The sequence below is a fragment of the Ursus arctos genome, unplaced genomic scaffold, assembly GCF_023065955.2.
Source record: "Ursus arctos isolate Adak ecotype North America unplaced genomic scaffold, UrsArc2.0 scaffold_5, whole genome shotgun sequence".
NCBI classification, from domain to species: Eukaryota; Metazoa; Chordata; class Mammalia; order Carnivora; family Ursidae; genus Ursus; species Ursus arctos.
The window spans coordinates 3697636-3841814 of NW_026623067.1; the positions used below are offsets into that span (position 1 = coordinate 3697636).

General features: G+C 43.1%; 1 protein-coding gene and 2 pseudogenes across 1 annotated transcript; 2 read left to right on the plus strand and 1 right to left on the minus strand.

The window, feature by feature from the left end:
* Positions 1-59539: 59539 nt before the first annotated feature.
* On the plus strand, positions 59540-65927 carry LOC113247473 (5'-AMP-activated protein kinase subunit gamma-2-like; annotated as a pseudogene).
* Positions 65928-71854: 5927 nt separating this feature from the next.
* On the plus strand, positions 71855-110044 carry LOC113247498 (5'-AMP-activated protein kinase subunit gamma-2-like; annotated as a pseudogene).
* A 22794-nt stretch (positions 110045-132838) lies between these two features.
* Positions 132839-133783, minus strand: LOC130542724 (olfactory receptor 14A2-like). The gene has a single exon (XM_057307000.1). It carries the CDS (start codon positions 133781-133783, stop codon positions 132839-132841), a length of 945 nt encoding a protein of 314 aa, XP_057162983.1.
* Positions 133784-144179: the final 10396 nt, after the last annotated feature.

Here is a 144179-nt window from a genome sequence, read left to right on the forward strand (position 1 = left end):
ACTACTGTCCACCTGTTAGGACAGCTGGTTAATATAAAACACAGTAAAAACATATAAAATGTTGGAAAGAGCCACCTCTCCTTCATTGCTGTTGGGAAGGTAAATGGAACAGCCACTCTGGTAAGTCAGATTGATAGGTTCTACAAAAGCAAAACATAAACCCTATAACCTTGCAAGCACTCTCCAGGACCTTTATCCCAGAGAAGGAAAATTTAAGATCCCATGAAACACTGTGCACAAATGTTCACTGTGGGTTTATTTTTAATAACCAAAAGACTGTAAACAACCAAAATGGGTGAAAGGTGCCTCTGTGAAGGACCCTTCTGAACTACCTGCAAGTTCCTGTGAATCTATAAATCTTTCCCTCTACCTCCCTTCCTATCTATAGTAGGGCTCTACCTGTCAACACACCTCAGAATAGTTCCCTACGACTAGCAGTCTCACCCTGGCTCCCTGGAGATCCAAGCTTCCTTACGGGCCCCAGGACCCTACGGTGGTGTGTCAAGCAGCAGTGAAAGAGGCAGGAGTGTCTGGGCTGGTCTGTGACTTGGCAGGTTCTGTGCTGTGATGTCCTGTAAGCCTAAGGGGCAGAGAAGGCTAGGTGTGGGACAGAGGCAGCACCCCAACTGCTGTCCTCCTTGAGCTGATGTTTTGCCTTTGGGGAAGGAAAGGCCAGAACAAGGACCTGGCTCACAGTCTACTCTCCCTTCTTCCTTCCTTCCTTTGGACTGCAACTGTCCCCTGCCCTTGTAGATCCCTTCCTCAACCCTACTCACAGAACCACCTCTCAACAAAGTTGCTCCCATTTTACAGATGAAGGTATGGGGACTCAGGGCTGAGCAGGTCTGGGGTGCCAGCCCATCCAGGAGCCTGATGTTTGTGGGACCCAGGGTATGGTGAGCAGGGTCTGAGCAGCTAAGCACAGGAGACACCAAGTGTTGGGATCACATATGCAACACACATCCCCCTTACAACTAAGTGACCTGGACTCCCCCAGCCTCCACACAGGCTCCTGAAAACAGCACCATCAAATCAGCTCAGACACCATCCATCTTAGAAATGCAAGCCTCCTACTTCTCAAGTCCCTCTGAAGTTCACTTTCCACCCCAAGAGGAAGCTTCCTCATGGGTCCCATCTGTGTATGCCCAGGTGCTATGAGCACAGTGCCTTGACTGAGCTCAGCCCAGGAGCCACAGCTCTAGGCTCTTCCTCTTCCAGCTCAGCTGGAGCACAGGTGGGTCCCCAGCTCACTGGGGTCTGCACCTCACCTGAGCTTCCATCCCACATCCGTGGAGCTAAGAAGGAACATTTTTCAGGACGGGGCTGCCTGGAACCTCACCTTCCCACTCCCTTCTGAAACCCAGTGTCCCATTTATCATAGAATCTCAGCTCTGCCTCTTGGAAGTGGTTCCTTTCCTTCATGCCCAAGTAGACCCTACAGTCTTCAGGGAGCACCTGTCCCTACCTCTCTCACATTGTGCCTTACTCTGTGCAAACACCCAGGCACCTGAAACACCCAATGTGAATCCCACATGTCTCCCCCAGTTCCTGCAGTGTTTCTTTGGTCCGAACAGAGCCCACCATCTAGTTCTGTCACAACACTTTGCCTACCATCCTGACCCCATACCTCTTCACTCAGAGACAGGGAATGGTCCCATGCCTCTGGACTCCCTCCATCCTGGTTTCCTGGTCTTGTCATATTTGCTCTTTGAAGACCTGCATCATATAGGAGCCTGTCGTGGAGAAACACCTGCTGTCGTGTCCACAGTTTGAATCCATAACATCCGGGTTCAACCTCAAGTTTAGCAACAATCTGCTGGGAGGTCTCAGCCAAATGCTTTATACAGAAATACCTGTGTACAGACATACTGCTTCTCTTTTCCTTCCAATCAGAATGGTGCTGATCTCAGCAGCTGTGCTTGGGTTGTAGAGATCAGTATGTCTGAAAGTGTTGATGGAGACAGGCAGGGTGTGCTCCGTGTCAGCTCTGCACACTTCACCGACACTTTCTCAGAGGCATGGAGACCCCAGCCTCAGGAGAATACGATGACCCATAGGGGTAGTAGTGACTGCAAACCAGGATGCACATCACAATCAGCCAGGAGTTGTTCCTTGTAAATTCCTCACTCATAAATGATCATTTGAAATTGTTTATTTAACTTAATATTCAAATTCATACCACACCCCTACTCCTGAAGATGGCCACACTTTTCTTAACTCCCCTCCTATGCCATCGTGGGTGGGTGCACAGATGTCACCCTTTGGGCACTGTGTGTAAGGCAGAAACTTCCAGGAAGACCTTCATTTGAATGATGAATCTCTCCACATCATGGAGTTGAGCCTGCCTCTCACTGCCACTGCTTGGGTTCTTATTTTAAAGCCTCCACCTCTCCCTTGAGAATGAAGCACCTCGTTCAACTGGAGGGTCTCAGACAATGACCTCACAATGCTCAGGTCCTGGGTCTCCTCTACAACTTCCTCTGAGACCCCCTCCTCATTTCCAGCCCTGAGTTTTAATACAAAGTCTTCAAACCACTGGTCTGTTTCATCTTCAGGACATGGCATTATTTCTTTTGAGGAAGAGAACCTCCCCCCCCACCACCAAATGAATAATGCACAGGTAACAGGCCACAAGGACTTAAGGCTTAAGTAAATCCAAGGTGAGAAGTGACTCGAATGCTCACTTCTCTGCAGAGTTGAAAGATACTCAGTCAGAGGGTTTTGGGTCAGACTGGTGTCCCAGTAGCGTTTTAGCTCAGTGCTATCCTGGGATAGAGGTCTTATGGTTTGAAGGCCCCCAGGTGGCCTTGGCTCCAGTGGACACATCAGTGCAATTGTGAGCAGGTTTGGAGGTCTCATAATCTGATGCTAACTGGCAAGCCCACTGTTTGAGTGCTCTGTGCTCTGGGGGGAAGGAAGTATCTATGAACAAGGACACATGGTGAACCTGCTATCAAGGTGCCTGCTTGGCCGAACACAGAGCAGAGTTGTTGGTCTTGAGGTCCAAGAGCACATGGTGATCCAGCTTACCAAGTACCTGCTTGGCCTATCAGACAGCTCAGTTGTTGGTCTCCAGGTCCAATGGTACATGGTGACACTGCTGTCAAGGTTCCTGCTTGGCTTGGTGTAGAGCTGCACTGTTGGTCTCCAGGTCCAAGGGCACATGGTGAGCCCACTGTCAGGGTGCTTGCTTGGCTTAGCACAGAGCAATGTTGTTGGTCTCCAGGTCCAAGGGTACATGGTGATCCCATTTTTAAGGTGTCTGTTTGGCCTAGCCCAGGGCTCCTTTCTTGATCTCCAAGTACAAGGCCTATGTTGAGGCTACTGCCCAGGTGCCTGCTTGGCCTAGTAGAGAGTGGAGTTGTAAGTCTCCAGGTCCATGGGCACATGGTGGTCCTACTGTCAAGGTGTCTGCTTGTCCTAGTAATGAGCTGAGTTTTTGGACTCCAGGTCAAAAGGCACATGGTGAGCCTGCTGTCCAGTTGAGTCATTTTCCCAATACTGAGCTGGGATGCAGGACCCATGGTTTTTTGGCACTTGGCAAGCCAAGTGTTCTCTGGACTTACTTGCCTTGTGATGCACTGGGCTGGCCAGCTTGTGCTGGTATGAGGGCTCCTTGTCCACCCAGTGTCTGTGTGACTCATCTGCCCAGTGTATTATTCTGTGTTTGAGGGTTTTTCATCTGTGGGCTCCTGGTCAGCCAGGTGTCTGGGGGATTAGTTTGTATACTGCTGAGCTGGTTCAGACAGCTCATGGTCTGAGGACCCATGTTCCAATGACTCCCACTGTTTCCAGTGATGTGTTGATTCCTTCTCTCAGTACTTACTTGTTTCCTAAAATTCCCTGCCAGGTGTCTGGAGGCATTGTACACATGGAGCACATCTGGGTCAGCTGGACATTCAGGGCATTCACGTGCCCTGTACTGTGCCGGGTTGGAGGGCTTCAGAGTAGTATTGTGTCCAGTGCTCCCTCAGGACGTGGACTCAGCCTTCCTGTGCTGAGATCAGTTGCGACCCAGAGGTGTGGGGCCCAGCTGGCTGAGAATCCACGGTACTCTGATTCCCAGTGTCCCACTCCCATGTGCTGAATGGGAATGTGCACCTGAATAGCCGGGCCATTCTCACACTGGGAAATGGCTCCAGCAGTCACCGGGTGCAAGTTAGAGGACTCTCAGGACCACAGAGGGGCACAAAGGTAGGTGCTAATATGAAGGTGGTGGGCAGAGTGTTGGCAAGAGGCCCATGGCAGCAGGAGTGGGCAGGGGGCTTGCCATGGGGAGGGCAGAGAACAGGGCAGAGAACATGAGGAATATCAGGAAAAGCTGTGGCTGAAGAGCCAACTCTTTCCTCAGTGAGGCCTCAGCTGTTGCCCTGCTTTTATAACAGTCATGGGACATCACAATGCCTTCCTGTGATGTCACCACCATGCCCTGGCCAATCACAAGTACTTTCACAGGTTGGCCCCATTCAGGTGGACAATCACCAGACAGTTCAGCTGGCCAATGAGTGATGGTTAGCTCAATGACCCTCATGACATCATCACCTGGAAACCACACTTTTTTATTTTATTTTATTTATTTTATTTTATTTTATTTTATTTTATTTTATTTTATTTTATTCTATTTTATTTTATTTTTTTTGCTTGGGCATTTATCATCCTTTATTTTTTTTAATAATTTTTTATTATATTATGTTAGTCACCATACAGTACATCCCCGGTTTCTGATGTAAGGCTCGATGATTCATTAGTTGCGTATAACACCCAGTGCACCATGCAATATGTGCCCTCCTTACTACCCATCACCGGTCTACCCCATTACCCCACCCCCCCCTCCCCTCTGAGGCCCTCAGTTTGTTTTTCATAGTCCATAGTCTCTCATGTTTCATTCCCCTTTCTGCTTACCCCCCCTTTCTTTATCCCTTTCTTCCCCTACCGATCATCCTAGTTCTTATGTTCCATAGATGAGAGAAATCATATGATAGTTGTCTTTCTCTGCTTGACTTCTTGCACTTAGCATTATCTCCTCCAGTGCCGTCCATGTTGTAGCAAGTGTTGAGAACTCGTTCTTTCTGATAGCTGAGTAATATTTCATTGTATATATGGACCACAACTTCTTAATCCAGTCATCTGTTGAAGGGCATCTCGGCTCCTTCCATGATTTAGCTATTGTGGACATTGCTGCTATGAACATTGGGGTGCATATGGCCCTTCTCTTCACTACATCTGTATCTTTGGGGTAAACACCCAGTAGTGCAATGGCTGGATCATAGGGTAGCTCAATTTTTAACTTTTTAAGGGACCTCCACACTGTTTTCCAGAGTGGCTGTACCAACTTGCATTCCCACCAACAATGTAGGAGGGATCCCCTTTCTCCACATCCTCTCCAACAATTGTTGTCTCTTGCCTTGTCTATTTTTGCCATTCTAACTGGCGTAAGGTGGTATCTCAGTGTAGTTTTGATTTTAATTTCCTTGATGGCTAATGATATTGAACATTTTTTCATGTGTCTGTTAGCCATTTGTATGTCTTCATTGGAAAAGTGTCTGTTCATATCATCTGCCCATTTTTTGATTTGTTTATTTGTTTCTCGTGTATTGAGTTTGAGAAGTTCTTTGTAGATCTTGGATACCAGTCCTTTATCTGTAGTGTCATTTGCAAATATCTTCTCCCATTCCGTGGGCTGCCTCTTAGTTTTTCTGACTGTTTCCTTGGCTGTGCAGAAACTTTTAATCTTGATGAAGTCTCATAAATTCATTTTATCTTTTCTTTCTCTTGCCTTTGGGGATGTATCATGAAAAAGTTTGCTTTGGCCGATGTCGTAGAGGTTGCTGCCTATGTTGTCCTCTAGGATTTTGATGGATTCCTGTCTCACATCGAGGTCTTTCATCCATTTGGAGTTTATTTTTGTGTATGGTGTGAGAGAGTGGTCAAGTTTCATTCTTTTGCATGTAGCTGTCCAATGTTCCCAGCACCATTTATTGAAGAGACTGTCTTTTTCCCACCGGATGTCTTTTCCTGCTTTCTCAAATATTAGTTGCCCAAAGAGCCGAGGGTCCATTTCTGGGCTCTCTATTCTGTTCCATTGGTCTATGTGTCTGTTTTTGTGCCACTTCCATGCTGTCTTTGTGATCACAGCTTTGTAGTACAGCTCGAAATCCGGCATTGTGATGCCCCCAGCTTTATTTTTTCCTTTTCAACAGTTCTTTGGAGATTCGGGGCCTTTTCTGTTTCCATACAAATTTAAGGACTATTTTTTCCAGTTCTTTGAAAAATGTCCTCAGTATTTTGATTGGGATAGCATTGAAAGTGTAGATTGCTCTGGGTAGCATGGACATTTTAACTATGTTAATTCTTCCGATCCATGAGCATGGAATATCTTTCCATCTTTTTATGTCTTCCTCAATGTCTTTCAAGAGTGATTTATAGTTTCTAGAATATAGGTCCTTTACGTCTCTGGTTAAGTTAATTCCAAGGTAACGTATGGTTTTTGGTGCTATTGTAAATGGGATGGATTCCCTAATTTCTCTTTCTTCGGTCTCGTTATTCATGTATAGAAAAGCAACTGATTTCTGAGCATTGATTTTGTATCCCGCCACGTTACTGAATTGCTCTATAACTTCTAATAGTTTGGGAGTGGCTTCTTTTGGGTTTTCCATATAGAGTATCATATCATCTGCAAAGAGAGACATTTTGACTTCTTCTTTGCCGATTTGAATACCTTTGATCCCTTTTTGTCGTCTGATTGCTGTTGCAAGGACTTCTAGTACTATGTTGAATAATAGTGGCGAGAGTGGGCATCCTTGTCGAGTTCCTGATCTTAAGGGAAAGGCTTCCAGCTTTTCCCCATTGAGAATAATATTTGCAGTAGGCTTTTCATAGATGGCTTTTATGAGATTGAGAAATGTACCTTCTATTCCTACACTCTGAAGGGTTTTAATCAGGAAAGGATGCTGTATTTTGTCAAATGCTTTTTCGGCATCGATTGAGAGGATCATATGGTTCCTGAGTCTTTTCTTGTTGATATGATGTATCATGCTGATTGATTTGTGAATATTGAACCACGCTTGCATCCCAGGTATGAATCCCCCTTAATCGTGATGGATAATCCTTTTAATGTACTGTTGGAATCCATTAGCTAAGTATCTTGTTGAGGATTGTGGCGTCCATATTCATTGGGGAAATCGGTCTGTAATTCTCCTTTTTTGAGGGGGTCTTTGCCTGGTTTGGGGATCAAGGTAATTTTGGCCTCATAGAATGAGTTTGGTAGCTTTCCTTCTGTTTCTATTTTTTGACTTTAGGAGAATAGATACTATTTCTTCTTTGAATGTTTGGTAGAAATCCCCAGGAAAACCATCTGGGCCTGGAGTTTTGTTATTTGGAAGGTTGTTTATCACTGACTCAATTTCTTCATAATTAATTGGCCTGTTTAAGAAATCAATTTCTTCCTGTTTCAATCTTGGTAGTTTGTAGGTTTCCAGGAAGGATTCCATCTCTTCCAGATTGCTTAGTTTATTGGCATATAGCTGTTTATAAAAATTTCTAATAATCCTTCCAATTTCAATGGTGTTCGTCGTGACCTCTCCTTTTTCATTCATAATTTTAATAATCTGGGTCCTTTCTCTTTTCTTTTGGATAAGTCTTGCCAGTGGTCTGTCAATTTTATTGATTCTCTCCAAGAACCAGCTTCTAGTCCTGTTGATCTGCTCTACTGTACTTCTGGTTTCTGCTTCATTGATTTCAGCTCTCATTTTGGTCAACTGCTTCCTCGTGCGGGAATTAGGCCTGTCGCTCTGTTGCTGTTCCAGCTTCTTGATGTGAGAATATAAAAACTGCATTTTAGATTTTTCTATTCTTTTGAGTGAGGCTTGGATGGCTATGTATTTCCCCCTTAGGACTGCCTTTGCAGTATCCCATAGGTTTTGGACTGTTGTATTCTCATTCTCATTGGTCTCCATAAATTGTTTAATTTGATTTTTGATTTCCTGGTTTATCGAGTCATTCCTGAGCAGGATGGTTCTTAGTCTCCAAGTGTTTGAGTTTCTTCCAAATTTTTCCTTGTGGTTGAGTTCCAATTTCAGAGCGTTGTGGTCTGAGAATATGCAGGGGATAATTTCAATCTTTTGGCATCGGTTGAGACCTGTTTTGTGTCCCAGAATATGGTCTATTCTTGAGAATGTTCCATGGGCATTAGAATAGAATGAGTATTCTTTGGTTCTGAGGTGTAGTGTTCTATATATATCTATGAGGTCCAACTTGTCGAGTATGGCATTCAGAGCCTTTAATTCTTTGCTTAATTTTTGCCAGGGTGTTCTGTCTATTTCTGATAGTGGAGTGTTGAGGTCCCCTACTATTAATGTATTTTTATTTATATGTCTCTTTATTCTGGTTAAGAGTTGACTTGTGTATCTTGGTGCTCCCCTGTTGGGGGCATATATATTTATAATTGTCATATCCACTTGTTGAATACTTCCTTTAAGAATAATATAGTGCCCCTCTGCATCTCCAACTATAGTCTGTAGTTTAAAATAATGCCATGTTGCCAGTAAAGTCTTTGTATTCGCTGTGACTTTCTGCTCTGTATCACTCTTGGGGCCTTTTTACTTTTTTAGATCCCCCCGTAATATCTCCTGTAGGGCTGGTTTCGTGGTTACAAAATTGGTTAGTGACTGGCGATTCTGAAATGTCTTTATTTCTCCATCAATTCTGAATGATAGCCTTGCTGGATAAAGGATCCTTGGTTGCATGCTTTTCTCTGAAAAAGCTTTAAATATGCTCCCCCAACCCTTTCTCTCATTCCAGGTCTGTGTAGATAGGTCTGACGTAATTCTGATGCCTTTGCCTTGGTACGTGAGAAATTTCTTTGCCCTGGCCACTTTCAATACTGTATCCTTGGATCTAATATTTATGAAATGCACTATGACGTGATGTGTTGTAGGTTTGTCATGGTGGAGCTTGGGAGGGGTCCTCTCTGCGTCTTGGACACGAATGTTTGTTTCCCTCTCTAGATTAGGGAAGTTTTCAGCTACAATTTGTTCAAATATCTCTTCTAGACTTCTGTCTTTCTCCACCCATGCGTGGATGCTGATGATTCTAACATTGGATCGTTTCATTGAGTCAGTAATCTCCCGTAACCTACATTCTTGGGCCTGGATTTTTTTAGGAGCAGCTTCTATTTTGGTTTTTTCCTCTATTAACCCATCCTCCAATTCACTAACCCGTTCCTCTGCTTCTGTGACCCTGGCCGTCAGAGCCTCTAGTTTTGCCTGCATTTGGCTCATAGAATTTTCTATTTCTGTCAGATTCGCTCTCATTTCTGTCCTTAGGGATTCTATATTCTCAGTAACCTTTTCGTTAATACTTTTTTCAATTCTACTCATCATTTTGACCATCATTACTCTGAATTCCATTTCTGAAACTTTGGTTACATCCATATCCATTATTTCTGTGGCAGAGGCCACAGACTCACTGTCTTTTCTTTGTTGGGGTGGGGGGGAACTTCTCCTTCTTGTCATTCTGATGAGGAGAGGTTGCGGGGTTGTCCAGAGCCCAAATTATTGACTGGGTCCCAGGCCGTGCCCCTTGTTTTATAGGGATCTTAGGAATTGGACTTCTTCTTTAAAGATTCTATTTATTTATTTATCTGAGAGAGAGCGAGAGACAGTCAGCAAGAACGGGAACAGAAGCAGGGGAGTGGGAGAGGAAGAAGCAGGCTCCCAGCAGAGGAGCCCGATGAGGGACTCCTTTCCCGGAACACCGGGATCACGCCCTAAGCCTGAGACAGGCGCTCAATGATTGCGCCACCCAGGCGCCCCTGGTTGTGGGCTTCTTGATTTTTCAGCCTGCCTTCTGTGTTCTGGGGGAGGGGCCTGCCGCGCCGATACTCAGGCAACCCTGTTTGGGTAGAGTCTCCGTGTCCCCTGCGAGGGGGGATGGGGATGGGCACGCTGTGAGGTGGTATTTCCAGGCTTTTGTTCTCTGGCGGCTTTCCCTGTTGGTCTGCTATGCCTCTTCTGAGAGTCAGAGCGGCAGAGGCTGAATTGTCACAGAACAGAGGGATTGCGGCCGTTCTCCACTGATGTTCTGGCCACTTTAACTCTGTTACTGTTGCTGCTTCTCAACCATGCAGTGTCCCAGGATGTACGCCCCACACCCGGCGTCCGAGCCCTCACTTCCAGGACCGGCGCATCTCTGTCCTTTGTGTTTCTAATGCCGCCAGCCGCCAGCAGCCCTGCGTGCTCCCTGATCTCCCGGTCTCAGTCTATGCTCGGTGAGCACACCGGGATTCCAGAGTTCCATGAGAAGCCTGGTGGCGCACACACCCGGTTCAAGGTCTCAGTCTGCTGTTTCGCAGGTGCTGACCGCAAGTCCGCCCGCTCCCCGCTCCCCCGTGCAGGTGGCCCGCCAGCCACCAGCTGCCAGCCACCGGGATTCCGGTGTTCCTCGAGATGCCTGGTGGCCCGCGCTCCTGGCTCACCGGTCTCAGTCCGCTCTCTAGCGGGTGCCGTCCTTGAGTCCGCCCACTCCCCCATGCAAGGGGCTGCCGCTTCCTGGCGCCCGAACGCGGCCGCTCCCTCCCCCTTCCGTTTATCTTCCGATATCTGTGCGCGGTTTCATGGCTCCCCTCTTCCTACCTCAATACTCGGCGCTGGAGATGTTCATTTGTAGAGATCCAGATGTTTCTTCCTGCGTCTCAGGCTGATTCTGTGGTTATTTACGCTGGTCTGTTACCTATCCAGCTTGACTCAGGGGACCGGCTGAAAAAGGGGTCCCCTACTCCTCCGCCATCTTAACTCAGTCTCCTGGAAACCACACTATAAGGGAAAATAGGTGAATTTTCCTTCAAGGTGAAAAATTCATATTTGGGATGTATATACAGTGAAGGTCATGGTGAGACCGAAAGACTCAACCAGTACAAAACTACATGTTTCACCCAGAGTCACCATTTGCTAAAACACTGATACTGATATTAATGAAGACATGGGCCATTAGACCCCCAGGAAAGGTCACACTTGTGGGTAAGTTGGACAACATAACACTAGAGTGAATACTACTCTCAACTCATCCAGCATAATTTAAATATTTCTAGAAAATTGTAGATATTGTGTCTGGTACATCTTCCTATAATAAACCTAAACCTGGAAAAGATGAAGCTGTGTCACAAGTCATTACCTGTTGCCAAAACAATACTCAGCTCTCGTAGAAGGGGGACAACAAAATCCAGCCTCTCAACAGGTTCACAATCTTCGTGTCCAGCATCCAATCAGAAAGTTCTAGGGGGAAGAGTTGTTTGTCTCCTCCTTTGAATACAACTACATAGTTGTCAGATCATTCTGAACATCCAAGAAATCACTCACAGATCTGAGAATATAAATGCTGCAAGGCTACAAGTAGGAAAGTGACCACCAATTGGAAGGGAAGAGTCGTCTAGACTGAATCTGGTGTGATATAGCTGAGGATACAGTGGAGGGGAGAGAGTCTGCTTGAGGAGGCTACAACAAAGTATGGTAAGCAGTGAGGTACAAATACAGATTTTTTAGAAGTCTGGATAAAGAAGATGTGGTATATATAAAATGGAATATTACTAACCCAAAAGAATGAAATCTTGTCATTTGCAATGACGGAGATGGATCCAGAGGGTATTATGCTACATGAAATAAGTCAGTCAGAGAAAGACAAATACCACATTTCATTCATTTGTGGAATTTAAGGAAAAAAGTGACGAACAGAGGGGAAGGGAAGAAAAAATAAAATCAGGGAGGAGTTAAGATGGCGGAGGAGTAGGAGACACCTTTTTCAGCCGGTCCCCCGAGTCGAGCTGGATAGGTACCAGACCAGCCTAAACAACCACAGAACCAGCCTGAGACGCAGGAAGATACATCTGGATCTCTACAAATGAACATCTCCAGCGCTGAGTATTGAGGTACGAAGCGGGGAGCCATGAAACCGTGCACAGATATCGGAAGATAAACGGAAGGGGGAGGGAGCCGCCGCGTTCGGGCGCCGGGAAGCGGTAGCCACTTGCAAGGGAGAGCAGGCGGGGCTCGCGGACGGCACCCGCAAAACAGCAGACTGAGACCGTGAGCCGGGTGCGCGAGCCACCAGGCATCTCGCGGAACACTGGAATCCCAGTGCGCTCACTGGATCCAGACTGAGACCGGGAGCTTCGGGAGTGCGCGCGGGACAGAGACGCGTGGGCCCTGGAAGTGAGGGCAGGGACGCCTGGTGTGGGGTGCACATCCCGGGACGCTGCAGGGTTGAGCAGTACCAACAGAAACAGAGTTAAAGTGGCCAGAACATTAGTAGAGAACGGGCCGCAATCCCTCTGTTCTGTGACAGAGGCTGAAATTCGGCCGCTGTTGCTATGACTCTCAGAAGAGGCACAGCAAACCACCAGGGAAAGCCGCTAGAGAACAAAAGCCTCGAAATACCAGCTCAGAGAGTGCCCATCCCCATCCCCCCTCACAGGGGACACGGAGACTCTACCCAAACAGGGTTGCCTGAGTATCGGCGCGGCAGGCCCCTCCCCCAGAACACAGAAGGCAGGCTGAAAAATCAAGAAGCCCACAACACGGGTGCCTGGGTGGCGCAGTCATTGAGTGCCTGTCTTCGGCTTAGGGCATGATCCCGGCGTTCCGGAAAGGAGTCCCTCATCGGGCTCCTCCGCTGGGAGCCTGCTTCTTCCTCTCCCACTCCCCTGCTTCTGTTCCCTCTCTCGCTGGTTGGCTGCCACATAAATAAATAAATAAAACTTTAAAGAAGAAGCCCACATCCCTAAGATCCCTATAAAACAAGGGGCACGGCCTGGGACGCAGTCAATAATTTGGGCTCTGGACAACCCCGCAACCTCTCCTCATCAGAATGACAAGAAGGAGAAGCCCCCCCCCCAGCAAAGAAAAGACAGTGAGTCTGTGGCCTCTGCCACAGAAATAGTGGATATAGATGTAACCAAAGTTTCAGAAATGGAATTCAGAGTAATGATGGTCAAAATGATGAGTAGAATTGGAAAAAGTATTAACGAAAAGGTTACTGAGAATATAGAATCCCTAAGGACAGAAATGAGAGCGAATCTGACAGAAATAGAAAATTCTATGAGCCAAATGCAGGCAAAACTAGAGGCTCTGACGGCCAGGGTCACAGAAGCAGAGGAACGGGTTAGTGAATTGGAGGATGGGTTAATAGAGGAAAAAATGAAAACAGAAAATGGTCTTAAAAAAATCCAGGCCGAAGAATGTGGGTTACGGGACATAACTGACTCAATGAAACGATCCAATGTTAGAATCACCGGTATCCCCGAGGGGGTGGAGAAAAACAGAGGTCTAGAAGAGATATTTGAACAAATTGTAGCTGAAAACATGCCTAACCTAGCGAGGGAAACAAAAATTCGTGTCCAAGAGGCAGAGAGGACCCCTCCCAAGCTCAACCATGACAAACCTACAACACGTCACGTCATAGTGCATTTCGCAAATATGAGATCCTAGGATACAGTATTGAAAGCGGCCAGGGCAAAGAAATTTCTCACGTACCAAGGCAAAGGCATCAGAATTACGTCAGACCTGTCTACACAGACCTGGAATGAGAGAAAGGGTTGGGGGAGCATATTTAAAGCTCTTTCAGAGAAAAGCATGCAGCCAAGGATCCTTTATCCAGCAAGGCTGTCATTCAGAATTGATGGAGAAATAAAGACATTTCAGGATCGCCAGTCACTAACCAATTTTGTAACCATGAAACCAGCCCTACAGGAGATATTACGAGGGGTTCTATAAAAGTAAAAAGGCCCCAAGAGTGATACAGAACAGGAAGTCACAGCCAATACAAACAAAGACTTTACTGGCAACATGGCATCATTAAAATCATATCTCTCAGTACTCAGTCTTAATGTGAATGGTTTGAACCATCCCATAAAAAGCCACAGGGTTGCAGATTGGATAAAAAGAAATGACCCATCCATTTGCTGTCTACAAGAGACTCATTTCGAACCCAAGGATACATTCAGACTGAGAGTAAGGGGATGGAGTACCATCTTTCACGCAAATGGACATCAAAAGAAAGCTGGGGTAGCAATTCTCATATCAGATAAATTGGATTTTAAACTACAGACTATAGTTGGAGATGCAGGAGGGCACTATATTATTCTTAAGGGAAGTATTCAACAAGTGGATAAGACAATTATAAATATATATGCCCCCAACAGGGGAGCAGCAAGATACACAAGCCAACTCTTAACCACAATAAAGAGACATATAGATAAAAATACATTAATAGTAGGGGACCTCAACACTCCACTATCAGAAATAGACAGAACACCCTGGCAAAAATTAAGCAAAGAATCAAAGGCTCTGAATGCCATACTTGACGAGTTGGACCTCATAGATATATATAGAACACTACACCTCAGAACTAAAGAATACTCATTCTATTCTAATGCCCATGGAACATTCTCAAGAATAGACCATGTTCTGGGACACAAAACAGGTCTCAACCGATACCAAAAGATTGAAATTATCCCCTGCACATTCTCAGACCACAACGCTCTGAAATTGGAACTCAACCACAAGGAAAAATTTGGAAGAAACTCAAACACTTGGAGACTAAGAACCATCCTGCTCAGGAATGACTCGATAAACCAGGAAATCAAAAATCAAATTAAACAATTTATGGAGACCAATGAGAATGAGAATACAACAGTCCAAAACCTATGGGATACTGCAAAGGCAGTCCTAAGGGGGAAATACATAGCCATCCAAGCCTCACTCAAAAGAACAGAAAAATCTAAAATGCAGTTTTTATATTCTCACCTCAAGAAGCTGGAACAGCAACAGGGGGACAGGCCTAATCCACGCACGAGGAAGCAGTTGACCAAAATGAGAGCTGAAATCAATCAAGCAGAAACCAGAAGTACAGTAGAGCAGATCAACAGGACTAGAAGCTGGTTCTTTGAGAGAATCAATAAATTTGACAGACCACTGGCAAGACTTATCCAAAAGAAAAGAGAAAGGACCCAGGTTATTAAAATTATGAATGAAAAAGGAGAGGTCACCACGAGCACCATTGAAATTGGAAGGATTATTAGAAATTTTTATCAACAGCTATATGCCAATAAACTAAGCAATCTGGAAGAGATGGAATCCTTCCTGGAAACCTACAAACTACCAAGATTGAAACCGGAAGAAAATGATTCCTTAAACAGGCCAATTAATTATGAAGAAATTGAGTCAGTGATAAACAACCTTCCAAATAACAAAACTCCAGGCCCGGACGGTTTTCCTGGGGAATTCTACCAAACATTCAAATAAGAAATAATACCTATTCTCCTAAAGCTATTTCAAAAAATAGAAACAGAAGGAAAGCTACCAAACTCATTATATGAGGCCAAAATTACGTTGATCCCCAAACCAGGCAAAGACCCCCTCAAAAAAGGAGAATTACAGACCGATTTCCCTAATGAATATGGACGCCAAAATCCTCAACAAGATACTTGCTAATAGAATCCAACAGTACATTAAAAGGATTATCCATCACGATCAAGGGGGATTCATACCTGGGATGCAAGCGTGGTTCAATATTCGCAAATCAATCAGCATCATACATCATATCAACAAGAAAAGACTCAGGAACCATATGATCCTCTCAATCGATGCCGAAAAAGCATTTGACAAAATACAGCATCCTTTCCTGATTAAAACCCTTCAGAGTGTCAGAATAGAAGGTACATTTCTCAATCTCATAAAAGCCATCTATGAAAAGCCTACTGCAAATATTATTCTCAATGGGGAAAAGCTGGAAGCCTTTCCCTTAAGATCAGGAACACGACAAGGATGCCCACTCTCGCCACTATTATTCAACATAGTACTAGAAGTCCTTGCAACAGCAATCAGAGGACAAAAAGGGATCAAAGGTATTCAAATCAGCAAAGAAGAAGTCAAAATGTCTCTCTTTGCAGATGATATGATACTCTATATGGAAAACCCAAAAGAAGCCACTCCCAAACTATTAGAAGTTATAGAGCAATTCAGTAACGTGGCGGGATACAAAATCAATGCTCAGAAATCAGTTGCTTTTCTATACATGAATAACGAGACCGAAGAAAGAGAAATTAGGGAATCCATCCCATTTACAATAGCACCAAAAACCATACGTTACCTTGGAGTTAACTTAACCAGAGATGTAAAGGACCTATATTCTAGAAACTATAAATCACTCTTGAAAGACATTGAGGAAGACATAAAAAGATGGAAAGATATTCCATGCTCATGGATCGGAAGAATTAACATAGTTAAAATGTCCATGCTACCCAGAACAATCTACACTTTCAATGCTATCCCGATCAAAATACCGAGGACATTTTTCAAAGAACTGGAACAAACAGTCCTTAAATTTGTATGGAAACAGAAAAGGCCCCGAATCTCCAAGGAACTGTTGAAAAGGAAAAACAAAGCTGGGGGCATCACAATGCCGGATTTCGAGCTGTACTACAAAGCTGTGATCACAAAGACAGCATGGTACTAGCACAAAAACAGACACATAGACCAATGGAACAGAATAGACAGCCCAGAAATGGACCCTTGGCTCTTTGGGCAACTAATGTTTGATAAAGCAGGAAAAAACATCTGGTGGGAAAAAGAGAGTCTCTTCAATAAATGGTGCTGGGAAAATTGGTCAGCCACATGCAAAAGAATGAAACTTGACCACTATCTCACACCATACACAAAAATAAACTCCAAATGGATGAAAGACCTTGATGTGAGACAGGAATCCATCAAAATCCTAGAGGAGAACATAGGCAGCAACCTCTACGACACCGGCCAAAGCAACCTTTTTCATGACACATCCCCAAAGGCAAGAGAAACAAAAGATAAAATGAATTTATGGGACTTCATGAAGATTAAAAGTTTCTGCACAGCCAAGGAAACAGTCAGAAAAACTAAGAGGCAGTCCACAGAATGGGAGAAGTTATTTGCAAATGACACTACAGATAAAGGACTGGTATCCAAGGTCTTCAAAGAACTTCTCAAACTCAATACACGAGAAACAAATAAACAAATCAAAAAATGGGCAGAAGATATGAACAGACATTTTCCAATGGAGACATACAAATGGCTAACAGACACATGAAAAAATGTTCAAAATCATTAGCCATCAAGGAAATTGAAATCAAAACCACACTGAGATACCACCTTACGCCAGTTAGAAAGGCAAAAATAGACAAGGCAAGAAACACCAATTGTTGGAGAGGATGTGGAGAAAGGGGATCCCTCCTACATTGTTGGTGGGAATGCAAGTTGGTACAGCCACTCTGGAAAACCGTGTGGAGGTCCCTTAAAAAGTTAAAAATTGAGGTACCCTATGATCCAGCCATTGCACTACTGGGTATTTACCCCAAAGATACAGACGTAGTGAAGAGAAGGGCCATATGCACCCCAATGTTCATAGCAGCAATGTCCACAATAGCTAAATCATGGAAGGAGCCGAGATGCCCTTCAACAGATGACTGGATTAAGAAGTTGTGGTCCATATATACAATGGAATATTACTCAGCTATCAGAAAGAACGAGTTCTCAACGTTTGCTACAACATGGACGGCACTGGAGGAGATAATGCTAAGTGCAAGAAGTCAAGCAGAGAAAGACAACTATCATATGATTTCTCTCATCTATGGAACATAAGAGCTAGGATGATCAGTAGGGGAAGAAAGGGATAAAGAAAGGGGGGGTAATCAGAGGGTGAATGAAACGTGAGAGACTGTGGACTATGAGAAACAACCTGAGGGCCTCAGAGGGGAGGGGGGTGGGGGAATGGGATAGGCTGGTGATGGGTGGTAAGTAGGGCACGTATTGCATGGTGCACTGGGTGTTATACACAACTAACGAATCATTGAGCCTTACATCGGAAACTGGGGGTGTACTGTATGGTGACTAACATAATATAATAAAAAATCATTTAAAAAAATGAAAAAATAAAATCAGATGTAAACAGTGAAGGAGGCAAACCATAAGAGACTCTTTAATTGTAAGGAACAAACTGAGGGTAGTTGGAGGGGAGGTTGGTGGGGGCATGGGGTAATTGGGGGATGGACATTAAGGAGGGCACTTGATGGAAGGAGCACTGGGTGTTCTATGCAACTGATGCATCACTAAATTCTACCCCTGAAACTAATAAAAAAAGGAATGTGTTCAGGAATCTTCTGTATTTGTTCCCCACTGGCACACAGGAAGCTCCCATTAATTACTTGTGGAAAGATTGACCTGCCAGATGGAGCTGTCTCCTCACAGAGAAGATACACAGGGTCTGGAGCTCAGGGGAGAGAAGAGTAATGAGCAGAGAGGTGCTCTCTGAAGCCGGGAGATGAATGGGTTTCCCTGTTAGAACAGTGAAGAGAAGAGAGCATGTGGTCTAGGACTGAACACCAACCAAAGGGGCAAACAGGAAAAATCTGGCAAATGAAACAGGAACAGAAATCAGCAAAGAAGGGAGCTGGAAGTAAAATGATCACAGAAGTAAAGAGCAGGGTGTCCCCAAGAGTCCACAGTTCCCTGCTGCCCCTAGACAGGCTGAGTGAGGCAATTACAGCTGGATTGCATTTGGGTTGCGCTCTCAGAAAAACCCACTTCTGTTTATACATGTACTTTCTGTCTCAATTTTTTAAAAATTGAAGCATAGTTGACACACATTATCATGTTAGCTTTAGGTAGACAGTATAGTGATTGGACAAGTTTTTACCTTATGCTCTGCTCACCGCAAGTGTAGCTACCATATGTCACCAGAGACACTATTAAAATATCATTGACCATATTCCCTATGCTGTGCCTTTCAGCCCCGTGATTTATGTATCCCATAACAGGAAGCCTTTTTCTCCCACTCCCCCTCACCTATTTCTCCCATGCCCCCCTCACCACCCCTCAGGCCACCATCACTTTGTTCTCTATATTTATAGGTCTGATTCTGCTTTTTGTTTGGTTTTCTATTCATTTGGTTTACTTTTCAAATTCCACATAGGAGTGAAATCCTATGGTATTTGTCTTTCTCTGACCTATTTCACTACGTTTATGCCTTCTGGGCCCACCCACGTTGTTCCAAATGGCCAGATCTCATCCTTTTTTATGGCTGAGTAATTTTCCATTGTGTATATATACCACCTGTTCTTTACCCATTCATCTCTTTGTTGTAAATAGTAAGAATTATTTTAATTTCTCAATCTGCCACCCCCCTCCCAAACCACACTATAGTCATATCTATGTAGACTGTGGACATTTCCAGAGGACTTACATTAGGTAACATTGTTTCTCTTCAACCATATGACAACACTGCATATGCCATAATAACACTTTACAACAATAATCCATCAGCAGTCATACAGACATCATGATTTTACAGTTCAACACAAGAAAAAAGAATCCACTTTTTCTCAGGACTTTCTTTCCTTATAATAGCCCCCTGTTTCTGGTCTAGCAGAGCAGGTCTCCACACATGCTTTTGCAAATATCAGCTTTTATTTTTGTGGTTTTTTTTTTCCCCAGAATTTGCATTTTGTACTTAGTGTGATACAATTTTTACTTTCTTTTTCAAATTTAGAAAGAATTCAAGTCTGAGTACTATTTGATATTTTTTTCAGATACAAAGCTAACATTTACAAAATATCAACAACTCTTCTTTCAAGCACACGATAACTGAGATTTACTAGTTATGATCACTTTTTCAGTACAGATTTGAATGTTGATTTTTTTGCCAACATTTTAAGTAGTGAAATTTTACTCCACTTCCAGGTTTCAAATTAAAACAATAAATAAGAAACTAATGAAAATTACCCAACTGGCAACAAGTCTCATATTTCAATATTATTTTTAATGCAACAATTATAACCGACTGCCAGTAATTATTCATATGTATCTGCTTATTATTAAGTAAGCTCTGGTCAGTTATATAAAAGAATAAATGCAAGAATGGTACTTGGCACTGGATTACCTTAATGCTTCTGGTATAAAAAGAAGCATTCTTAAGCACTCTTCTGATCTGTAATTTGAATTATCAAAAGTGCTTTTTAATTGTTACTTTTCCACTGATAGATTCTAGGGAGTCTACTCCCAGTGAACATGGTTGATTTCAAAATAAAACAAAACAGGGAAATCTATAAGCTGCATGGTAATGGAATATTACACTTGCTTTTGTATCATGGAAACAGTTCCAGGCAGACCAAAGTAGAAGAAAACCTGCCAGATCGAAGTACTCTAAATTAATTTCATCTTACATACCTCAGAAAAGAAAAGCTCAAAAATCAAAAAGTCAAAAATCAAAGGACAACATACTTTCCCCACGAAAACCCACCCAAAACACTTTATTTCTGATCCTAACATTCCACTAAAATGTTAATTCCAGAAGACATACAGTTACTGCACAGTGGAAACTTCAGCTTTTTTTTTTTAATGATTTTTTATTATATTATGTTAGTCACCATACAGTACATCCCCGGTTTCTGATGTAAGGCTCGATGATTCATTAGTTGTCTATAACACCCAGTGCACCATGCATTACGTGCCCTCCTTACTACCCATCACCGGCCTATCCCACTCCCCCACCCCCCTCCAATCTGAGGCATTCAGTTTGTTTCTCATAGTCCATAGTCTCTCATGTTTCATTCCCCCTTCTGATTAACCCCCCTTTCTTTATCCCTTTCTTCCCCTACAAATCATCCTAGTTCTTATATTCCATAGATGAGAGAAATCATATGATAATTGTCTTTCTCTGCTTGACTTATTTCACTTAGCATTATCTCCTCCAGTGCCATCCATGTTGTAGCAAATGTTGAGACTCGTTCTTTCTGATACCTGAGTAATATTCCATTGTATATATGGACCACAACTTCTTAATCCAGTCACTGTTGAAGGGCATCTCGGCTCCTTCCACGATTTAGCTATTGTGGACATTGCTGCTATGAACATTGGGGTGCATATGGCCTTTCCCTTCACTATGCCTGTATCTTTGGGGTAAACACCCAGTAGTGCAATGGCTGGATCATAGGGTAGCTCATTTTTAACTTTTTAAGGGACCTCCACACTGTTTTCCAGAGTGGCTGTACCAACTTGCATTCCCACCAACAGTGTAGGAGGGATCCCCTTTCTCCACATCCTCTCCAACAATTGTTGTTTCTTGCCTTGTCTATTTTTGCCATTCTAACTGGTGTAAGGTGGTATCTCAGTGTGCTTTTGTTTTTTTTTTTTAAATAATTTTTTATTATATTATGTTAGTTCTCAGTGTGCTTTTGATTTGAATTTCCTTGATGGCTAATAATGTTGAACATTTTTTCATGTGTCTGTTAGCCATTTGCATGTCTTCATTGGAAAAGTGCCTGTTCATATCTTCTGCCCATTTTTTGATTTGTTTATTTGTTTCTCGTGTATTGAGTTTGAGAAGGTCTTTGTAGACCTTGGATACCAGTCCTTTATCTGTAGTGTCATTTGCAAATAACTTCTCCCATTCTGTGGACTGCCTCTTAGTTTTTCTGACTGTTTCCTTGGCTGTGCAGAAACTTTTAATCTTGATGAAGTCCCATAAATTCATTTTATCTTTTGTTTCTCTTGCCTTTCGGGATGTGTCATGAAAAAGTTTGCTTTGGCCGGTGTCGTAGAGGTTGCTGCCTATGTTCTCCTCTAGGATTTTGATGGATTCCTGTCTCACATCGAGGTCTTTCATCCATTTGGAGTTTATTTTTGTGTATGGTGTGAGATAGTGGTCAAGTTTCATTCTTTTGCATGTAGCTGTCCAATTTTCCAACACCATTTATTGAAGAGACTGTCTTTTTCCCAACGGATGTTTTTTCTTGCTTTATCAAATATTAGTTGCCCAAAGAGCCAAGGGTCCATTTTTGGGCTCTCTATTCTGTTCCATTGGTCTATGTGTCTGTTTTTGTGCTAGTACCATGCTGTCTTTGTGATCACAGCTTTGTAGTACAGCTCGAAATCCGGCATTGTGATGCCCCCAGCTTTGTTTTTCCTTTTCAACAGTTCCTTGGAGATTCGGGGCCTTTTCTGTTTCCATACAAATTTAAGGACTGTTTGTTCCAGTTCTTTGAAAAATGTCCTCGGTATTTTGATCGGGATAGCATTGAAAGTGTAGATTGCTCTGGGTAGCATGGACATTTTAACTATGTTAATTCTTCTGATCCATGAGCATAGAATATCTTTCCATCTTTTTATGTCTTCCTCAATGTCTTTCAAGAGTGATTTATAGTTTCTAGAATATAGGTCCTTTACGTCTCTGGTTAAGGTAACTCCAAGGTAACGTATGGTTTTTGGTGCTATTGTAAATGGGATGGATTCCCTAATTTCTCTTTCTTCGGTCTCGTTATTCGTGTATAGAAATGCAACTGATTTCTGAGCATTGATTTTGTATCCCGCCACGTTACAGAATTGCTCTATAACTTCTAATAGTTTGGGAGTGGCTTCTTTTGGGTTTTCCATATAGAGTATCATGTCATCTGCAAAGAGAGACATTTTGACTTCTTCTTTGCCGATTTGAATACCTTTGATCCCTTTTTGTCCTCTGATTGCTGTTGCAAGGACTTCTAGTACTATGTTGAATAATAGTGGCGAGAGTGGGCATCCTTGTCGTGTTCCTGATCTTAAGGGAAAGGCTTCCAGCTTTTCCCCATTGAGAATAATATTTGCAGTAGGCTTTTCATAGATGGCTTTTATGAGATTGAGAAATGTACCTTCTATTCTGACACTCTGAAGGGTTTTAATCAGGAAAGGATGCTGTATTTTGTCAAATGCTTTTTCGGCATCGATTGAGAGGATCATATGGTTCCTGAGTCTTTTCTTGTTGATATGATGTATCATGCTGATTGATTTGCGAATATTGAGCCACGCTTGCATCCCAGGTATGAATCCCACTTGATTGTGATGGATAATCCTTTTAATGTACTGTTGGATTCTATTAGCAAGTATCTTGTTGAGGATTTTGGCGTCCATATTCATTGGGGAAATCGGTCTGTAATTCTCCTTTTTGAGGGGGTCTTTGCGTGGTTTGGGGATCAAGGTAATATTGGCCTCATAGTATGAGTTTGGTAGCTTTCCTTCTGTTTCTATTTTTTTGAAATAGATTTAGGAGAATTGGTATTATTTCTTCTTTGAATGTTTGGTAGAATTCCCCAGGAAAACCGTCCGGGCCTGGAGTTTTGTTATTTGGAGGTTGTTTATCACTGACACAATTTCTTCATAATTAATTGGCCTGTTTAAGAAATCAATTTCTTCCTGTTTCAATCTTGGTAGTTTATAGGTTTCCAGGAAGGATTCCATCTCTTCCAGATTGCTTAGTTTATTGGCATATAGCTGTTGATAAAAATTTCTAATAATCCTTCCAATTTCAATGGTGCTCATCGTGACCTTTCCTGTTTCATTCATAATTTTAACAATCTGGGTCCTTTCTCTTTTCTTTTGGATAAGTGTTGCCAGTGGTCTGTCAATTTTATTGATTCTCTCAAAGAACCAGCTTCTAGTCCTGTTGACCTGCTCTACTGTACTTCTGGTTTCTGCTTGATTGATTTCAGCTCTCATTTTGGTCAACTGCTTCCTCGTGCGTGGATTAGGCCTGTCCCCCTGTTGCTGTTCCAGCTTCTTGAGGTGAGAATATAAAAACTGCATTTTAGATTTTTCTGTTCTTTTGAGTGAGGCTTGGATGGCTATGTATTTCCCCCTTAGGACTGCCTTTGCAGTATCCCATAGGTTTTGGACTGTTGTATTTTCATTCTTGTCGGTCTCCATAAATGGTTTAATTTGATTTTTGATTTCCTGGTTTATCGAGTCATTCCTGAGCAGGATGGTTCTTAGTCTCCAAGTGTTTGAGTTTCTTCCAAATTTTTCCTTCTGGTTGAGTTCCAATTTCAGAGCGTTGTGGTCTGAGAATATACAGGGGATAATTTCAATCTTTTGGTATCGGTTGAGACCTGTTTTGTGTCCCAGAACATGGTCTATTCTTGAGAATGTTCCATGGGCATTGAAATAGAATGAGTATTCTTTAGTTCTGGGGTGTAGTGTTCTATATATATCTATGAGGCCCAACTCGTCGAGTATGGCATTCAAAGCCTTTAATTCTTTGCTTAGTTTTTGCCAGGGTGTTCTTTCTATTTCTGATAGTGGAGTGTTGAGGTCCCTTCCTATTAATGTATTTTTATTTATATGTCTCTTTATTCTGGTTAAGAGTTGGCTTGTGTATCTTGGTGCTCCCCTGTTGGGGGCATATATATTTATAATTGTCATATCCACTTGTTGAATACTTCCTTTAAGAATAATATAGTGCCCTTCTGTGTCTCTAACTATAGTCTGTAGTTTAAAATCCAATTTATCTGATATGAGAATTGCTACCCCAGCTTTATTCGAGGTCCATTTGCGTGAAAGGTGGTTCTCCATCCCCTTACTCTCAGTCTGAATGCATATTTGGGTTTGAAATGATTCTCTTGTAGACAGCAAATGGATGGGTCATTTCTTTTTATCCAATCTGCAACCCTGTGGCTTTTTATGGGAGCATTTAAGCCATTCACATTAAGACTGAGTACTGAGAGCTATGATTTTAATGATGCCATGTTGCCAGTAAAGTCTTTGTTTGTATTGGCTATGACTTTCTGTTCTGTATCACTCTTTGGTCCTTTTTACTTTTATAGAACCCTCCCTAATATCTCCTGTAGGGCTGGTTTCGTGGTTACAAAATTGGTTAATGACTGGCGATTCTGATATGTCTCTATTTCTCTATCAATTCTGAATGACAGCCTTGCTGGATAAAGGATCCTTGGCTGCATGTTTTTCTCTGAAAGAGCTTTAAATATGCTTCCCCAACCCTTTCTCTCATTCCAGGTGTGTGTAGACAGGTCTGACGTAATTCTGATGCCTTTGCCTTGGTACGTGAGAAATTTCTTTGCCCTGGCCGCTTTCAATACTGTATCCTTGGATCTAATATTTGCGAAATGCACTATGACGTGACGTCGCGTAGGTTTGTCGTGGTTGAGCTTGGGGGGGGGGGTCCTCTCTGCCTCTTGGACACGAATGTTTGTTTCCCTCGCTAGAGTAGGGAAGTTTTCAGCTACAATTTGTTCAAATATCTCTTCTAGACCTCTGTTTTTCTCCACCCCCTCGGGGATGCCGATGATTCTAACATTGGATCGTTTCGTTGAGTCAGTAATCTCCCGTAACCTATATTCGTAGGCTTGGATTTTTTAAATAGCAGCTTCTATTTTTATTTTTTCCTCTATTAACCGATCCTCCAATTCACTAACCCTTTCCTCTGCCTCTGTGACCCTGGCCGTCAGAGCCTCTAGTTTTGCCTGCATTTGGCTCATAGAATTTTTAATTTCTGTCAGATTCACTCTCATTTCTGTCCTTAGGGATTCTATATTCTCAGTAACCTTTTCGTTAATACTTTTTCAATTCTACTCATCATTTTGACCATCGTTACTCTGAATTCCATTTCTGATAATTTGGTTACATCCATATCCATTATTTCTGTGGCAGAGGCCAGAGACTCACTGTCTTTTCTTTGCTGGGGGGGGCTTCTCCTTCTTGTCATTCTGATGAGGAGAGGTTGCGGGGTTGTCCAGAGCCCAAATTATTGACTGGGTCCCAGGCCATGCCCCTTGTTTTATAGGGATCTTAGGCATGTGGGCTTCTTCTTTAAAGATTTTATTTATTTATTTATGTGGCAGCCAACCAGCAAGAGAGGGAACAGAAACAGGGGAGTGGGAGAGGAAGAAGCAGGCTCCCAGCGGAGGAGCCCGATGAGGGACTCCTTTCCGGAATGCTGGGATCACGCCCTAAGCTGAAGACAGGCACTCAATGACTGCACCACCCAGGTGCCCCGGGTTGTGGGCTTCTTGATTTTTCAGCCTGCCTTCTGTGTTCTGGGGGAGGGGCCTGCCGCGTCGATACTCAGGCAACCCTGTTTGGGTAGAGTCTCAGCGTCCCCTGCGAGGGGGGATGGGGATGGGCACTCTCTGAGCCGGTATTTCCAGGCTTTTGTTCTCTGGCGCCTTTCCCTGGCGGTCTGCTGTGCCTCCTCTGAGAGTCAGAGCAGCAGCGGCCGAATTTCAGCCTCTGTCACAGAACAGAGGGATTGCGGCCCGTTCTCTACTAATGTTCTGGCCACTTTAACTCTGTTACTGTTGGTGCTGCTCAACCCTGCAGCGTCCCGGGATGTGCGCCCCACACCCGGAGTCCCAGTCCTCACTTCCAGGGCCGGCGCATCTCTGTCCTTTGTGTTTCTAATGCCGCCAGCTGCCAGCCGTCCCGCGTGCCGCTCCGGAAGCTCCCGGTCTCAGTCTGGATCCAGTGAGCGCACCGGGATTCTGATGTTCCGTGAAATGCCTGGTGGCGCGCGCACCCAGCTCACGGTCTCTGTCTGCTGTTTTACGGGTGCTGTCCATGAGCCCCGCCCGCTCTCCCGTACAAGTGGCTACCGCTTCCCTACGCCCGAACGTGGCGGCTCCCTCCCCCTTCCGTTTATCTTCTGATATCTGTGCACGGTTTCATGGCTCCCCGCTTCGTACCTCAATACTCAGCGCTGGAGATGTTCATTTGTAGAGATCCAGATGCATCTTCTTGCATCTCAGGCTGGTTCCATGGTTGTTTAGGCTGGTCTGGTACCTATCCAGCTCGACTCGGGGGACCGGCTGAAAAAGGTGTCTCCTACTCCTTCGCCATCTTAACTCCTCCCTGAAACTTTAGCCTTTTAAACTCTAACACTGGCTGTATTAGAAGTCCTATCCTTCCCAAGAAGAAGTCAAACTGTCTCTATTCCCAGATGACATGATACTCTATATGAAAAACCCAAAAGAATCCACTCCCAAACTACTAGAAGTTATAGAGCAATTCAGTAATGTGGTGGGATACAAAATCAATGCTAAGAAAACAGTTGCATTTCTATACACGAACAATGAGACTGAAGAAAGAGAAATTAGGGAATCCATCCTGTTTACAATAGCACCAAAAATCATATGTTATCTTGGAATTAACTTAACCAGAGATGTAAAGGATCTATATTCTAGAAACTACAAATCACTCTTGAAAGACATTGAAGTAGACACAAAAAGATGGAAAAATATTTCATGTTCATTGATCAGAAGAATTAATATAGTTAAAATGGGTCCATAGTGATGGGTCCATGCTACCCAGAGCAATCTACACTTTCAAGGCTATCCTGATCAAAACACCAATGACATTTCTCAAAGAATTGGAACAAACAGCCCTTAAATTTGTGTGGAACCAGAAAAGGCCACGAATCACCAAGGAAGTGTTGAAAAGGAAAAACAAAGCTGGGGTCCTCACAATGCCGGATTTCTAGCTGTACTACAAAGCTGTGATCACAAAGACAGCATGGTACTGGCACAAAAACAGACACATAGACCAATGGAACAGAATAGAGAACCCAGAAATGGACCCTTGGCTCTTTGGGCAACTAATCTTTGATAAAGCCGGAAAAAACATCTGGTGGAAAAAAGACAGTGTCGTCAATAAATGGTGCTGGGAAAATTGGACAGCTACATGCAAAAGAATGAAACGTGATCACTCTCTCATACCATACACAAAGATAAACTCCAAATGGAGGAAAGACCTCGATGTGAGACAGGAATCCATCAAAATCCTAGAGGAGAGCACAGGCAGCAACCTCTATGACATCAGCCACAAGCAATCTTTTTCATGACACATCTCCAGAGGCGAGAGAAACAAAAGATAAAATGAACTTGTGGGACTTCATCAAGATAAAAAGCTTCTGCACAGCCAAGGAAACAGTCAAAAAAACTAAGAGGCAGCCCATGGAATGGGAGAATATATTTGCAAATGATACTACAGATAAAGGACTGGTATCCAAGATCTACAAAGAACTTCTCAAACTGAATACATGAGAAACAAATAAACAAATCAAAAAATGGGCAGAAGATATGAACAGACACTTTTTTGAAGAAGACATACAAATGGCTAACAGACACATGAAAAAATGTTCAAAATCATTAGCCATCAGGGAAATTCAAATCAAAACCACACTAAGATACCACCTTATGACAGTTAGAATGGCAAAAATAGACAAGGCAAGAGACAACAATTGTTGGAGAGGATGTGGAGAAAGGGGATCCCTCCTACATTGTTGGTGGGAATGCAAGTTGGTACAGCCATTTTGGAAAACAGTGTGGAGGTCCCTTAAAATTTAAAAATTGAGTTACCCTATGATCCAGCCATTGCACTATTGGGTATTTACCCCAAAGATACATACGTAGTGAAGAGAAGGGCCATATGCACCCCAATGTTCATAGCAGCATTGTCCACGATAGCTAAATCGTGGAAGGATCCAAGATGCCCTTCAACAGATGACTGGATTAAGAAGATGTGGTCCATATATACAATGGAATATTACTCAGCTATCAGAAAGAACGAGTTCTCAACATTTGCTGCAACATGGACAGCACTGGAGAAGATAATGCTAAGTGAAATAAGTCAAGCAGAGAAAGACAAATGTTATATGGTTTCTCTCATCTATGGAACATAAGAACTAGGAAGATCGGTAGGGGAAGAAAGGGATAAAGAAAGGGGGGGTAAGCAGAAAGGGGAATGAAACATGAGAGACTATGGACTCTGAGAAACAAACTGAGGGCTTCAGAGGGGAGGGGGGGTGGGAGAATGGCATAGGCTGGTGATGGGTAGTAAGGAGGGCATGTATTGCATGGTGCACTGGGTGTTATATGCAAATAATGAATCATTGAACTTTACATCAAAAACCAGGGATGTACTGCATGGTGAATAACATAATATAATAAAAATATTATTATTAAAAAAAATAAATTTTTTAAAAAAGAAAAAAAAGAAGTCCTATCCTTTCCATATCCAGACTTAAATGAGGAAGTTGCCATTTATGATAAGAACCAATGGTTTATTGATGGGTATAGTGTGTCATGCTGGGGCTGCTTTGTTGGACCAGCTGGGGCCAGAGTGGGCTGGGGACCCAGGGCTCAGCCAGGTAGTAAGCTGGCTGGGGTCTCAGACCCTGCTTCTGTCCATGTTATCTAGGTGGAGGGGAATCGGAACCATGGCACTTGCCAACACCTTGACATAGAAGGAGATCCAGCTCCAATCCCTCTACATTTGGGGTGGGGAGACATGAAGGGTGGATCTTTTACATTCTAGATGCCCTTTAAGCTGCAGCTTGTTTTCTGTGACCTAGGGCAGACAAATCAGCTTATATCCCCCAGAACTATGCTCCCACTACAGTTGGCAGGATGGTGAGGTTGTGGTTCCTGGGTTACTGTGTCTCTGTCTCTCTGTCTTGTGTTGTGCAGACAGTGTTCAGTCTGCCCTCAGTTTTTCTTCAGGAGGATCTCCTGTATAAATAGGATTAGATTTGTTGTGTCCGTGGAGGAGGTGAGTTCAGTTCTCACCTTAGGTGATGTGAGTTAGGTCCCCATCTTGGACTCTTATCTTTATAAACTTGCTCAAGTTGTTTCATTTCTCAGACTCTCCATCTACATTTCCTGATTGTAAAATAGACATTTTATTTAAGGATCCAATAGCCTTACATATCTAAGGTGCCTGGCACACAGTAGGCGCTCATTAAATGTTTCTTCCTCCTCTCATCCAACACTGTGCTCTCCAAAACACATACTCTTGATTTGGCAGACAAACTGCTCCTCCCACTCTCGATGTCTGAAATTTCTGAGCACAGTATGGGAAGACCGACCCTGATCCTGGGCTTGGCACCTCACAGGTCACTCTGGCAACTTTACTCTTGCCACTTGCTTGCTTTTTCTCCACCTATTTAACTGAGACGTGCAAGTGCCTGACTCAAGCCTCCTCTGTAAATCCACCTCTCTGGAGGGAGGCTCACTTCAGAATCCATCAAGGTTCATGAATACCTTAGCAGCCAAGGGAAATGCTGAGCCACTGGGACAGTCTTCCCAAGGGTTTTAGGAATCTACTGCTGATGGTTGGATATTGGAGAACATTTCAGTAACAGGCCCAGAAGAGTCTTAGTAGTTGTGTAGTATAGATTTAACAAAGGTATATCTGTGGATTATGAACAAAACATCTTGAGGAACGTTTCCATCAATCTGGCAGCAGGAGGTAGACATGAAATGGAAAGGATAGAAGGACATAATAGTTGCTGAGTGCCCAGACTGAAAGCTTCAATGGGACAGGCCTTTGATATGGGACTTTTCTCTGAACCTGGTAACAATTCTACAGAGTGGTCATGCCCTTGTGTGTCCCTATTTTGCAGATAAGGAAAGTGACATTGGTTGGACATTCCTTAGCATGTAGCTGTGCTATAACATAGCGCATGGAAGGAGGCTGTAGAGCCTAGTGGGTCAGGATTCCCATCATAGCTCCACCTCCTCCTAGCTGTGTGACACTGAATACATTCCTGAACCTCTCTGATTCTCAGTCACCTCATCTGCAGCATGGAGAGACAAGTGCCTACCTCATTAATGTGTTGAAGATTGAAATGACAAAGGAAACCTGCAACCCTTAGCAGTGTTTCTAGCACTCAGTAAACAATCATGAAATACGGTCTTTTCTTAATTTTACTATTATTGATGTTATTGCAAAAAATCCTGAGCTGCAAACAAGGGTGCTTGGATTTAAACCTAAATCCTTCTGGATCCAAAAATCAAAAGTGTTAGAACCATAACCATGTTAGGAAAAAGCTGGTCATACTCATTCCTTCAAGCTTCTTGGTTACATTTACTAATGCCCGGCATGGTGCTGGGTACTGGGAACACAGAATAAAAAATATCCTTCTGTTTAAGGGATCATAAGCAAGGGAAGTAAAGTAAATTGTATTATTTGTCTCCATTTTTTCACCTTCCCTTCATGGCCATAGCCCTCCAAATTGATCACATTTACTTTTCTTTTTGAATGGGCTTGGCTGTAGGACTTGCTTTGGACAATGGAATGTGAATGTTCTTGTTGGCAAACAGAGACTTTCAATGGTCAAAGTTTGGAGCCACATTTTCCCACAAAGTCTGTGAGGTCTCAGAAATCGTCTATGCCAAAATACCTGTGTGTAGACACCCTGCTTCCCTTTCCCTTTCTATCAGGGTGGCACCCACCTCAGCGGCTGGCCTTGAGACCTAGAGGAGTCAGTGTGTGTGAACAGTGTTGACTAGGATGGGCACGTTGTGCTGTCAGCTCCCTATGGTTCACAGCCTCTTTCTCAGACACGTGGAGACCCCTGCCCACCATCTGGAGAATGCAGTGTCTACTGTGGTGCCGTGGTGACCATGATGCTGAGCTGTGCATTACAAACATCTTGAAGTTATTCTTTTGCATTTCAGTGCAACTATTTATTTAAAGTTGGTAGGTATCCTGAAACTCATGCCACCCCCACTCCAGGAGGTGACCCACACACCCAGCCCAGCTTCCCTTCTATGTCCTCCTGGGGTGGGCATGTGTAGCGGTCTCTCCGCTTTGAAAAATGTGGCCTGGAAGGGAAAACCTTCCAGGAAGCCCTGAATTTGGACAAAAAAGCTCTGAAGCTCAGGGACCTCAGCCCGCCCCTGACACCTCCAACTCCACCTCCCCTCCAGTAGGGAGGACTTCTCCTAAGGCTGGAGGAGCTCAGCCTAGGATTACTCTGTGCTCAGAACCTGGGTCTTATCCCTTGCTCCCAGCTCCCTCCTCATGCTGGGCCATGTCCAGGGAGCCCTGGTCCTCTGGAATGGTCTTCTAATCTTGTCCTTCTTCTACACCAAGTGAAAAAGCAGATTTGTCTTTAAACTTTTATATTCTTCCACAAATATTGTGAGGGAATTCTTTAGCTTAAACTCTTTTTTTGGAGAGTTCTTTATTACTGTTCTTGCTTGGGTTAAAAGCCACCCAATCCTCTCAAAGTATTGTCTATGGCTTTGTTTCCCATGGACAGCTCTCCCAGCTGCTGGTCTTTCTCCCTGTCTTTAGTCCTGGTGTCCTTTGCTCACTCAGGAGAGACTTCCCCTAAAGATAAAGGCTCCCCAAGTGATATGCTACCAGGACATCAGGCTAAAGTCATCCCCAGGCCTGAGGTTTGCAGGTCATGGAACCACCAGCATCTCGGCACAGTGACCCCGTGTGGGTACTGCACTCTGAATGGCTGCAAGCACCAGCCAGGTCTTGGCATCCAGCTCTGAATCACTGACATTTGGGAGTAAGCCCCCAACAGAGGGAACAGCCTTTACTTTCACAGACCACACCACACTGGACCCTCTACTGGAGAGGGGGATTTGTGTCTGGCTAGTAACCACAAATTTCTCATCTGGGTACAAATGCCCCACTTTTCTGGGTTTGGGCTGTCCTTCCTGCTCCATGTCCTGACCTTCTGTGTGTCTTACAGAGTCACTGAATGAATTAGTGTGGGAAGGTTCATGGGGCCAATTCTTCCCTGTCTTGCAATGGGAACACCACTAGGGATCCAAGAATGTGGTCATCTTGGGTTGCCAGGAAGCAGTGGGATGTTTCTGAGGCCAGTGCACTGTTCATGTCCCCTGGGCTCACATTCTTGGAAGGCAGCATGGGTTAGGGTGCATGGGGACTGGTGGCCTATGCTTCCAGCCAGGTTACCTGTGCCAGGTAGGGATGCTAAGTTCCACAGGCAGAGGAGGCCTTTGGGAACAGCAAGGGAAAGCCTGGGGATGGACTCCCACCATGTCTGTAGTTGGGGTCAGAGGGCTGGGGTGGGATTGGCAGGTGGTATTTGCTCTGTGGACAGTCTGTAGGGGCACAGAGGTGTCGGTGGCTCTGCATGTGGGTCACATGTTTCCCTTTGTTGAGCAGGGGAGTCTGGTATGAAAGCCATGGATTTAGAGAAGGGAGGTGGGCTGGCATGCATAGCTATCTTAGAGAGGTTGGGGGCTGGTTCTTGCTGTGTGTGCAGTTAGGTGCCAGTGGCATGAGGAGGTGACCAGAGGTGGAACCCACTCTTTGTCCCACTTTGGAGCACTGGACCATGGCTTTTGTAACTGAAAGCATCAGCACCCCTGAGCTCACCACAGTGCCCCTAGCCAATTGCCAGGTGTCTGTGCCCAGCTCTCTCTCCCGGGACAATCCCCAAGCCCCTGTCCCCCCGCTCCCATTGGCCAATCACCTACCGCTGACCCTGCCTCTCACCCTGGCCAATCTTTAGGTGATTATTCCAGCCTTTCTCTTACTGGCCAATCAACAGATGGCTCTCAACTGTTATATCATCCTGTTAACTCATCTGTTATCTCGCTTCTGTGGCCAATCACCAGGCAGCATGGCAGTCCAATCACCAGGCAACACTCATCTCTGGCCTCCTGCCCTTGTCCACCAGTGGTCTCTTGGACTCACAAGCTGTTGCACAGTGTCCTTGCTGGTTCTTTCTGGGGACAGAGACTGGCTCTTCTCCCATTCCACCCAACCTTCCTTTCCTAGGTGAGAAATGAGAAGTGGGGGAGGTGACCTGCTACTCACAGGACCAGGGGATCTGAGAACCATTATGGGCCCACCCCTCGAGAAGCTCTGGCAGGGTTTTGCCTGCTGATCCAGAAGGAGCCTGGATTCATCAGCTATTCCACCTGAGAGCCAGTTCTGAGCAAAGAGTCCTGGAGTGGGCTACAAGATGAGAGGGAGGACTCCAGGAAGAAGTCTCCTAATGCCTCAGTGGGAGACTGAAATCAGACAACTTAGATAGGAGAAACATGACAGGGAAATTGCGAGTTGGCCACTGGCACTTACGTGGGGAGGTTTGATTGACACTCTGTGCTGCTTGTGGGCACAAGGGAACAACAACGTTGAAGGAAGTGCATGGGACCGGAGAACGTGGAGTGTTCGGTGCAAGTGGAGATGCCTTTCAGGAAAAAATATATCCCCAGGTTGGTCCAGTGCTGAGTGCTGACTGGAGCTCATCAGGGCAGATGGCCATTTGCATGGCTCTGTGTTGCTTTTACAGACTTTGCTGTCCCTACACTGTGGGTGGTCGTAAGACAGTGCCTGACTGAAACTCACCAGTATTAGGAACAGCCATCAAGCCCCAAGAGGATGTCATGTGGTCACGGAGTTCATGGTCTTGGTCCATCATTCTCAGGCCAGGGTGTTCCGAGGATGAAAAAAATCACTTTGAAAGATCCCAGGGGAGGCACAGTTGGGCGAGGATGTCCTCCCACATCAAAGCCCCTGGGGTCTTGGCCTCCAAGTCCACGAGACACAGCCCGCTACCTGGCAGACTCGCACCAGCTTCCACATGGATGCCCTCTCTGGAAGGCAATTTCCCAGAGTGGTGGCTCCATGTTGCACACAGTCCAGGGCCCTGAGAGCTCACCGATATGGATGGCACTGTCCACCTGTTGACGGGACAGGCTGCAGGGCTCAAGTCCGGACTTGAGACTCCTCTGGCATGGCTGGCCTTGGACCCCAATGTGGCTGTAGCCCCGTTCTTTCCTCCATGTCCTGTGTGCACAACTGCCAGCCCCAAGGGTCCAGAGATCTCCCAGACACTCTCAGATCAGACCGCTGTCATCCCACAGCCACGAGGGGGCTTTCTTCCACGTGGCTTCTACAGACAAAACGAAAGCTGCCTGTGTCCCGAGGCCACCTTGTCCCCAGGCACCTTTCAGACATTGGAACCTGTTCTGTCCAGGGAGGGAGACAGACCCTTCCACTCTGTCTACAGAAGTGATAGGGAGATGTGTCCATAGAGCGAACTTTAAGAGTGACACTCTGGGGCAAGAGAGATGTACAGGGTTTCTAGCACAAGCTCTATGGACAGAGAGATACGCACGACACACTGGTGCAGCTGGACGCCTGGAGGCATGGAGAGACAGACGGGTTTGTGCATATGCGCGTGTGCAGAGAGATAGAGATCTATTTGGACAGAAGTGGCCAAGATCAGAATTCTTTGGTTACTGGCAACTTGGAACACATACATGTTGGGCATGGGGGAGGGGGGCCTCAAATGACCGAATCCACAATCTCTCATCTCCCCGGGCACGTGGAAAAGAGTTAGGGGAAGAATAAATCCCCAAGGAACCCAACGCCTGACACACACCTGAGCGCGTCCTCTGACATGCTTAAGCAGGATCCTGTGACACTGTTGACCTCTGAGTGTGTCCGCTTATGAGGGAAAGCGAGATAGAGAGAGAGGGGGAGAGAGAGAGACAGAGATCTGAAGAAAGAGACAGAGACAAGGAGGGAGGCAAGGCAAAAAAGCAAAGGAGAGAGGGAGGGGGAAGGAATGGAGGGAGGGAGGGAAGGAGGGAGCTTCATTGCCTGCATAGTATGATCAGCCTTAGGTGTGCATTGGGCCTCCACTGAGAATGATGGGGTCGAATCCCATGGGCATGCACTGACTGCCCCTTGGGCTCAACCTACATCCCTTGGAGGAATGCTCGCCCCTGAGGCACCTTAATCCCTGCGAAGGTTGATCAGATGGCCGGAAGCGTTAGAGCGGCCACTCCGGGTCGCCTGGGCCGGAAGGTGGGAACCAGATGTGGGCACACCTATGGCTTCCCCAGCCTGGCCCAAGCCCAGGAAGCCTCACAAATCTCTGAAGATTGGCAGGCATGACAGGACGAGAGGGGAATGGAACAAATCACTACCAAGAGATCGCACTGGGGAGACAAAAAGAGGTTTATTGTAGCAACGGAGAGTCTCATGGAGCTTGTAAATCCAGGTTGGATTTCCTCAGAGCTACCCCTTGCAGGGGAGAGAGGTGAGCCGGCTGGCGGAAGACCACAGAGACTGGCAGGGAACGGAGGCTTTCTTCCTGAGAAGCTAGGAAGAGCATGGGGAGTGAGGCATGCCAACACATGGCAGAAGAGAGGAGACAATGCTAAGCTTCTGGAAACAGCCACAGTGCTAATGTTTGGAGAATGCCAGCTGGGAGAGAGACCGTGGCCCCTGGGGCTGCCCTTTGGCCTCTGTGGGACAGGCTCCGGGCCAAACACGCCAGGCAAAGTGTCTACAGAAGTTACCGGCCAAACACAAAGGCCCCAGGGGCCTTCCAGACCTAGGCTGGGACAGAATCCCTGAGAGATGGGAGACTGCAGTCGTTTCCCCGTTTGGCCGGTTCCCGGCCATCCCAGCCAGGATGGATTCCTGTCCCTGGCCTCCCAACGTCAGGGCGTGGAGTGTCCTGTCTAGGTCTACACGCTCAGCTCCTGGAGACACGACCTTCTGACTCAGCAGGAGGGAAAGGCACATGGAGGTGTCCTTCTTCGACCTCTCCCCTTGGCTTGGTTTTGCTGCCAGGGCCAGGGTGCCCCAGGCCACAGAGGCAAAGGTGACGGCAGGGAGCAGGTCATGTGTGTGTCCTGACAGTGCTTTGGATCAGCCAGGCTGCCGGGGAGGGTGTCCAGTGCTCGGTGCCCACGGCGCCTTCAGAGGCCTTGTGGAGCTCGGTGAGCATGGGGAAGGCAGTGGGGCCCCGCCCGCAGGGCAGAGAGGACAGCCTTCTTCTGTCTTTCCAAGCGACGGGCGCTCCTTTGGGCCTCCTGGATCTTGCGCAGGAGTGTGAGCAGTGCTGCTTCTCCTCCCGCTCGCTGTCCCATTAGGACCACCTCTCAGGAAAAGAGGTCTGAAGGCATTGGGGGGTGGGGAGGACGAGGCCTCCCTGCTCCTACGACTGAGGCCATGTGGAATCTTGCAGCATGGCCAGCAGGGCCTGAAAGTCGTCCTCGCTGAGGGGTGCTTCTGGGGGTCCCAGAGGCTCCTCTTGCCGCAGACACCCACTCAGGGTAGGGTGTCTGTCTTCCTCCATGTCTGCGGCTGAGAAAAGCTCCTCGAAAAAACTTGAGGCTTCTGCAGAAGGCTGTTGCTGTGCGTCAGGTGCAGCAGACAGCCCTGCAGTAGGGTGTGCCTGCTGCAGCCAGCCAGGGGTGTCAGCATGTGCAGGCTGCAGAGCTGCCCCATCAGGAGCCTGTCCTGTGCCCACGACAAGCCAGGACCCCTGGGCCCAGCATTGCTCAGCGTGGTCGCGATCCGAGGGTCCCGCCTCCTGCCAGCCTTGGCAAGGATTGGCAGCTGGAGCCTGGGGGTAGTCTTGAAAGGGCAAGGGTGCTGTGCCAGGGTGCTCAGGCTGCTGCTGGCATTGCCCTTGCCACGGGGCGCAAAGAGGAGCGGGAAGAGGTGAGAGGTACCCTCCCACCATTGGTCCTGTCAAGGAACGGCTCCTCAGGCCTTCAGGAGCAGGAAAGTGGTTTCCTCCTCGGCCACCTTGAGTGGGTGAGACCATCATGGCCCCGAGAGCCGGGCTCCCAGGGCCCCCACAGGAACCCGGAGGGGCAAAGCCCATGGTGGGAACTGGAGGTGTCCCACAGCAAAGGCCTGCATGCCTCCCGGAGGATTGGACAGATTCAGTTGCTGAGAGCTTCTGGGGACATAGGTCAGGGGGCCCAGGGACACAGGACAGTCAGGTGAGGACTGGGTTCGGGGTTTGCCACCCAGGCATTCGCGGGACCACTTCTGCTCTGGCTTGGGTGCTGAGCCCTTCTGTTCTGAAACCAGACCTGAGACAGAGAAGAAAGGTCATGGGCATAAGAAGAAGGGAACGATGCCAGCTCTGCTTCCCCTCTCCCCTGCCCGGGATCCCTCAGAGACAAAGCCTGGACTGTTGGTCTGAATCACAGGGGAACTCTGTCCATACCTTTCATCTGGTCCTTGCAAACTAGGTGAATGCTCAGGGCAACTTGGATACCTGGCCAGGTGGGGATTCCCCCTTTCCCGGCTTGAATGGCGGGCACTCAGTTCCTCGGTTTTGCCTGCTGTTGAGTCCCCACCTTGCCCTCTCCTGGCTTGCCCACTGCATCTGTCTGAGCCATTTCAAGCAGCAGACCTGGGATAGGACTTAGTCGACTGCCTGCCCCTCCCTTCTCCAGGCTACTCCAAGTCCTCAGGGAGGCCTTAGGTCACCTTCACTCCCACCCACAATCCCCACCCCGTCTGGGTGGTCGTGATCCCAGTGTCACACCACCTCCTCTGACTCAGAGGCCTTCAACCCATGCCTCCTGGCCTCGCATCCACATGGGAGGTGTACAGGCACATCTCTTATGGGCCGAGGGGAAGGCCGGGGCAGCCAGGAGTCCCCATCAACAACACCTGCCTTTGAAAATGGCTCTTGCTTCTCTTGTGGTTAAATGAAAAGTTTAGGTCTCAGAATCACCTTGAGTTTCTTCTCTGTCCGTGTGTCAGCATTGTCAGATAATCAGCCCTGCATGCCAGGTCAGGCTGTTGTATGGTGTCTTGTACTAATGTAGACTCTTTCAGATAGTTATCCCTTATAGTATGAATTCTTTCTTGTATATAATGTATTATTATAGTCCTCCTGCTGTTATTGGGTATAACATATATTATGAGAAAATATTTTTTCATGAATATTACTGCCTTTATTCAATATTCTTAAGTATCAATTAATGAACTATATATTTTCCTTTCTTTCTCTAAGAGATTTAACCTTATACTAGTTAGAAGTCAATTTTTTTATTTAATATTTATGTTTTAATTTTCTTCCCTTTATAAAAACATTCATTCCCTTAATTTTCATTTATTTATTTTTATTGTGTTATGTTAGTCACTATACAGTACATCATTACTGTTTGATGTAACATTCCATGATTCATTTTTTGCATATAACATCCACTGGTCATTGCAACATGTGTCCTCCTTAGTACCCACCATCTGACTACTCTATCTCCCCATCCCCCCTCCTTTCTGACACCCTTTTTTTGTTTCCCATAGTCCAGAGTCAATCATTTTTCTTCTCCTACTCTGTTTTCTATCCCTTCAGTTTTCTCTTCCTTCCTTTAATATCCTCTGTGTTATTCCTTTTTTCCACACGTGAGTGAGACCATATGATAATTGCCTTTCTCTGTTTGACTTATTTCACTTAGCATAATCCCTCTCAGTTCCATGTATATTACTGGAAATGTTGGGCAATCGTTCTGTCTGATGGCTGAGTAATATTCCATTGTATATATGAAGCACATCTTTATCCATTCATGTGTTGAAGGGCATCTCAGCTCGTTTCACAGTTTGGCTTTTGTGGTTAATGCTACTATGAACATTGGGTGCATGTGCCCCTTATTTTCACATCTGTATCTTTAAGGTAAATACCCAGTAGTGCAATAACTGGGTTTAGGGTAGCTCTATTTTTAACATCTTGAGGGTTTTTCATACTGTTTACCAACGTGGCTGCACCAGCTTGCATTCCCAAGAAAAGCGTAAGAGGAATCTCCACATCCTCTCCAACATTTGTTGTTTCCTGTCTTGTTAATTTTTTCCATTCTAACTGACATAAGGCGGTATCAATGTGGTTTTGAAATTAATTTCCCTGATGGCTAATCATGGTGAACGTTTTTTCATTTGTCTGTTACCTATTCATATGTCTTCTTCGGAGAAGTATCTGTTTCTGGCTTCTGCCCTATTTTTGACCTAATTGTTTGTTTTTTGTGTGTTGAGTTTGAAAAGTTCTTTATAGATTTTGGATACCAGCCTTTTATCTGACGTGTCATTTGCAAATATTTCTTCCATTCCATGTGCTGCCTATTAGTTTTGTCGACTGTTTCCTTTGCTGCGCAGAAGCTGTTTATCCTGATGAAATCCCAAGTAGTTCATTTTTGCTTTTGTGTCCCTTGCCTTTGGAGAGGTGTCATGAAAAATCTTGCTGTGGCCAATGTTGAAGAAGTTATTGCCTATGTTTTCCTGTAGGATTTTGATGGATTCCTGTGTCCCATGGAGGCCTTTCATACATGTTGAGTTTTTCATTGTGTATAGTGTAAGAGAATGGTTGAGTTTCATTCTTCCATATGTAACTGTCCTAGTTTCCCAGCACGATGTATTGAAGAGACTGTTTTGTTATTGTTATTATTATTATTATTATTTGCATCGTATATTTTTTTCCTGATTAGTGGAAGATTAGTTGACCATAGAGTAGAGGGTCCATTTCTGGAGTATCTATTCTTTCCATTGATCTATGTGTCTGTTTTTTTGCCAATACCATGCTTTTTGGTGATCACAGCTTTCTAATATAACATGAATTCAGGCTACGTGATGCTCCCAGCTTTGTTTTTCTTTTTCAATTTCAATGATTCCATACGATTTCAGGATTCTTTGTTCCAGTGCTGTGATACATGTTGATGGTATTTTGGTAGGGATTATATTGCATTTGCAGGTTGCGCTGGCTAGCATAGACAGTTAAAAAATATTTATTCTTCCAACCCATGAGCATGGAATGTTTTTACACCTTTGTGTCTTCCTCAATTTCTTTCATAATTGTTTTGTATTTTCTAGAGGACAGATCCTTTACCTCTTGGTTACATTTATTCTTAGATATCTTATGGTTTTTTGTGCTATCGATTCCCTAATTCCTTTTTGTACAATTACATTGTTAGTGTATAGAAAAGCAACTGGTTTCTGTGAATTGATTTTGTTTCCTGCCACATTACTAAATTGCTGTATGAGTTCTAGTTGTTTGGGGGTTTGGTCTTTTGCATTTTCCTCATAAAATATCATGTCATCTGTGAAAACTGAGATTTTGACTTCTCCTTTGCCAATTTCAATGTCTTTCATTACTTTTTGTTGTCTGATTGCTGAGGCTAGGACTTCTAGTACTATGTTGAACAGTAGTGGTGAGAGTGGGCATCCCTGTCATGTTCCTGATTCTAAGATAACAGCTCTCTGCTTTCCCCCTTCGAGAATGATGTTCACTGTGGGCTTTTCATAGATGGTTTTTATGAATTTGAGGAGGTTCCCTCTATCCCTACACTGTAAAGAATTTTAGTCAGGAAAGGAGGTTGCGTTTTGTCAGTTGCTTTTTCTGCATCAACTGAAAGGGTCATATGGTTCTTGTCTTTTCATTTATTAATGTGCTCTATCATGTTGATTGATTTGCAAATGTTGAACCACTCTTGCATCCCAGGAATAAATTCCACCTGATCGTGTTGGATAATCCTTTAAATGTACTGTTGGATCCTATTGTGTATTTTCGCATTCATGTTGATGAAGGATATTAGTCTGTAATTCTCGTTTTTGATGGGGTCTTTGCCTAGTTTTAGGATTAGAGTAATATTGGCCTCAGAACAAATTTGGAAGTTTTCCTTCTGTTTTTATTTTTTGAAACAACTTCAGAAAAACAGGTATTATTTCTTCTATAAATTAAGGGGATCCCTCCAACATTGTTGGTGGGAATGCAAGTTGGTACAGCCACTCTGGAAAACTGTGTGGAGGTCCCTTAAAAAATTAAAAATTGAGCTACCGTATGGTCCAGCCATTGCACTACTGGGTATTTACCCCAAAAATACAGATGTAGTGAAGAGAAAGGCCATATGCACCCCAATGTTTATAGCAGAGTTGTCCACAATAGATAAATCATGGAAGGAGCCGAGATGCCCTTCAACAGATGACTGGATTAAGAAGCTGTGGTCCATATATACAATGGAATATTACTCAGCTATCAAAAAGAATGATGTCTCAACTTTTGCAGCAACATGGACAGCACTGGAGGAGATAATGCTAAGTGAAATAAGTCAAGCAGAGAAAGACAATTATCATATGGTTTCTCTAGGAACTAGGAAGAACTAGGAAGAACTAGGAAGATCGGTAGGGGAAGAAAGGGATAAAGAAAGGGGGGTAATCAGAACGGGGAATGAAGCATGAGAGACTATGGACTCTGGGAAACAAACTGAGGGCTTCAGAAGCGAGGGGGTGGGGGAATGGGATAGGCTGGTGATGGGTAGTAAAGAAGGCACGTATTGCATGGTGCACAGGGTGTTATACGCAACTAATGAATCATCAAACTTTACATCATAACGAGGGATGTACTGTATGATGAATAACATAATAAATAAAAATATTATTATGAAAAAAACCTTAAAAATAAATATTTGATAGAAATCACCCGGGAATCCATTGGGCCCTAGACTCTTGTTTTTAGGGAGGTTGTTGATTACTGCTTCAATTTCATTACTGGTTATTGGTCTATTCGGATTGTCTACTTCTTCCTGCTTCAGTGGGTAGTTTTTAGGTTTTCAGGAAGGCTCCTTTTCTTCCACGTTGCTTAATTTTTTGGCATGTAGTTGCTGATAATAATTTCTTTTTTTTTTTTTAATAATGATTTTTTATTATATTATGTTTGTCACCATACAGTACATCCCCGGTTTTCAATGCAAGGCTCGATGATTCATTAGTTGTGTATAACACCCAGTGCACCATGCAATATGTGCCCTCCTTACTACCCATCACTGGTCTATCCCATTCCCCCACCCCCCTCCCCTCTGTAGCCCTCAGTTTGTTTCTCATAGTCCATAGTCTCTCATGTTTCATTCCCCCTTCTGATTACCCCCCCTTTCTTTATCCCTTTCTTCCCCTACTGATCATTCTAGTTCTTATGTTCCATAGATGAGAGAAATCATATGATAGTTGTCTTTCTCTGCTTGACTTCTTGCACTTAGCATTATCTCCTCCAGTGCCGTCCATGTTGGAGCAAACGTTGAGAACTCATTCTTTCTGATTGCTGAGTAATATTCCATTGTATATATGGACCACAACTTCTTAATCCAGTCATCTGTTGCAGGGTATCTCGGCTCCTTCCACGATTTAGCTATTGTGGACATTGCTGCTATGAACATTGGGGTGCATATGGCCCTTCTCTTCACTACGTCTGTATCTTTGGGGTAAACACCCAGTAGTGCAATGGCTGGATCATAGGGTAGCTCAATTTTTAACTTTTTAAGGGACCTCCACACGGTTTTCCAGAGTGGCTGTACCAACTTGCATTCCCACCAACAATTTAGGAGGGATCCCCTTTCTCCACATCCTCTCCAACAATTGTTGTTTCTTGCCTTGTCTATTTTTGCCATTCTAACTGGCGTAAGGTGGTATCTCAGTGGGTTTTGATTTGAATTTCCTTGATGGCTAATGATTTTGAACATTTTTTCATGTGTCTGTTAGCCATTTGTATGTCTTCATTGGAAAAGTGTCTGTTCATATCTTCTGCCCATTTTTTGATTTGTTTATTTGTTTCTCGTGTATTGAGTTTGAGAAGTTCTTTGTAGATCTTGGATACCAGTCCTTTATCTGTAGTGTCATTTGCAAATATATTCTCCCATTCCGTGGGCTGCCTCTTAGTTTTTCTGACTGTTTCCTTGGCTGTGCAGAAACTTTTAATCTTGATGAAGTCTCATAAATTCATTTTATCTTTTGTTTCTCTTGCCTTTGGGGATGTGTCATGAAAAAGGTTGTTTTGGCCGATGTCGTAGAGGTTGCTGCCTATGTTCTCCTCTAGAATTTTGATGGATTCCTGTCTCACATCAAGGTCTTTCATCCATTTGGAGTTTATTTTTGTGTATGGTGTGAGATAGTGGTCAAGTTTCATTCTTTTGCATGTAGCTGTCCAATTTTCCCAGCGCCATTTATTGAAGAGACTGTCTTTTTCCCACCGGATGTTTTTTCCTGCTTTATCAAACATTAGTTGCCCAAAGAGCTGAGGGTCCATTTCTGGGCTCTCTATTCTGTTCCATTGGTCTATGTGTCTGTTTTTGTGCCAGTACCATGCTGTCTTTGTGATCACAGCTTTGTAGTACAGCTCGAAATCCGGCATTGTGATGCCCCCAGCTTTGTTTTTCCTTTTCAACAGTTCCTTGGAGATTCGGGGTCTTTTCTGGTTCCATACAAATTTAAGGACTATTTGTTCCAGTTCTTTGAAAAACGTTCTCGGTATTTTGATCAGGATAGCATTGAAAGTGTAGATTGCTCTGGGTAGCATGGACATTTTAACTATGTTAATTCTTCCGATCCATGAGCATGGAATATCTTTCCATCTTTTTATGTCTTCCTCAATGTCTTTTAAGAGTGATTTATAGTTTCTAGAATAAAGGTCCTTTACGTCTCTGGTTAAGTTAATTCCAAGGTAACGTATGGTTTTTGGTGCTATTGTAAATGGGATGGATTCCCTGATTTCTCTTTCTTCGTTCTCGTTATTCGTGTACAGAAATGCAACTGATTTCTGAGCATTGATTTTGTATCCCGCCACGTTACTGAATTGCTCTATAACTTCTAATAGTTTGGGAGTGGCTTCTTTTGGGTTTTCCATATAGAGTATCATGTTGTCTGCGAAGAGAGACATTTTGACTTCTTCTTTGCCGATTTGAATACCTTTGATCCCTTTTTGTTGTCTGATTGCTGTTGCAAGGACTTCTAGTACTATGTTGAATAATAGTGGCGAGAGTGGGCATCCTTGTCGTGTTCCTGATCTTAAGGGAAAGGCTTCCAGCTTTTCCCCATTGAGAATAATATTTGCAGTAGGCTTTTCATAGATGGCTTTTATGAGATTGAGAAATGTACCTTCTATTCCTACACTCTGAAGGGTTTTAATCAGGAAAGGATGCTGTATTTTGTCAGATGCTTTTTCGGCATCGATTGAGAGGATCATATGGTTCCTGAGTCTTTTCTTGTTGATATGATGTATCACGCTGATTGATTTGCGAATATTGAACCACGCTTGCATCCCAGGTATGAATCCCACTTGATCGTGGTGGATAATCCTTTTAATGAACTGTTGGATTCTATTAGCAAGTATCTTTTTTTTTTTTTAAAGATTTTATTTATTTATTTGACAGAGATAGAGACAGCCAGCGAGAGAGGGAACACAAGCAGGGGGAGTGGGAGAGGAAGAAGCAGGCTCACAGCGGAGGAGCCTGATGTGGGGCTCGATCCCATAACGCCGGGATCACGCCCTGAGCCGAAGGCAGACGCTTAACGACTGAGCCACCCAGGTGCCCCTATTAGCAAGTATCTTGTTGAGGATTTTGGCGTCCATATTCATTAGGGAAATCGGTCTGTAATTCTCCTTTTTGAGGGGGTCTTTGCCTGGTTTGGGGATCAAGGTAATATTGGCCTCATAGAATGAGTTTGGTAGCTTTCCTTCTGCTTCTATTTTTTGAAATAGCTTTAGGAGAATAGGTATTATTTCTTCTTTGAATGTTTGGTAGAATTCCCCAGGAAAACCGTCCGGGCCTGGAGTTTTGTTATTTGGAAGGTTGTTTATCACTGACTCAATTTCTTCATAATTAATTGGCCTGTTTAAGAAATCAATTTCTTCCTGTTTCAATCTTGGTAGTTTGTAGGTTTCCAGGAAGGATTCCATCTCTTCCAGATTGCTTAGTTTATTGGCATATAGCTGTTGATAAAAATTTCTAATAATCCTTCCAGTTTCAATGGTGTTCGTCGTGACCTCTCCTTTTTCATTCATAATTTTAATAATCTGGGTCTTTTCTCTTTTCTTTTGGATAAGTCTTGCCAGTGGTCTGTCAATTTTATTGATTCTCTCCAAGAACCAGCTTCTAGTCCTGTTGATCTGCTCTACTGTACTTCTGGTTTCTGCTTGATTGATTTCAGCTTTAATTTTGGTCAACTGCTTCCTTGTGTGTGGATTAGGCCTGTCCCTCTGTTGCTGTTCCAGCTTCTTGAGGTGAGAATATAAAAACTGCATTTTAGATGTTTCTATTCTTTTGAGTGAGGCTTGGATGGCTATGTATTTCCCCCTTAGGACTGCCTTTGCAGTATCCCATAGGTTTTGGACTGTTGTATTTTCATTCTCATTGGTCTCCATAAATTGTTTAATTTGATTTTTGATTTCCTGGTTTATCGAGTCATTCCTGAGCAGGATGGTTCTTAGTCTCCAAGTGTTTGAGTTTCTTCCAAATTTTTCCTTGTGGTTGAGTTCCAATTTCAGAGCGTTGTGGTCTGAGAATATGCAGGGGATAATTTCAATCTTTTGGTATCGGCTGAGGCCTGTTTTGTGTCCCAGAACATGGTCTATTCTTGAAAATGTTCCATGGGCATTAGAATAGAATGAGTATTCTTTGGTTCTGGGGTGTAGTGTTCTATATATATCTAAGAGGTCCAACTCGTCGAGTATGGCATTCAAAGCCTTTGATTCTTTGCTTAGTTTTTGCCAGGGTGTTCTGTCTATTTCTGATAGTGGAGTGTTGAGGTCCCCTACTATTAATGTATTTTTATCTATATGTCTCTTTATTCTGGTTAAGAGTTGGCTTGTGTATCTTGCTGCTCCCCTGTTGGGGGCATATATATTTATAATTGTCATATCCACTTGTTGAATACTTCGTTTAAGAATAATATAGTGCCCTTCTGCATCTCTAACAATAGTCTGTAGTTTAAAATCCAATTTATCTGATATGAGAATTGCTACCCCAGCTTTCTTTTGAGGTCCATTTGCGTGAAAGATGGTACTCCATCCCCTTACTCTCAGTCTGAATGCATCTTTGGGTTCGAAATGAGTCTCTTGTAGACAGCAAATGGATGGGTCATTTCTTTTTATCCAATCTGCAACCCTGTGGCATTTGAAGCCAGAATTTAAACCATTAATGTTCAGGCTGAGTACTTAGAGATATGCTTTTAATTCTGCCATGTTGTCAGTAAAGTCTTTGTTTGTATTGGCTGTGACTTTCTGTTTTGTATCACTCTTGGGGCCTTTTTACTTTTATAGAACCCCCCTTAATATCTCCTGTAGGGCTGGTTTCGTGGTTACGAAATTGGCTAGTGACTGTCGATTCTGAAATGTCTTTGTTTCTCCATCAATTCTGAATGACAGCCTTGCTGGATAAAGGATACTTGGCTGCATGTTTTTCTCTGAAAGAGCTTTAAAAATGCTCCCCCAACCCTTTCTCTCATTCCAGGTCTGTGTAGACAGGTCTGACGTAATTCTGATGCCTTTGCCTTGGTACGTGAGAAATTTCTTTGCCCTGGCCGCTTTCAATACTGTATCCTTGGATCTCATATTTGCAAATTGTACTATGACGTGACGTGGTGTAGGTCTGTCATGGTTGAGCTTGGGGGGGGGGTCCTCTCTGCCTCTTGGACACGAATTTTTGTTTCCCTTGCTAGATTAGGGACGTTTTCAGCTACAATTTGTTCAAATATCTCTTCTAGGCCTCTGTTTTTCTCCACCCCCTCGGGGATGCCGATGATTCTAACATTGGATCGTTTCGTTGAGTCAGTAATTTCCCGTAGCCAACATTCGTGGGCATGGATTTTTTTAAGACCATCTTCTATTTTTATTTTTTCCTCTATTAACCCATCCTCCAATTCACTAACCCTTTCCTCCGCTTCCGTGACCCTGGCCGTCAGAGCCTCTAGTTTTGCCTGCATTTGGCTCATAGAATTTTTAATTTCTGTCAAATTCGCTCTCATTTCCGCCCTTAGGGATTCTATATTCTCAGTAATATTTCCTGAATACTTTTCTCAAGTCTACTCATTATCTTGACCATTGTTACTCTGAATTCCATTTCTGATAATTTGGTTACATCCATATCCGTTACTTCTGTGGCAGAGGCCACTGACTCACTGTCTTTTCTTTGCTGGGGGGGGCTTCTTCTTGTCATTCTGATGAAGAGAGGTTGCGGGTTTTCCAGAGCCCAAAATTATTGACTGGGTCCCAGGCCGTGCCCCTTGTTTTATAGGGATCTTAGAGATGTGGGCTTCTTCTTTAAAGATTTTATTTATTTACTTATCTGAGAGAGGGAGACATACAGTCAGCAAGAACGAAACAGAAGCAGGGGAGTGAGAGAGGAAGAAGCAGGCTCCCAGCGGAGGAGCCCGATGAGGGACTCCTTTCTGGAACGCTGGGATCACGCCCTAAGCCGGAGACAGGAGCTCAATGACTGCGCCACCCAGGCGCCTGGGTTGTGGGCTTCTTGATTTTTCAGCCTGCCTTCTGTGTTCTGGGGGAGGGGCCTGCCGCGCCGATACTCAGGCAACCCTGTTTGGGTAGAGTCTCCGTGTCCCCTGCGAGGGAGGATGGGGATGGGCACTCTCTGAGCCGGTATTTCCAGGCTTTTGTTCTCTGGCGGCTTTCCCTGGCGGCCGGCTATGCCTCTTCTGAGGGTCAGAGCAGCAGAGGCTGCATTGTCGCAGAACAGAGGGATTGCGGCCCGTTCTCCACTGATGTTCTGGCCACTTTAACTCTATTACTGTTGGTGCTGCTCAACCCTGCAGCGTCCCGGGATGTGCGCCCCACACCCGGCGTCCCTGCCCTCACTTCCAGGGCCGGCGCGTCTCTGTCCTTTGTGTTTCTAATGCCGCCAGCCACCGGCCGCCCCGCAGGCTCCCGGGTCTCCCGGTCTCAGTCTATGCCCGGTGAGCACACCTCGATTCCGGAGTTTCGTGAGAAGCCTGGTGGCGCGCTCACCCGGTTCAGGGTCTCAGTCTGCTGTTTCGCGGGTGCCGACCACGAGTCCGCCCGCTCCCCCGTGCAGGTGGCCCGCCAGCCGCCAGCCGCCCCGCGCGTGCTCCGGGAGTTCCCGGTCTCAGTCTGGATCCCCTGAGCACACCGGGATTCCGGTGTTCCGGGAGATGCCTGGTGGCGCGCGCGTTCACGGCTCACCGGTCTCAGTCCGCTCTCTCGCGGGTGCCCTCTGTGAATCCGCCCGCTCCCCCATGCAGGTGGCTGCCACTTCCCGGCGCCCAAACGCGGCGGCTCCCTCCCCCTTCCGTTTATCTTCCGATATCCATGCACGGTTCACAGCTTCCCTCGTCGTACCTCAATACTCAGCGCTGGAGATGTTCATTTGTAGAGATCCAGATGCATCATCCTGCGTCTCAGGCTGATTCCATGGTTATTTAGGCTGGTCCTGTACCTATCCAGCTCGACTCAGGGGACCGGCTGAAAAAGGGGTCCCCTACTCCTCCGCCATCTTAACTCCCTCTGATAATAATTTCTAATAATTATTTCTATTTCCTTGGTACTCGTCATGATCTCTCCCCTTTCATTCATAATTTTATTAATTTGGGTCCTTCTCTTTTCTTTTGGGTAAGTCTGCAAATGGATTATTGATCTTATTAATGCTTTCAAGAAACCAGCTTCTAGTATTGTTGATCTGTTCTACTGTTTTTTATTTTGTTTGTTTTTGTTTCTATTTCATCGATATCTGCTTTAATCTTTATTATTTCTCTTTGGCTTGGTTTAGGTTTTGTTTGCTGTTCTTTCTCCATGTCCTTTAGATGTAATGTTTCCTTGTACCTTCGGGATTTTTCTTCTTTTTTTTAAGTGAGGCTTGGATTGTTATATATTTCCCCCTTAGGACTGCCTTTGCTGTATCCCATTGGTTTTGAACCAATATGTTTTCCTTCTCATTGGTTTCCATGAATTGTTTAAGTACTTCTTTAATTTCCTTGACCCTAACATTCTTAACAGGATGTTCTTTAACTTCCAAGTGTTTAAATTCCTTCTAATTTTTTTCTTGTTTTATTTAGTTCCAGTTTCAAAATATTGTGGTCTGACAGTAGGCAGGAAATAATCTCTATCTTTTGGTATCAGTTCAGACCTGATTTGTGACCCAGTATGTGGTTTATTCTGGAGAAAGTTCTGTGTGCATTTGAGAAGAATGAGTATTATGTTGTTTTAGGGTGGAATTTTCTGCATATATTTACGAAGTTCTTCTGGTCCCATGTGTACTTCAAAGCTCCTTTTTCTTTGTTGATCTTCTCCTTAGATGATCTGTCCATTGCTGAGAGTGGTGTGTTGTGGTCTCCTACTATTACAATAATATTATCAATATGATTCTTTATTTTGGTTAACAGTTGCTTATGTAATTGGTTGCTTCCATATTGGGGTCACAGATACTTACAGTTGTTAGATTTGTTGCATATCCCTGTTAAGTATAATATAGTGCACTGGTAAAATGAGAAGGTCAGAGAGGGGGTTAAGATGGCAAAGGAGTAGGGGACCCCTTTTTCAGCCGGTCCCCTGAGTCGAGTTGGATAGGTGTCAGACCAGCCTGAACATCCACGGAATCAGCCTGAGACACAGGAAAATACATCTGGATCTCTATAAATGAACAACTCCAGCGCTGAGTATTGAGGTACCAAGTGGGGAGCCATGAAACCTTGCACAGATATCGGATGATAAACAGAAAGGGGAGGGAGCAGCCACATTCAGGTGCCGGGAAGCGGTAGCCACCTGCACCAGGGGAGTGGGCGGACTCGTGGACAGCACCCAGGGAAAAAAGACTGTGACCATGAGTGGGGAGCATGTGCCACCAGACTGAAAACCAGAGCTCTGGTGTGCTCACTGGAATCAGACTGAGACCGGGAGCTCCAGGAGCACGTGGGGATGGCTGGCAGCTGACGGCTGGCGGTGTTAGAAACACAAAGGACAGAGACACGCCAGCCCTGGAAGTGAGGGTTGGGACATGGGGTGTGGGGCACACATCCCAGGGCGCTGCAGGGTTGAGCAGCACAAACAGAAACAGAGTTAAAGTGGCCAGATCATCAGTGGAGAACGGTCCGCGATCCCTCTGTTCTGTGACAGAGGCTGAGATTCGGCCACTGCTGCTCTGTCTCTCAGAAGAGGCAAAGCAAACTGCCAGGGAAAGCTGCCAGATAATAAAAGCCTGTAAAGACCGGCTCACAAGGTGCCCATCCACACTCCCCCTCGAAGGGGACATGGAGACTCTACCCAAACAGGGTTGCCAGAGTATTGGCGTGGCAGGCCCCTCCCCCAGAAGGCAGGCTGAAAAATCAAGATAGCCCACATCCCTAAGATACCTATAAAACAAGAGCACATGGCCTGGGTCATGGTCAGTAATTTGGGCTCTGGACAACCCCACAACCTCTCCTCAACAGAATGAGGAGAAGTTCCCCCCCCCCCCCCAGCAAAGAAAAGACAATGAGTCTGTGGCCTCTACCACAGAACTAATGGATATGGATATAACCAACTTATCAGAAATGGAATTCAGTGTAACAATGGTCAAGATGATGTGTACACTTGAAAAAAGTATTAACAAAAATGTTAATGAGAATATAAAATCTCTAAGGGCAGAAATGAGAGTGAATCTGGCAGAAATTAAAAATTCTATGAGCCAAATGCAGGCAAAACTAGAGGCTCTGATGGCCAGGGTGAATGAGGCAGAGGAATGTATTAGCGAATTGGAGGATGGGTTAGTAGAAGAAAAAGCCAAAATAGCATCTGGACTTAAAAAAATCCACGCCCATGAATGTAGGTTACCGGAGATTACTGACTCAATGAAATGATGCAATATCAGAATCATTGGCATCCCCAAGGGTGTGGAGAAAAACAGAGGTCTAGAAGAGATATTTGAACAAATTGTAGCTGAAAACGCCCCTAATCTAGCAAGGGAAACAAACATTCGTATCCAAGAGGCAGAGAGGACCCCTCCCAAGCTCAACCACGACAAACCTACGCCACATCACATCATAGTGCAATTCACAAATATTAGATCCAAGGATACAGTATTGAAAGTGGCCAGGGCAAAGAAATTTCTCACGTACCAAGGCAAAGGTATCAGGATTATGTCAGACCTGTCTACACAGATCTGGACTGAGAGAAAGGGTTGGGGGGGGCATTTTTAAAACTCTTTCAATCAAAAACATGCAACCAAGGATCCTTTATCCAGGAAGGCTGTCATTCCGAATTGATGGAGAAATAAAGACCTTCCAGAATCGCCAGTCATTGACCAATTTCGTAACCACGAAACCAGCCCTACAGGAGATATAAAGGGGGGTCCTATAAAGGTAAAAAGGCTCCAAGAGTGATACAGAACAGAAAGTCACAATCTATAGAAACAAAGACTTTACTGGCAACATGGCATCATTAAAATCATATCTTTCAATAATCAGTCTCAATGTAAATGGCCTACATGCTCCCATAAAACACCACAGGGCTGCAGATTGGATAAAAAGAAATGACCCATCCATTTGTTGTCTACAAGAGATTCATTTGGAATCCAAAGATACATTCAGACTGAAAGTAAAGGGATGGAATACCAACTTTCACACAAATGGACCTCAAAAAAAAGCTGGGGTAGAAATTCTCATATCAGATAGATTGGATTTTAAACTAAAGACTATAGTTAGAGACACAGAAGGGGATGATAATGTTCTTAAAGGACATATCCAACAAGTGGATATGACAATTATAAATATCTATGCCACCAACAGGGGAGCAGCAAGATACACAAGCCAACTCTTTTTTTTTTTAAAGATTTTATTTATTTATTCGACAGAGATAGAGACAGCCAGTGAGAGAGGGAACACAAGCAGGGGGAGTGGGAGAGGAAGAAGCAGGCTCCCAGCGGAGGATCCTGATGTGGGGCTCGATCCCATAACGTCGGGATCATGCCCTGAGCCAAAGGCAGACGCTCAACCGCGGTGCCACCCAGGCGCCCCCACAAGCCAACTCTTAACCAGAATAAAGAGACATAAAAAGAAAAATACGTTAATAGTAGGGGACCTCAAAACCCCTCTATCAGAAATAGACAGAACACCCTTTCAAAAACTCAGAAAAGAAACAAAGGCTTTGAATGCCATACTCGACGAGTTGGACTTCATAGATATATATAGAACACTACACCCCAGAACCAAAGAATACTCATTCTATTCTAATGCCCATGGAACATTCTCAAGAATAGACTATGTTCTGGGTCACAAAACAGGTCTCAACCAATACCAAAAGACAAATTATTCCCTGCATATTCTCAGACCACAACGCTCTGAAATTGGAACTCAACCACAAGGAAAAATTTGGAAGAAACTCAAACACTTGGAGACTAAGAACCATCCTGCTCAGGAATGATTCGATAAACCAGGAAATCAAAAATCAAATTAAACCATTTATGGAGACCAACGAGAATGAAAACACAATGGTCCAAAACCTATGGGATATTGCAAAGGCAGTCCTAAGGGGGAAATACATAGCTATCCAAGCCTCACTCAAAAGAATAGAAAAATCTAAAATGCAGTTTTTATATTCTCACCTCAAGAAGCTGGAACAGCAACAGAGGGACAGGCCTAATTCCCGCACGAGGAAGCAGTTGACCAAAATTAGAGCAGAAATCAACGAATTAGAAACCAGGAGTACAGTAGAGCAGATGAACAGAACTAGAAGCTGTTTCTTTAAGAGAAATAATAAAATTGACAGACCTCTGGCAAGACTTAGCCAAAAGAATGGAGAAAGGACCCAAATTAATAAAATTATGAATGAAAAAGGAGAGGTCACAACCAATGACAATGAAATTGGAAGGATTATTAGAAACTTTTATCAACAGCTTTATATCAATAAATTAAGCCATCTGGAAGAGATGGAGGCCTTCCTGGAAACCCATAAACTACCAAGACTGAGACAGGAAGAAATTAATTTTTTAAACAGGCTAATTAATTATGAAGAGATTGAGTCAGTGATAAACAACCTTCCAAATAAGAAAACTCCAGGCCCGGATGGTTTTCCTGGGGAATTCTACCAAACATTCAAAGAAGAAATAATACTTATTCTCCTAAAGATATTACAAAAATAGAAACAGAAGGAAAGCTACCAAACTCATTCTATGAGGCCAATATTACCTTGATCCCCAAACCAGGCAAAGACCCCATCAAAAAGGAGAATTATAGACTGATTTCCCTAATGAATATGGATGCCAAAATCCTCGACAAGATCCTGGCTAATAGAATGCAACTGTACATTAAAAGGGTTATCCATCATGACTATGTGGGATTCATCCCTGGGATGCAAGGGTGGTACAACATTTGCAAATCTATCAGTGTCTTAGATTTTATCCAGAAACAAAAATTCAGAAATCGTATGATTCTCTCAATCGATGCAGAAAAAGCGTTTGACAAAATACAGCATCCTTTCCTGATTAAAACTCTTCAGAGTGTAGGAATAGAGGGTACATTCCTCAATTTCATAAAAACCATCTACGAAAACCCTACAGCAAATATTATTCTCAATGGGGAAAAGCTAGAAGCCTTTCCCTTAAGATCAGGAACACGACAAGGATGCCCACTCTTGCCACTATTATTCAACATAGTACTAGAGGTTCTTGCAACAGCAATCAGATGACAAAAAGGGATAAAATTTATCCAATTTGATCCAAAAGTATCAAACTGTCTTTCTTCACAGATGACATGATACTCTATATGGAAAACCCAAAAGAATCCACTCCCAAACTATTAGAAGCTATAGAGAAATTCAGTAATGAGGTGGGATACAAAATCAATGCTCAGAAATCAGTTGCATTTCTATATACAAATAATGAGTCTGAAGAAAGAGAAATTAGGGAATCTATCCCATTTACAATAACACCAAAAACCATACGTTACCTTGGAATTAACTTAACCAGAGACGTAAAGGATCTATATTCTAAAAACTATAAATCACTCTTGAAAGACATTGAGGAAGACATAAAAAGATGGAAAATATTCCATGCTCATGGATCGGAAGAATTAACATAGTTAAAATGTCCATGCTACCCAGAGCAATCTACACTTTCGATGCTATCCCGATCAAAATACCGATGTCATTTTTCAAGGAACTGGAACAAATAGTCCTGAAATTTGTGTGGAACCAGAAAGGCCCCGAATCGCCACGGAACTGTTGAGAAGGAACAGCAAAGCTGGGGGCATCACAATGCCCGATTTCGAGCTGTACTACAAAGCTGTGATCACAAAGACAGCATGGTACTGACACAAAAACAGACACATAGACCAATGGAACAGAATAGAGAACCCAGAAATGGACCCTCGGCTCTTTGGGCAACTAATATTTGATAAAGCAGGAAAAAACATCCAGTGGAAAAAAGACAGTCTCTTCAATAAATGGTGCTGGGAAAATTGGACAGATACAGGCAAAAGAAGGAAACGTGATCACTCTCTCATACCATACACAAAGATAAACTCCAAATGGAGGAAAGACCTCGATGTGAGACAGGAATCCATCAAAATCCTAGAGGACAACATAGGACAATGACCTCTACGACATCGGCCAAAGCAACCTTTTTCATGACAGATCTCCAAAGGCAAGAGAAAGAAAAGATAAAATGAACATTTGGGACTTCATCAAGATAAAAAGTTTCTGCACAGCCAAGGAAACAATAAAAAAAACTAAGAGGCAGCCCATGGAATGGGAGAATATATTTGCAAATGATGCTACAGATAAAAGACTGGTATCCAAGATCTACAAAGAACTTCTCAAACTCAATACACGAGAAACAAATAAACAAATCATGAAATGGGCAGAAGATATGAACAGACACTTTTCCTATGATGACATACAAATGGCTAACAGACACAAGAAAAAATGTTCAAAATCATTAGCCATCAGGGAAATTCAAATCATAATGTACTGTTGGATCCTATTAGCTAGGATCTTGTTGAGAATTTTGGCGTCCATATTCATCAGGGATATTGGTCTGTAATTCTCCTTTTGGATGGGGTTGTTCCATGGTTTGGGGATCAAGGTAATACTGGCCTCATGGAATGGGTTTTGTAGTTTTCTTTCTTTTTCTATTTTTTGAAACAGCTTCAGGAGAATAGGTATTATTTCTTCTTTGAATGTTTGGTAGAATTCCCCGGGGAATCCATCAGGCCATGGACTCTTGTTTTTGGGGAGGTTTTGACCACTGCTTCAATCTCTTCATAATTAGTCACTCTGTTTAGATAATCAATTTTTTCCTGTTTCAGTCTTGGTAGTTTATAGGTTTCCAGGTTGTTTAATTTATTGGCATAAAGCTGTTGATAAAAGTTTCTAATGATCCTTCCTATTTCATTGGTGGTGGTTGTGATCTCTCCCCTTTCATTCATAATTTTATTAATTTGCGTCCTTTATTCTTTTGAATAAGTCTGGCCAGTGGCTTATAGATCTTATTTATTCTTTCAAAGAACCAGCTTTTAGTTCTGTTGATCTGCTCTACTGTGCTCTTGGTTTCTAATTCACTGATCTCTGCTCTAATCTTGATTACCTGCCTTCTCGTGCGTGAGTTAGGTCTGTTCTTCTGTTCCAGCTCCAACTTCTTGAGGTGAGAATATAAATACTGCATTTTAGATTTTTCTATTCTTTAGAGGGAGGTTTGGATGGTTATGTATTTTACCATTACGACTGCCTTTGCAGTGTCCCATAGGTTTTGGACCATTGTGTTTTCATTTTCATTGGTCTCCAAAAATTCTGTAATCTGATTTTTGATTTCCTGGTTTACCCAATCATTCTTGAGCAGGATGGTTCTTAGTTTCCAAGTGTTTGACTTTCTTCCAAATTTTTCCTTGTCGTTGAGTTCCAGTTTCAAAGCATTGTGGTCTGAGAATATGCAGGGAATAATCTCAGTCTTTTGGTATCCGTCGAGGCCTGTTTTGTGACCCAGTATATGGTCTATTCTGGAGAAAGTTCCATGTGCATTTGAAAAGAATGAGTATTCTGTTGTTCTGGGGTGGAGTGTTATGTATATATCTATGAGGTCTATCTGGTCCAGTATGTCATTCAAAGCTCTTGTTTCTTTGTTCATTTTCTGCTTAGGTGATCTATCTATTGCTGAGAGCAGAGTGTTGAGGTCCCCTACTATTAACATATTATTATCTATATGTCTCTTTATTCTGGTAAAGAGTTGGCTTGTGTATCTAGCTTCTCCCTGGTTGGGGCATAGATATTTATAATTGTCATATCCACTTGTTGGATACATCCTTTAAGAATAATATAGTGTCCTTCTGTATCTCTAACTGCAGTCTTTAGTTTAAAATCTAATCTGTCTGATATAAGAATTTCTACCCCAGCTTTCTTTTGAAGTCCATTGACATGAAAAATGGTTTTCCATCCCTTCACTTTCAGTCTGAATGTATCTTTAGGTTCAAGATGAGTCTCTTGTAGACAGCAAATGGATGGGTTATGTCTTTTTATACGATCTGCAACCCTGTGGTGTTTTATGGGAGCATTTAGGCCATTCACATTGAGAGCGATTATTGAGAGATATGATTTTAATGATGTCATGTTACCTGTGAAGTCTTTGTTTCTATAGATTGTAAATTTCTTTTCTGTATCACTTTTGGGGTCTTTTTACTTTTATAGAACCCCCTTTAATATCTCATGAAGGGCTGCTTTGGTGTTTATGTATTCCTTCAGTTTCTGCTGATCTGGGAAGGTCCTTATCTCTCCATCAATTCTGAATGACACCCTTGCTGGACAAAGGATCCTTGGCTGCATGTTCTTCTCAGAGCTTTCAAAATACCCTGCCAACCCTTCCTAGCCTGCCCGGTCTCTGTAGACAGGTCTGACATTATTCTAATATTTTCTCATCTGTAAGTAAGGGTTTTCTTCCCCCTGGCCACTTTCAATACTGCATCCTTGGATCTAATATTTGAGAGTTGCTCTATGATGTAACGTGGTGTAGGCCTGTACTCATTGATCTTGGGCGGGTCTTCTCTGTCTCTTGGACATGAATACTTGTTTCCTTTGCCAGAGTAGGGAAGTTCTCAGCTAGAATTTGTTCAAATATCTCTTCTAGACCTCTCTCTTTCTTCACCCCCTCGAGGATGCTAATGATTCTGACATTGGAACGTTTCATTGAGTCAATAATCTCCCATAATCTATATTCTTTAGATCGGATTTTTTGAGCCAAGTTTCCATTTTAACTTTCTCTTCTACCATCCCATCCTCCAATTCACTAATTCGTTCTTCTGCCTCATTTACCGTGGCCATTAGAGCGTGTAGTTTAGACTGCATTTGATTCGTAGAATTTTTAATTTCTGCCAGTTTCTCTCTCATTTCTGCCCTTAGAGATTCTATATTCTCATTAATATTTTTGTTAATATTTTTTCAGGACTACACATCACCTTGACCATTGTTACTCCAAACTCCATTTCTGATAATTTGGTTATAACCATATCCATCATTTCTGTGGCAGAGAACACAGTCTCTGTGTCCTTTTTTTGCTGAGGGTTTCTCCTCATCATTCTGAGGAGCAGAGGTTGCAGGGCTTCCCAGAGCCCAAGTTATTGACCAGGACCCGGGCAATGTGCACTTGTTTTATAGGGATCTTAGGGATGTGGGCTTTTTGATTTTTCAGCCTTTTGGGGGAGGGGCCTTCTGCCCTGATACTCAGGCAACCCTGTTTGGGTAGAGCTGCCCCATCCCCTGAGGGGAAACAGGGATGGGCACAATGTGAGCTGGTATTTCTGGGCTTTTGTTCTCTGGCAGCTTTTCCTGGTAGTTTTCTGTGCCTCTTGTGAGAGTCAGAGCAGCAGTAGCCGTATTCTAGACTCTGTTTCAGAACAGAACAGAGAGATCACAGTCCACTCTCCACTGAGTTCTCCTGGCCACTTTAACTCTGTTTCCGACGGTGCTGCTAAAAACCCCACAACGTCCTGGGATGTGTGCCCCAAAGCCACTCTCCCAGCCCTCGCTTGCAGGGCTGGCAAGTCTCTGTCCTTTGTGCTTCTAACACCGCCAGCTGCCCCTTGTTCCTGTGCACGCTCCGGTGCTCCCTGTTTCAGTGTGGTTTGCACGCACTCCGGAGCGCCAATTTTCCATCTGGTTGCTTGCGCGCTACAGAGCTCCTGATTTCAGTCTAGTTCAAGTGTGCACTCCGGAGTTCCAGTTTTCAGTCTGGTCGCACACATGTTCCCAGGCTCCTGGTCTCAGTCTGCTTTCTCGAGGGTGCCGGTTCACGAGTCACGCCAGCTCCCCAGTGCAGGTGGTTACTGCTTCCTGGCGCCCAAGTGCAACAGCTCCATCCCCATTCCATTTATCTTCAGATATCTGTGCGCGGATTCATGGCTCCCCACTTCGTACCTCAATACTCAGTGCTGGAGATGTCCCTTTGTAGAGATCCAGATGTATCTTCCTGCATCTCAGGCTGATTTTGTGGGTGTTCAGGATGGTCTGGTAGATATCCAGCTCGACTCAGGGGACCAGCTGAAGAAGGGGTCCCCTACTCCACTGCCATCTTTTTCCTTCCTGTCACATTTACCTATTTTTGTTATGTATGTATGTATTTACTTGTTTCATTTTAATTCCAATATAGTTAAAACACAGTGGTGTACTAGTTGAAAGTGTACAATACAGTGATTCAACAATTCTGTACATTACTCAGTTCCCATCAAGATAAGTGTATTCTTAATCCCTTACAGCTATATCACACATCTCTTCTATTATCCCATCTGTTACCCTTCTGTTACCATCTGTTCTGTTTTCTATACTTTAGGAGTCTGGGGTTTTTTGTTTTGTTTTGTTTTGTTTTGTCTTTTTTTTTTTTTACTTTCTTCATTTTATTTCTTTCTTAAATTGCACATATGAGTGAAATCATATTGTATTTGTCTTTCTCTGGCTGGATTATATTGCTTAGTCTTTTTTTTTCATTTTTTAAAAGAGTTTTTAAAATATTTTTTCTTTATTTGTCAGAGAGAAAGCACAAGCAAGGGGAGTGGCAGGCAGAGGGAGAAAGAGGCTCCCCGATGAACAAGTGATCATGACCTGTGCTGAAGGCAGATGCTTAACCAACTGAGCCACCCAGGCAAGTCATATAAGATCTCCATATATTATGAATATTAACCATTTATCAGGTATTTCATTTGCAAATAGCGTATCCCATTCGTGATGTTTCCAAACTCTGGACACTGCAGCAAGTATTTCCTGACTACATGTTCCTGAGTTATGCAGACCTTTGGAGAGTAAATGTGACAAGAAGACAAGGGAACCATGATAGAGGGACGTCAGAAGCATGGGACCATTCCCTGTCTCTGGGTGATTTCCTATGAGGTGAGGGAGGCAGTACAGACTGGAGTGAGGAGCCTGGAGGATGGGCTCTCTACCCTGTGCCTCAGAAACACTGAGGATTTTGGGGGAGACAGATTCTTACTGGCTGCTCCAAGAGGAGGAGTGGAGAGACAGAGTAATACAGAAGAAGACAGGTAGGAATAGGTGGGAAGAGGTGCATCTGGAAGACTCGTGGGTGGGTGTCTGTGGATATGGAGGAAGGTGGCAACCACTAAAAGGCAGAGCTGAGATTCTGCCCTAAATTGGACAGATGGAAGAAGGAAAGTAAGGTTCCAGGTTCCTCTTCTCCCTGGAGATTGTCTCTTTTACCTCCAAGGATGATGTGGGAGCTCAAATGCCATGTGGAGGTCATTGAGCTGGGGCCTGCCTAGGGCTGCAGCTGAGGTGGAGGAGAGCCTAGAGCCATGGTCCCTTGGGAGAGCTCAAGGCAGTGTGCTTATAGCACCTGGGCATAAACTGATGGGACCCATGAAGAAGCTGGCTCTTGGAGGGAAGGTAAAAATGAGGGCTACTTGGGAGAAGAGAGGCTGACATCTCTAAGATGTATGAGCTTATAAGAGGGCTGCTGTTTTCAGGAGCCAGTGGGGAGGGTGTTGGAGTCCAGATAACTTGGATCTGTGAAGGAAGTGGATCATTTATGTGAAGCCAGATCTGCTAACCTCCAGTGGTCAACTGCTCAGACTCCACCTATCCCACACATGTTTCTGGGCACAGCAGGCTCCTGCAGGTCCTGGGACCCCACTTTGAGGGTGTGAAGAAGAGCCATTCAACCTCTGTGTCCCCATTTGTTCATCTGAAAATGCCAGAAACTTTGTGGGGATGGTTGTGTGAGCAGGAGGCAGGAGATAGCAGTGTTGGGAGGGGATCCACAAGGGCAGGGGACAGACAGATGCTGTCCAGAGAACGGAAGGCAGGCTGTGAACTAGGTCTTTGTCCTGTCCTTTTCTTCCCAAAGACAAAACATCAGCTCTGGGAGGAGAACAGTCTGGGTTCTGTCTCTGTCCTGTCCCACAACTGGCCTTCTCTGCCCCTCAGGATTACAGGGCATCACAGCCCAAGACCTACTCAGTCACAGGTCAGCACGAGAACCCTCCTGCATCATTCACTGTGGCTTGACACCCACACATTAGGGTCCTGGGGACGCTTGGACCTCCAGGAAGCCAGGGTGGGGCTGTTAGCTTTAGGGAATTAATCTTAGGTGTGTTGACAGGTAGAACACTAATATAGGTAGGGGGGTGGGTAGGTAGATTTATAGATTCGCAGGAAGCTGCAGGTAGTACAGAAAATTCCTATCACAGAGGCACTCTTGGCTCATTTTGCCCCTGGTAAACAGCCTATATCTTTGCAGAACACTATTAACACCAGGAAACTGACAGTGGTATGATGGACATGTCTAGTTCTGTCAGTTTGTCATGTACATTCATATGTTCAAAAGCACAATCCAGATATAGAAGTACTCCATCACACAAATTTCTCCGTCTTGCAACCCACCCCTGTCCCCACCATCCCTGCCCATGGCAATCACCTCTGTGTTTTACATTTTGGGAGTGATGGCTTTTTAATATATGAGGGTAATCCTACAGCTATGACCTCCGATGTTGTTTTTTTTTTTATTTGTTTTCACTCAGGATACTGAGGTCTCTCTCTTTGGCTTGTATGTGGTCACCTTCTCATTGAGTGTTCTCATCATATTTTCTTTTCTGTATCCATGTCCTAATCTCTTCTTATAAGGACTCACCATAAATTTCTAGGGTCCCCCATATACTTTAATTTTAACTCAATTACTTCTTTTAAAAAGCAGATTCTTTTTTAAATTTAAATTCAATTTAGTTAACATATAGTATAGTATTGGTTCCAGGAGTAGAATTTGCTGATTCATCACCTACATGAGGTTCAGGATATCTGTCAGCTTTAAATAAACAGCTGTATTGGAATACAAAACAAGAGTTTCAGGATGTTTGTAATGCACAGCTCAGCATCATAGTCACCACGGCACCACACTAGACACTGCATTCTCCAGATGGTGGGTACGGGTCTCCAAGATTCTGAGAAAGTGGTGGTGAACCATAAGGAGCTGAGAGTCAGCACGAACTGCCCATCCTACTCAACATTGTTCACACACACTGACTCCTCTAGAACTCAAGGCCAGCCGCTGAGGTGGGTGCCACTCTGATAGAAAGGAAAAGGGAAGCAGAGTGTCTACACACAGCTATTTCTGCATAGACCATTTCTGACCCCAGACCTCATAGCCTTTGTGGTAACCTTGGCTCCAAATTTTGGCCATTTATATTCTCTGTTTACAGCAAGCATATTCACATTCCATTGGCCAAAGCTAGTCATACAGCCAAGCCCATTCATAAAAAAACTAAATGTGGTCCATTGGGAGGGCCATGCCAGGAAGGAAGGCAAAAAACTTGGGACAAATAATACAATTTACTTTCCTTTCCTCGCTTATAATCCCCTCAACAGAATGATCTTCTTTATTCTGTTTCCAGTGCCCAGTACCATGCCTGGCATTAGTAAATGATGCCAGGAAGCTTGAAGGAAAGAGCATGACGGTTCTGTTTTGTTTCTAAACATGCATATGGTTCTATTTCTTCTCATGTTGGATCCAGAAGGATTTACGTTTGAATTAAACACCCTCATTCTCAGTTCAGGGGTTTTGGCAATAACATCAATAGTAGTAAAATTAAGAACAGACAATATTTCTTGAGTTTTTGCCGTGTACCAGAAACACTGGTTAGGGTCTTAGGTTTGCAATGTCATTTCAATCTTCAAACACATTAATGAGGCAGGCATTGCTGTCTCCATGCTGTAGATGAGGTGACTCAGAAACAGAGAGGTTCAGGAATTTTCTCAATGTAACGCAACAAGGAGGAGATGGAGCTATGATGTGAACTCAGGCCCACTAGGCTCTATAACTTCTTTCATGCACCATGCTATAACACAGCTACATGTTAAGTAAGCTCAACCAATGTACTTTCCTCCTCTGTAAAATAGGGACACACAAGAGCATGATCACTTTGTAGAATTGTTACCACGTTCAGAGAAAAGCCCTATATCAATGGCCTGGCACAGTGAAGCATCCACTCTGGACACTCAGCAAATATTATTCCTTCTATCCTTTCCATTTCATGACTGACTCCAGGTGCCAGACTGATGGAAACTTTCCTCGGGATGTGATCCTCAAAATCCACAGATGTACGCTAGTTAAACCTACACTACTCAACCACTAAGACCCTCCTAGGCCCTTCACTGAAATGTTCTCCAAAATCCAACCATCAGCAGTGGATTTCTAAAACCCTTGGGAGGACTGTCCCAGTGGCTCAGCATTTCCCTTGGCTGCTAAGTATTCATGATCCTTGATGGATTCTGTTGTTAGCCTCCCCCGGAGGAGGATTTATAGAGGTGGCTTGGGCCAGGCACTTGCACATCTCAGTTGAGTAGGTGGAGAGAAAGCAAGAAAGTGGCAAGGGTAAAGTTGCCAGAGTGACCTGTGAGGTGCCAAGCCCAGTAGCAGGGTGGGACTTCCCATACTGTTCTTAGAAATTTCAGACATTGAGAGTGGGAGGAGCAGTTTGTCTGCTGAGTCAAGGGAATGTGTTTTGGAGAGCACAGTGTAGGATGAGAGGAGGAAGAAACATTTAATGAGCACCTACTCTGTGCCAGGCACCTTAGCCAGTAAGGGTATTGGATCCTGAAATAAAATGTCTATTTTACAGTCAGGAAATGGATCCTCTGAGAAGTGAAATAACTTAAGTAATTTTATAAAGATAAGAGTCCAAGATGGGGACCTAACTCACCTCACCTAAGGTGAGAACTGAACTTACCTCCTCCCCAGACACATCAAGTCTACACCTATTTATAGAGCAGATCTGCCTGAAGAAGAACTGAGGGCCTACTGAACAGCTTCTGCACAACACACGACAGAGACATACTCACCATCCTGCCAACTGCAGGGAGAGGGATAGTTGTGGGGGCTGGAAGCTGATCTGTCTGCCCTGGGTCACAGAAAAGAAGCTGCAGTTTGTTTTTATTTTTTAAGGTTTTTTCTTTATTCGTCAGAGAGAGGGAGTGTGAAAGCAAGCACAAGGAGGAGGAGCGGCACACAGAGGGAGAAGCAGGCTCCCCACCGAACAAGGAGCTCAATGTGGAACTCGATCCCATGATCCTCCTGGGATCATGACCTGAGCAGAAGCTAGACACTTAACCAACTGAGCCACCAAGGTGTCTCAAGAAGCTGCAATTTAAAGAGCATATGTAATGTGAAGGATCCACCCTTCAAGCCCCCCAAAGGGGAGGGGGTGGTGCTGGATCTCTCTCTGTGTTGAAGTGCTGGCAAGTGTCATGGTTCCCATTCCCTTCCACCTTGATAGCATAGACAGAAGCAGGTTCTGAGCACCCCAGCCAGCTTGCTACCTCGCTGAGCCTTGGGTCCCCAACCCACTCAACCCACGCTGTGCCCACGAGGCAGCCCCAGCATAGCACACACTGGGTTGCCCTGGTCAGCATTCACTACAGCTCCAGACATCACACCAATGTGACACTTTAGTCCGATTCACCCCAGCACACTTCAGGCTTGCATGACTCGGTTTGCTAGGGCACCCCCTGAATGGAGAGTTATGTGACCTCCTGAGTCACTACTGCTTCAGCTGAAACTGTCCTGATAAGGAGCCCCTTGGTGTGTAAAGCCCAGCACACATCAGCCCACACTGTGCCAGGCCACTCACAGTGCTTAAGACCCCAGGACACCCCACCTTTCTCCCACTTGAGCTTCAGACATCCTGCTAGGAGATCCTGTGCACAGAGAACCCCCCAATCCTGAATCCACTTCAGCTACAGCTACCCTCCCAAAGTGTCTCCACTGCAGAGAGCCCTGGGACACTCCAGCCCACCTACTTCAGCTACAGCTGTCCTGCCAGGGCACCTCTGTGCAGAGCATCCCAGAAAACCTCAGCTCCTGATCCATCTCCACTCCAGCCACCCTTCCAGGGGGCCCTCTGCACAGAGATCCCTGTGACACCAGCTTGTATCCACTTCAGCTTTAGCCAGGAGGCCTAGATGTCCTCATTGTGAAGACGCATGCACCCCTACGTTTCCTGTAGCATGACTTAAGGTGGCCAAGGTGTGGAAACAACACAGGTATCCACCAGTGATGAATGGATAATGGCTGCTCTTCATCCAAAACTCAACCTCCCTGCTTGCCTAGCCAGAAGTTCCCACCTATACCCCCTTGTCCCTGCATTATGCCCACATCCCCCAGAGGATCCTAGCCCATAACCTGCACTCTAGAGAGGTCCAGCTGACACCCTGGTACCCCTGCACACCTGACCAGTGAAGCGTCCAGAAGTACCCACAGATCCTGGTCCTCCTCCTCTTCATTGGCAGCAGCGGGCTGCAGCCCCTGGACCAGTAAGCCAGCATGTGGGAGAAATTCCAGTTCGAAGAGGAAGCACAAAACTCAAAAAAGGGGGTTTTCATGCACTGAGTTAACACAAGGATCACCACATCTTTCCAACTCTTCAAAGCGGGTCGTTGCTGATACTACAAGTTAGAAAAGCTTCTGTGCCTTAGCAGCCAATGGTGTTCCAGCAGCACTATTGTGGGAGAGGACAAAACAAATTTTGTAGGAATGCTAACAATTACAGAGTTCATAAATACACCACAGACATGACATAAGTCAACCCTGGTACACATTTATGAATTAGAGGCACATAAGATTGAAACAAGGAGGGAACTTCATCCCCAAGAAACACATAAGCCTTCAGGGAATATAGCTCCAGATGCAAACATCTTCCATGCTGTGCACTCACTGATCACAAATGAAATCCACTCATTGCCAATTATTGATCCTATCAGTGGACTGCAGTTTATACACTTACCCACAAAAGAATCCTCACGTTCCTCCAGCATTTTATGTCTGGTCTGACAAAGCCTGCCTTCATTAAGGAGAACCTGGATATTCTTGCATTTGGGACCCACCACAACATCCCTTCATCCACAAGGAGACCATCAGTACAGCCTTAAATGTCTTTGTAGAAAGAGAGTTGCTGGTCTTCCCTGTGATGCACGAGTCAGGAGAAGTTGTGAATATTTATTCCAAGTCTGAGGTAATTAAGCTTGCTGCTGAGAAAACGTTCAGTAACCTAGATATCACAGTGACCCAGGCCCTCAGCACCACTCACAGTGCCTTGAAGGTGTTGTGAAGTACGGTAAGCTGGAAATCCTGAACAGATTAGCGTGGGCTGACCCCTGCGCTGCTGGTCACAAGTGAAGCAGATAGCATCGTGGGAGTCATTTCCCTGTCAGACGTGTGGTAAGCCCTGATACTCATGCCTGCAGGTGCCAAGCAGAAGGAGACAGAAGCAGAATGGCCACTGTGCATGGAGAAGCCCTTGGAGAAAATGTGAACAAGGATTCTGGGTCAGGATTTGCCTCCTGAACACTGACCATAATAGAAGATGGTGAAATGGCTACGAATGTGAATCAGGGTTTAGTGATGGGTATTTTTCCAGTGATGTTGAAACTGAGCATAGGAAACAGATTTTATGTGTTTGAAGATGCAGGCTTGCATTAAAAGACTGTATTCAGGGGCGCCTGGCTGGCGCAGTCGTTAAGCATCTGCCTTCGGCTCAGGACGTGATCCCAGAGTTCTGGGATTGAGCCCCACATCAGGCTCCTCTGCTGGGAACCTGCTTCTTCCTCTCCCACTCCCCCTGCTTGTGTTCCCCCTCTCGCTGGCTGTCTCTGTCAAATAAATAAATAAATAAATAAAATCTTTAAAAAAAAAAAAAGAAAAAAAGACTGTATTCAGACCTTTGAACAATTTCAGATACTATATGTTATCAAAGTGCACTGTGTCCTGATTTTTTTTTTATCGTTTTTCGTCTCAAAGAATTCACTGTTCTGGAACAAGTAATAGGACATAAATGGAGAGTATGGCCTATTCAGATCTCATGCCTTCTGTTAGCACATGGGGTATTTCATCACTGTGACCTGTGGGCAGCCCCATGGGGGCAGTGGCATGAAAGCCTTTCAACCATTCTCAAACCATTTTCTTTTTATTAGATTTGTGGAAATGCTGTAATTTGAATATAAAAATTAATTTGTAAAACTTAATGACAGTTTTATGTTACTGGGTGTTCTGATCTATAATGTAAACAAGTCTGCTTTACAACAAGGTTATTTATTTTTCCTTTCATGCAGTATTTTACACATTTCCATGGGTAAACTTCACCATACCCATTAATAAAACGTTGGTTGTTACTGTAGATGGCAACTTCATCATTTAAGTTTGGCTCTGGATTGGATAGGACTTCAAATATAGCCATTGTTAGTGTTTAAAAGCTTAAGTTTCCAAAAGCATGTGTGGAGACCTGCTCTGCTAGAGTGGAAACAGGCAGCCATTATGAGGAAGGAAAGTCCTGGGAAAACGTGGATTTTTTTTCTCATGTTGAAATGTAAAATCATGATGTCTGTATGACTACTGGTGGATTACTGTTGTAAAGTGTTATTATGGCATATGCAGTGTTGTCATGGGGTGAAGAGAAACAATATTTTCTAATGTTAGTCCTCTGAAAATGTCCACACTGTACACAGATATTAGAATAATGTGATTTTTTTCCCCTTTTTGGTGTTTTTTTTTGACAGATTGAAAAATTAAAAAGAAAAACAACAACTTACTATCTACAAAAAAAAAGAGATGAATAGATAAGAATGTATGGTATATATACACAATGGAAAATTACTCAGCCATAAAAAAAGATGAGATCTCGCTATTTGAACAACATGGGTGGACCCAGAAGGCATAAACATAGTGAAATAGGTCAGACAGAGAAAGACAAATACCATAGGATTTCACTCGTATGTGGAATCTGAAAAGCAAAACAAATGAATAAACAACCAAACAAAAAGCAGAATCAGACCTATAAATACAGAGAACAAAGTGATGGTTGCCAGCGGGGAGGCGAGTGGTACATGGGAGAAATGGGTGAAGGAGAGTGGGAGAAACAGGCTTCCCATTATAGGATGAATAAGTCATGGAGCTGAAAGGCACAACATGGGGAATATGGTCAATAGTATTGTAATAGTATCTCTGGTGATGGATGGTTGCTACACTTGTGGTGAGTGTAGCATATGATAAAAACTTGTCCAGTCACTATACCGTCCACCTAAAGCTAAAATGATATTGTCTGTCAATGATGTTTCAGTTTCAAAAAAGGGGTCAGAAGGTAAAATGATAAAACAGAATTGGATTTGTCTGAGAGTGACAGAAAACCAAAGGCAATCCAGCTGGAATTAGCCTCCCTCAGCCTGTCTAGGGGCAGCAGGTACTCTGGATTTTTGGGGATGCCCCACTCTTTACTTCTGTGATAATTCTACTTTCAGTCCCCTTCTTCACACATTTCTGTTTCACCTTCCTTTGTCAGCTTTTTCCTGTGTGCCCTTTGGTTGCTGTTCAGTCCTAGACCACATGTTCTTCTTCTCTTTATGGTCCTCACGGGGAAACCCATCTATCCCCCGGCTTCAGAGAGCACCTCTTTGCTCACTACTCTTCTCTCCCCTGAGCTCCAAACCCTGTGCATTTGCTCAGTGACAAGACAGCTTCATCTGACCTCACTCTTTCCACAAGCAATTAATGGGAGTTTCCTGTGTGCCAGTGAGGAACAAATACGGGAGCTCCCTGAACACACTCCTTTTTAAAAAAAAATTAGTTTCAGAGGTTTAATTTAGTGATGTATCAGTTGCATATAACACCAGGTGCTCATTACATCTAGTGCCCTCCTTAATGCCCATCCCCCAATTACCCTTACTCCCCCTTCACCTCCCCTCCAGCAACTCTCAGTTTGTTCCCTACAATTTAGAGTCTCTTATGGTCTGTCTCCCTCTCTTTTCATCTTATTTTATTTTTTTTCTTCCCTTCCCCTATGTTCATCATTTTTTCCCTAAATTCCACATATGAGTGAAATCATATGCTATGTCCCTTTCACTAACTTATTTCACTTAGCATAGTACCCTCTAAATTCATCCCCATCATTGCAAATGGCAAGATTTCAGTCTTTTTGGTGGCTTTATCCAAGATTCTGAAAGATCCAATTTCACACCCCGCTGCTTATAATTCTTTGTGACATCTTCCTCAAGCAGACTCACTCCCCTCAGCTGTATCCTCGGTTGTATTCAAACCAGATTCATGTCTCCAACCTCCTACCTTCCAAATGGTGGTCATTTTCCTACTTGTAGCCTTACAGCATTTATATTCTTAGATCTCTGATTTCTTAGGTCTTCAGAATGATTTGATTAGTACGTAGTTGTATTTGAATGAGGAGACAAACTTAACTTCTCCCTCCAGTACTTTCTGATTGGATCTGGACATGAAGACTGTAAACTTGGTGACAGGCTGGATTCTGTTGTCCCCCTTCAATGAGAGCTGAATGTTGTTTTGACAAGCAGTCAATGACTTGTGACACAGCTTCATCCGTCCCAGGATTATGTTTATTGTGGGAAGATGTACAAAAAATATAACTACATTTTCTAGACTTATATTTTAGCTTTGCTGGATGAGTTGAGAGTAGCATTTGCTCTAGTGTTGTGTTGTCTGACTTACCCCACAAGTGTGACCTTTCCTGGGGTCTAATGGCCCATGTCTTCATTAATATCAGTGTCAGTGTCTTAGTGAATGGTGACTCTAGGAGAGACATTTAGCTTTGTACTGGTTGAGTCTTTCAGCCTCACCATGAACTTCACTATAAATACATCCCAAATATGAATTCTTCATCTTGAAGGGAAAAAATCACTTGTTTTCCTTCAAAACATAGTTTCCAGGAGATGATGTCATGAGGGTCATTGATATAGTCATCACTCATTGGCCAGCCAAGCTGCTTGGTGATTGGCCACCTTAACAAAGCCAACCTGACGGTGCCCTGATGATTGGCCAGGTCATGGTGGTGACACCACAAGAAGGCATTGTGATGCTCCCAGGGCTGTTATAAAGGCATGGTAACAGCCAAGGCTGCACTGAGGACAGAGATGGGGCTTCAGCCACAGCTCTTCCTGCTAGTCCTCATGTTCTCTGACTTATTCTCTGCCCCTGCCCATGGCAAGTCCCCTACCCCCTCCTCATCTCCTGGGGCTGTCAACAACACTCTGCACTCCACCTTCATGTTTGTGCCTATCTTTGTGGCCCTCTGTGGTCCTGAGAGTCCATGAACCCACACCCGGCGACTGTTGGACCCCTTTGCCACTGTGAGGATGTTCTGGCTGCTTGGGTACACATTCCCATTTGGCACATGGCAGTGGGACTTTGGAAATCAGAATACTGTGGATTCTCAGCCACTTGCGCCCCACACCTCTGGGGTCACAACTGGGCTCATTGCAGGAAAGCTGAGACCATGTCCTTAGTGGGCACTGGGCACACTACTACTCTGGAGCCTTCTAAACCAGCTGAGCATGGGGCACATGAATGCCCTGAACATCCAGCTGACCCAGATGTGCACAATGTGTACAATGCTTCCAGACACCTGGCAGGGAATTTTAGGAAACTAGAAAGTACTGGGAGAAGGAATCATCACACCACTGGAAATAGTGGTAGTCATTGGAACATCGGGCCTGAGACCATGAACTGTCTGAACCAGCTCAGCAGTGGATAAACTGATCACCCAGACACCTGGATGACCAGGAGGTCATAGACAACAAACACTCGAACATAGAAGAACATAGAGAAATTCAGCCCCCGGAACAGAGCATCCACCAGTAACCGAAAGACTGGGAACCCTCTGAATCCATATGACACTGGGTCACATAGACTTGGGGTGGACCAGTCACATAGACACAGGGTGGACCAAGAAGCTTCATACCACAAGCTGGCCAGCCCAAAGCACTACAAGGCAAGTGAGTTCAGAGAACAACAGGCTTGCCAAGTGCCAAGAAATGATGAGCCCTGCCTCCCAAATCAGCATTGGAAAAAGATCATAACTGGACAGCAGGCCCACCATGTGCCTTTGGACCTGCAGACCAACAACTCAGCTCTGTACTAGGCCAAGCAGGGCTACCTGACAACAGGCTCAAATGGGCCCTTGGACAGGGACACAAACAAAATAGCTCTGCACTAGGCCAAGTAATCACTTGGACAGAGGGAACACCTTGTGCCCTTGGAACTGGAGAACAACTCCATTCTGTGCTAAGTCAAGTAGGTACCTTGACAGTGGTTCCCCATCTGCTCCTGGAAATGAAGATGAACATCTCAGCTCTCTGCTAGGCAAAGAAGGAACCTGGACAGCAGGCTCACCATGTGCCCTTGGATCAGGGGACTACCAACCTAGCTCGGTATATTGCCAAGAACTTGCCCGGACAATGTAATCACCATGTGTCTTTGGACTTGGAGCCCTGTTCCACTGCTCTGCATTCGGCCAAGAATTTACCTGGAAAATGGCCTCACCTCATGCCCTTGGACCCAAACACCAACTTCTCAGCTCTCTGCTGGGCCAAGCAGGTACATGGACAGAGAGATTACCATGTACCCTTGGATCTGGGGACAAACAACTCAGCTCTGATCTAAGCCAAGCAGGCACCTGGAAAGAGGGATCACCATGTGCTCTTGGACCTGAGACCAGCAACTCATTTTTTTTTTCTAGACCAAGCTGGCACCTTGACAGTGGGCTCACCATATGCCCTTGGTCCTGGAGACCAACCACATAACTCTGTGTTCTATGCCAAGCAGGAATCTGGAGAGAGGTCTCACAATGTGCCTTTGGACCTGGAGACCAACAACTTAGTTCTGTGTTAGTGTAAGCAGGAACCTACTCAGAGGACTCAACTTATGCCCTTGGTCCTGGAGACCAACCACACAGCTCTGTGGTAGGCCAAGCAAGCTCATGGACAGTGAATTCACCACACACTCTAGGACCTGGATCCTTCCTTCCTCACAAGGCACTCAAACACTGGGCTTGCCAGTTGGTCTCAGGCTATGAGATCTCCAAACCTGCTCAGAGCTACACCCATGTGTCCACTAGTTCCTTGGCCACCTGGGAGCCTTGAAACCAGGAGCCCTCCATCCCAGCTTAGCAGTGGGCTAAAAAGCCACTGGGATACCAGCCAGACCCAAAACCCCCTGACACGGCACCATCCAACTCTGCAACAAAGTGAATACTTGAGTCCCTTCTCACATGGGATTGACTTCAAACTAAGATACTTGTGGCCTGCTACCTGTGCATTCTTAAACTTTTGGGGAGTCCGTTTCAGAAGAAAATGACACCATGCCTTAGAAGATGAAAGAGACCAGTGGTTTCAAGACTTTGAATTAAAAATCATGGCAGGAAATAAGGAGGGGAGCTGGAAGGAAATGGTACTGGAGACCCAGGCCATGAACACTGTGGAGTCATTGGCTGAGATCCTCCAGTTGAACAAGAGGTGCTCCATCTTGGAGGGAGAGGTGGAGGCCTTAAAACAAGAGGCTAAACAGTGCAGTGAGAGGCAGGCTTAGCTCCACAAGGTGGAGAGGTTCTTCATTCCAATGAAGGTCTTCCTGGACATTTCTGCCTCCCATGCAGTGCCCAAGGGGTGAAGTTTGAGCACCCACCCCTTGATAACAGGAGAGGGGAAAAGTGTGGTCATCTCAAGGAGTGGAGGTGTGTTATAGATTTGAATATTAGGTTAAGTAAACAATTTAAAATGATCATTCCTGAATGAGGAATTTATGAGAAACAACTCCAGAGTGATTGCAATGTGCAGCATGGCTTGCAGTCGCTATTGACCCTTATACGTCATCACATTCTCCTGATCCTGGGCAGGGGTCTCCATGGCTCTGAGACAGTGTCCTAGAATTATGCAGAGTGACAATGAGCACACCCTGCCTGTCCCCATCAACACTTTCAGACATACTGATCTCTACAGCCCAAGAACAGCTGCTGAGATCACCATCATTCTGATTGGAAGGAAAAGAGAAGCAGTATGTCTGTACACAATGATTTCTGCATAAAGCATTTCGGAGTGAAATCTCCCAGTGCTTTGTTGCTAAACTTGAGGTTAGACCCTGAAGTGATGGCTTCAACCTGAGGCCACAACAGCAGGTGTTTCTCTATAGCAGGTTCCTCTGTGATGCAGGCATTTGAAGAGCAAATGTGACAAGACCAAGGAAACAGGGTGAGGGAGTCCAAAGGCATGGGAACATTCCCAGTCACTGGGTGAAGAGGTGTGGTGTCAGGATAGTAGGCAGAGGGGTATTAGGGGTCAGGATGGTGGGTTCTGTTCTGACCAAGAACCACTGCAGGAATTGGGGGAGATATGTGGGATTCACATTGGGTGTTTCAGGTGTTTGAGTGTTTGCACAGAGTAAGGCACATTGCAAGAGACTTGGGAACAGCTGCACCTTGGAGACTGTAGAGAATACTTGGGCATGAAGGAAAAGGACCTCTTCCAAGAGGTACAACTCAGATACTGTAATAAATTTGACATTGTAATAAATTGGACACTGGGTGTCAGAAGGCAGTTGGAAGGTTAAGTTCAAGGATTGGCCCCAAGTGGGAAATGGTTTCTGTTATCTCCAGGAATTTGGCGTGGAAGCTCAGGTGGGCCACAGAGCCCAGTGAGCTTAGGCTCACCTGTGGCTCCAGCTGAGCTTGAAGAAGAAGAGCCTAGAGCTGTGGCTCCTGGGCTGACCTCAGTCAAGTCAGAATGCTTATAGTAATTGAGCATAAATGGATGGGAGCCATAAGGAAGCTTCCTCTGTAGGGGGGTGAACTTCAGGGGGACTTGGAAAGTGGGAGGGTTGAATCTCTAAGACAGATGGTGTCTGAGATGATGAGATGGTGCTGCTTTCAGGAGGCCATGTGGAGGCTAGTGGAGTCACTTAGATGTAAGGGGGATGTGTGTCACTTATGTGATTCCAGCACTTGGGGTCTCCTGTGTTTAGCTGCTCAGACCCTGCTCATCATACCCTGGGTTCCACAAACATCGGGTCCTGGATGGGCTGGAACCCCATATCTTCATCTGTAAAATGGGGTAACTTTGGTGAGGCAGTGTTTGTGTGAGCAGGAGGCAGGAGATGACAGGGTTGGGGAGGGGATCTACAAGGGCAGGGGACAGATGCAGTCCAGAAGAGTGAGGGGAGGAAATGGGATAGACTGTGAGTCAGGTCCTTGTCCTGGTCTTTCTTTCCTAAAGGCAAAACATCAGCTCTGGGTGGACAGCAGTGCGGGAGCTGCCTCTGCCCCATACCTGGCATTCTCTGCCCCTCAGTGTTATAGGGTGTCACAGCCCAGCACCTGCCCAGTGACAGACCAGTGACAGACGCCTCTTGCCTCCTTCACTGCTGCATGATACCCACACCTTAGGGTCCTGGGGCATTTAGGGAAGCATGGAGCTCCAATGAGCCAGGGTGGGACTGCTAGCCTTATGGAACTGTTCTGAGGTGTGCTGACAGGTAAGGCACTGCTTCAGATAGGTCAGGAGGTAGAGAGGTAGTTTCTGTGGCTGATGTTGAAAAGGTTACTGCTAATTTTCTCTAGGATTTTGATGGATCCCTGTGTCACATTTAGGTCTCTCATCCATTTTGAGTTTATCTTTGTGTATGGTGTAAATGAATGGTCCAATTTCATTCTTCTGCATGTGGAGTTCCAGTTTTTCCAGTGCCAGTTATTGAAGAGACTTTTTTCCATTGGATATTCTTTCCTTCTTTTTAGAAGTCTAGTTGACCATAGAGTTCAGAGTCCTTTTCTGGAGTCTCTATACAGTTGCATAGATCTAAATATCTATTTTGGTGCCAGTACCATGCTATCTTGATGATTACAGCTTTGTAATACAGCTTGAAATCAGTCACTGTGATGCCACAAATTTGGTCTTCTTGTTCAACATCCCCTGGAGATTCGAGGTCTTTTCTGGTTCCATACACATTTTAGGATTGTTTGTTCCAGCTCTGTGAAAAGTGCTGATTCTATTTTGATAGGGATTACATTGAATGTGTAGATTGATCTGTGCAGCATAGAGATTTTAACAATGTTTATTCTTCCAATCTTTGAGCAAAGAATATTTTCACATCTCTGTGTCTTCCTCAGTTTCTTTCATAAATGTTCTGTGATTTCTAGAGTACAGATGCTTAACCTCTTTGTTTAGGTTTATTCCTAGGTATCTTACAGTTTTTGGTGCTATTGTAAATGAAATTGATTCCTTAATTTCTATTTCCTCAGTCTCACTGTTAGTGCATAGAAATGGAACTGAATTCTGTGAATTAAAGTATCCAGAAACATTGTTGAATTGCTGTATAAGTTTCAGCAATTTTGAGGTGGAGTCTTTTGAGTTTTCCACATAAACTATAATGTCATCTGTGAAGAGAGAGTGTTTGACTTCCTTTTTGCCAATTTGAATGCATTTTATTTCTTGTTGTCTGAGTCCTAAGACAAGGACTTTTAGTACTATGTTCAACAATAGTGCGGAGAGAGGGCATCCCTGTCGTATTTCTGACGTTAAGTGGAACGATCTCAGCTTTTCCCCACTGAGAATGATATTCATTGTGGGCTTTTCATAGAAGGCTATGAATAATATAATAACATTAATGAATAACGTAAAATTTTGTTCAGGTATGTTCCTTGTATTCCTATATTTTGAAGAGTTTTAATCAGGAGAAGATGCTATATTTTGTCAAATGTTTACTCTGCATCAGCTGAGTGGTTCATATGGTTCTTGTCTTTTCATTTATTAATGTGTTCTATCACATTGATTGATTTCCAAATGTTGAACCACCTTGCACATCCCAGGAATAAATCCACCTGGTTGTGATGGATAGTCCTTTTAATGTACTGTTGGATTGTATTGGCTAGGATCTTAGTGAGTATTTTGGCATCAATGTTCATCAGGGATATCGTTGTGTAATTCTCCTTTTTGATGCAGTCTTTGTCTGGTTTCAGGATCAGGGTAATACTGACCTTATAGAACAAGTGTGGAGGTTTTCTTGCCCCTTCAATTTTTTGAAACAGCTTCAGTAGAATAGATCTGATTTCTTCTTTAAATGTTTGATAGAATTCTGCTGGGAGGCCATCTGGTCTTGGACTCTTATTTTTTGGAAGGTTTTAGATTACTGTTTCAATTTCCTTTCTGGTTATTAGTCTGTTAAGTTTGTCTATTTCAGGCGTTGGGGAGGAGGTAAGATGGCGGAGGAGTAGGGGACCCCTTTTTCAGCTGGTCCCCTAAGTCGAGCTAGATAGGTACCAGACCATCCTGAACACCCATGGAATCAGCCTGAGATGCAGGAAGATACATATGGATCTCTACAAATGAACATCTCCAGCACTGAGTATTGAGGTACAAAGCTGGGAGCCATGAAACTGCACACAGACATCGGAAGAGAAATAGAAGGGGGAGGGAGCTGCCACGTTTGGGTGCGGGAAGAGGTAGGCACCTGCACGGACGAGCTGGCAGACTTGTGGACAGTCACCCGCGAGAGAGCAGACTGAGACCGTGAGCCAGGGAACGCACACTACAAGACTGAAACAGAGCTCTGGGGTGCTCACTGGAGCCAGACTGAGACCGGGAGCTCCAGAGAGGGCAGGGGCAGCTTACGGCTGGCGGCGGGCACCTGGTGGTGTTAGAAACGCAATGGACAGAGACGTGCCAGCCATGGAAGTGAGAGCTGGGACACCGGGTGTGGGGCACACATCCCAGGATGCTGCAGGGTTGAGCAGCACCAACAGAAAAAGAGTTAAAATGGCCAGAACATCAGTGGAGAACGGTCCGCCATCCCTCTGTTCTGAGACAGAGGTGGAGATTCGGCTACTGCTGCTCTGACTCTCAGAAGAGGCACAGCAAATCACCAGGGAAAGCAGCCAGAGAACAAAAACCTAGAAATACCGGCTCACAGTGTGCCCATCCCCATTCCCCCTCGCAGGAGACATGGAGACTCTACCCAAACAGCGTTGCATAAGTATTGGTGCGGCAGGCCCCTCCCCCAGAAGGCAGGCTGAAAAATAAAAAAGCCCACATCCCTACGATCCCTATAAAACAAGTGCGCACTGTCTGGGTCCTGGTCAATAATTTGGGCTCTAGACAACCCCGCAACCTCTCCTCATCAGAGTGACGAGAAGGAGAAATCCCCCCCCTGCAATGAAAAGACAATGAGTTTGTGGCTTCTGCCACAGAACTAATGGATATGGATATAACCAAAGTATCAGAAATGGAATTCATTGTAACAATGGTCAAGATGATGTGTACATTTGAAAAAGGTATTAACGAAAATGTTAATGAGATCATAGAATCTCTAAGGGCGGAAATGAGAGTGAATCTGGCAGAAATTAAAAACTCTATGAGCCAAATGCAGTCAAAACTTGAGGCTATGACGGCCAGGGTGAATGAGGCAGAAGTACGTATTGGCAAATTGGAGGATGGATTAGTAGAAGAGAAAGCTAAAATAGAAACTGGGCTCAAAAAAATGCAATCTCAAGAATGTAGATTATGGGAGATTACTGACTCAATGAAACGTTCCAATGTCAGAATCATCGGCATCCCCAAGGGGGTGGAGAAAAACACAGGTCTAGAAGAGATATTTGAACAAATTGTAGCTGAAAACTTCCCTAATCTAGCAAAGGAAACAAGCATTCGTGTCCAAGAGACAGAGAGGACCCCTCCCAAGCTCAACCATGACAAACCTACACCATGTCACATCATAGTGCAATTCGCAAATATTAGATCCAAGGATACAGTATTGAAAGCGGCCAGGGCAAAGAAATTTCTCACGTACCAAGGCAAAGGCATCAGAATTACATCAGAGCTCTCTACACAGACCTAGAATGAGAGAAAGTGTTGGGGGGGGGGCATTTTTAAAGCTCTTTCAGAGAAAAGCATGCATCCAAGGATCCTTTATCCAGCCAGGCTGTCATTCAGAACTGATGGAGAAATAAAGATCTTCCAGAATTGCCAGTCATTGACCAATTTCGTAACCACAAACCACCCCTACAGGAGATATTAAGGGGGGTTCTAGAAAAGTAAAAATGCCCCAAGAGTGATATAGAACAGAAAGTCACCATCTATAGAAACAAAGACTTTACTGGCAACATGGTATCATTAAAATCATATCTCTAAATAATCAGTCTCAATGTAAATGGCCTAAAAGCTCCCATAAAACACCACACGGTTGCAGATTGGATAAAAAGACATGACCCATCCATTTGCTGTCTACAAAAGACTCATTTTGAACCTAAAGATACATTCAGACTGAAAGTAAAGGGATGGAATACCATCTTTCATGCCAATGGACCTCAAAAGAAAGCTGGGGTAGCATTTCTCATATCAGACAGATTGGATTTTAAACTAAAGACTATAGTTAGGGACACAGAAGGGCACTATATTATTCTTAAAGGATGTATCCAGCAAGTGGATATGACAATTATAAATATATATCCCCCCAACAGGGGAGCAGCAAGATACACAAGCCAACTCTTAACCACAATAAAGAGACATAGAGATAAGAATACGTTAATAGTAGGGGACCTCTACACTCCACTATCCGCAATAGACAGATCACCTAAGCAAGAAATGTACAAAGAAACAAGAGCTTTGAATGCAATACTCGACGAGTTGGACCTCATAGACATATATAAAACACTACACCCCAGAACCAAAGAATACTCATTCTATTCTAATGCCCATGGAACATTCTCAAGAATAGACCATGTTCTGGCTCACAAAACTGGTCTCAACCGATACCAAAAGACTGAAATTATTCCCTGCATATTCTCAGACCAACCACAACATTTTGAAATTGGAACTCAACCACAAGGAAAAGTTTGGAAGAAACTCAAACACTTGGAGACTAAGAACCATCCTGCTCAGGAATGATTCGATAAACCAGGAAATCAAAAATCAACTTAAACAATTTATGGAGACCAACAAGAATGAAAACACAATGGCACAAAAACTTTGGGATACTGCAAAGGCAGTCCTAAGAGGAAAATACATAGCCATCCAAGCCTCACTCAAAAGAATAGAAAAATCTAAAATGCAGTTTTTATATTCTCACCTCAACAAGCTGGAACAGCAACAGAGGGACAAGCCTAATCCACGCACGGGAAAGCAGTTGACCAAGATTAGAGCAGAAATCAATGAATTAGAATCCAGGAGGACAGTAGAACAAATCAACAGAACTAGAAGCTGGTTCATTGAGAGAATCAATAAAATTGACAGACCACTGGCAAGAATTATCCAAAAGAATAGAGAAAGGACCCAAATTAATAAAATTATGAATGAAAAGGGAGAGGTCACAACCTACACCAAGGAAATTGGAAGAATTATTAGAAACTTTTATCAACAGCTTTATGCCAATAAATTAAGCAATCTGGAAGAGATGGAGGCCTTCCTGGAAACCTATAAACTACCACGACTGAAACAGGAAGAAATTGATTTTTTAAACAGGTCAATTAATTATGAAGAGATTGAAACAGTGATTAAAAAAACCTTCCAAAAAACATAACTCCAGGCCCGGACAGTTTTCTGGGGAATTCTACCAAACATTCAAAGAAGAAATAATACCTATTCTCCTAAAGCTATTTCAAAAAATAGAAACAGAAGGAAAGCTACCAAACTCATTCTATGAGACCAATATTACCTTGATCCCCAAACCAAGCAAAGACCCCATCAAAAAGGAGAATTACAGACCAATTTCCCTAATGAATATGGATGCCAAAATTCTCAACAAGATCCTGGCTAATAGAATCCAACAGTACATTAAAAGGATTATCATCATGACCCAGTGGGATTCATCCCTGGGATGAAAGGTTGATTCAACATTTGCAAATTGATCAGTGTCTTAGATTTTTATCGAGAAGGAAAAAGCCAAAATCATATGATTCAATAGATGCAGAGAAAGCATTTGACAAAATACAGCATCCTTTCCTGATTAAAACCCTTCAGAGTGTAGGGATAGAGGGTACATTCCTCAATCTCTATGAAAAGCCTACAGCAAATATCATTCTCAATGGGGAAAAGCTGGAACCCTTCCTTTAAGATCAGGAACATGACAAGGATGCCCACTCTCGCCACTATTATTCAACATAGTACTAGAAGTCCTTGCAACAGCAATCAGACAACAAAAAGCGAAAAAAGGGGTAATGAAGCCTGAGAGACTATGGACTCTGAGAAACAAACTGAGGGCTTCAAGGGGAGAAGGGTGGGGGAATAGGATAGACTGGTGATGGGTAGTAACGAGGGCATGTATTGCATGGTGCACTGGGTGTTATACACAACTAATGAATCATCGAACTTTACATCAGAAACCAGGGATGTACTGTAAGGTGACTAACATAATATAATAAAAATACATTAAAAAAATAAAATGGCAACTCTTTCCCTAAAAAAAAAAAAAATTAAAAAAGGTATCCAAATCAGCAAAGAAGAAGTCAAAATGTTTCTCTTTGCAAATGACATGATACTTTATATGGAAAACCCAAAAGAATCCACTCCCAGACTATTAGAAGTTATAGAACAATTCAGTAATGTGGCGGGATACAAAATCAATGCTCAGAAATAAGTTGCATTTCTATACACGATTAATGAGAATGAAGAAAGAGAAATTAGGGAATCCATCCCATTTACAATAGCACCAAAAACCAAATGTTACCTTGGAAGTAGCATAACCAGAGATGTAAAGTATCTATATTCTAGAAACTATAAATCACTCTTGAAGGACATTGAAGAAGACACAAAAAATGGAAAAATATTCCATGCTCATGGATCAGAAGAATTAACATAGTTAAAATGTCCATGCTACCCAGAGCAATCTACACTTTCAATGCTATCCCGATCAAAATACCGAGGACATTTTTCAAAGAGCTGGAACAAATAGTCCTTAAATTTGTATGGAAACAGAAAAGGCCCCGAATCTCCAAGGAACTGTTGAAAAGGAAAAACAAAGCTGTGGGCATCACAATGCCAGATGTGAAGCTGTACTACAAAGATGTGATCACAAAGACAGCATGGTACTGACACAAAAGCAGAAACATAGACCAATGGAACAGAATAGAGAACCCAGAAATGGACCCTCGGCTTTTTGAACAACTAATCTTTGATAAAGCAGGAAAAAACATCTGGTGGGAAAAAGACAGTCTCTTCAATAAATGGTGCTGGGAAAATTGGACAGCTACTTGCAAAAGAATGAAACTTGACCACTCTCTCACACCATACACAAAGATAAACTCCAAATGGATGAAAGACCTCAATGTGAGATAGGATTCCATCAAAATCCTAGAGGAGAACATAGGCAGCAACCTCTACAACATCGGCCACAGCAACTTTTTTCATGACACATCTCCAAAGGCAAGAGAAACAAAAGAAAAAATGAGTTTCAGTTTCAAAACAGTGTGATCTGACCATATGCAGGGAATATCTCAATCTTTTGGTTTGGTTGAGACCTGATTTGTGATTTAGCATGTGATCTATTCTAGAGAAAGTTCCACGTGAACTCAAGGAGAATGACTATTCTGTTGTTTCAGGATGGAATGTTTTGTGTATTTCTGTGAAGTCCATCTGGTCCAATGTGTACTTCAAAGTTCTTGTTTCCTGGTTGATCTTCTGCTTAGATGATCTGTCCATTGCTGTGAGTGGAGTGTTGAAGTCTCCTGATATTAAATCCTTATTATTGATATGTTTCTTTATTTTGGTTATTAATTGGTTTATATAACTGACTACTCCCATGTTGGGGGCACAGATATTTATATTTATTAGTTTTTCTTGTTCGATAGACCCTTTAATATGATATAGTGTTCCTCTACATCTCTACTACAGTCATTGGTTTAAAGATCTAATTTGTCTGATATGAGCATTGCTACCCCAGCTGTCTTTTGAGGTCCATTGGCATGGTAAATGGTTCTCTATCTCTATACGTTCAATCTAGAGTTATCTTTAGGTTCAAAATGAGTCCCCTGTAGACAGCATATGGATGGGTCCTGCTCTCTTATCCAATCGGTTGCTCTGTTCTTTTGTTTGGAACATTCAGCCCATTTACTTCAGAGTAACTACAGAAATACATGCACTTAGTGCTATTTTATTGCCTATAAAAGACAATTATCATATGATTACTCTCATCTATGGAACATAAGAACTAGGAAGATCGGTAGGGGAAGAAAGGGAAAAAGAAAGGGGGGTAATCAGAAGGGGGAATGAACCACGAGAGACTACGGACTCTGGGAAACAAACTGAGGGCTTCAGAGGGAAGGGGGTGGGGGAATGGGATAGACTGGTGATGGGTAGTAAGGAGGGCATGTATTGCATGGTGCACTGGGTGTTATACACAACTAATGAATCATGAGCCTTACATCGGAAACTGTGGATGTACTGTATGGTGACTTACATAGTATAATAAAAAATCATTACAAAAAAGTGACTATGAAATATAAGTTGGTATAATAACCATCTAGTTGAAATGAGAAAAATGTACAAATTTTAAAAAGCGAGAAAAAACAAAAGGAAAAGAAAAAAAAGAAATGGACAATTTTATCTGAAAAATAAAGGGGTGGTGAAGCAACACCCAGAGCTCAATATACTATTTTCCCCTGGTGTTGGAATTTTACAGTCTTGTGGAAACCATAGGTTATTGTCCACCTCTCTTCCAGTCTATCTTATGGGGGAGGGGCCTGCCACAGTGTTTCTCAGGTATCCCTGCCTGGGCAGAGTTGTCCCACCCCTGTCAAGGGACAGGGTTCAGTGTAAACTGGTCCTCTGTGTGGCTTTTGTTCCCTTGACCTTTTCTGTGCCTCTTCGGAGGATCAGAGCACAAATTGCCATGCCCCAACCTCTGGCCCAGAGCAGAAGATTGCAGACTGCCCTTGTTAATAAACCCTCAGGGACAGTCTCCACTTCTGTATGCGCCAAAAACCACAGCCTCCTGCTGTGCACACCCACCATAACACTCTCAGAGGTAATCCCAGGGACCTCAGAGTGCCACTGCCCTTTTTGACTCTAAAACTATGAGCAGCCACAAGCTCCCAAGCACACCCTATGCTCCTGGATCATGTCTGGGTGTTGCCCTAATGTCCTTTCTGGGCCACTACTGCCTTGTGAGGTTTTGCTCGATTGCAGGTGCAGGTTCAATTCTTTTTCAGGCTGCTCAGGAAAAGAGTGATTACTGTTCAGGCTGGCTCATGGTTTATGATGACCAAAGCTGAGAGTCCCTTCCTGAGCTCACTGATCATAACCTGCTTCCTGGCTCCACAGTTCAGGCACTCTACCTGTTCAGGCACCCCTTTTTCATCTGTGGCTCTTTGTATCCCAATACCACAATGCCCTACCTAGAATTCTGCCTTTTCTTTTCCAGAGCCCCTTTCAGAGAGGGATGTCTCTCATTAGAGAAAGTTTCTAAAGGTTCGGATTTTGAGCTCCGGTGTTTGATTACTTTCCAGGAGCCAGCTCATGGAGGCTCCCTTCCCCCTTCTATTTATCTTCTGATATCTCCACACAGATTCCTGACTCCGCACATCCTACCTCATGACAGGCAATGTTTTTTCTGCTTGTAGAGATCCAGATATATATTCTTACATGTCAGGCTGATTTCATGGGTGTCCAAAATGGTTTACAGATATCCAGCTAAATTCAGGGGACCAGTTGAAATGGAGTCTCTTACTCCTCCACCATCTCACCTCCCTCCTCACCTTTGATAAGTTCTTTATATATTTTGAGTAGTAACCGTTTATCATATCTGTCATTTGCAAATATCTTCTCCCATTCTGTAGGTTGCCTTTTAGTTTTTTCAATTGTTTCCTTTGCTGTGCAGTAGCTTTATATTTGATGAAAACCCAATAGTTTATTTTGTTTTTGTTTCCCTTGCACCAGGAGTCATATCTATCAAGAAGTTGCTATGGCCAAGGTCAAGGAGATTACTACTTATGTCCTCCTTTAGGATTTTAATAGTTTCCTGTCTCACATTTAGGTCTTTTAGCCCTTTTGAATTAATTTTTATATGGTGTAAGAAAGGGGTCCAGTTTCTTTCTTTTGCATGTTTCATTCAGTTTTCCCAATACCATTCATTAACGAGATGACAGTTTTCCCACTGAATAATCTTTTCTGCTTTGTTGAAGATTAAATGACCATATAGCTTAGGTTCACTTGTGAGGTTTCTATTCTGTCCTATCGATCTTCTATTTTTGTGCCAGTATCATACTGTCTCGATCTCTACAGCTTTGTAATATAACTTGAAGTCTGGAATCAGGATGTCTCCAGCTTTGCTTTGCTTTTCAAGCTTATTTGGGCTACTAAGGGTGTTTCGCCGTTCCATGTATATTTTAGGATAGTTTGTTCTAGCTCTGAGGCAAACGCTTTTTTTTTTTTAAAGATTTTATTTATTTATTCGACAGAGATAGAGACAGCCAGCGAGAGAGGGAACACAAGCAGGGGGAGTGGGAGAGGAAGAAGCAGGCTCATAGCAGAAGAGCCTGATGTGGGGCTCGATCCCAGATCGCCGCGATCACGCCCTGAGCTGAAGGCAGACGCTTAACCGCCGTGCCACCCAGGCACCCCGAGGCAAACGCTTTTGGTACTTTCATCGGGGTCTCATTAAATCTGCACATTTCAGGGGGTTGTATAGACATTTCAACAATGTTTGTTCTTCTAATCCATGAGCATAGAGCATCTTTCCATTTCTTTGTGCTGTCTTCAATTTTTCTCATCCATGTTTTATAGTGTTCTTAGTAAAAACCTCTTTGGTTAGGTTTATTCTTAGGTATCATGGGTTCTGGTGGAATTGTAAATGGGATTGATTCCTTGATTTCTCTTTATACTGCTTAATTATTGTTATATAGAAATGCAAAAGATTTCTATACCTCGATTTTGTATCCCATGAATCTGCTGAATTCTTGTATTAGTTCTAATAATTTCTTCTTTTTTGAAATTTTTAACATTTAAAATCAATTAATTAACATGTAGTGTGTTATTGGTTTCAGAGGTAGAGTTTAATGATTCATCAGTTGCATATAACACCCAGTGCTCATTACATCAAGTGCCTTCCTTAATGCCCATCACCCAATTACCCCTCCCCCCACCCACCTCCCCTCCCACAACCCTACGTTTATTTCCTATAGTTAAGACTCTCTTATGGTTTGTTTCCCTCTCTGATTTACTCCTATTTTATTTTTATCTCCCTTCCCCTATGATCCTGTATAATGTTTCTTATATTCCACGTATGAGTAAAATCATGCAATATTTTTCGTTCTGACTGACTTACTTCTCCTAGCTTAATACCCTCTAGTTTCTTCTACATCATTGCAAATGGTGAGATTTCATCCTTTCTGATTGCTGAGTAATAATCTATTTTACACATATATCACCCTTTCTTCATTCATCTGTTTATGGACATCAGGGCTCATTCCATATTTTGTCTACTGTGGACATTGTTGCTATGAACATTGGGGTGCAGTTGCCCCTTCAAATCACTATATTTGTAAATATTCACCACAGCCAAGTGCTACTTATTCCTGAGCTGCAAGGGTGGTTCAACATCCAAAATGCACCACATTAATATAAGAATGGACAAAAACAACATAATCCTAGTAGTGCAACTGATGGGTCGTAGTGTAGCTCCAGTTTTAACTTTTTGAGGAACCTCCATTCTGTTTTCCAGAGTGGCTGTACCAGTTTGCATTCCCACCAACAGTGTAAGAGGGTTTCCCTTTCCCTGCATGCTCACCAACATCTGTCATTTCATGTGTTGTTCCTTTTAGCTATTGTGACTAGTGTGAGATGGGATCTCATTGTGTATTTGATTTGTATTTCTTTGATTTGATTTGTACGCATACACATTTTTTCATGTATCTGTTGACCACTTGTATGTCTTCTTTGGAGAAGTGTCTGTTCATGTCTTCTGCCCATATCTTGACTGGAGTATTTGGGTTTTGGGGGTGTTGAGTTTGACAGGTTCTTTGTAGATTTTGGATACTAGCCATTTATCTGATAAGACACTTACAAATATCTTCTCTCATTCTTTTATTCTTTTAGTCCTATAAACATATAAACTACCAAAACTGAAACAAGAAGAAATACAAAACCCAAAAAGACCCATAGCGAGCAAAGAAACTGAGGCGGTAATTTAATCTCCCAACAAACAAGAGTCCAGGACCAGATGGACTAAAAGTAAAAGTCTACCAAACATTTAAAGAAGAATTAATATCTATTCTTCTGAAGCTGTTTCAAAAATAGAAATGGAGGGAAATTTTCCAAACTCATTCTATGAGACCAGCATTACCTTGACCCCAAAACCAGACAAAGACCCCCCAAAAAGGAGAATTACAGACAAATATCCTTGATGAACACAGGTGCCAAAATTCTCACCATGATACTAGCCAATAGGATCCAACAATACATTAAAAGGATTATTCACCACAGCCAAGTGCTACTTATTCCTGAGCTGCAAGGGTGGTTCAACATCCAAAATACACGACATTAATATAAGAATGAATAAGAACAACATAATTCTCTCAATATATGCAAAGAGCATTTGATAAAATACAGCATTCTTGGGGCGCCTGGGTAGCGCAGTCATTAAGCATCTGCCTTCAGCTCAGGGCGTGATTCCGGCGTTCCAGGATCGAGTCCCACATCGGGCTCCTCCGCTGGGAGCCTGCTTCTTCCTCTCCCACTCCCCTGCTCTGTTCCCTCTCTCACTGGCTGTATCTCTGTCACATAAATAAATAAAAAATCTTTAAAAAAAATACAGCATTCTTTCTTGATTAAAACTCTCTACAGTGTATGTATAAAGGGAACATACCTCAATATCATGAAAGCCATATACAAAAAAAAAAAAAAGCCAGAGTGAATATCATCCTCAATTTTTCTCTAAGGTCAGGAACATGACAGGGATATCCACTCTCACCACTGATATTCAACATAGTACTAGAAGTCCTAGCCTTAGCAATCAGACAACAAAAAGAAATAAAAGACATCTAAATTGCAAAGAAGTCAAACTTTCACCCTTCACAGCTGACATGATACTCTACGTTGAAAACCCAAAAGATTCCACCCCAAAATTGCTAGAAATCATACAGGAATTCAACAAGGTGGCAGGATATAAATCAATGCACAGAAGTCAGTTGCATTTCTATACAGTAACAGTGAGATAGAAGAAAGAGAAATTAAGGAATCAATCTTATTCAGAATTGCACCAAAACCCATAAGATACCTAGGAATAAATGTAGCCAAAGTGGTAAAAAGATCTGTACTCTGGAAGCTATAGACCACTTATGACTGAAATGGAGCAAGACACAAAGAAATGGAGAAATATTCCATACTTACAGATTAGAAGAACAAATATTGTTAAAATGTCTATACTACCCAAGTCAATCTACACATTCAATGCAATCCCTATCAAAATACCACCAACATTTTACACAGAGCTGGAACAAATAATCCTAAAATTTGTATGGAACCAGAGAAGACCCAAAATTGTCAAGGGTATGTTAAAAATGAAAACTGAAGCAGGGTGCATCACAATTCTGGACTTCAAGTTGTATTACACAGCTGTAAACATCAAATAGTACAGTACGGGCACCAAAACAGACACATAGATCCAAGGAACAGAACAGAGACCCCAAAAAATTACCTCTGTGGTCAACTAATCTTTGACAAAGCAGAGAAGAATATCCAATGAAAAAGTCTCTTCAACAAACGGCATTGGGAATGTTAGACAGCCACATCCAAAATAATAAAACTGGACCATTTCCTTACATCATACACAAAAATAGTCTTAAAATGGATGAAAGACCTAAACGTGAGACAGGAATCCATCAAAATCCTAGAGGAAAACACAGGCAGCAACCTCTTTGACCTTGGCTACAGCATCTTGCAAGCAAAAACAACCAAAAATGACCTATTGGGACTTCATCAAGGTAAAAAGCTTTTGCACAGCAAGGGAAACAAGTGACAAAACTAAAAGTTCTAGTAATCTCTTGGTGTAGTCTTTTTTTTTATATACAGAGTATCATCAAGTCACACACAAATAGTTTAAGTTTGTCTTCTTCCTTTCAGATTTGGGTGCCTTTTATTCTTTGTGTTGTCTAATTTCTCTGGCAACTACTTCCAGTACTATAGTAATTAAGATTGGCGAGATTGAATATCCCTACATTGCTCTTGATGGTACAGGAAAACTTCTCAGTTTTTCCCTCTTGAGGGTGATATTAGTTGTGCGCTTTTCGTATATGGCTTTTATTATGTTGAAGTATATTCCCTTTAACCCAACTTTGTTGAGGGTTTTTATCATGAATAGATGTACTTTGTCAAATGCTTTTCTGCATCCATTAAAAGAATCAATTGATTCTTATCCTTTCTTTTATTAATGTGGTACATCGTATTAATTGATTTGCAAATATTGAACCAATCCTGCAGTCCAGGAATAACTCCTACTTGATAATTGTGAATGATTCTTTTAATGTACCATTGGATTCAATTTCCTAGTATTTTATTAAGAGTTTTTGCATCCATGTTCATCAGGGATATTGGTCTGTTGTTCTCTTTTCAGCGGAGTCTCTGGTTTTGGTGTCACTGTAATGTTGGCCTCATAGAATGAATTTGGGAGTTTACTTTCCATTTCCTTTTTTTTATATTTTGAGAAGAAATAACTCTTTAAATGCTTGGTAGAATTCCCTGTGAAGCCATATGTCTCTGGACTTTTGTTTATTGCAAGACTTTTTGATTACTGATCCAATTTATTTGCCGGTTATCAGTCTGTTCAAGTTTTCTATTTCTTCCTGTTTCACTTTTGGTAGTTTATATGTTTCTAGGAATTTATTCATTTCTTCCAGGTTGTCCAATTTATTGCAATATAGTTTCTCATGGCATTCTCTTATAATTCCTTGTATTTCTGTAGTGTGGTTATTATTTCTCCTATCTCATTTGTGATTCTATTTATCAGAATCATTTCTCTTTTCTTTTCCATACATCTGACTAGGGGTTTTTTTAATTTTGTTTCTGTTCTCAAAGAACCACCTCCTGGTTTCACCGATCTGTTCCATGTTTTTTGTTTGTTCGTTTATTTCTACATCATATTTTGTGTTCTAATTTTTATTATTTCCTCATTCTGCTAGCTTTAGGCTTCATTTGTTGCTCTTTTTCTAGCTCCTTTAGGTGAAAATGAGGTTGTGTATTTGAGGCTTTTCTTGCTTTTTGAATTAGGTCTCTATTTCTGTATTCTTCCCTATTATGATGGCATTTGCTGCATCCCAAAGGTTTTGGATCATTGTTTTTCATTTTTATTCATTTTCAGGTATTTTCTAAAATTTTCTTGTTTGATTACTTGGTTGATCCACTAGTTGTTTAGTAGCATGTTCTATACTTGGGTGTTCCCCTGTTGCAGACATAATTATTTACAACTCTTAAGTCTTCTCATTGGATAGTCCCCTTTATTATGTGATAGTGTCCTTCTTAATCTCTTGTTATAGTCTTTGGTTTAGATAGATATGTATTTTGTGCCATTTTATTACTTGTTTTGTCACTGTTTCTGGAGACTTTCTCTATTCTTTTCTTGTCTTTGTCATCTTTTGTCTTTCCTTTCCACTCAAAGAGACCTTTTAATATTTCTTGCAGGGCTAGTTTAGTGTTCATGCACTCCTTTAGTTCTTGTTTGTCTGGGAAACTTTTTAACTGTCCTTCTATTGAGTATGATAGGCTTGCTGGATAGAGTATTCTCGGCTGCAGATTTTTTTTTTTCCCATTCAGCATGTCGAATATATCATGCCACTTTCTTCTGCTTTGCTAAGTTTCAGTGGCGAGATCTGTAGCTAATCTTATGGGTCTTTCCTTGTAAGTTAGGGACTTCTTATGCTTTGCTGCTTTTAGGATATTTTATCACTATATTTTGCAAATGTAACTACAATATGTCTTTGTGTTAGCCTGCTGTTGATTTTGATGAAAGTTCTCTGTGGCTCCTGATTAGATGTCTGTTTCCTTCCCCAGATTAGGGATTACTTTCAGTTATTATTTACTCAAAGAAATCGTCTTCCCCTTTTCTCTCTCTCCTTTTCCTGGGACTCCCATATTATGACTGTTATTATGTTTGATAGAGTCACTGAGTTCCTTAACTCTGTTTTATGTTCCATAATTCTTTCTTGTGTTCAGCTTTATTAAATTCTATTATTTTATCTTCTATATCACTTATTCTTTCCTATGTTCCATTCTTGTGTTCATTGCATCCAGTCTCTTTTAAATCTCAGTTATTGCATTTTTCATCTCTGATTTTTTTAAACTCTTTTATCTCTGTGGTAATGGCCTTCCTGAAGTCCTCCATTCTCTTCGCAAGCCCTTGAGGGAGGTTTTACCAAGAAGAGAAGTTCTGCCAGAGTGCAGGGGTGCGGGACTTGGTGCAAGCAGGTTAGGCAGGCAGTGTTGGGACTTAGTTGCCCTCAACAGGAGGCTCTGCAGTTATGCTGAAGGGCAAGGTAAGGAAATGGAGTCAGGTGATTCCCTTGTCCCTGAAGAGGCATATCTCTGAATGCTATCACCCATGGATATGCTTTAAGAAGACTGAATAATCTTCCTGCTGTGTGTCTCAGGCATTCCTCAGGTTGTACTGTCTTCCCCCAGGATAACTGCCTGCTTTCTCTCCAGGAATAGGGAAGTGCTATCAAGGCTCTATACCAGCAAAGCCCACTGACCTTTAAAACTATCCAGGGGTGCCTGGGTGGTTCAGTCAGTTGAGTGTCTGCTTTCAATTCAGGTCATGATCCCCGAGTCCCAGGATCAGTGCCCACATGGGGCTCCCAGCTCAGTAGGAGTCTGCTACTCCCTCTGCCCTTCATCTAGCTTGTGCTCTCTTTTGATCTCTCTCAAATAAATAAATAAATAAATAAATAAATAAATAAATAAAATATTAGAAATAAACCAAACAACAAACAAATTCTATCCAGTCTTCAAGCCCTGCTGGTTGCAACAACCCACGAAAATAAGGCCCTCTCATTTTACCAGCCAATGGTCTTAGGAAAGTGTTCTTATGTATTTCCCTCTTTAGGCATCTCACTCTCATTTGTCTCCATGACCAGGGATCCCTCCCCACCACAGCACCTGTACTCTGTTCCTTCCACAGAACACCTCTCCTCACTTCCTACCTTCCTTGATGAAGCCACTTCTCTCTCTCTAGTTATGGAGTTTCTTTTGTCAACCCTCAGGTTGATTTCTTGGGTATTCAGAATGATTTCATAGTTATCTAATTGTCTTCCAGAGATGAGACAAGAGCCTGGGGTCCTCCTAATATGCTAGCATCTTAGCTCTTCAGTTCTTTTGTCAAAAAGAATAATGATTGCAAAAAAACATTTTATAAAATAGAAAAATTGGCTCACCTCTTCCCTTTGATTGGTAATTAGCATACAAAGAATACTTTGTTTTGTAGCCTGTGATTTGCTCAAATACAGCATTGAACAGAGGATTCTAGTAAGGAATTAGAAATTCAGGTTAATGACTGATGTGTTCAAAGATTGATTGGATTTTTCCAATTTATAAGATTACAGAAATGTAAACTTCAGCTTCCCTTGTTGCTCTGAATGACAATTTTATCACTAGAAAATGCATCAAATCATATAATCTCTCACAAACATAAACCTTTGTGTTTTTAGCAACCAAGTTTATAAAGGTTTATAAATCAAGTTTATAAAACACACACATAAATACAGATTCAAGCAAATGTTAAGGTACAATGTAAATTAAAGGATAATAACCAATTAAAACAGCAACGCTTAAGTGAAGGAAAGAGTGTCAAATCTTCACCAGTATGGTATAATTTGCTTGTTTCAAGCAAAAGTTGATTTTACTCAGCCATCCGAAGAGGAAGAAACATCTTAGTTCTTAATATTTTCCCGTGGAACAGACCAACTCCAAAATGACCTTTACCAAATTGACTTTACTTCTCCTGTCATAGTTATTGATATAAGTCCACAATATCCTGTTCTTCTATTTCAGGTTTTCAGCATGAGTGCAACCTGTCAATCTCGTTCTCTTTCTGTATATATGTGTGTATAGAAGGTACATGCACACAATCAGACTGTGAACTGCTTCTTATTGCATTATAGAAAGTAAACCATGGGAGAGAAGCAAGATGGCAGAGGAGCAGGGGATCCTCTTTCAACTGGTCCTCTGAATCGAGCTGGATAGCTACCAAACCATCCTGATCACCCACAAAATCAGCCTGAGATGTTAGAGTATATATCTGGATCTCTACAAAAAATCTGTCACGTGTCATGAGGTAGGAAGGGTAGAGTCATGAATCTGCAGGCAGTTATCAGAATATAAGCAGAAGGGGAGGATGCCACCATAAGCTGGCACATGGAAAGTATATAAAAACCAGAGTGATATATCACCAGAGTGCAAAAGGGTCCCATGCCGGGAACTGCGGGGAAAACTCACAGAGCAGTAACAACCAAGAAAGGACTTTCAAGCAGTGTCCAGACAGGATCTAGGAGCTGTAAGTCCATGTGTGTGAACCTGGGACAGCTAATGGTTTTAGAAGCACAAAGGGCAGAGACACACCCCAACCCTGGGGTTGGGCTCTGGGAGAGTTGCTGTGGACTAGCACCACCATGGGAGGCTGCAGTTTACAGCAGCACATGCAGAAACAGAGACTGGTGCATTCTGGAAGGCTCAGTGAAGAGGAGACTGCGATTTCTCTGCTCTGGGACAGAGATTTGGGTGCAGACATTTTTACTCTGACTCTTGGAAGAAATGTGGAAAGCTTCCAGAGAACAAAACCTCAAAACACCGGTTTCCACTGAGCCTAGCACCCCAACTCAGGACAACTCTGCCCAATCAAGGATCCCTGAGTAACAGCATGTCAGGCCCCACCCCTAGAAGATAGGCTGGAAGAACAAGAGGATGACAACCCTAGGATCCCCATAAAACAGGTGCGTCTTGCTTGGGTCATGGTTAATACTTTGGACTCTGTACATTCCCTCAGCCAGTCCTCAACAGAATGACTAAGAAGAGAAACTGCCAACACAGAAAGGAACCAGAGAATATGGCTTTTGCCACAGACCTAATGGATATAGATATTAGCAAGATGTCAGAGATAGACTTCAAAGTAGCAATTATGGAGTCAATATCTAGCTTTGATAACAATATTAGTGACAATATAGAATCTCTGAGGGCAGAAATGAGATCTAATCGGGCCAAACTTAAAAGTGCTATGAATGAGATGCTGTCTAAACTGGATACCTTTGACACCCAAGGTAAATGAGGCAGAAGAATGAATTAGTGAGCTAGAAGATAAGATGATAGAAAAGAAGGAAACTGAGGAGACCTGGGAAAAACAGATTAAAGCCCAAGAGATTAGACTGAGAGAGATTAATGACACCATGAAACATTCCAATGTCAGAATTATTGGGATCCCTGAGGGCTTGGAGAGAGAGGTCTAGAAGACATATCTGAGCAAATTGTAGCTGAGAACTTCCTTTATCTGGTGATGGAAATAAGATTTGTGTCCAAGAGGCAGAGAGGACCTCTTTCAAGATCAATGAGAAGAGACTGACACACAACATATAATACTACAGTTCGCAAATCTTAGATCCAAGGAAACAATCTTGAAAGTGGCTAAGGGGAAAAGATTAATTTTGTACAGAGGGAGGAACATCAGAATAACGTCAGACCTGTGTACAGAGACCTGGAAAGCCAGTAAGGGCTAGCAGGACATATTCAGGGTACTAAATGAGAAGAACATACGGCCAAGGATACTTTATCCAGCAAGGCTGTCATTCAGAATAGATGGAGAGAGACGAGCTTCCAGGACCAGCAGAAACTGAAAGAAGTGACCACCAAGCCAGCCCTCCAAAAGATATTAAGGGGAATTCTATTAAAAAAAGAGAGACCCCAAGAGTAATATAGACCAGAAATTTATAGAGACAATCTATAAAAACAGTACTTCACAGGAAATATAATGGCACTAAAGTTACATCTTTCAATAGTCACTCTCAACATGAACAGCCTAAATGCTCTCATGAAATGGCACAAGGTTGCAGATTTGGATAAAAAGACATGGCCCATTCATATGCTGTTGTGTACAAGAGACTCATTTTGACCTAAAGATACATCCAGACTGTGTACAAGAGACTCATTTTGACCTAAAGATACATCCAGACTGAAAGTGAAGCAATGGATAACCATTTTTTCATGCCAACAAACCTCAAAAGAGAGCGGGGATAACAATGTGGAGAAATGGGATCCCTCCTACATTGTTGGTGGGAATGCAGGTTGGTGCAGCCACTCTGGAAAACAATGTGGAGGTCCCTTAAAAAGTTAAGAATTGAGCTATTCTATGACCCAGCCATTGCAATACTGGGTATTTACCCCAAAGATACAGAGGTAGTGAAGAGAAGGGCCATATGCACCCCAATGTTCATAGCAGCATTATCCACAATAGCTAAATCGTGGAAGGAACTGAGATGCCCTTCAACAGATGACTGGATTAAGAAGCTGTGGTCCATATATACAATGGAATTTTGCTCAGCTATCAGAAAGACCGAGTTCTCAACATTTGCTGCAACATGGACGGCACTGGAGGAGATAATGCTAAGTGAAACAAGTCAAGTAGAGAAAGACAATTATCATATGATTTCTCTCATCTATGGAACATAAGAACTAGGAAGATCGGTAGGGGAAGAAAGGGATAAAGAAAGGGGGGTAATCAGAAGGGGGAGTGAAGCATGGGAGACTATGGACTCTGAGAAACAAACTGAGGGCTTCAGAGGGTAGGGGGTGGGGGAATGGAATAGACTGGTGATGGGTAGTAAGGAGGGCACGTATTGCATGGTGCACTGGGTGTTATATGCAACTAATGAATCATCGAACCTTGCATCAGAAACCACGAATGTACTGTATGGTGACTAACATAATGTAATAAAAAACATTAAAAAAAGCTTAATAAAAAAAACAATTATCATATCAGACAAATTAGATTGTAAGCTGAAGACTATAGTAAGAGATAGAGAAGGACACTATATTATTCTTAACAGGTATACGCAACAAGATAACAACTGTAAGTATCTGTGACCCCCATATGGAAGCAGCCAATTACATAAGCAACTATTAACCAAAATAAAGAATCATATTGATAATATTATTGTAATAGTAGGAGACCACAACACACCACACTTAGCAACGTACAGATCATCTAAGGAGAAGATCAACAAAGAAAAAGGAGCTTTGAAGTACACATGGGACCAGAAGAACTTCGTAAATATATGCAGAAAATTCCACCCTAAAACAACATAATACTCATTCTTCTCAAATGCACACAGAACTTTCTCCAGAATAAACCACATACTGGGTCACAAATCAGGTCTGAACTGATACCAAAAGATAGAGATTATTTCCTGCCTACTGTCAGACCACAATATTTTGAAACTGGAACTAAATAAAACAAGAAAAAAATTGGAAGGAATTTAAACACTTGGAAGTTAAAGAACATCCTGTTACGAATGTTAGGGTCAACCAGGAAATTAAAGTACTTAAACAATTCATGGAAACCAATGAGTACAAAAACATATTGGTTCAAAATCAATGCGATGCGGCAAAGGCAGTCCTAGGGGGGAAATATATAACAATCCAAGCCTCACTCAAAAAAAGAAGAAAAATCACGAATGTACAAGCAAACATTACACCTAAAGGATGTGGAGAAAGAACAACAAACAAAACCTAAACCAAGCAGAAGAAGAGAAATAATAAAGATTAGAGCACATATTGATGAAATAGAAACAAAAACAAAAACAAAAACAAAACAGTAGACAGATCAACAACACTAGAAGCTGGTTTCTTGAAAGCATTAATAAGATCAATAACCCATTTGCAGACTTACCCAAAAGAAAAGAGAAGTACCCAAATTAATAAAATTATGAATGAAAGGGGAGAGATCATGATGACTAACAAGGAAATAGAAACAATTATTAGAAATTATTATCAACAACTACATGCCAACAAATTAAGCAACGTGGAAGAAATAGAGCCTTCCCAAAAACCTACAAACTACCAACTGAAGCAGGAAGAAATAGACAATCTGATAGACAAATAACCAGTAATGAAATTGAAGCAGTAATCAAAAATGTCCCTAAAAAATTAGGTAAAAAATGGGGCAGAAGCTAGAAACAGACACTTTTCCAAAGAAGACATATGAATAGGTAACAGACAATTGAAAAAAGTTCACCGTGATTAGCCATCAGGGAAATTAATTTCAAAACTACATTGATATACTGCCTTATGTCAGTTAGAATGGAAAAAATTAACAAGGCAGGAAACAACAAATGTTGGAGAGGATGTGGAGATTCCTCTTACGCTTTTCTTGGGAATGCAAGCTGGTGCAGCCACTTTGGCAAACAGTATGAAAAACCCTCAAGATGTTAAAAATAGAGCTACCCTAAACCCAGTTATTGCACTACTGGGTATTTACCTTAAAGATGCAGATGTGAAAATAAGGGGCACATGCACCCAATGTTCATAGTAGCATTAACCACAAAAGCCAAACTGTGAAAGGAGCTGAGATGCCCTTCAACACATGAATAGATAAAGATGTGGTTCATAGATACAATGGAATATTACTCAGCCATCAGACAGAACGATTGCCCAACATTTCCAACAGCATACATGGAACTGAGAGGGATTATGCTAAGTGAAATAATTCAAACGGAGAAAGGCAATTATCATATGGTCCCACTCACGTGTGGACCAAAGGAATAACACAGAGGACATTAGAGGAAGGAAGGGAAAACTAAAGGGAGAGAAAACAGAGTGAGAGAAGAAAAATGATTGACTCTGGACTACGGGAAACAAACTGAATGTATCAGAAAGGAGGGGGTGGGGGGATAGAGTAGCCGGGTGGTGGGTATTAAGGAGGACACATGTTGCAATGACCAGTGGATGTTATATGCAAATAATGAATCACGGAATGTTACATCAAAAACAAATAATGTACTGTATAGTGACTAACATAACACAGTGAAAATAAATAAATGAAAATTAAAAGGAATGAATGTTTTTATAAAGGGAAAAAAGAAAGTAAAATATATATATTAAATTAAAAAAATTGACTTCTAACTAGTATAAGGTTAAATCTCTTAGAGAAAGAAAGGAAAATATATAGTTCATTAATTGATACTTAAGAATATTGAATAAAGGCAGTAATATTCATGAAAAAATATTTTGTCATAATATATATTATACCAAATAATAGCAGGAGGAATATAATAATACATTATACACAAGAAAGAATTCATACCATAAGGGATAACTATCTGAAAGTCTACATTAGTACAAGACACCATACAACAGCCTGACCTGGCATGCGGGGCTGATTATCTGACAATGCTGACACAAGGACAGAGAAGAAACTCAAGGTGATCCTGAGACCTAAACTTTCCATTTAACCACAAGAGAAGCGAGAGCCAATTCCAAAGGCACGTGTTGTTGATGCGGACTCCTGGCTGCCCACTTCTTCCCCTCGGCCCATAACAGATGTGCCTGTACACCTCCCATGTGGATGTGAGGCCAGGAGGCATGGGTTGAAGGCCTCTGAGTCAGAGGAGGTGGTGTGACACTGGGATCACAACCACCCAGACGGGGTGGGGATTGGGGGCGGGATTGAAGGTAACCTGACACCTCCCTGAGGACTTGGAGTAGCCTGGGGAAGGAGGGGCGGGTGGTCGGCTAAGTCCTGTCCCAGGTCTGCTGCTTGAAATGGCTCAGACAGCTGCAGTGGGCAAGCCAGGAGGGGGCAAGGCGGGGACTGAACAGCAGGCAGAGCAGCAGAGCTGAGCACCTGCCATTCAAGCCTGGAAAGGGAGAATCCCCACTTACCAGGTGTCCAAGTTGCCCTGGGCATTCACCTAGTTTGCAAGGGCCAGCTGAAAGGTATGGACAGAGTTCCCCTGCGATTCAGACCAACAGTCCTGGCTTTGTCCCAGAGGGATCCCGGGCGGGGGAGAGGGGAAGCAGAGCTGGCACTGTTCCCTTCTTCTCATCCCATGACCTCTCTTCTCTGTCTCAGGTCTGGTTTCAGAACAGAAGGGCTCGGCACCCACGGCAGAGCAGAAGTGGCCCCATGAATGCCTGGGTGGCAATCCCCGAACCCAGTCCTCACCTGACTGTCCTGGGGGACCCGGGCCCCCTGGCCTGTGTCCCCGGAAGCTCTCAGCATCCGAATCAGTCCAATCCTGTGGGAGGCATGCAGCCCTATGCTACGGGGACACCTCCTATTCTCGCCATGGGCTTTGCCCCTTCGGGTGGTCCCACCCACCCAAGGTGGCCAAGGAGGAAACCATTTTCCAGCTCCTGAAGGCCTGAGGAGCCATTCCTTGACAGGACCGATGGTGGGAGGGTACTTCTCAGCTCTTCCCACTCCTCTTTGTGTCCCGTGGCAAGCGCAATGCCAGCAGCAGCCTGAGCACCCTGGCACGGCACCCCTGCCCTTCCAAGTCTACCCCAGCCTCCAGCTCCCAATCCTTGCCAAGGCTGGCAGGAGGCAGGGCCCTCGGGTCGCGACCATGCCACGCAGTGCTGGGCCCAGGGGTCTCAGCTTGTCGTGGGCACAGGACAGGCTCTGGATGGGGCAGCTTTGCAGGCTACACACACTGAGACCCCTGGCTGGCTGCAGCAGGCACACCCTACTGCAGGGCTGTGTGCCGCGCTTAACCCACAGCAACAGCCTTCTGCAGAAGCCTCAAGATTTTTTGAGCAGGTTTTCTCAGCTGCAGAGATGGAGGAAGACAGACACCCTATCCTGAGTGGGTGTCTGCAGCAAGAGGAGCTTCCGAGAACCCTGAAAGCACCCCTTAGCGAGGATGACTTTTAGGCCCTGCTGGCCATGCTGCACGATTCCACCTGGCCTCAGTCGTAGGAGAAGGGAGGCCTTGTCCTTCCCACCCCCCAATGCCTTCAGACCTCTTTTCCTGAGAGGTGGTCCTAGGGGACATAGAGGAGTGGGAGCACGCAGAACTGCTCACTCTCCTGAGCAAGATCCAGGAGGCCCAAAGGAGTGCCCATGGCTTGGAAAGACAGAAGAAGGCTGTCCTCTCTGCTCTGCGGGCGGGGCCCCACTGCCTTTCCTATGCTCAAAAAGCTCCACAAGGCCTCCGAAGGCGCTGTGGGCACCGGACACTGGACACCCTCCCCGGCAGCCTGGCTGATCCAAAGCACTGTCAGGATACACACACGACCTGCTCCCTGCCATCACCCTTGCCTCTGCGGCCTGGGGCACCCTGGCCCTGGCAGCAAAACCAAGCCAGGGGGAGAGGTCGAAGACAGACACCTCCACGTGCCTTTTCCTCCTTCCGAGTCAGAAGGTCGCATCTCCAGGAGCTGAGCGTGTAGACCTAGACAGGACGCTGCACGTCTTGACCGTGGGAGGCCAGGGACACGAATCCATCCTGGCTGGGAGGGTCAGGAACTGGCCAAACGGGGAAACGACTGCAGTCTCCCATCTCGCAGGGATCCTGTCCCAGCCTAAGTCCGGAAGGCACCTGGGGCCTTTGCCTGGCGTGTTTGGCCCGGAGCCTGTCCCACGGACGCCAAAGGGCAGCCCCAGTGGCCACGGCCTCTCTCCCAGCAGGCATTCTGCAAACGGTAGCACTGTGGCTGTTTCCAGAAGCTTAGCATTGTCTCCTCTCTTCTGCCATGTGTCGGCATGCCTCACTCCCCACGGTCTTCCTAGCTTCTCAGGAAGAAAGCCTCCGTTCCCTGCCAGGCTCTCAGGGGTCTTCCGCCAGCCGGCTCACCTCTCTCCCCTGCAAGGGGTAGGTCTGAGGAAATGCAGCCTGGATTTACAAGCTCCATGGGACTCTCCGCTGCTACAATAAACCTCTTTTTGCCTCCCCAGTTCGGTCTCTTGGTAGTGATTTGTTCCATTCCCCTCCTGTCCTGTCATCCCTGCCAATCCTCAGAGGTTTGTGAGGCTTCCTGGGCCTGGGCCAGGCTGGGGAAGCCATCGGGGTTCCCACATCTGTTCCCAGCTTCTGGCCCAGAGGACCCGGAGTGGCCGCTCTAACGCTTCCGGCCATCTGATCAACCTTCGCCCAGATGAAGGTGCCTCAGGGGCGAGCATTCCTCCAAGGGATGTAGGTAGAGCCCAAGGGGCAGTCAGTGCACGCCCATGGGATTCGACCCCAACGTTCTCAGCCAAGGCCCAATGCACACCTAAGGCTGATCATACTATGCAGGCAACGAAGCTCCCTCCCTTCTTCCCTCCCTCTGTCCCTCCCTCCCTCCCTCACTTTTTTGCCTTGCCTCTGTCCTTGTCTCTGTCTCTTTCTTCAGATCTCTGTCTTTCTCTCTCCACCTCTCTCTCTATCTCACTTTCTCTCATAAGTGGACACACTCAGAGGTCTACAGTGTCACAGGACCCTGCTTAAGCATGTCAGAGTACAAGCTCCGGTGTGTGACGGCGGTTGCATTCCTTGGGGATTTATTCTGCCCATAACTCTTTCCGACGTGCCCGGGGAGATGAGAGATTGTGGATTCGGTCATTTGACGCCCCCTCCCCACATGACCAGCACGTATGTGTTCCAAGTTGCCAGGACCAAAGAATTCTGGTCTTGGCCGCTTCTGTCCAAATAGATCTCTATCTCTCTGGACACACGCATATGCACAAACACGTCCGTCTCTCTATGCCTCCAGGCATCCAGCTGCACCGGTGGATCGTGCGTAACTCTCTGTCCATAGAGCTTGTGCTAGAAACCCTGTACATCTCTCTTGTCCCAGAGTGTCACTCCTAAAGTTCACTCTATGGACACAACTACTTGTAACTTCTGTAGACAGAGTGGAAGGGTCTGTTTCCCTCCCGGAACAGAGTGGGTTCCAATGTCTGAAAGGTGCCTGAAGACAAGGTGGCCTCCGGACACAGGCGGCTTTTGTTTTGTGTGTGGAAGCCACATGGAAGAAAGCCTCCCTCGTGGCTGTGGGATGACAGCGGTCTGATCTGAGAGTGTCTGGGAGGTCTCTGGACCCTTGGGACTGGCAGTTGTGCACACAGGACATGGAGGAAAGAACGGGGCTGCAGCCACATTGGGGTCCAAGGCCAGCGACGCCAGAGGAGTCTCAAGTCCAGACTTGAGCCCTGGAGCCTGTCCCATCAACGGGTGGACTGTGCTATCTGTATTGGTGATCTCTCAGGGCCCTGGCCTGTGTGCAACACGGAGCCACCACTCTGGGAACTTGCCTGCTAGAGAGGGTGTCCACGTGGAAGCTTGTGCGAGTCCTCCAGCTAGCGGGCTGTGTCTGTGGCCTTGGAGGTTAAGGCCCCAGAGGCTTTGATCTGGGAAGACATCCTCGCCCAACTGTGCCTCCCCTGGGATCCCTAAAAGTGATTTTTTCACCCTTGGATCACCCTTGCCTGAGAATCATGGCCCAAGACCATGAAATCCGTGAGCACATGACATCCTCTTGGGGCATGATGGCTGTTCCTAATACTGGTGAGATTCAGCCTCAGGCACTGCCTTGCGACCACCCACACTGTAAGGACAGTAAAGTCTGTAAAAGCAATACAGAGCCATGCAAATGGCCATCTGCCCTAATCAGCTGCAGTCAGCACTCAGCACTTGGACCATCTTGGGGATATATGTTTTCCTGAAATGCATCTCCACTTGCCCCGAACACTCCACGTTCTCCGGTCCCATGCACTTCCTTCAACGTTGTTGTTCCCTTGTGCCCACAAGCAGCGCAGAGTGTCAATCAAACCTCCCCATGTAAGTGCCAGTGGCCAACTCGCAATTTCCCTGTCATGTTTCTCCTATCTAAGTTGTCTGATTTCAGTCTCCCGCTGAGGCATTAGGAGACTTCTTCCTGGAGTCCTCACTCACATCTTGTAGCCCACCCCGGGGCTCTTTTCTCAGAACTGGCTCTCAGGTGGAATAGCTGATGGAGCCAGGCTCCTTCGGGATCAGCAGGCAAACCCTTCCAGAGCTTCTCGAGGGGTGGGCCCATAATGGTTCTCAGATCCCCTGGTCCTGTGTGTAGCAGGTCACTTCCCCCACTTCTCATTTCTCACCTAGGAAAGGAAGGTTGGGCCAAATGGGAGAGGAGCCTGTCTCTGTCCCCAGAAAGAACCAGCAAGGACACTGTGCAACAGCTTGTGAGTCCAAGACACCACTGGTGGACAAGGGCAGGAGGCCAGAGATGAGTGTTGCCTGGTGATTGGACTGCCATACTGCCTGGTGATTGGCCACAGAAGTAAGATAACAGATGAGTTAACAGGATGATATAACAGTTGAGAGCCATCTGTTGATTGGCCAGTAAGAGAAGTTCTGGAATAATCACCTAAAGATTGGCCAGGGTGAGAGGCAGGGTCAGTGGTAGGCGATTGGCTAATGGGGGGGGCAGGGACAGTGGCTTGGGGATTGTCCGGGGAGAGGGAGCCGGGCACAGACAACTGGAGATTGGCCAGGGGCACTGTGGTGAGCTTAGGGATCCTGATGCTTGCAGTTACAAACGCCATGGCCCAGTGCTCCAAAGTGGGACAAAGAGTGGGTTCCACCTCTGCTCACCTCCTCATTCCACTGGCACCTGACTGCACACACAGCAAGGACCAGCCCCCAACATCTCTAAGATAGCTATGCATGCCAGTCCACCTCCCTTCTCTAAATCCATGGTTTTCATGCCAGACTGCCCTACTCAACAAAGGGAAACTTGTGACCCACACGCAGAGCCACCAACACCTCTGTGCCCCTGCAGACTGTCGACACAGCAAAGACCACCTGCCAGTCCCACCCCAGCCCTCCGATCCCAACTACAGGCATGGTGGGAGTCCATCCCCAAGCTTTCCCTTGCTGTTCCCAAAAGCCTCCTCTGCCTGTGGAACTCAGCATCCCTACCTGGCACAGGAAACCTGGCTGGAAGCATAGGCCACCAGTCCCCATACACCATACCCCACGATGCCTTCCAAATTTGTGAGCCCAGAGAACACGAACAGTGCACTGGCCTCAGAAACATCCCTGCTTCCTGGCAACACACGATGACCATGTTCTTGGATCCCAAGTGGTGTCCCCATTGCAAGACAGGGAAGAATTGGCCCCATGAACTTTCCCACACTAATTCATTCAGTGACTCAGTAAGACACACAGAAGGTCAGGACATGGAGCAGGAAGGACAGCCCAAACCCAGAAAAGTGGGGCATTTGTACCCAGATGAGAAATTTGTGGTTACTAGCCAGACACAAATCCCCCTCTCCAGTAGAGGGTCCAGTGTGGTGTGGTCTGTGAAAGTAAAGGCTGTTCCCTCTGTTGGGGGCTTACTCCCAAATGTCAGTGATTCAGAGCTCGATGCCAAGACCTGGCTAGTGCTTGCAGCCATTCAGAGTGCAGTACCCACATGGGGTCACTGTGCTGAGAGGCTGGTGGTTCCATGCCCTGCAGGCCTCAGGCCTGGGGATGAGTTTAGCCTGATGTCCTGGTAATATATCACTTGGGGAGCCTTTATCTTTAGGGGAAGTCTCTCCTGAGTGAGCAAAGGACACCAGGACTAAAGACAGGGAGAAAGACCAGCAGCTGGGAGAGCTGTCCATGGGAAACAAAGCCATAGATAAAATTTTGAGAGGATTGTGTGGCTTTTAACACAAGCAAGAACAGTAATAAAGAACTCTCCAAAAAAGAGTTTAAGCTGAAGCATTCCCTCACAATATTTGTGGAAGAACATCAAAGTTTAAAGACAAATCTGCTTTTTCACTTGGTGTAGAAGAAGGACAAGATTAGCCGACCTTTCCAGAGGACCAGGTCTCCCTGGACATGGCCCAGCATGAGGAGGGAGCTGGGATCAAGGGAGGAGACCCAGGTTCTGAGCACAGAGTAATCCTAGGCTGAGCTCCTCCAGCCTTAGAAGTCCTCCCTACTGGAGGGGAGGTGGAGTTGGAGGTGTCAGGGGCGGGCTGAGGTCCCTGAGCTTCAGAGCTTTTTTGTCCAAATTCAGGGCTTCCTGGAAGGTTTTCCCTTCCAGGCCACATTTTCAAAGCGGTGAGACCACTACACATGCCCACCCCAGGAGGACATAGAAGGGAAGCTGAGCTGGGCATGTGGGTCACCTCCTGGAGTGGGGGTGGCATGAGCTTCAGAATATCTACCAACATTAAATAAATAGTTGCATTGAAATGTAAAACAATAATTTCAAGATGTTTGTAATACACAGCTTAGCAACATAGTCACCAAGGCACCACAGTAGACACTGCATTCTCCAGATTGTGGGCAGGGGACTCCAAGCCTCTGAGAATGTGGCAGTGAACCATAGGGAGCTGACAGCACAACGTGCCCATCCTAGTCAACACTGTTCACACGCACTGACTCCTCTAGGTTTCAAGGCCAGCCGCTGAAGTGGGTGCCACCCTGATAGAAAGGGAAAGGGAAGCAGGGTGTCTACACACAGGTATTTTGGCATAGACCATTTCTGACCTGAGACCTCACGGACTTTGTGGGAAAACGTAACTCCAAACTTTGACCATTTAAAGTCTCTGTTTGCCAACAAGAACACTCACATTCCATTGTCCAAAGCAAGTCCTACAGCCAAGCCCATTCAAAAAGAAAAGTAAATGTGGTCAATTTGGAGGGCTATGGCCATGAAAGGAAGGTGGAAAAATGGAGACAAATAATACAATTTACTTTACTTCCCTTGCTTATGATCCTTTAAACAGTAGGATATTCTTTGTTCTGTGTTTCCACTACCCAACACCATGCCGGGCATTAGTAAATGTAACCAAGAAGCTTGAAGGAATGAGTATGACCAGCTTTTTCCTAACATGGTTATGGTTCTAACACTTTTGATTTTTGGATCCAGAAGGATTTAGGTTTAAATCCAAGCACCCTCGTTTGTAGCTCAGGATTTTTTGCAATAACATCAATAACAGTAAAATTAAGAACAGACCGTATTTCGTGATTGTTTACTGTGTGCTAGAAACACTGCTAAGGGTTGCAGGTTCCCTGTGTCATTTCAATCTTCAAACACATTAATGAGGTAGGCACTGGTCTCTCCATGCTGCAGATGAGGTGACTGAGAATCAGAGAGGTTCAGGAATGATTCAATGTCACACAGCTAGGAAGAGGTGGAGCTACGATGGGAACCCTGACCCACTAGGCACTATAGCCTCCTTCCATGCGCCATGTTATAGCACAGCTACATGTTAGGTACGTCCAACCAATGTCACTTTCCTCATCTGCAAAATAGGGACACGCAAGAGCATGACCAGTCTGTAGAATTGTTACCACGTTCAGAGAAAAGTCCTATATCAATGGACTGTCACAGTGAGGCATCCACTCTGGGCACTCAGCAATGATTACTTCCTTCTCTCCTTTCCATTTCACATCTGACTCCGGCTGCCAGATTGATGGAAACTTTCCTCAGGATGTGATCATCCTAATCCACAGATGTACGTTAGTTATACCTACCCTACTCAACGACTAAGACCCTCCTAAGCCCTCCACTGGAATGTTCTCCAAGATCCAAACATCAGCAGTGGATTTCTAAAACCCTTCAGAAGACTTTCCCAGTGGCTTGCATTTCCCTTGGCTGCTAAGGTATTCATGAACCTTGATGGATTCTGAAGTTAGCCTCCCCCCAGGGAGGAGGATTTATAGAGGAGGGTTGACCCAGGTATGTTTACCTCTCAGTTGAGTAGGTGGAGAGAAAGCAAGCAAGTGGCAAGGGTAAAGTTGCCAGATGGACCTGTGAAGTGCCAAGCCCAGGAGCAGGGTGGGTCTTCCCATACTGTGCTCAGAAATTTCAGACTTTGGGGTGCCTGGGTAATGCAGTGGTTAAGCATCTGCCTTCGGCTCAGGGCGTGATCCCAGCGTTCTAGGATCGAGCCCCACATCAGGCTCCTCCACTAAGAGCCTGCTTCTTACTCTCCCTCTCCCCCTCTTGTGTTCCCTCTCTCGCTGGGTGTCATCTCTGTCAAATAAATAAATAAAATATTTAAAAAAAAAAGAAATTTCAGACCTGAAGAAAGAGAAATTAGGGAATCCATCCCATTTACAATAGCACCAAAAACCATACATTACCCTGGAATTAACTTAACCGAGACGTAAAGGATCTGTATTCTAGAAACTACAAATCATTCTTGAAAGACATTGAAGAAGACACAAAAAATGGAAAAATATTCCATGCTCATGGATAGGAAGAATTAACAGAGTTAACATGGCCATGTTACCCAGAGCAATCTACACTTTCAATGCTATCCCGATCAAAATACCAATGACATTTGTCAAAGAACTGGAACAAATAGCCCTTAAATTTCTATGGAAACAGAAAAGGCCCTGAATTGCCAAGGAACTGTTGAAAAGGAAAAACAAAGCTGGGGGCATCACAATGTCAGATTTCGAGCTGTACTACAAAGCTGTGATCACAAAGACAGGATGGTACTGGCACAAAAACAGACACATAGACAAATGGAACAGAATAGAGAACCAAGAAATGGACCCTCGGCTCTTTGGGCAACTAATCTTCGATAAAGCAGGAAAAAACATCCGGTGGAAAAAAGACAGTCCCTTCAATAAATGGTGCTGGGAAAATTGGACAGCTACATGCAAAAGAATGAAACTTGACCATCTCTCACACCATACACAAAGATAAACTCCAAATGGATGAAAGACCTCGATGTGAGAAAGGAATCCATCTAAATCCTAGAGGAGAACATAGGCAGCAAACTCTACGACATCAGTCACAGCAACATTTTTCATGACGCATATCCAAAGGCAAGAGAAAAAGAAAAGAAAAAATGAACTTGTGGGACTTCATCAAGATAAAAAGCTTATGCACAGCCAAGGAACCAGTCAAAAAAACTAAGAGGCAGCCCACAAAACATGAGAAGATATTTGCAAATGACACTACAGATAAAAGGGTGGTATCCAAGATCTACAAAGAACTTCTCAAACTCAATACACAAGAAACAAATAAACAAATCATCAACTGGGTGGAAAATATGAATAGATGCTTTTCCAATGAAGACATGCAAATGGCTAACAGACACATGAAAAAATGTTCAACATCATTAGCCATCAGGGAAATTCAAATCAAAGCCACACCAAGATACCACCTTATGCTAGTTAGAATGGCAAAAATTGACAAGGCAAGAAACAACAATTGCTGGAGAGGATGTGGAGAAAGGGGATCCCTCCTATATTCTTGGTGGGAATGCAAGTTGGTACAGCTACTCTGGAAAACAGTGTGGAGGTCCCTTAAAGTTAAAAATTGAGCTACCCTACGATCCAGCCATTGCACTACTGGGTATTTACCCCAAAGATACAGACATAGTGAAGAGAAGGGCCCTATGCCCCCCAGTGGTCATAGCAGCATTGTCCACAATAGTTAAATTGTGGAACGGGCTGAGATGCCCTTCAACAGATGACTGGATTAAGAAAATGTGGTCCCTATATACAATGGAATATTACTCAACTATCAAAAAGAACGATTTCTCAACATTTGCTGCAACATGGACGGCACTGGAGGAGATAATGCTAAGTGAATTAACTCAAGCAGAGAAAGACAATTATCATATGGTTTATCTCATCTATGGAATAAAAGAACTAGGAAGATCGGTACGAGAAGAAAGGGATAAAGAAAGGGGAGTAATTAGAAGGGGGAATGAAGCATGAGAGACTATGGACTCTGAGAAACAAACTGAGGGCTTCAGAGGGGAGGTGGGTGGTGGAATGGGATAGGCTGGTGATGGGTAGTAAAGAGGGCACGTACTGCATGGTGCACTGTGTGTTATACGCAAATAATGAATCATCGAACTTTACATCAAAAACCAGGGATGTACTGTATGGTGACTAACATAATATAATAAAAAATATTATAATAATAAAAAAAGAATGTACAACCCATACCAGGTGCGTCTTAATAAAGTTTAACAATTGACTAAAAAAAAAAAAAAGAAAGAAAGAAACAAAGGTATTTCAGACCTCGACAGTGGGAGGAGCAGTTTGTCTGAAGAATCAAGGATATTTGTTTTGGAGTGCACAGTGTTGGACGAGAGGACGGAGATACGTTTAATGAGCACCTACTGTGTGCCAGGAGCCTTAGCCAAGTAAGGCTATTGGATCCTGAAAGAAAAGAGACTATTTTACAGTCAGGAAATGGAGACATTGACAAGTGGAATAATTTGGGTAAATTTATACACATAAGAATCTGAGATGGGGACCTAACTCACCTCACCTAAGGTGAGAACTGAACTCACCTCCTCCAAGGACACATCAAGTCTACACCTATTTATAGAGCAGATCCGCCTGAAGAAGAACTGAGGGCCGACTGAACAGCTTCTGCACAACACATGACAGAGACACACTCACCATCCTGCCAACTGCAGTGTGAGGGATAGTTCTGGGGGCTGATAGCTGATCTGTCTGCCCTGGGTCACAGAAAAGAAGCTGCAGTGTATTTTTATTTTTTAAGGTTTTTTCTTTATTCGTCAGAGAGAGGGAGTGTGAAAGCAAGCACAAGGATGAGGAGCGGCACACAGAGGGAGAAGCAGGCTCCCCACCGAACAAGGAGCTGGATATGGGACTTGATCCCATGATCCTCCTGGGATCATGACCTGAGCAGAAGCTAGACACTTAACCAACTGAGCCACCAAGGTGTCTCAAGAAGCTTCAATTTAAAGAGCAAATGTAATGTGAAGGATCCACCCTTCAAGCCCTCCAGTGGGGAGGGAGTGGTGCTGGATCTCTTTCTGTGTTGAAGTGCTGGCAAACGCCATGGTTCCCATTCCCTTCCACCTTGATAGCATGGACAGAAGCAGGTTCTGAGCACCCTAGCCAGCTTGCTACCTCGCTGAGCCTTGGGTCCCCAACCCACTCAACCCCAGCTTTCGCCCACTTGAGCTTCAGAAATCCTGCTAGGAGATCCTGTGCACAGAGAACCCCCCAATCCTGAATCCACTTCAGCTACAGCTACCCTCCCAAAGTGTCTCCTCTGCAGAGAGCCCTGGGACACTCTAGCCCACCTACTTAAGCTACAGCTGTCCTGCTAGGGCACCCCCTGTCCAGAGCACCCCAGAAAACCTCAGCTCCTGATCCATCTCCACTCCAGTCACCCTGCCAGGGGGCCCTCTGCACAGAGAGTCCTGTGACACCAGCTTGTATCCACTTCAGCTTTAGCCATGCGGCCTGGGTGCCCTCAGCGTGAAGATGCATACACCCCTACGTTTCCTGTAGCATAACTTACAGTAGCCAAGGTGTGGAAACAACACAGGTATCCACCAGAGAGGAATGGATAAGGGCTGCTCTTCATCCAAACCACCACCTCCCTGCTTGCCTAGCCAGGGATCCACACCTGCACCCCCAACCCCCCCACTATGTCTGCACCACCCAGAGGGTCCTAGCCCAAAACCTGGTGTCTGTGCAACCCCATGTCCTTTTCAGAACCTCCATGTTCACACACTCTGCTGGCACCCCCACAAATCACCAGCACCCTCAGGTCCCTGCACTCCACCTGCACCCCAGAGTGTTCTAGCCCACACCCTGTGCCCCTGTACTCCTGGCCAGAGAAGCATCCAGAAGTACCTGCAGATCCTGGTCCTCCTCCTCCCTGGTAGCAGCAGGCTGCAGCCCCTGGACCAAGAAGCCAGCATGTGGGAGAAATTCCAGTTGGAAGAGGAAGCACAAGACTCAGAATGCGGGTTTTCATGCACCGAAGTAACACAAGGATCACCACCTCTTTCCAACTCTTCAAAGCATGTTAGAAAGCCTCTGTGCCTTAGCAGCAGTGGTGTTCCAACAGCACCATTGCTGGAGAGCACAAAACAAAGTTTGTAGGAATGCTAACAATTACAGGGTTCATAAATACACCACAGAAATGGCATATGTCAACACTGGTACAGATTTATGCATTAGAGGCACATATGATTGAAACGGGGGGAGCTTCACCCCCAAGAAACATGTAAGCCTTCAGGGAATATAGCTCCAGATGCAAACATCTTCCATGCTGTACACTCACTGATCATAAATGAAATCCACTCATTGCCAGTTATTGATCCTATCAGTGGACTGCACTTTGTACACGTACCCACAAAAGAATCCTCACCTTCCTCCAGCATTTTATGTCTGGTCTGCCAAAGCCTCCCTTCATGAAGCTTCTAGAACCTGGATGCTCTTGCATTTGGGAGCCACCACAACATCCCTTCATCCACCAGGAGACTCCCTTCAGTACAGCCTTGAATGTCTTTGCAGAAAGACAGTTGCTGGCCTTCCCTGTGGTGCACGAGTCAGGAGAAGTTGTGGGTATTTATTCCAATTCTGATGTAATTAAGCTTGCTGCTGAGAAAACATTTAGTAATCTAGATATCACAGTGACCCAGGCCCTCAGCACCGCTCACAGAGTCTTGAGGGTGTTGTGAAGTACGGTAAGCTGGAAATCCTGGACAGATTAGTGTGGGCTGACCTCTGGGCTGCTGGTCACAAGTGAAGCAGATAGCATCGTGGGAGTCATTTCCCTGTCAGACGTGTGGTAAGCCCTGATACTCATGCCTGCAGGTGCCAAGCAGAAGGAGACAGAAGCAGAATGGCCACTGTGCATGGAGACGCCCTTGGAGAAAACGCGAGCAAGGATTCTGGGTCAGGCTTCGTCTCCTGAACACTGACCGTGATAGAAGATGGTGAAATGGCTACGAATGTGTATCAGGGTTTAGTGATGGATATTTTTTTTTCCAGTGATGTTGAAACCAAGCATAGGAGCAGATTTTATGTGTTTGAAGATGCAGGCTTGCATTAAAAGACTGTTTTCAGACTTTAGAAAAATTTCAGATGCTATATATTATCAAAGTGCACTGTGTCCTGAAATTCTTATTATTTTTCATCTCGAAGAATCACTGGTCTATAACAGTTAATAGAACATAAGGGGAGAGCATGGCCTGTTCATATCTCGTGTTTTATATCACAGGTTATGTCATCATTGTAGCCCGTGGCAGGTGGAGACTCGCCAGGCTGGGGACTGAAAGTCTTTGAACCTTTCTCCAACCAGTTTCTTTTCCTTAGATTTGTGGAACCGCTGTAATTTGAATATAATCAATTTGTAAAACGTAACAGCTTTTTATGATAAGTGTCTGTTCTGATCTATAATGTAAAGAAATCTGCTTTACGACAGCATTATTTATTTTTACTCTCAGCAATATTCTACACACCTTGGCAGGTAAGCTTCACCGTACCCATTAATAAACCATTGGTTGTTATTGTAAATGGCAACTTCCTCATTTAACTTTGTATCTGCAAAGGATAAAACTTCTAATGTAGCCACTGTTAGAGCGTAAAAGCTCAGGTTTCCAAAAGCATGTGTGGAGACCTGCTCTGCTAGACTGGAAACAGGCAACCATTATGAGGAAAGAAATTGCTGTGAAAATGTCAACTTTCTTCTCATGTATGGAAATGTAAAATCATGGGATGCCTGGGTGAGGCTCAGTCCATTAAGTGTCCACCTTTGGCTCAGATCATGATCCCAGGGTCCTGAGATCGAGTCCCACATTGGGCTCCCTACTCAGCGGGGAGTCTGCTTCTCCCTCTGCCTGCTGCTCCCCCTGCTTGTGCTTTCTCTCTGACAAATAAGTAAGAATATCTTAAAAAAAAAAAAAAGAAATGTAAAATCATACTGTCTGTATGACTGCTGCTGGATTGTTGTTGTAAAGTGTTATTATGGCATATGCAGTCCTGTCATGTAGTTGAAGAGAAACAATGATTCTTAATGTAAGTCCTCTGGAAATGCCCATACTGTGGATATATATGAGTATACTGTGATTTTTTGTTTTTGTTTTTGGCAGATTCAAAAGTTAAAATAAATCTTACTATCTATAGGGCACCTGGGTGGCTCAGTCATTTAAGTGTCTGTCTTTGGCTCAGGTCATGACCTCAGGGTCCTGGGATCAAGACCACTGTCAGGCTCCATGCTCAGTGGGGAACTTAAAACATTCTCCCTCACCCTCTGCCCCTCCCCCACTCATGATCTTTCTCTCTCTCACACACACAAATAATTAAATAATTTTAAAATAATCTTACTACCTATTTAAAAAACAGATGAATTGATAAAGAACAGGTGATATATATACAAAATGGAAAATTACTCAGCCATAAAAAAGGATGAGATCTTGTCATTTGGCAAAACATGGATAGACACAGATGGCATAAATCTAGGTGAAATACGTCAGACAGAGAAAGACAGAGTATGAATTCAGTCTTATGTGGAATATGAATAGCAAAACAAGTGAATAAACAACCAAACAAAAAGCAGAATCAGACCTATAAATACAGGGAACAAACTGATGTTTGTCAGAGGAGAGGCGAGGGGGGCATGGGAGAAAAGGGTGAAGGGGAGTGGGAGACACAGGCTTCCCGTTATGGGATGAATAATCAGGTGGATGATAGGCACAATGAAGGGAATATGGTCAATGGTATTGTAATAGTGTCTCTGGTGACCCATGGGAGCTACACTTGTGGTGAGTATAGGATAAGGTAAAAACTTCTCCAATCACTGTAATGTCCACCTGAAGCTACCATGATATTGTGTGTCAACTATGCTTCAATTAAAAAAAATGAGTCAGAAAGTACATATAAAACAGAATTGGGTTTGTCTGACAGTGATAGAAACGCAAATGCAATCCAGCTGGAAATACCCTCACTCAGCCTGTCTAGGGGCCGCAGGTAACTCTGGACTCTTGGGACACTGCACTCTTCACTTCTGTGATCATTCTACTTCCAGTTGCCTTCTTTGCTGATTTCTCTTTCAGCTTCCTTTTCCAGCTTTTTTGTGTGCACCCCTGTGGTTGGTGTTCAGTCCTAGGCCACATGCTCTTCTCTTCACGGTCCTCATGGGGAACCCCATCTATCCCCCAGTTTCAGAGAGCACCTCTCTGCTCATTGCTCTTCTCTCCCCTGAGCTCAGACCCTGTGTATCTGCTCCGTGATGAGACAGCTCTGAGCTCACTCTTTCAACAAGTCATTACTGGGAGCTTCCTGTGTGCTGGGGAACAAATAATGATGGTTCCCGAACATATTCCTTTTTTAATTAGTTTTAGGGGTAGAATTTAGTTTTGTATTAGTTGCATAGAACACCTAGTGCTTATTCCATCATGTGCCTCCTTAATGCCCAATCACCCAGTTACCTCATCTCTGCACCAAGCCCCCTCCAGCATCCCTCAGTTTGGTCCCTACAGTTCAGAGTCTCTTATAGTTTGCCTTCCTTTCTGTTTTCATCTTATTTTTCGCCCCTTCCCCTATATTCATGTGTTTTGTTTCTTAAATTCCACATATGAGTAAAATCATATGGTATTTGTCTTTCTCTGACTGACTAATTTCACTTAATGTAGTACCCCCTAATTCCATCCACATTGTTACAAATGGCAAGAGTTAATTCTTTTTGGTGGCTGAGGAATATTCCATTGTATGTTCATACCACGTTTTCTTTACCCAGACTTCCAACATTTCTGATTTTGCACCCTGCTGCTTATAATACTTTGTGTAGCCTCCTCAAGCATACTTTCTCTCCCCCGCTGTATCCTCAGCTGTATCACATCAAATTCAGGTCTCTCCACCTCTCATCTTCCAAATGGTCATCACTTTTCTACTTGTAGACTTGCAGCATTTGTTTTCTCAGACCTCTGATTGATTTCTTGGGTGTTCAGAATGATCTGATAACTATGTATTTGTATTCAAGGGAGGGGAGAAACATAACTCCTTCCCCCAGAACTTTCTGATTGGATCTGGACATGAAGACTGTGAACCTGGTGACAGGCTGGATTATGTTGTTCCCCTTCTATGAGGCTGAATGTTGCTTTGGCAACAGGTGACACAGCTTCATCCTTCCCAGGTTCAGGTTTATTGTGGGAAGGTGTACCAAACACAATATCTACGATTTTCTAGACATATTTCTGAGTGTTTTTGGATAAGTTGAGAGTAGCATTTGCTCTAGTGCCATGTTGTCCACTTACCCCTGAAGTGTGACCTTTCATGGGGTCTAATGGCCCATGTCTTCATTAACATTGGTGTCAGTGTTTTAGTGAATGGGGACTCTGAGTGACACATTTAGCTTTGTACTGGTTGAGTCTTTCAGGTTCTCCATGAACTATAAATACAACCCAAATATTAATTTTTCATCCTGATGGAAAGTTAACTTGTTTTCTTTGAAACATGGTTTCCAGGCAATGATGTCAGGAGGGTCGTTGAGAACGCCATCAGTAATTGGCCAGCTGAGCTGCCTGGTGATTGGCCGCCCAAATGGGGCCAACCTAACAGTGCCCTGGTGATAGGCCAGGGCATGGTGGTGACATCACAAGAAGGCATTGTGATGCCCCAGGGCTGTTATAAAGCAGGGCAACAGCCCAGGCTGCACTGAGAGAGAGATGGCGCTTCAGCCACAGCTCTTCCTGCCGCTATTCCTCACCTTCTCTGCCCTGTTCTCTGCCCTTGCCCATGGCAAGCCCCCTGCCCACCCCTCTCACCCCGGGCCTCTCACCAACACTCTGCACTCCACTGTCAGGTTTGTGCCTACTTTTGTGCTCCTCTGTGGTCCTGAGAGTCCACAAACCTGCTCCTGGTGACTGCTGGACATGTTTCCCACTATGAAGATGGCCTGGCCGCTCAGGTACATTTTTCCATTTTGCATGTGGGAGTGGGACACTAGCAATCAGAGTACTGTGGATTCTCAGAGAGCTGGGCCCCACACCTCTGGGGTCACAACTGGGATCAGTACAGGAAAGCTGAGTCCGTGTCCTGAGGGAGCACTGGGCACACTACGACTCTGGAGCCCTCCAGCCCGGCTCAGTACAGAGGACATGAATGTCCTGAACACCCAGCTGACCCAGATGTGCACAAGGTGTACAATGTCTCCAGACACCTGGCAGAGGGAATTTTAGGAACCAAGTAAGTACTGAGAGAAGGAATCACCACATCATTGGACACAGTGGGAGTCCTTGCAACATAGGTCTTCAGATCACAATCTCTCTGACCCAGGTCAGCAGTGGACAAACTAATCCCCATTACACCTGGCCAACTAGGGGCCAAGAGACCACCAACCCTCAAACACAGCAGAACATAGAGCAATTCAGTTCCCAGAACAGAGCACCCAAACGGAGCCCTCAGACTTGGAGACTTCTGAACTCATTTGACAGTGGCCAGATGAGTCACACAGACACTGGGTGGAACATCAGCCCTCACACCACAGGCTGGCCAGCCAATAACAGCACAAGGCAAGTGAGTCCAGAAACACTGGTCTGGCCAGGTGCCAAGAAACCATGAGTCTTATATCCCAGGTCAGCAATGGGAAAATGACTCACCTGGAGAGCAAGATCACCATGTGCCCTTGGACCTAGAGACCAACAACTCAGCTCTGTGCTAGTCTAAGCAGACAACTTGACAGCAGGCTCTCCATGAGCCTTGGACCTAGAGACCCTAAACACAGCTCTCTGCTAGGCCAAGCAGGCACCTGCACAGTTGGCTCACCATGAGGCCTTGGTCCTCAAGACCAACAACTCAACTCTGTGCTAGGCAAACCAGGCACCTTGACAGAGGGCTAACCGTGTGTCCTTGGACCTGGCAACCAAGAAATCAGCTCTTTCCTAGGCAGAGAAGCACTTGGACAGCAGGCTCACCGTGTGCCGTTCAACCTGGAGACCAACAATACAGCTCTGCACAACGCCAAGCAGGCACCTGGACAGTGGGTTCACCACATGCCCTTAAACATGGAACCAGAACACAGGACACTCAAACACCAGCCTTGCCACTTTGTCTCATGCTATGAGAACTCCAAACCTGCACATTATTGCACCCATGAGTCCATGGGACCCATGGCTACCTGGGAGACTTCAAACCAGAAGCCCTGCAACCCAGCTAAGCACTGGGCTAAAAAGCCAATGGAACACCAGCCTGACCCAAAACCTGCTGATTGGGTGCCTTCCAACTCTGCATAGAAGTGAGCATCCAGTCCCCTTCTCCCTGGGATTGACTTCAGACGGATGAACTTATGCCCTGTTACCTGTGCAGTATTCATCTTTTGGGGAGTTCTCCTCCTCAGGAGAAAACAACGCTATGCACTAGAAGTTGAAACAGACTAGTGGTTTGAAGACCGCATTAAAACTCAGAGCAGAAAATGAGGAAGGGGGCTGGGGGGCAATTGTAGAGGAGACCAAGGCCCTGAGCACAGAGGAATCATTGGCTGAGATCCTCCAGTTGAACAAGTGGTCCTCCATCCTGGAGGGAGAGGTGGAGGCCTTAAAATAAGAGGCCAAGGAATGAAGTGAGAGGCAGGCTCAGGTCCATGAGGTGGAGAAGTTCTTCATTTGAATGAAGGTCTTCCTGGAAGTTTCTGCCTCCTTCGCAGTGTCCAAGGGGTGACATCTGTGCACCTACCCACGATGGCATAGAAGGGGAGTTGGGAAAAATGTGGTCATTTCCGGGAGTATGGGTGTGGTATGAATTTGAATGTCAGGTTAATTAAAAATTTTAAATGATCATTTCTGAATGAAGAATTTATGAGAAACAACTCCAGGTTGATTGTAATGTACAGCCTGGCTTTCAGTCACTACTGCCACTTATGAGTCATCACATTCTCCTAATGCTGAGCAGGGGTCTCCATGGCTCTGAGAAAGTATTGGTGAAGCATGCAGAGCTGACACTGAGCACACCCTACTCACCTCAGCAACACTTTCAGACATGCTGATCTCTACAACCCAAGCACAGCTGCTGAGGTTAGTACCATTCTGATTGGAAGGAATAGAGAAGCAGTATGTCTGTACACAGGTATTTCTGCATAAAGCATTTCTGGCTGAGACCTCCCAGCAGATTGTTGCTAAACCTGAGGTTGAACCCTGATGTTATGGCTTCAAACTGCAGCCACAACAGCAAGTGTTTCTCCATGACAGGTTCCTGTGTAATGCAGTCCTTTGAAGAGCAAATATGACAAGACCAGGAAACCAGGGAGGAGGGAATCCAGAGGCATGGGATCATTCCATGTCTCTGAGTGAAGAGGTGTGGGAACAGGATGGTAGGCTGAATGGTGTAAGGGGCAGGGTGGCAGGCTCTGTTCTGACCATAGATGCACTGCACGAATTGGGGGAGACATGGATTCACATTGTGTACTTTAAGTGTCTGGGTGTTTGCACAGAGTAAGGCACAGTGTGAGAGGTGGGGACAAGTGCACCTTGGAGACTGTGGGGTCTGCTTGGGTATGAAGGAAAAGGTCCAATTCCAAAAGGCGGAGCCAAGATTCTGTGATAAATTGGACACAGGGGGTCAGAAGGGAGTTGGAAACTGAGGATCCAGGTTCATCCCCTCCTGGGAAATGGACCCTCTTAGCCCCAGTGATGTGGGCTGGAAGCTCAGGTGAGGTGCAGAACCCCGTGAGCTGGGGCCCCACCTGTGGCTCCAGCTGAGCTGGGAGAGGAAGAGCCTAGGGCTATGGCTCCTGGGCTGAGCTCAGTCGGAAGTATGCTCATAGCTCCTGGGCATACACAGATGGGAGCCATGAGGAAGCTTCCTATGGGGGTGGGAAGTGAACTTCAGGGGGACTTGGGAGGTGGGAAGCTTGCATCCCTAAAATGGATGGTGTCTGAGCTGATTTGAAGGTGCTGTTTTCAGGAGTCAGTCTGGAGGCTGGTCTAGTCCAGGTCCCTTAGATGTAAGTGGATGTGGGTTGCTTATGTGATCCCAACACTTGGAACCTCCTGTGCTTAGCTGCTCAGATTCTGCTCACCACACCCTGGGTTCCACAAACATCAGGCTCCTGGATGGGCTGGCACCCAGAGCTGCTCACTCCTAGAGTCTCCACTCCTTCATCTGTAAAATGGGGGCAACTTTGGTGGGGTGGTTGTTGTGTGAGCAGGAGGCAGGAGATGGCAGGGTTGAGGAGGGGTCTACAAGGGCAGGGGACAGTTGCAGTCCAGAGGAAGGTGGAAGAAAAGAGGGTAGACTGTGAGCCAGGCCCTTGTCTTGGCCTTTCCTCCCCAAAGGAAAACATTGCTTTGGGAGGACAGCAGTGTGGGAGCTGCCTCTGTCCCATATCTGGCCTTTTATGCACATTAGGGCTACAGGGTGTCACAGCCCAGCACCTGCCATGTCACAAACCAGCACCAGAGACTTCCTGCCTCCTTGACTGCTGCTTGATACCAACACCTTAGGGTCCTGGGGCCTTTAGGGAAGCTTGGAGCTCCCATGAGCCAGGGTGGGACTGCTAGACTTAGGGACTATTCTGAGGTGTGCTGACAGAACACTGCTACAGATAGGTCAGGAGGTAGAGAGGTATATTTATAGATTCACAAGTAGCTGCAGACAGTTCAGAAAGGTCCCTTCAGAGGGGCACCCTTTACCCGTTTTGGTTGTTTCCAGTCTTTCAGCTATTATGAATAAACCCAGAGTGAACATTTATGCACAGTGTTTCATGGGATCTTAAGTTTTCATTCTTTGTGCTAAAGGTCCAGGAGAGTGCTTGCTAGGTTGTAGGATTTATGTTTTGCTTTTGTAGAACCTATCAATCTGACTTACTGGAGTGGCTGTTCCATTTAGCTTCCTACCAGCAGTGTAGGAGAGCTGGCTCTTTCCAACATTTGATGTTTTTACTGTGTATTATATTAAGCAGCTGTCCTAACAGGTGTGTAGTAGTGATAACTCAGTCAGGTTTTCATTTGCATTTCCCTCATGGCTAGTGACGTTGAACATTTTTTTCCTTGTGCTTATTTGCCATCTGCATATTATCTTTGATGTAATGTCTGTTCATGTCTTTTTGCCCATTTTCTATTTGGATAGTTTAGTTTTTTTCTGTGGAGGGTTGGGAGTTCTTTGCATATTCTAGATAGAAGTTCATGGTCAGAAACATAGATTGAAAATATGTTCACCTAGTCTACAGCTTGTCTTTTCATGTTTCATGAACAAAAGTTCTTAGTAGAGCAAAAGTTTTCAATTTTGGTAAAGTCCTGTTTATGAAGTGTTTTCTTTAATACAGTGTGCTTTTAGTTTTTCCCCATTGAGAATGATATACACCGTTTCACATGTGACTTTTAGGATATTGAGGTATGTTTCCTCTATCCCTACATGGTGGAGGAATCTTTTCAAGAATGGATGCTGTATTTTGTCATCCTTTTTTCTTGCATCTATTGAGAGGATCATATGGTTCTTGTCCTTATATTAATGTGGTGTATCACATTGATGGATTTATGGTTGTTGAATCATTCCTGCAGTCCAGGAATTAATCTCTCTTGGTCGTGGTAAATAATCCTCTTAATGTACTGTTGGATCCTATTGGCTAGTATCTTGGTGAGAATTTTTGCATCCATATTCCTCAGGGATATTGGACTATAATTCTCCTTTTTGGTGGGGTTTTTGGCCTAATTAAATGAGTCTGGACTATTTCCACCCATTTCTATTTTTTGGAAAACTTGCAGAAGAATAAGTATCATTTTTTTCTTTAAATTTTTGGTAGAATTCCTCTGGGAAGCCATCTGGACCTGGACTCTTGTTCATTGAGCAATGTATGATTACTGATTCAATTACATCAATGGTTATTGTCTGTTCAGGTTTTCTAGTTCTTCCTATTTCAGTTATGGTAATTTCTATTTTTCCAGGAATTTGCCCATTTCTTCCAGATTTCCCAGTTTGTTGCATATAATGGCTCATAATATTCTCTTAAAATTGTTCATATTTCTGTGGTGTTGGTTGTGATCTCTCCTCTTTCATTCATGATTTTGGGTCCTTTCTCTTTTTTTTTTCCTGATAAGTCTGGCTAGCGGTTTCTTGATCTTATTAATTCTTTCAAAAAACCAGTTCTTGTTTTCACTGTTCTGTCCTACTATTTTGTTTTGTTTTCTAGTTCATCGATTTCTTCTCTAATCTTTTTTATTTCTCTTCTCCTGCTGGATTTTTACTTTCTTTGCTGTTCTTTTTCGAGCTCCATTAGGTTGCGTTGTGTATTTCAGACTTTTTTTATTTCTTGAGGAAAGCCTGTACTGCTTTATACTTTCCTCTTAGGACTTCTTTTGCTGCGGCCCAAAGCTTTTGGACTGTTGTGTTTTCCTTTTTGTTTGCTTCCAAGTATTTTTAATATTCTTCTTTAATTTCCTGGTTGACCCATTCATTCTTTAGTAGGATGTTCTTTGACCTCCATGTATTTGTTGTCCTTCCAAATGTTCCCTTGTGGCTGACTTCAAGTTTTTAAGCATTGTGGTCTGAAAAGATGCGTGATATGATCTCAATCTCTTTGTACTGGTTGAGACCTGATTTGTGACCCAGTATGTGATCTATTTAGGAAAATGTTTGATGTGCACTTGAGAAGAATGTTTTCTTTGTTGTGTTAGGATGAAATGGTCTGAAAATATCTGTTGAGTCCATTGGGTCCAGGGTGTCATTCAAAGTCCTCGTTTCCTTTGTGATCTGGTTAGATGATATGTCCCTTCCTGTGAGTGGGGTGTTAAGGTCCCCTACTATTATTGTTATTATCAAAGTGTATCTATAATTTTGTTATTAATCAATTTGTAGATTTGGCTTCTCTCAAGTTAGGGGCATCAATATTTATAATTGTTAGATCTTCTGTTGCATAGACACCTTTCTTATGATATAGTGTCCTTCTTTACCTCTTATTACAAGCTTTAGTTTATAATCTGGTATGTCTGATAAAAGGATGGCTATTCCAGCTTTCTGTTGGTGTCTACTACAATGATAAATTGTTCTCCACCCATCACACCTTATGTCTTTTGATTGGAACATTTTGTCCAGTTACGTTTAGAGTAATCATTGAAACATATGATGTTAGTGCCACTGTATTTCTGGGAAAGTCACTGTTTCTGTAGATCTCTCTGTTCCGTTTTTGACTCTCTCTCCACTCAGAGGATCCCCCTTAATATTTGTTGCAAGGCTGGTTTAGTGTTCACAAATTACTTTATTTTTTCTTTTTCCTGAAACCTCTATCTCTCCTTCTATTCTGAATGGCAGCCTTACTGGATACACTATTCATGGCTGCATATTTTTTTTTGGAATTTAGCACTTTGGATATAACATGCCAGTCCTTTCTGACCCACTAGGTCTCTTTGGCTAGGTCTATTGCCAGCCTCATGTGTTTACCCTTGGAGGTGAAGGACCTCTTGTCCTGAGCTACTTTCAGGATTTTTTCTTTATCTTTGAAATTTGTGAGTCTCAGTATTGTATGTGAAGGCATTCACCTACTTTTATTGATTTTGAGGCAGGTTCTCTGTGCCTCCTGGACTTGAATGCCCATCTCCTTCTCCACATTAAGGAAGTTCTCAGCTAGCTTCTGCCCCTTCCTACAGGTCCTCATCAGAAGTGACCCGTAGAATGCAGATATAATTCCACTTTATGGAATCAAAGAGTTCTCGAAGTCTCCCACCATGATCTAACAGTTTTCTTTCTCTCTTTTTTTTTCAGCTTTCTTACTTTCCATCACTTTATCTTCCATATCACTGATTTTTTCTTCTGCCTCATTCATTAACTTTGTATGGCCTCCATCTACGGCTGCATCTCAGTTATAGCATTTTTAATGGTGGCTTGAGCAGATTTTAGTTCTTTTATGTCTACAGTAAGGGATTCTCTAGTGCCTTCTATGCTATTTTCAAGCCAAGCTAGTATCTTTATAAACATTGTTTTCAATTCTAGTTCAGACATTTTATTTATATCCATAAATCCCTGGCAGTAAGTACTACCTCCTGTTCTTTCTTTTGGGATGAATTTCTCCATCTCCTCATTTTGTCCAGAAAAGAATATAAGAAAGACAAAAAACAGCAATAACAACAGTATGAAAAACAACAGCAACAACAACAGAATAAGCAAACAACAAAACAAAAAACTAGATACTGGGTGTTTTGTGTTCATGTTAAAAGAAACTATATGTCAAAATAAGAAAGAAATATTTTATATATTTATATTATGTATTATTAGAAAATATATATTATTATAAAATATTTACATTATATTTATATATTATTATACTTGTTTTATTTAATATATAATACTATATTTTATTATATTATATAAAATTATATTTATAACAAATATATTATATTTTTATATATTCATATATATTAATAAAAAAGAATTGAAAAATCAGAAAATAAGTGGAAAATAATAAAAAACCAAAGAAGAAAAATGCAAATAATGCTATATACTGTTCTCCACAACAGCTCAAAATTGGTAGACCTCTATGATCGGGAAACTTGGTATGATCACAAGTTTTTTGTGCTGGACTTTTGAGGGGGGTGGACACTGAACTGATTTTCAGGTGGGCCTGACCTAGGGGAACAGTTCCTCAAAGGCACAGGGAGGCAGGGTTTGGTGTAAGCTTTCCAGCCTCCGGTAGGTGTCACTGTTTTACTCTCTGAATGATTTCAGAGCTGATGTGTGGGATGAATATGGCAGTGCCCCTCTCTAGCCCTGGAACTGAAAATTCATGCCCCCCACTCTTCAATGAGCCCTAACTGAAAAGTACTCAATCAGTATTCCCTCCCTGGTTTCTGGCAGAACTCTGTGTTCACCCTGCATGTGTCTGAGGTGTTCTGTTTTATTTTGTTTTGTTTGTTTGTTTTTCAAAACTCCAAATTTGACAAGCTCCTAAGGGGTGGACCCAGTCCCTTTTAGGGAAGGGAAGGGGGTCTCACCGTGGTTCTGCCTTTTGCTGACTCCCTGCCAAGTGAATACTCGACCCTGCAGAAGTTCACAGTTTATGGCAACACAGAACAGAAAAGAGGCCCCTAGGTCTCTGGTTCAGTCTGCTGCCTGGCTCCTGTGCCCGGGACCTCTGCTGCACCAAGGCACCACCTGTTCGTCCTTCTTGTGACCCCGTGGATCCTCAGAGCATGCTGTCACACCTGGGATTGCACCTTGTTTTGCCACCTGAGGACCTTTAAGTGAGGCATGTCCCCCATGTAGCAGACTTCTACAAGTTCTGATTTTGTGCTCTGTGCTTATAATACTTTGCAGTAGCCTCCTTAAGCAGATTTCCTCCCCTCCACCGTATCCTCAGCTGTATCACACTGGATTCAAGTGTCCCCACTTCCTACCTTCCAAACAATGGTTGAGTTTCTCCTTTGAGACTTGTAGCATTTGTTTTCTCAGAGCTCTGATTGATTTCTCAGGTGTTCAGAATGATTTGATAACCTTCTAGTTGTATTCAAGGGATGAGACAAACTCAGGGACCCCTATTCCTTCACCCTCTTAACTCTGCACATACATTTGAACCACTGGATTTCTGATTTCTATTAGAGGGAAAGACGTTTGGTCTGGCAACAAAGACTCCATATCCTCAAGGCAGAGATCCATTATAGAGACCCTGCAGACATGCACAGGTGACCCACAAGCCAAGGGGGCTCTGTCTCCTTGAACTCAGGCCATGCCACCTGCTCCAGTATGCTACCAGACCCCACAGACACTGAGGTACCTGACCTGGGAAGCCTGCCAGGAGCAAGTCTCAACCACTCCCTAGGGTTTACTCAGCATCCCGAACACAACCAGGCACTCTCTGCTTGTGGGTGGGGTACAAGGTTCAGGAAAGGACAGGCCTAGATTTTCATGTCAAACTGGCTTCTAACTTACTTTTCCTATTGGTTTCAAATCTAATTGGTTTCTAGATGTAATCTGGCTAGATGTAAATGCAGCCACATGAAACCCCTGAGTATTTTAATTATACTAAAACCAAACTTTGAAGACAAAAGGGAAGCAGTGCCACCGACCCGTGGTGTAATAGGCTCCCTTTGTGACAGGTGTTTCCTTGCATTGAAATGTCAGCCATAGGCTTTCTTTCCTGTGCATTTGTTCAAATAGTGTTAATTTACAGTGTTATATTACTTTCAGGGGTACAATACAGTGATTCCACAATTCTTTACCTTACTCGGTGCTCCTCATGATAAGTGTGCTCTTCATCCCTTTATCTCTTTCTCCCATCACCCACCCACCTGCCCTCTGGGAACCATCCATTTGTTCTCTAGTTAAGTCTGTTTCTTGGTTTCTCTCTCTTTTTTCCTTTGTTTGCTTGTTTTTTCTTAATATGCCATATATGAGTGAAATCATAGGATATTTGTCTTTCTCCTACTTATTTGGATTAGGATTATACCCTCTAGCTCCATCCATGACATTGCAATTGGCAAGATTTCATTATTTTTGATGACTGAGTAATATGCCATATCCCACCACTTTCATATTCATTCAACACTCGATGGATACAATAGGTGCTTCCATGATTTGGCTATTGTGGTTGATGCTGCTGCAAACATACGGGTGCATGTAACCATTTGTTTTTGTATTTTGGGGTAAATACCCAGTAGTGGGATTACTGGGTTGTATGGTAGTTCTATTATTAACGTTTTGATGATCCTCCTTACCATTTTCCAGAGTGGTTACACTGGTTTGCAATCCCAGCAGGATTGTAATAGGATTCCCCTTCTCTGTGTCCTTGCCAACATCTGTTGTTTCCTGTGTTTATTTTTGCCTTTCTGAGGATTGTGAGATGGTAACTCATTGTGGTTTTGATATGCATTGTCCTGATGATGAATGATGGTGAGCATCTTTTCATGTGTCTGTTGGACATCTGGATGGCTTCTTTGGAAAATGTTTGTTCATGTCTTCTGCCCAACTTTTGATGGAATTGATTATTTGGTTTATGGGTGTTGAGTTGTATAAACTCCTTAAATATTCTGGATATTAACAAAATAATTTAAAGATGGAGAGTGAATTAAGTAATTCTCAAAATAATTTGGAGCTATTTCTTTTTTCTTTTTTTTTTTTGTTGTTGACTGACAGTGGTCATATAAACAACATGGAAATAACACAACCCTAAAGACATTGGTCATCCCACAAGGGGTTGATTAAAACCTGTCATCTTCTCTCTGTCACATCAGGTGCCTGGAGGGAGTGCTATATAATCCTGCTGACAATGACTAGAACTGCCTGAGGGTAAGTCAGCCCTGAACTGTGTGACCCTCCACTCTTGGCATCTACATTTCATCCATGGAGCAGAACAATAACCTCCCTCAGTTATGGGCTTGACAAAGATATTCTCACTCCCACTAACCATTAGAAGCACGCCCATTCCTTTGTCAGCATAGGCACTCATATTATCATGCCTCTCTTGTCGCACCTGACGGCCCACTCAGCAGCACACACGGTACCCTCTAACACTCATTCTGGGCATATTCCTAGACTAAAAGAACAGAGCACACAGTGTCAAAGCCTTTAGGCAACAGATATTCAAACCTGCTATGACAGGAAAAGATACATGAATAAACAAGCAATTTTCTCTAAAGTGATACAGGTCTGCCTCCAATTTGAATCTGTGTCCCTGATTGAGACGATCTTGTGGGCAGAACCAGCATGCCAGCATCTGGATGCTCATCCTATCCCTTATATCCCACAGCTTAGCACATACTCAGCCAAAGTAGATGGCATTAAACTAACACTTATGGAATGAGTGAGCATACTCTTTCTTTGCTGACTTCATAATTCCCAGCTATGCAAACATACCAAGGATTGATTATCAGTCTAGAATAAACTTTGCTGGAGAGCCCAGTCTCCTTCTGCCTCCTTGATCAGACTCACAGTCACTCCAACAGTGCTTCTCAGGTCTCCTTTTTCACAGTAAGAGCTCCAGGACTTTCTAGCTATAAATCCTCCTTCACAATCAGAGTGATCTTCCTGCTTGGGTTTTCATCACCCCATGCCTCTGCGCACGAGCTGCCTGCTCCCACAGGGACTCAGCCCTGCCTGTATCTGCTGAAGATGCTCTTAACCACTTGTCAAGGACCATGCCAGGGACCAGTGGGTTATTGTCACTGAAGGTAAAAAGCTACAATCACAGGGCAAAAGCATTTTGAATGAAAAGAGAACCAATACCTTCTTCTGCACTTAACAGACATGTGTGAATTCAAGACAGAAGTTAAGTGGTGAAAAATGGTTAAACTGGTTTTATGAGGACTGCAGTTAATCGTGACTATGGTTAATTATATTGTACTGTATATATATGGATGTTGCTACAACAAAACATCTTAAAAGTTCTTTTCACAAGAATACATGTAACTGTGAGGAGAGATGTTAACCAGAATTGTGGTGATTATTTCACAATATATACATATATCACCCTTTTGTACACCAAAAAGTAATAGAATGTTACATGTCAATTGTATCTCAATTTTTAAAAATAAATAAACAGACAGGAATTGGCAAAATGTAAAGTCTTTTTTTTTTTAAAAGATTTTTATTTATTTATGTGACAGAGAGACAGCCAGCAAGAGAGGGAACACAAGCAGGGGGAGTGGGAGAGGAAGAAGCAGGCTCCCAGCCGAGGAGCCCGATGTGGGACTCGATCCTGGAATGCCGGGATCACGCCCTGAGCTGAAGACAGACGCTTAACCGCTGTGCCACCCAGGCGCCCCAAAATGTAAAGTCTTTGACACCAAAAATAATTGCTTTTACACATGCACTTGTAGGTGAACCAGGAAAAGTGGAAGTCAAAGGAAAGAACTCTGGTTGTGAATATCAGGGAAGACTTCACAGAGGAAGAATTCTACTGAATTAAGAACAAAAGTTCTCCAGTTTGAGAGGTTAGGTCCTGGTGGGAAAGCATGTACAGCTGCGTGTCTCAATGTGGACACTGCAAATAATCTTCCTTCACTTTAAATGAATCATAATCATTCTGTGAGAGGCATAAAAGCCTCTTCTCCTTCCTAACCTCCTCAATTTCTTCTTCTTTCTCCTAATCAATCTCTGTAATATCCACTCCTCAAGACTCAGCCCAAGACCCAACTCTCTGTGTGTCCTCTTCTGGTCACTCCACACCCCCCGACCACTGTCTGCTTCACATGGTTGGCCTTTTAATGTAGATTGCTGTAGTCTCCAAACCCATTTATTAGTTCCTTGTCATATCATTTTGTTCAGTTTCCTTTGTGGGTTTTATCTCCCTAATGCACTGAAACCTCATGTATTTAGTGGTTTGTCTAGGAAGGTGTGAACATATACAGTAGGTCATTTATTATACAAAAGACAAATTTTAACAAAAGTAAAGATGAATTACAAGTGTAATCTAAGCTACAAATCACACAGGTATTGCAATGAAATACTTAGGTGGTAGGGCTCAACTCAGATTCTTTCCATGAACTACAAAATACACTTATTTCTCCTGACAGTGGAAATTAAGTCGGTTCCTCAACTTTCTTTCATTGTGTCTTCACCAGATCGTCTTCCCACCAACACCCTTTCTTAGAGAACAGATTGAGAGCTCACTGCCAAAGTAGAGCAATATTGTCCAGCAACATGCTAACATCTCCACAGTCGATGGAGACTTGCATTACAAGCTCCCCAATGTACCTCAAATCTGAGAGAAAACTCAATAGCAGGGTATTTTTAAATGTTTTTATTAAAATCTATTTAATTAACATATGCTGTAATATTAATTTCAGGGGTAGGTTTAGTGATTCATCAGGTTTTTTTTTTACTCCTAGTCCCTATTACAACACTTGCCCTCCTCAATGCCCATCACCCAATTACCCTGTCCCCCTCACCCACCTCCCATCTAGCAATCTTCAGTTTGTTTCCCACAATTAAAAGTGTCTTATGGTTTGCCTCCCTCTCTGTATCCCTCTTCTTTTCTTTTCCTTCCTTTCCCCTATGTTCATCTGTTTTATTTCTTAAATTCCATGTGTGAGTGAAATCATATGGTATTTGTCTTTCTCTGATGACTTATTTCACTTAACATAATACCATCTAGTTCCATCCAAGTGGTTGCAAATGGCAAGATGCCATTCCTTTTGATGGCTGAGTAATAGTCCATTGTACATATGCAAATGGCCAACTGACAGATGAAAAAATGCTCAACAACACTCAGTATCAGGGAAATAGAATTGAAAACCATAATGAGATACCACCTCGCACCAGTCAGAATGGTTAAGATTTACACCTCAGGAAACAACAGATGTTGGCAAGGATGTGGAGAAAGAGGAACTCTCTTACACTATTGGTAAGAATGCAAGCTGGTACAGCCACTCAGGAAAATTGTATGGAGGTTCCATAAGAAGTAAAAAGAGAGAGCTACACAAGGATTCATCAATTACACTACTATGCATTTACCCCAAAGGTACAAATTTAGTGATCCAAAGGGACACCTGCACCCCAATGTTTATAGAAGCAATGTCCACAATGGCCAAACTGTGGAAGGGGCCGAGATGTCCTTCAATAGATGAATGGATAAAGAAGAATATATATATAGAATATATATATAGAGAGAGAGAGAGGAAAGAGAATTGCTCAGCAATTAAAAAGGATGAATACCATTTGCACCAACATGGATGGAACTAGAGGGTATTATGTTGAGCAAGGAAGTCCATCAGAGAAAGACTATTATCATATGGTTTCACTCATATGTGGAATATAAGGAACACTGCAGAGAACTATAAGGGAAGGATGGAGAACTGAATGGGAAGTTATCAGAGAGGGAAGAAAACCATGAGAGACAGTTAACAATAAGATATAAACTGAGAGTTCCTGGAGGGGAGGTAGTTGCGGGGATGGGGTAACTGGGTGATGGGCATTAAGGAGGGCACATGATGTGATGAGCACTGGGTGTTATTTACAATTGATAAATTACTGAACCTTACATCTGAAAATAATGGCATAGTGTATGTTGGCTAATTGAATTTAAGTAATAAGAGAAAAGAAAATGAGGGGAGGTCAGTACATTTATCATGCAGATTGATGTCAAAAGAAAGCATAAGTAGCAATACATATATCAGAAAAAATATACTTTAAAAATGAAAACTTAAAGAAATAGAGTTTTTAAAAAATATTTTATTTATTAATTGACAGAGAGAAAGACAGCCAGTGAGAGAGGGAACAGAAGCAGGGGAGTGGGAGAGAAAGAAGCAGACTCCCAGCAGAGCAGGGAGCCTGATCCGGGCTCAATCCCAGGACCCTGGTATCACGCCCTGAGCCAAAGGCAGCTGGATAATGACTGAGCCACCAAGGCATCCCATAAATAGAGTTTAATACAGAATATAATGAGATACAAAAAGACAGAATCTAGTATCACACTATTCGTTAACTAACTGGAATTTAAATACAAACTTAAAATAATACATTATATAATAACAAAGGAGACAATCCATAAAGAAGATAGGACAAATATAAGTATTTATACACCCAACATGGGAGCACCCAAATATGTGAGAGTGCTAATAACCAACATAAGAAAACTAACTGACCTTACACTTGAGGGAACTAGAAAAAGAACAACCTAAAAACAAAACCAGTGGGAGGAAATAATAAAGATTAGACCAAGAATAAATGATATAGAAGATAAAAAGGAAAAACAAAACAAAACAAAAAAACTGCAGATGAATTCAATTAAACCAGGAGCCAGTTCTTTGAAAAGACTGGCAAAATTAGTAAAATGCTAGCCAGATTCACCAAGGACGATGACAACAACAAAAAGAACAAAAATAACAACAACAGCAAAGAGAGAGAAAGACAGAGGGAGAGAGAAAACTCAAAGAAAAAAAAATCATTGCAAATGATAATGGAGAAGTAAAAAATATCACCAAACAAATAAAAAGAATTGTAAGAGAATATCATGAAAAATTATATGCCAAATATTGGACAACATAGAAAAAATGGATAAATCTGTAGGAACATATCAAAACTAACAAAATTTAAGCAGGAAGAAATTTAAAAAATGAGCAGACCAATTAATAGTAATTAATTGAATGAGTAATCAAAACAAAACAAACAACAATAACAACAAACAAAACAACAAGCAAACCAAAAAACCTCACAAGACTCTGGACAAACAAAAGTCCTGGACCAGATGGCTTCATGGGCAAATTCTACCAAACGTTTAATAAAGAATTAATGCACATTCTTTCCAAACTACTCCAAAACAAAGAGGAGAAAAGAAAACTACCAAATTGATTCTATGGGTCCAACATTACCTCAATATGGGAGGTATTGGATAGACAACACAAAAAAGAGAAACACGGGCAATAACTATAATGAACATAAATGCAAAAATATTCAACAAAATACTAGCAATATGATTAAAAAAGATTAAAATATCTTCACCATGATCATATGGGATTTATTCCCAGGAAGCAAAGGTGGTGGAATTTTTGCAAATCATTCTACATGATACATCACTTCAAGAAGATAAAGGATAAAAACAATATAATCATTTCAATACATGAAGAAAAGCCATTTGCCAAGATTATTCCATTTATAATAAAACCTCATTAAAGTAGGTTTGTAGGAAACATATCTCAACATAGTAAAGGACTTACATGAAAAAGGCACATTGAACAAAACACACACAAAACAACAACAACAACAACAACAACAACAAAATGAGAACATTCCCCAGGGTCAGGAACAAGACAAAGATGTGCAATTTCACCACCTCTATTTAAGATAGTATTGGAAATCCTAGCCATGGAAATTAGACCGCCTCCAAAACAAAACAAAACAAAACAAAACAAAACAAAACAAAACAAAACAAATTCATAAGGAAGAATTAGAATTTTCACTATTTTCAAATGACATAATACTATATATATAGAAAACCCTAAAGACTGCACCAAAAAGCTTGTTAGAACTGATGCATGAATTAAGTAAAATCACAGGATACAAAGTCAATGTAAATAAATCTGTTGCAGTCTTATACACTAATAATGAATGCTGAGAAAGTGAAATTAAGACAACAATCTTATTTTTAAGTAGATTGTGTGTTTTTTGGGGATTGAATTGGTAAGTTCTTTATATACTGTGGGTACTAACCCATTATCAAATATATCAGTTGCAAATTATCTATTCCCATTATGAAGGCTGCGTTTTAGTTTTGTTGGTTGTTTCCATTGCTGTGCAGAAGCTTTTCAATTTGATGAAGTAACAGTGTATTTTTTACAACTGTTCCAAAGCAACAAAATATCTAGAAATAAACATAACAGAAGTGAAAGACATGTAATCTGAAAACTATAAAACACTGATGAAAGAAATGGAAGAAAACACAAAGAAATGGAAAGATATTCCATGTTCATTGGTTGGAAAAACACAGTCTTAAATTTTTACACTACCCAAAGCAACCTACAGATTTAATGCAATCCCTGTCAAAATACCAACACCTTTTTTCACAGAACTAGAACAAACACTCTTAAAATTTTTATGGAACACAGCAACAACAACAACAAACCTGAATAGCCAAAGCAATCAAAAAGAAAAGAAAAGCTGGAAGCATCACAATTTCAGATTTCAACTTATATTACAAAGTTGTATTGATCAGAAGAGTATGGTACTGGAACAAACAAGCAAACAAACAAAAAGACATGTAGATCATTGGAACAGAAGAGAAAATCCAGAAATAAACCCACAGTTATATGGTCATAATAGATAAGGGGGAAAAGAATACACAATGAGAAAAAGCCAGTCTCTTCAACAAATGGTTTTGGGAAAACTAGACAGCTATATGCAAAGGAATGAAACTGGACCACTTCCTTATGCCATACACAAAAATAAGTTCAAATGGATTAAACACCTAAATGTGTTACCTGAAGTCATGCAAGAAAAAAAAAATAGAAGAGAACCCTGGAAGTAATGTTTCTGACATTGACTATAGCAACATTTTTCTAGGTAAGTCTCTTGAGGCAAGGGAAACAAAAGTAAACATAAACTACTGGGACCACATGAAAGTAAAAATCTTCTGCAAAGAAGAGGAAACAATCAACAAAAGTAAAAGTCAAACTACTGATTGGGAGAAGGTATTTGCAAATGACATATCTGATAAAAGGTTAGTGCAAAATATATAAAGAACCAATGCAACTCAACACCAAACAAACAAAGGAACAATTTAAAAATAAGTGGAAGACATGAACAGACCTTTTTCCAAAGAAGATATCCAGATGGTCAAGAGACACATGAAGAGATGCTCAATTTCACTCATTATGAGGGAAATGCAAATCAAAACTACAATGACATATCACCTCACACCTATTAAAATGTCAACAACAACAACAACAACAAACCCCCCCCCACACACACACAGAAATGGAAGAAACAATAAGTATTAGTGAGGATTTGGAGAGAAAGAACCCTCAAGCTCTGTTGGTGGGAATGCAAACTGGTGCATTGGTAAATGTACACATCAAGCAAATATAATGAACTTCAGCATATCTCTTTCTTTAATGGAAAATAATTTTAAAATTTGGATACTTTTCTATGGATCCTATGGGAAAATAATGATAAATTTATGTGTAAGGGATGCAAAGTTTTCTTTTATCACACTCATTTATTTACTTTTACAATTTGTTATTACTATGGTAAAAATCTGAAGTTGTTAAAGAATATTTGGCTATATGATTAAATAAGATCACATATTACTGAGAAACAATACCAGCTATTTAATCCAAGTGACAATAAAACAATATCATGGTTTAAAAGTAACAGAACATGGTTGAAAATATTTAAGGAATTGTATTCTTTTCAAATAATTAAATATTAAAATAAATCAATATAAAGACAAAAAAGTTACTTTGATAAAACATCAATCACAAGGCAGATTTATATACAAAGTAAGGGGAAAAAATCTAGGTTTTTTTTTTTTAATGTGAGCATTGTAGGCCCCAGAGAATAAGCCAAAGAAGGTTCATCCCAAATTTGGCTACTTCTCCTATAATTGTAACATATTTCATAGTTTTTTTAAACAAATTTTACAAAATTTCACTCTGACACAAATGGAGGTAAAAACAGGTAGACCTGCAGACACTCATGTTTTATAGTTCCAGACCTCTGTCTAGTTTCTCTCTGCATATACGCTTTACCCAGTTGACCACTACTTATCTTTAGGAACTGTGCTGGGTTGCATCTCCCTCCAGGATACTGTATCTGTTTTAGGTGTCTCTCCTGAATATTGCTTACAGATGTAGGCACACCTCTAGAATGCACCTCTCTACTATATTATTTTTGTTCACTTTTTGCTCTGATTCAGCATTAGACAGTCTGATCCTTTGGGAAAGTATTGTGTAAATTTTATCATGGTAGCTCACATAGTCTTTATGGTACCTTACCTGTTGAAGTGCCTCATTTTTGTTTTAATTTCCAGGAAATAAAATAGATAAAATGAATTATTCAATGGCCAAAATTATAAACACCATGAAAAACAGGAGCATTTTTTTTTCAGAAAGTTATACCACAAAGGGAGAGATTCTTTGTCATAGAAGATCTCTGAATGAGAAACATGACACCTATCGGTAAGCTGGGTATAATGCTGTTATCCAACCTTGGAATCACTCAATTCAGCACTTGAGCATTTATTTCCTTAGTTGTATGTGAGCAAATTACCTTTTTCGTCTCAAGTCTTGCAGTTAAGAATGAGGTAACTGATGAGAAAGTCTACTGTGATCAGTAAGGCACTAGAGCACTGACCTTAGACAGTGTTAAATGGAATGTGACTCTTGGCCACAGGTTTTGTGCAGCAATCTCATAAGAGTCCATTTCATGTCCTTGTTCCTCAGGCTGTAGATTACAGGGTTGAGTATTGGAGGTACCACAGTGTAGATTACAGAAAACAGCCTGTCAATAACTGCAGGTGGATTTGAAGATAGTTTGAGATAAACAAAACAAGCAGTTATAATGAAAAGAGTAAAAACAATGAGATGGGGAAAGCATATGGAGAAAGCTTTCGACTGGCCTTTTGTGGCTGGAATCTTCAGCACAGTGGAGAAAATATAAGCATAAGATGTAACAATGGAGATGAAACACGACATGCATAAGCACATGCCTATTCCAATACTTATGTAAACTACCAGGAGTGTTTCAGAACAGGAAATCCTTAGCAATGAGGGAACATCACAGAAAAACTGTGGTATCACATTGGAGCCACAGAACGGCATAAAAAATGTGCCAGCAGTGTACAGAGCTCCAAAGAGTCCCCCAACGGCCCAGGAAACACCTGCCATCAGTACACAGGCACCACCATTCATGATGACCTCATAGTGCAGGGGACAACACATGGCTACATATTGGTCATAGGACATGGCAGTGAGGACAAATACCTCACCCGCTGGGATGGAAGTCATTAAAAGTAGCTGGAAGGCACATCTTAAAGGGGAAATGGAATTGCTGTCAGTTAGGTTGTTGACAATGAAATTGGGGATTGGGAAAGACACAAGGAAGACATCCAGGAAAGACAAGTTTTTCAGGAAAAAGTACATTGGTGTTTGTAGCTGCAGGTCTAGGGTAGTGAGAGTAATGATGAGAAGATTACTCATTAGGATAGCCAGATAAATCACCAGGAAGAGCATCCCATATACAATCTGAAGCTCTTGGATGTCAGAAAACCCCACAAGGAGAAATCCTGCCACCAAGGTGACATTGGTCATGCTCTAGTCTCTTCACTGCCTGTCAGCACAAGGAGATATACCAAATTAATAATAATAATAATAATAATAATAATAACAATAATAATAAATTTACACATCTAAGAACATTGTTGATATATATACTTATTTTGGGTTTTTAAAAGTATTTTTGTATTTGTTCCATGTACTTTATTTTTTTATTTAAATTCAATTAGTCAAATTATTTAAATGGAAAAGGGCCCTGTATCTACTGTAATACTTCTTCAGTAGTTCAATCTTTTTTTAAGGTAAAGCGATTCTATAAGTAGTATGTGAATTCAATTAATCCCAATATGAATTACATAAGATCCTGTAACTTCAACTTTAACTTTCTATCAGATGTGTATTATTTGAAGAAATATGGACATTTTCCAACACGTTAGGTATTTACATCAAATTATTATTGTGTCATGCATAATGATAAATCCTTTCGATTTCTGTAAAACAATGCAGATTATGTCTTCATATGTGTTAGCATTACTAATAATCTAACAAACAAATTATCAATTCTCATTTGTTGGTGACAATTATGATTTCACATTTACAATGTATTAAATATACCAGCAAAACCAACTAACTTTTTCTAACTTATGGACATAAACAAAGGAATGAATCATTTGTCATTTGTCCAATGTTTGTGTTATCTTGAGGTCATGCAATTCACATGTGCTGAATGTTTCAGTCATGTATTAGGGAAATAAATTATTTAGCAAAACTTCATTTCCATTGAATACACATATGTCTAGAAAACCATGCTACTGTGTTATTGTGGGGCCTTTCTAGTGGTTGCATTTTTAATATTTTTCTCTAAAGTTTTATTTAAATTCCAGTTACTTAACATATAGTGTAATATTAGTTCCAAGTGTGCAAGATAGTGATTCAACACTTCCATACAACATCGGGTGCTCATCACAACAAATGCACTCTTTAATCCCCATCGCCTAATGAGATATCATCTCACCCGAGTCAGAATGACTAAAGTCACCTATACAAGAACCAACAGGTGTTGTGAGGATGCAGAGAAAGGGGAATCCTCTTGCACTGTTGCTGGGAATGCAAACTGGTGCAGCCACTTTGGAAAACAGTATAGCGGTTCCTCAGAAATTTTAAAATAGAAGTACCTTATGATCCAGAAATATTACTGCTAGGTATTTACCCAAAGAATACAAAAATACTAATCCAAAGAGATGAATGCTATTCAATGTTTAGAGCAGCATTATCTACAATAACTAAATCATGGAAACAGACCAAGTGTCCATTGACTGATGAATGGATAAAGATGTGATACATACACACATATACATTTATATCCATACATATTATTTACATTAGGGAAGACACCAAAACATAATATATATGTTATGTATAATATATACATATATGCATATATAATGTGAATATATAATATATATTATATTAATATATATAATCTCTCTCATGTGCTCTCTTTCTCTCTCCAAATCATGTAATGTGAGATCCACGTCAAAAAGAATGAAACCTTGCCATATGCAAAGATGTGGATGGAGCTAATGAAAATTATGTGGAGCGAAATAAGTCAGTCAGAGAGACAAAATCCATATGATTTCATTCATATGTGGAATTAAAAAAAAAAGAACAAATAGGCAAAGAGAAATAAAAAAGAGTCATTTTTTAAATAAAATTTACTTTAGAAGTCACCATAAAAATGTCTTCTCCATTCTTACTGTCTAAATAGGTTTTCTTCTTCATATGATGTTATTTATAATTTATGTTGTAATTCTGTCAGATATCTTCTCTCAAAGTTCAAAATATTTCCCTAGGTTATTAGTTACTCTTGTTTAATTATTTATTATTTATTGAAAAAATCAAGAAGTGTTTCATTAATGACACCAAAGTTGATGGCAGAGATTAAAAAAAAAAAAAAGATTGTTTTCCAGGAGCTTTCTGTCAATGTGAGGAGGCAGACAAGGAGGTATAAATAAACCTTAAATGAGGGAAAGAGTCATATACTGTTGAGTATCATTAAACATTTTTGAAGAGTATTATTTTAGAAATTAATACGTGGAAGGATGAATATTAAATGCAACCAGGAATGTCATTTGCCCTTTATTTGATCATTCTGTAGTCAGTCTCCACAACAAATTATTTTTAAGGTGTGTGACTAATAACTTTGAATTCTCAAAAGAAGAAACTCTTAAATGTTTTCTGAAAAGCCTTATTGAGTATCTCTTAAGAACTTTTGTATTGTAATCACTGGTATTCACTATAGACAGAATTGTTCAATTCCCAGAAAACTTGGGTAATACCTCATAGAGGATGTCATTCAGAGTCCTACTAGAATAATAATAAAGTACTTAAATATTTCCTTAATTCCCTTAGGAATAAACTACAAGCTTCTGGTTATCACTTTATAATTGCTACTAATAACTTGAGCACTTGGCTGAACATGAAGAGTTCTGTCAAATATTGTTAATTACAGACTCAATGTTTATCTGATTGTAGTGCAAGGATGTTCATTTAGTCAATTGACTTGGGGAATCAGATGTGCAGTATGCTTTGATAATCCTTGCTATAAGCTGCCAACTAAAAGAGCAAAATAAACTTTTGGTCATCAGTTAAGAACCATCATTGTAGAGTTATAAACCAAATCATTTTTAAAGATGTAGTTATAGATCACAGGAGGAGTTAAGATGGCAGGGGAGTAGGGGACCCCTTTTTCAGCCGGTCCCCTGAGTCGAGCTGGATAGGTACCAGTCCAGCTAAAACAACCACAGAAGCAGCCTGAGACACAGGAAGATACATCTGGATCTCTACAAATGAACATCTTCAGCGCTGAGTATTGATGTACAAAGTGGGGAGCCATGAAAGCGCGCACAGATATCGGAAGATAAACGGAAGGGGGAGGGAGCAGCCACGCTCGGGTGCCGGGAAGCGGTGGCCACCTGCACGGGGGAGTGGGCGGACTTGGAGATGGCACCCACGAGAGAACAGACTGAGACCGGTGAGCCAGGAGCGCGGCACCAGGCATCTCGCGGAACACCATAATCCCGGTGTGCTCACTGGATCCAGACTGAGACCGGGAGCTCCCAGAGCACGCGCAGGGTGGCTGACGGGCTGGCGGGCCACCTGCACGGGGGAGTGGGCGGACTCGCCCATGGCACCCGTGAAACAGCAGACCGAGACCAGGCTTCTCACTGAACCCTGGAATCCCTGGAATCCCGGTGTGCTCACCGGAAATAGACTGAGACCCGGAGATCCGGGAGCGCACGGGGGCGGCTGGCGGTGTTAGAAACACAAATGACAGAGAAGCGCCGGCCCTGGAAGTGAGGGCTGGGACGCCGGGTGTGGGGCGCACATCCCGGGACATGCAGGGTTGAGCAGCACCAACAGTAATGGAGTTAAAGTGGCCAGAACATCAGTGGAGAATGGGCCGCAATCCCTCTGTTCTGAGACAGAGGCTGAAATTCGGCTGTTGCTGCTCTGACTCTCAGAAGAGGCACAGCAGACCGCCAGGGAAAGCTGCCAGAGAACAAAAGACTGGAAGTACCGGCTCACAGTATACCCATCCCCATCCCCCTTGCAGGGGATACAGAGAGTCTACCCAAACAGGGTTGCCTGAGTATCGGGGCAGCAGGCCCCTCCCCCAGAACACAGAAGGCAGGCTGAAAAATCAAGAAGCCCACAACCCGGGGCGCCTGGGTGGCACAGTCATTGAGCGCCTGTCTTCAGCTTAGGGCATGATCCCGGCTTTCCGGAAAGGAGTCCCTCATCAGGCTCCTCCACTGGGAGCCAGCTTCTTCCTCTCCCACTCCCCTGCTTGTGTTCCCTCTTTCGCTGGTTGGCTCTCTGCCACATATAAATAAATAAAATCTTTAAAGAAGAAGCCCACATCCCCAAGATCCCTATAAAACAAGGGGCACGGCCTGGGACCCAGTCAATAATTTGGGCTCTGGACAACCCCGCAACCTCTCCACATAAGAATAACAAGGAGAAGCCCCCCCCCCAAGCAAAGAAAAGACAATGAGTCTGTGGCCTCTGCCACAGAACTAATGGATATGGATGTAACCAAATTATCAGAAATGGAATTCAGAGTAACGAAGGTCAAAATAATGAGTAGAATTGAAAAAAGTATTAACGAAAAGTTTACTGAGAATATAGAATCCCTAAGGACAGAAATGAGAGCGAATCTGAAAGAAATTAAAAATTCTATGAGCCAAATGCAGGCAAAACTAGAGGCTCTGATGGCCAGGGTCACCAAAACAGAGGAACGTATTAGTGAATTGGAGGATGGGTTAATAGAGGAAAAAACGAAAATAGAAGCTGGTCTTAAAAAAATCCACGCCCACGAATGTAGGTTACAGGAGATTACTGACTCAATGAAACGATCCAATGTCAGAATCATCAGCATCCCAGAGGGGGTGGAGAAAAACAGAGGTCTAGAAGAGATATTTGAACAAATTGTAGCTGAAAACTTGCCTAATCTAGCGAGGGAAACAAACATTCATGTCCAAGAGGCAGAGGGGACCCCTCCCAAGCTCAACCACGACAAACCTACGCCACGTCACGTCCTAGTGCAATTAGCAAATATTAGATCCAAGGACACAGTATTGAAAGCAGCCAGGGCAAAGAAATTTCTCACGTACCAAGGTAAAGGCATCAGAACTTTGTCAGACCTGTCTACACAGACCTGGAATGAGAGAAAGGGTTGGGGGGGGCATTTTTAAAGCTCTTTCAGAGAAAAACATGTAGTCAAGGATCCTTTATCCAGCAAGGCTGTCATTCAGAATTGATGGAGAAATAAAGACATTTCAGAATAGCCAGTCATTAACCAATTTCGTAACCATGAAACCAGCACTACAGGATATATTAAGGGGGGTTCTATAAAGGTAAAAAGGCCCCAAGAGTGATACAGAAAAGAAAGTCACAACCAATACAAGCAAAGACTTTACTGGCAACATGGCATCATTAAAATTCTCTCTCTCAGTTCTTAGTGACAATGTAAATGGTTTGAACGGTCCCATAAATGCCACAGGGTTGCTGATTGGATAAAAAGAAATGACCCATCCATTTGCTGTCTACAAGAGACTCATTTTGAACCCAAAGATGCATTCAGACTGAGAGTAATGCGATGGAGTACCATCTTTCATTCAAATGGACCTCAAAAGAAAGCTGGGGTAGCAATTCTCATATCAGATAGATTGGATTTTAAACTAGAGACTATAGTTAGAGACGCAGAAGGGAGCTATATTTTTCTTAAAGGAAGTATTCAACAAGTGGATATGACAATTATAAATATATATGCCCCCAACAGGGGAGCAGCAAGATACACAAGCCAACTCTTAACCACAATAAAGAGACATATAGATAAAAATACAATAATAGTAGGGGACCTCAACACTCCACTATCAGAAATAGACAGAACACCCTGGCAAAAACTAAGCAAAGAATCAAAGGCTTTGAATGCCATACTCGATGAGTTGGACCTCATAGATATATATAGAACACTACACCCCAGAACCAAAGAATACTCATTCTATTCTAATGCCCATGGAACATTCTCAAGAATAGACCATGTTCTGGGACACGAAACAGGTCTCAACTGATACCAAAAGATTGAAATTATCCCCTACATATTCTCAGACCACAACGCTCTGAAATTGGAACTCAACCACAAGGAAAAATTTGGAAGAAACTCAAACACTTGGAAACTAAGAACCACCCTGCTCAGGAAGGACTCGATAAACCAGCAAATCAAAAATCAAATTAAACAATTTATGGAGACCAATGAGAATGAAAATACAACAGTCTAAAACCTATGGGATACTACAAAGGCAGTTCTAAGGGGGAAATACATAGAGATCCAAGCCTCACTCAAAAGAATAGAAAAATCTAAAATGTAGTTTTTATATTCTCACCTCAAGAAGCTGGAACAGCAACAGAGGGACAGGCCTATTCCACGCACGAAGAAGCAGTTGACCAAAATTAGATCAGAAATCCACCAATCAGAAACCAGAAGTGCAGTGGAGCAGATCAACAGGACTAGAAGCTGGTTCTTTGAGAGAATCAATAAAATTGACAGACCACTGGCAAGACTTATCCAAATGAAAAGAGAAAGGATCCAAATTATTAAAATTATGAATGAAAAAGTAGAGGTCATGACCAACATCATTGAAATTGGAAGGATTATTAGAAATTTTTATCAACAGCTATATGCCAATAAACTAAGCAATCTGGAGGAGACGCAATCCTTCCTGGAAACCTATAAACTACCAAGATTGAAACAGGAAGAAATTGATTTCTTAAACAGGCAATTAATTATGAAGAAATTGAGTCAGTGATAAACAACCTTCCAAATAACAAAACCCCAGGCCCGGATGGTTTTCCTGGGGAAATCTACCAAACATTCAAAGAAGAAATAATACCTATTCTCCTAAAGCTATTTCAAAAAATAGAAACAGAAGGAAAGCTACCAAATTCTTTCTATGAGGCCAATATTACATTGATCCCCAAACCAGGAAAAGACCCCCCTCAAAAAGGAGAATTACAGACCGATTTCCCTAAGGAATATGGATGCCAAAATCCTCAACAAGATACTTGCTAATAGAATCCAACAGTACATTAAAAGGATTATCCATCATGATCAAGTGGGATTCATACCTGGGATGCAAGCGTGGTTCAATATTAGCAAATCAATCAGCGTGATACATCATAACAACAAGAAAAGAATCAGGAAACATATGATCCTCTCAATTGATGCCGAAAAGGCATTTGACAATACACAGCATCCTTACCTGATTAAAACCCTTTAGAGTGTAGGAATAGAGGGTACATTTCTCAGTCTCATAAAAGCCATCTATGAAAAGCCTACTGCAAATATTATTCTCAATGGGGAAAAGCTGGAAGCCTTTCCCTTAAGATCAGGAACACGACAAGGATGCCCACTCTTACCACTATTATTCAACATAGTACTAGAAGTCCTTGCAACAGCAATCAGACGACAAAAAGGGATCAAAGGTATTCAAATCGGCAAAGAAGAAGTCAAAATGTCTCTCTTTGCAGATGACATGATACTCTGTATGGAAAACCCAAAAGAAGCCACTCCCAAACTATTAGAAGTTACAGAGCAATTCAGTAACATGGGGGGATACAAAATCAATGCTCAGAAATCAGTTGCATTTCTATACACGAATAACGAGACCGAAGAAAGAAATTAGGGAATCCATCCCATTTACAATAGCACCAAAAACCATACGTTACCTTGGAATTAACTTAACCAGAGATGTAAAGGACTTATATTCTAGAAACTATAAATCACTCTTGAAAGACATTGAGGAAGACAAAAAGATGGAAAAATATTCCATGCTCATGGATCGGAAGAATTAACATAGTTAAAATGTCCATGCTACCCAGAGCAATCTACACTTTCAATGCTATCCCGATCAAAATACCGAGGACATTTTTCAAAGAACTGGAACAAATAGTCCTTAAATTTGTATGGAAACAGAAAAGGACCCGAATCTCCAAGGAACTGTTGAAGAGGAAAAACAAAGCTGGGGGCACCACAATGCCGGATTTCGAGCTGTACTACAAAGCTGTGATCACAAACACAGCATGGTACTGGCACAAAAACAGACACATAGACCAATGGAACAGAATAGAGAGCCCAGAAATGGACCCTCAGCTCTTTGGGCAACTAATATTTGATAAAGCAGGAAAAAAATCCGGTGGGAAAAAGACAGTCTCTTCAATAAATGGTGCTGGGAAAATTGGACATCTAGATGCAAAACAATGAAACTTGACCACTCTCTCACACCATACACAAAAATAAACTCCAAATGGATGAAAGACCTCGATGTGAGACAGGAATCCATCAAAATTCTAGAGGAGAACGTAGGCAGCAACCTCTATGACTTCAGCCAAAGCGAACTTTTTCATGACACATCCCCAAAGGCAAGAGAAACAAAAGATAAAATGAACTTATGGGACTTCATCAAGATAAAAAGCCTCTGCACAGCCAAGGAAACAGTCAAAAAAACTAAGAGGCAGCCCACGGAATGGGAGAAGATAATAGCAAATGACACTACAGATAAAGGACTGGTATCCAAGATGTACAAAGAACTTCTCAAACTCAATACATGAGAAACAAATAAACAAATCAAAAAATTGGCAGAAGATATGAATAGACACTTTTCCAATGAAGACATACAAATGGCTAACAGACACATGAAAAAATGTTCAAAATCATTAGCCATCAGGGAAATTCAAATCAAAACCACACTGAGATACCATCTTACACCAGTTAGAATGGCAAAAATAGACAAGGCAAGAGACAACAATTGTTGGAGAGGATGTGGAGAAAGGGGATCCCTCCTACATTGTTGGTGGGAATGCAAGTTGGTACAGCCACTCTGGAAAACAGTGTGGAGGTCCTTAAAAAGTTAAAAATTGAGCTATCCTATGATCCAGCCATTGCACTACTGGGTGTTTACCCCAAAGATACAGATGTAGTGAAGAGAAGGGCATATGCACCCCAATGTTCATAGCAGCAATGTCCACAATAGCTAAATCGTGGAAGGAGCCGAGATGCCCTTCAACAGATGATTGGATTAAGAAGTTGTGGTCCTTGGGGCGCCTGGGTGGCACAATGGTTAAGCGTCTGCCTTCGGCTCAGGGCGTGATCCCGGCGTTACGGGATCGAGCCCCACATCAGGCTCCTCCACTATGAGCCTCCTTCTTCCTCTCCCACTCCCCCTGCTGTGTTCCCTCTCTCGCTGGCTGTCTCTATCTCTGTTAAATAAATAAATCAAATCTTAAAAAAAAAAAGAAGTTGTGGTCCATATATACAATGGAATATTACTCAGCTATCAGAAAGAACGAATTCTCAACATTTGTTGCAACATGGAAGGCACTGGAGGAGATAATGCTAAGTGAAATAAGTCAACCAGAGAAAGACAACTATCATATGATTTCTCTCATCTATGGAACATAAGAACTAGGATGATCAGTAGGGGAAGAAAGGGATAAAGAAAGGGGGGGTAATTAGAGGGGGGAATGAAACATGAGAGACTATGGACTATGAGAAACAAACTGAGGGCCTCAGAGGGGAAGGGGTTGGGCGAATGGGATAGACCGGTGATAGGTAGTAAGGAGGGCACTTATTGCATGGTGCGTTGGGTGTTATACGCAACTAATAAATCAACAAGCCTTACTCGGAAACTGGGGATGTACTGTATGGTGACTCACATAATATAATAAAAAATCATTAAAAAAATTTAAAAAATAAAGATGTAGTTATAAGAATTTGGCTTGTCCATTTTGCCATTCTAACTGGTGTAAGGTGGTATCTCAAGGTGGTTTTAATTTGAATTCCCTAATGGCTAATGATTTTGAACATTATTTTCATGTGTATGTTAGCCATTTGTTTGTCTTCTTTGGAGAAGTGTATGTTCATATCTTGTGCCCATTTTTTGATTTGATTATTTGTTTCTTGTGTATTGAGTTTGAGAAGTTCTCTGTAGAACTTGGATACCAGTCTTTTATCTCTAGTGTTATAAGCAAATATCTTCTCCCATTCTATGTGCCACCTCTTAGCTTTTTTGACTGTATCCTTGGCTGTGCAGCTTTTTATCTTGATGTAGTCCCACAAGTTCATTTTATCTTTTGTTTCTCTTGCCTTTGGAGATGTGTCATGAAAAAATGTCACATCATGGCTGATGTCAGGGAGGTTACAGCCTATGCTCTCCTCTAGGATTTTGATGGATTTCTGTCTCACAACAAAGTTTTCCATCTTTTTGTAGTTTATCTTTGTGTATGGTGCGAGAGAGTGGTCAAGTTTCATTCTTTTGCATGTAGCTGTCCAATTATCCCAGCACCATTTATTGAAGAGACTGTCTTTTTCCCACCGGATGTTTTTTCCTGCTTTATCAAAGATTAGTTGCCCAAAGAGCTGAGGGTCCATTTCTGGTTTCTCTATTCTGTTCTATTGGTCTATGTGTCTGTTTTTATGCCAGTAACATGCTGTCTTAGTGATCACAGCTTTGTAGTATAGCTTGAAATCAGGCAACATGATGCCCCCGGCTTTGTTTTTCCTTTTCAACAATTCCTTGGTGATTCAGGGTCTTTTCTGATTCCACACATATTTCAGGGCTGTTTGTTCCAGCTCTTTGAAAAATGGCATTGGTATTTTGATCAGCATGGCATTACAAGTGTTGATTGCTCTGGGAATCATTGACATTTTAACTATGTTTATTCTTCCAATCCATGAACATGGGATGTTTTCACATCTTTTTGTGTCTTCTTCAATGTCTTTCAAGAGTGATCTGTAGTTTCTAGAGTATAGATCCTTTACCTCTGTGGTTAAGTTGATTCCAAGGTATCGTATGATTTTTGGTGCTATTGT

Coding starts and splice junctions, on each gene's coding strand:
- LOC130542724 (XM_057307000.1), bottom strand. CDS start 133,783: ATGACCAATGTCACCTTGGTGGCAGGATTTCTCCTTGTGGGGTTTTCT.